Below are 119386 nucleotides of genomic sequence, written 5' to 3' on the forward strand. Positions count from 1 at the left end.
GGGAACTGTCATTCTCCATGTTCTCCAGGCAATTCTCCAGTTGAAGACAGAATGCATTTGGGCTGGAACAGGCACAAAGGAGAGCTTCTAGGACGGTCAGAGGGGCAGAAAGCCTATTTAACAGAAGTCTCTGTGAGAATGACTTGCTCAGCCTGGGGAAACAAAGGCTGAGGGGGGTATAGCTGTGCTCTGAAAGCACACCAGGGAATAGGGGAAGGAGACACCACGTCAGAGCTATAAAAGAGCTAACAGACAAGAACGAAGAGCACAGACAAGCTGTGCCGGCCATGTGGGCTGGAAATCCAGCATCTGCTTCTAACCTTCAGAGGAGCAGAGAACAGCTTTGCAATGGGAGCAGTGAAACAGGAGGTGTCAGGATGGACCTCGAGTGCCTGCAGAAGGAATTGCACAGTGGGGTGGCCACTATGGCTCCCCCTGCCCTGTGCCCCCTGGGCTCAGCCCTGAGGTCAGTGTCCCCCAGAGCACACACACCTCCCTGCTCACCCCCAGCACCGTGTGAGCTCCTCTGGCTGCTTCCTAGCAGATCTCCCCTGGAAGAGGAGGATAAAGGGGAGGAGAATTGTAGAAGTGGATTTCTCAAACACCCAGGGATTTCTGACTTGCTTCTAAATTTGGTGTGTGTTCTTTGCCATCCCAGAAAACTTAAAACTTCCTCTGCTCAGCAAAGTAAGGGTCTTTTTAAAGTTCCCCTTTAATATATATAATCTATTTATAGATGGTCTTTCATGAGTTCTTCGGGAAATAGTTTTAGAACTGAATTAGCAAGTGATCAAATGCTGACTATCAGGGACTTCAAACAGCAAGCCAAAAACTTTCTATCAGAAACAGCCTGCCGAAGAGCGACTCAGGAGGAAAAGGATCTGAAAGATGAGGAGCAATGTGCAAGCACAAGCCAGTGCCAAGAATCCCCCAGTCTGCAAACCCTTGAAGTGCCAGAAGGCAGAAGCAGAAAGCAGCCCAGAAAGGTAGAGAAGCACACAAAGCTGAGTGCACAACAGCGTTAAATACAAAACTCTGCCGAGAGAAAAGAAAGGCAACAAAAAGCAGAGGCACAGCTCAGCATCCTGCACACTGCTCTCCACTGATAGCGAAGGCTGTGCAATTTAAATCTGTAATCCCTTCCCAAGCAAAGAGGCTTTTGCAACAGCACAATCTGGATGTCACTGGCATATGAATAGGCATCTTGGGACTGCTCTGGAGTGCAGAGGTCAAAGTTTAGTGATGTATGTAGTTGTCTGCCTAATGGGTCTTATTGATTATTATCCATAGAAACAAGCATCATCGCCAAATCTGCCTCCCCCCTTTGTGTTAGATGCTGTCAGCCAAGAAAAAGCACCTTGATATTCCAGCCCCATGCAGCATGCAGAACACTGAGGCTTGAGGCAGGGGAGGACACTGTGTTGCTGAGACACAGGCACTGGGAAACAGGGAATGCATCTGTGCAGCATCTGCATAGCAATGATACCTGCAAGCAGAATGTCCAAAAAATAGTGTCTAATAAAATAGTAAAACAAAACCAACTAATAAAACAGGAAAGAGTGGGAGAAAATAACAAGTCACCATTGGAAATCAGTAACTTAAGTAACTTATGCCTCATGGAAGAGGCTGAAAAACCCCACTATAGAGAGATCCAAATCCTTATCTGTCCGACAACAAAGCTATCTTAAATATTGCAGTGAAATTGTCTGATAATAGATGGGAATCTTCACAGGCAGGTACAGTTCTGTTGTGGAAGCTCCAGGGGAGTGCAAAAAATAGAAAAACTGCTGTAAAAGTGGAACCAAAAGCACGTTTTTTTCTCATTTTAGTGACTGTGCAGTGGTTGCCAGCCATCCCATGCTGGGCACTGGGAGCCCCTTGGATGGAGGCAAAGCTGGCAAAGAACCATGGGCAAGGTGGTTACCAGGAAACATCCTCAGCTCGCAGGACCAAGCTGGGGGATGCATCCTCATATGGGAGATTTGGGTCCCTCCAGCCCTGGCTGCACCATCCGGCATTTGGGAGCTCCTGGCTCTGCAGCTCACTGTGGAGCTGCACCCTGCTGGCTCCCACAGAAGAGCTGAGACATTTTGGGAGGCAGGACCCGTTCTGCACAGCCCACACTGAGTCCTGCCCAGCCCTCAGGCACTGCAGTTCTTCTGCCAAAAAGGAATCTTTATGCAGGAGGCATCTTCCCCAGCAGAACCAAGTCCCAGCCCTCCTCCTGCGGTCAGTGAGCTCATATGAGCCTTGTGTGTCTGGGTTAGCATAGAACATAGTCATCCATCTGCGTGTCCTCATGGAAACACTGGGTCTTCCCACCTGAAAATAAGAAAAACACAAGAGTATAAAGCAAAGCACAGACTGTGCCATCTGTTCAGAGGGCACAGCACATACCAGAGCACAGTAACCACATTTACTGCGTGGAGCCACAACACAGCACCAAACCCTGCCAGGGACATCATTACTGAGCACACAGCCGGGTGATGGAGCAGCACCAGGCCTAACTCCTGCTCCATTTCCTTACAGGTAAAGTAACTTGGCCTTGGCTCTGCAAAGGAAAACTCATGGTGCTGCACTTGTGCGGCTGGCGTTAAGATACCAGCATCTGATGTGAGCACAGCTCCACAGAGCTCACTGAGAAACAAAACAAGACCTTCTTTTCTTCTCAAGTACAGTGAAACCTCTTCCTCCCATCTCAACAGATGCCAGAAAAGAAGCACGAGGGGGCTGCAGCCATGCGACCAACTCACAGCTCTCACACCGTGCAGAGCAGCTCCTGCGCCCAGGTCTGAGAGGGGCTGCACTCCAGAAAGGAAAACAGAAAGGAGGAAAAAAAACCTCCTTGAACACTTCATGGCAAACTCCTTCAAAAGAAAACTTGCTTCGAGCCAAAAAGCATTTGCCAAGTTCCAACTAAATCTAAGTTTTCACAATGCTGTAATAAACAGCTCAGGATGGGGGTTTCCAGATGAAAATGCTGAGACAACTTTGTTCCAACCAATTAAAAGAACTTGTGTGTATATATACGTGTATATATGTATGTATAAATCTAAAAATCCAACTACCCATGGAGACATTTCATGGTGTTTTGCTTACATATGTGTATGTATATACACACACAGACATAAAGACAAAAACAAACAAACCAAAACCCAGCTGGTGGTGATGGCACTGCCCAGAGACGTCCTTGGGCTGGCAGAGCGCCTGCAGTGCTCAGGTGCCAATGGTTTTCCTTGCCCTCATGCACAAGGTGGGACAAGCAGAGCTTTGGGTGCACATCAGTGCCCTCAGGGCCTTGTCTGCCTGCAGGCTTAGCGGACAGCTGCTCCTTTCTTTTGGGTTGTACAGAAAGGATCTTTTTCTGTTTTACACTGAGAGTTTCCCTTTCTGCTTCCAAGTGACCACCTTGCTCAGATCTGAGGGAAACTGAGAGAGTGGTTAAAGCAGCCTGGGGTGTGGGCGGCAGGCAGAGGGCTGGGTAGGGTGAGAGCCATGCTGCAAGGTACAGCCTCACCAGGGCAACTGCTATTAGCTATTCCACCTAATTAGATCATTAGATTAATTATGTAATTAACCGGGATTGTTGTTAGACAAAGGCAGGTAGAGCCTCGGAGGTGATAAGGAAGATAGCAGGGCAAGGTTACGCTGTGATTTGTATTGATTTCTTTAACCGTTCCCTTGGTTCCCACATCTATTTACCCTCATCTTGTTCCTCCAGGATTGTTTAAAGGTGATTAAAGCAGGAGGGGGACGGAGGGAGTATTTCTTGTAAAGAGAGCAAAAAGAACCAAACGTAACTGCAGTTTAGTGCCCCTGTGTTGCAGCAGCTCAGGGCTGTGTGGGACCCTGTGTCCTGGGGCCGGGTTCTCCTGGGCTCTGCCCAGTCTGTGGTTTGGGGAATGCACAGCAGCTGTGTGCACTCCAGCCACGTTTTGCTCCACTGCTCTCTCGGTGCCTGCTGTGCTGGTGGGAACCACAAGCCAATTAAGGAGCCCTTGTTGCGGTAGACGTGGTATAAAAGCAGCATTAAAGCATCCTGCCCCTGAGACCTGGCAGCCCAAAATACCTGAGGGCAAGCACAAGGCATGGCTGCAGTTTAATAGCTGAGCCCTCCTCACTCAGGCATGAAGCTGGGCTGAAGCAGGCATGGTTCAGCTCCACGCATTGCCCTGACAGAGCTGGAGCTCAGCCCGGGCTGCAGCACGCAGCCATCAACCCTGCCCTTCCCGCAGCCATCACCGGGTGCATCGAGGAACTTGACCCACTTTGGGAGTTTCTGTTGGTTTTTCACATTCCATTTGTCCCTTCTGTCCAACGCTCTGTGTTTGTGTGTCACTGCTCTGGCTCTGCTCCCTGGGGTGGGTGCTCAGATCGCTGTAAGATGTAGCTGCTGCATCCTGCTGTGCTCAGAGCTCTGCACGCTGGGCAGACTTGCATGTGGCTTTGGGGAGTCCTCTCCATGTGCCAACCCTACCAGCATCTTCCCTCCTCATCCAGCCTCCTTCCTTACGCTTAATTTGGACAGCAAAACATCACACACTTGCTCACACCACCGAATAACAGGAAATCCAGCAGTGCTTCTCACTGCCGTGTTGGTGTTTGGACCAGAGAGCAGTGAGTTGGGGAGCGGCACATTCACACTCCTTAGCATAAATATCAATTTTCACACTGCGGTCAGGTTCTGTAAGTGTGGGGAATTGGTGTGGCAACAGGATTTTGAAGGTCTGGCTGAGATGAATCCCTTCCCCTGGAGCCCCTCGGCGCAGCTCAGCTCCTCACCGTCACTCAGCCATGAAGAGCCAAAACCAGACTGTAGGGGACCACACTGAGCACGGAGCGATCCGAGCCTGCAAAACAGAGTTACTTGCAGGGAATTACTACAACAGCATATTGCCACAGAAGTTACCCAGAATGGGGTAACCAGCCTACAGACAGCCTGAAGCAGCTTGAATTCCTGTGCTTCCATCTCTGTACCCTGCGGGCAGGGAAGGTTCCCCGCCTGCAGGCAGAGCAACTGCTGCCAGAGCGGAGCAGTTTGCATTGCAGCCCCAGCAGATCCCCATCTCTCGCCATCTGCCCACAGCTGAGTGCAATCTGTCAGCAGGCAGCGGCTGCAGCCCGGGCTCAGCACACATCTGTGACACCACGGCCCGTTCTACATCCCCCTCAATGCAGCGACAGGCAGGGGCTGAACCTAGAGATGCTCAGGGATGGGCTCAGTGTTAATCATATTACTGCAGAAACCCAACACGGCTCCTGCAGCTCTGGCAGTGAATCCTCCCGGCGCCCGGTGAGCCTCACTCCAGCGTGCCAGAGGTCCTTTAATTCATTAATCACATTTGCTTAATAACCCCGGATCGCTCTGGCGGAGCATTGCCAGGCTGGCGGGAGGCACTGTGGGGTGGCAATGGGGCTCAGGGCTCAGCACACAGCCCTGCAGTGCTCCAGGGGCGGGGGGCAGCTGGGCACCTTCTGGTAGTGCTCTCTCTGGCAGCAGAGTTTATGATGGAGGATTTATGATGCTCTGGGTGTGCTCTGCCATGTGATTGACAAGCTGCCCTTGGCAGCAGTGTGTTTATTGCAGGTAATTACTGATGATGTCAAGGAAAAAATTGCAGAGAAGATCCTGCACGCAGCCTGCTAATTGTACCTGTTCCTCGCACTAAAAGTTGTGATAGGTGTAATCCATCAAATGTGCTTTATGCAACTTTGCAGTGCTTCACTAAAGGCCCATTTTATTGCTTTGGAAATCAATGGGAGCAGCGCTGCCAGGAGCAGCATCCCCCTGCAGCCTCCCCATGTCAGCCCCACGCTGCTCCATCCCACCCTGCAGCCCTGGGGCTCAGCAATGCGCTGCTCACAGCAGAGATTGCTCCATAGCTGACGTTCAAACCTTCCTTCAGATTTGCCATGTGGATAATGGGGATCTCCAGATATCCTGTGATTACATCCTTGGAAATCCTTACCTGGGGTAAAGACAGCAAACCGGTCTGTTCTGTCTGCCTGTGTCTGAGTGAAGCTACCAGAGCCAGAAGCTGCGCTGGGTCTGTCTCTATAAACCTGCTCAATATTTCAGCAGCTGGATATTTGTGCCTTGGTTCTCAGAGAGAAAAATACACTCATTTATTTCCCTGAAATAGCATATTATGATGGATGCAACTGCCAAGCTTCAGCTAATGGATGTAACATGATGGAAAACATCATTATTTAGGTGTGGGAAATTGTTCTTTAGGAATCTGGTGTCTGTAGCAAACCTGTGCTCCTTGAACTTCAATCCCACAACGCGTTTCAGATGTGGATTTTAAGTGACTGTTTCTAATTAGTGCATCACAGAGCCCTGTCAAAATACCTTTTGGTGAATGGCAATAGCGTGTGCACAGGATTTTAAACGGCATCTCGAGCTCGGCTGTGTCTCTCCATGTTTTGAGGGTACGCCGCCAGCTGCAGCTGTAAGGGGCTTCTCCCTGAGGCTGTGCATCCCTGCCCACTGCCACAGCACTGCATGGTACCCGCAGGCCATGCTGCATGTCGGGATGTGGGCATCATGTAGCGATGCTTCCTAATGCACAGGGACACCATAAGCTCCCCAGTGCCGCGTGAGAGGGAGCAAGCAAGGCACAGTGAACACAAGCAGCCTGGCTGCTGCAGTGAGCATTCCCTGCTGTCTTGGGATTTCCCTCCCTGTACAGACTGATGGATGCTCCCTGCTCATGGTGGCTCAGGACCAGCCAGCACTGAGCTCTCTTCACCCATTTACTGATGCTCCTGGCATTGCTTGCTGCAAGCTTTGGTGACACAGCCCAGAGCCCCACAGCCCCATTCAGGCATGTTCCCCCACAGCCTGCACAGCACTCATAGCTGCAGAGGAAACCAGACCCCGTTCCTTGGGCAAAAGCATGAGCACAAACATGTGCAGCTGGTTCCCATCAGCCCTGCCAAGGCATGCGCTTCAGGTGCCTGATAAATGCTCCTCACTTCCTATGGGGAGGCTCTGCTGTGTCTCAGTAGAGGCATTAAACCTCCCCTGCAGTGTCTCTCAGGGGCACTGCTGGCTGTGTCAGGGGAACGCATGGTGCTCCTCCTGCACCACTGCTGCTCCTGGAGGTGAACCCACCGAGTGCAGTGTGCTGCAGGCTGGGCTTCTCAGCATGCCGTGCTGGGTTTCACAAGCGTGCAGCACAAAGCTGGGCCTTCTGGTCCTTCCTGGCCATGAGCTCACTGTGCACTTCCAGCAGCACCCAGTGACCCTGGTGGTTCCACTCAGCCTGACAGCTGGAGCGGGCTCAGGCACCTGGCAGCGCTCAGAGAGACAGAGATCGATGCCCTCTGCCCCAGAGCAAACCCACCCCATTGATTCTCTCTGCCGGCAGCAGGGATGTGCACGGTCGCTGTGGGTTTTGGTCGTTCTCACAGACATGAACTGGTCCTGTTGTGCAGCCCGATGGGGACAGCAGGTCAGTGCTGCCATCCCCAGGTCTCCATCCTGACACTGTGGTACCTGATGGAGCCCCAGCACCGCTGCTCAGGGGCAGTTCATGTCAAGCAGTGAACACGTTTATCTGCACAGCCCAAGCATTAGCAATGCAGCAACAGGGTCTGAAGGACACGGCCATGACAAAAGGAGAGGCTTTTATTTATTATTCAGCCATCTCCAGGGTTTTGGTACCACAACACATTACCATGCTTACTAAACGTATTATTTATTTCCTGGTTCAACACAGGTAAAGCTAAACCAGATCTGAAAGCTGTTGGAAGCCCACACACCAAAGCCTCGTGCTTCCTGGGCTGTGATCCCTGTTCAGAGCCTGGGTGAAAGGAGAAACTCCGCTCCTGCTGCAGGCAGCACAGCTGCGGGCAATGCATTTCCAGGGAACTGCCTTAGCAAAGGGCTGGGCAAGGGGTCCCTTACAGAGAGACCAAAGCATGTCTCCAGCACTGGCTGCAGTGCCCATGTCCTCAGGCAGAGAACCATGAGGGTCCCAAAGCAGCCCCCCAGGTGGGGTTCCGTGGGATTTGCCTACACTCTGCCCACTCAGACAGCCCCCAGCCCTCACCACATCAAACACGAATGGCTGCAAGATCTGAGAATGAGACAGCAGGCTGGTGGAGCAAAACCAGCTCTGCAAAAATCAAAACATCATGGGACCCGCCTGCTTCTTCTTTCCTTTTATTTATTAATTTGTGGCATCTGGCTCTGGAAGGACAGCAGACACCTGAGCACCTTTGTTAACACCACTGTTTAAACAAGGGTGCCCTCGAGCCGGGTGTCTGGGACCTGTGTCAATATAGGCAGCTGATAAGCGATAAGCGGGGCTGTAGGGACGGCTGTAGGACATGACTCCGGCCCTCCCCATCTGCCTGCAGTGCTGGGACCTCACCCTCAAACCTTTGATCGCTTCCCGCGGTTGTCTCATCATCAGAAGCAGCATGTGACTCTATATAAATAGTATCAGCTTTGATGTAATATCTCCAAATTTGAGATAATAAAATGGCCTTGATGCAGCCCAGCACCGAGCACCCATTTGAAGCCAATAAATATGGCTCTTCCCATCTTCAGCACACGCTCAGGTCCCACTGATATCAAAGGGAGCACACATGCTGCCGAACGCGGGGAGGATCCATCATGTGCTGCAATTTAGCCATGTACTGAAGTGATTTGCTGAGACGGAGCATTAAATGGGAAGCAGTGATTTCTTTTAACTGCCTATAAATACCATAACTTCTCCTCGTAGCCTGAGCTATTTTTTAATGACTGGTGCTCAGCTACACTGAAGTTTAAAACCCCGTGGCAAAAAAAAAAAAGAAAAAGAAAAAAGCCCCACTTCAGCACATGGGTAACAAAGGCAACATTTCTTGTCCATATGGAAAGCATATTGGTTGAACTCCGCTCCGAATCGACCTTTATCTTCGTTCACGAGATGAGACCAATCAAGGCGCTGGTGGCAACGCAGCGCTGAGTTATCGCTCTCTGTCCCCAGGCAGAGAAAGGTCAGGCAGTGCAGTGATGGCTGCGGGACCTGAGTGGGATCTGAGATGGCTGTGGGTGCCCACATGCTCCTCGTGTGCCCCCAGGCCCGTTTCCAGCTGACTACAGGTGGTGCAGCCCCAGCTTGGCTGGGTTCTGGGAAGGGACACAACCCTGATCCCAATTCCATTGAGAGATGCACTGGGGAGGTGTCACATGTGGCCAGAAAAGGGACATTCTTCTGCTCACTGTCTCCAGATGGGCTGGGAAATGTAAGGGTTGGATCATTAGTATTGCGATGAAAACAGTAATAGTGGCAGAACAAAGTGTTAGCAAACAGAAGGCCTTCCTCGCATTGACTCAGAAGTGGGCAGGAGTGGTCTCCAGCTCCATGCTCAGAGTTCCCCACACCCCTGTGGCTGGGGGTCAGGCTGGATCCAGACTACAGTGCTCCAAGGGCTTCTCCTGGGGAGCTGCTTATCTGAAGTCAAAGTATCCTCTGAAAGCACACTTCACCCTCCTGAGAGAAACTGGGGCATGGAATTTGCGTTCTTTGTACCCAGGAGATTCCTTGGGTTCTTCCATCCCTCTGGGGACACACGGTGGCCTTGGAGCCGTCCATCACCGCCGTGGGACTGCAGGGCCCTGGGGATGAGTTACGGAGCCATAAAGCCTGGCTGGCTCAGCAGGAGGGTTTTATGCCCGCCATCCATCAGGAGGCACAGCGGCTCCGTGCCAGCAGACAGCAGGCAGAGGTGGGCGCAGAGATGCTGGGTGTGCTGGGGTCAGTGCGGTGCTGGGGTGAATCAGCAGCCCCTGCATCACCTGTTTCCCAGCAGATCTCCCCCAAAACAGCACTGAGCTCTGGCTCTTGTATTGCTGCCTCGCCCTGCTGCTGGATGGATGTTTTTCCAAGCTAAAAATAGGATTATCTCTCTACCAATCGACTCTGTCTGGGATTATGCATTCAAAGGGTGTGATATAGAGATGTGGAATAAAGGTTTAATGAATCACAAAATTGAATTCTTTATGGGCTGGCAGCATTTTTCTGAATAAAACAACAACTTAATGTCCTGCAAGTTGTACTTTACGAACTGGGGCCTAAACTTATCTCATACAGAGGAAATTAGGGAAGCAATCACGGGAGGTCTTTTATTAGTGCTTCTTCTCTCCCTAGCACAGAGTAGAATATGAATTGATTGTCAAAGATTTTTTAAGTGCCTGTGATTGAAGAGATGATCTCTGATAAACTGCTGGAGGAAAACAGAAGCCAACAGCTGCTCCATTTAGCAGCAGTTAGCCTCCAGCCCTGGTGGCTCGCTGAGTGGCTGCTTTGCATTCACAAACACATCCCCGTGCCGCAGCCGCACACCTCCCTGCTTGCATGGGGCTCTGCTCGGTGCCAGTTATGGAGCATGGATTGTGAGGTCTGAAGGTGGTCTCTGGGAGCACACCAGTGTCCTTCCCACTGCTGCCAGCTGAATGAGCCAAGCAGAGCCTCGACCCACCTCAGATCCTAAACTCTTGGGTCACAAAATGAGGCACGGAGCAGCCGCTGGAGCAGAGCATGGGCTGGTGCTGAGCAGCTCAGGGGGCTGCAACCTCCACAGCCCGACATGGCTGCATGCTGTGGGCTCCATGCCCTGGCTGGGCAGGAGGATGCTGGCACGGACCCATATAGAAGCAGGCTGGCGTGCTGCTGTGCTGGCACAGAGCCGGAGGTGCTCTCTTGTCATCACACACCGTACCACTGCCTGCTGCTGCACTTTGCGAGGTCAGCCGGGCATGTCGGGTCTTCAGATTATACCTCACTGACTTCTCGCAGCACGCAGCTGGGCTGAAGAGCAGCGCTCTGCCCGCAGCTCAGACTCCCTGCTGGGAAATCAATGGTCATTTGGTGATGTGCCGGCACGTGGGCTCACTGCATTGCAATGCTCTGGGAGGAGCAGGCTGACGCAGTGAGGGGCAGGCTGGCCCCAGGCAGACATGGAGCACTGACACGGCCCAGAGCCACCAGAAGCGGTGATCCCCCCTGCTCTCAGGTGTCAGAATGCTCTGAGAATCCACAGCACGAGAGCTGCATGCACTCAGAGCTGTGCCCAGAGCCTGGCTCCTGCAGCACTGAGGAGGGCATGGTCCTCTGCTGATTGCTGCATACACAGAGGGAACACAAGGCATGGAACAGAGGTGGCATCTCAGCCTTTCTTTCACCTTTACTTAGTTTACTTACCTAAAGAAATATGGGATAGGAGTCACACCGTTCTGGCCTAGAGGCCATATAGGTGTGGGGAGGTGAGCACCACCATGCTAGAGCAGAGCTATAGCAGAAGGAAAGGTGGATGGGATGTGCCAGGCAGTGCTGGAAGCTCAAAGCAGGAAGATTAAAATGTGTGGGAGCAACTTTGAACCACAAAAATAAAAGCCGATGCCATCTCTGTTTAACGAAGAACAGAGATTGCTCTTTTCTGCACACTGAGGAGAGCACCAGCGTGGCTGGGCTTCAGCAGGTTTCAAAAGGCAGCACACGTTGCCTTCAAAAGATAAAATGCAATAGTGTGACCTCAGGAACATGAGCAGTTCCAACACACTCCTGTTTCTTTAATGCCTCTCTGGGGGTGCAGATGTGAGAGCTGCCACAGCCTCCTGCCCTGGCCCCAGGTGCCGGAGCTGCCTGAGCTGCTCCCCAGGGCTGATCAGGGCTGACCCCGCGGTGGCTCTGCAGGGCTCTCTGCACGGGTGCTGCCTGCAGTAAGAGCAGCATGCAGCCCTCCAATCTCTTCCTAATGGAGAGGTTACAAGAGGGCATTTTGGAAGCAATTGAAAGGCTGGTAAAGAGACAAGGGCAGGAAATGTACGGAGTCTCATTACCTTTTATCTTTCGAGCACATAAAGATTGCAGAGTCTCTGTTTAGGCTGGAAGGAAACCTCTGCAAGAATTACGCATGCTGCCCGCACGCTTATCGAGATTGAGAGAGCTGTGCTCCATCAGCCTGCTGTGGAGATAAGGACCCCCCGCCCCGCAGCACACAGATAAATCCTGCTGCCCACACTCTGTCCTCATGCCTGACCCCACCGGGCTCTGCCATCACAGCACACAGCTGCAGAGCAACACACATCACAGAACCCCAGAGACTCGTTCTTCTATGTGAGCTCCATCCATACACCTAGAAAATAAAACTGTGAGAGAGCGAACAAATTAAAATTCAATTCCATAGACACCAAAGAGCTGCCATAATCAGTGGAGGGATGTTGGAGATACATCGATGCTGGCATAACTCCTTGGTGAACTTTTATGGGCCAATTGATAAGAAGTATTCTCCTGAGAGAGATGCGCGCTGCTCACAGAGCTTCATATCTTACTGGTAGGGCAGCACAGAGAGCAGCGATCCACACTGTAAGAGCAGAGGACTGCCTGCATGCAGGGACTTCTGCCTCTGTTAGTGACACCAAGCAGCTCTGCTGGCATTGATGTTCTGTGCTGCACCTGCACTGCAGTCCTGGGGCACAACAAACCTGCAACCTACAACAAACACACCGGAAAACGTCTCCTAGTCAATAATTGATGGTACCGAGATGGCAGCATAATTAAACTTCCAGAGGCCTTTGGGCAAGTATCTGGTAGCATAAGGTGCTGCACGTTGTTGGCACGAGCTTTATTTAAGCACACTGGATCAATTTGAATCAATCTGACATGTACACACTTCAGGGCATGGCTAGTTTCAAATCAATTAAACTCCTTATGACTTTATGATTAGAAACCTGAGGTTATGAAACATTAATGTAAAATCACAGTTTATAAAGTGAAAAATAAAATCCCGGTGTAGCGGCTCACGAAGATCACAGGAATCATTATATCAGCTTCATTAAACAAACAAGGTAAGGGTAATTAGGCCGTAAATTGAGTACAGTAGTTAAAAAAAAGAGAAACTGTAATTAGGATGCGATGGCCACTTAAACAAAAATAAGGAAGTGTGGCTAACGGGCTGCCTGCTGTCTCACACAGAAAAGCAGTGGATTTCTGCCTGAGGTGGAGCATCCCAACAGAACCTTTAGCGTGGGAAGCTGTTTGTAGTGAGTTGCTGTGGGATGGTCACAGCAAAGAGACTGATTTTGGGGTCTGGAAAGGGAAAACACCTTTAGAGTGACAATATACGTACAGATCTTGCCCAGAATACCGAAAAAAAAGCCTGGCTGGTGTCACATCCCCAGCTCATGCTGAAAGATAGGATTTGGTGGAGGGGTGGAGAGGGTACGGTGCTCCTAATGTGCAGAGAACAGCCCAGGAGCTGGTCCTGCCAGCACAGAGGGGCTGAGACACAACGGGGCTGAGACACGACGAGGCTGAGACACGACAAGGCTGAGACACGACGAGGCTGAGACACGACGAGGCTGAGACACGCATGCAGTGCCCAGCTGGGATGAATTAAGCTGCAGCTCGAGGGCCTTTCTGGAGGGAAGTTCTGCCAACAGATTGTACCTCCTTGTGCGCGTAGCATAGGAAGTGCCAAATCCCAAAGAGCCGCCCCCTGCTAAGCCAATCTTCATTAACAAGAGCTGCAGGGGAAGGAAATCCTCACAGCGGAGCTCAGGCTGCTGAGGGAGCTCCATGCTCTCACTTGGCACAGGCAATGCAGCCGTACCAAAACAATGCCAGGCTTCTTGGGCAGCCCCAGCCTGCTTCACAAATAAGGTCCTGCGAGCAGTTCTCCTTTAGAAACACAGACAGCAATCCCATGCATTGGGATCAGCCCTACCCACAGTGCCTGTTTCAAAAACCATGGCTGTGGATGGAAAAGTGTCCCCTGTGAGCTCAGGTCCTCCCCGCTGGTTGTGGGTGCAAAGTGCACCGAGACAGCAGAGAGCTCCAGGCTGCAGCAGACTTTGCCCCAGGCCCTGCATGGACTGTGGCCTTTGCCCCTCTTGCTGGGGCAGTGCGGTGAAGGGGCCAGCTCTGCTGCGGGGTGTGCAGGCTGCAGGGCCCCGTGCTGCCCCCAGCACTGTACCCTGTAGCTGGAGGCAGCTGTAGTGCTGGGCCGCAGCACCAGGATCAGTGCCGTGGTGCACAGCTCTGTGCTGCAGTGCGTGGCTGCGTGCCATGTGCACAGCTCCGTGTCACTGCTCTGCTGCTCACGGGGATCAGGCAGCAGCCATGAAGCAGGAGGTCTTTCGCAGCACCCTGCCAATAAATGCAAAAGGGCAAAAAGCAAAAGGTAGCTGTGCACAGGGCTGCAGCTACATCTTTGCACCAGCAAAGTCACTGCTGCTTCATGACCTGGCAAACCTTCACAGCTTTTCAAGCCATAGCAGGATGAATCTTACAAGGAATAACACTTATGCCAGGCTGGGGCATGCAACAGAGGTGTGGGCACAGCTGCACATCCAGAGATAGAGCCCCATTGCTGCCGCTCATGTCACCTCAGTGTCCCATGGAGGAGATGCCCACTGTGGCTTAGCCCAGCCCCACACAGGGCAGGACTTCAAGGCTGCCAGGAGGGAAAACAGCAGCACGGTGACTAATGAGGAATCACCCCCGCCAGGTAAAGAGTGACTCACACGCATTCCCTGTTCTGGCAGGTGCCAAAACCAACACAGATACACATAGCAAACAATGAACCTTGAGACAAGGCATAAACCAACGTGCTGAGTGGAAAGGTCACGATAGGGACTGACCAGAAATGTCATCAAGCTTGTTGCAGATAAGAGAAAGGAAAAAATGCTCTTATCGCAGTGAGAGGCTGCAAAGGGGCACTGAGCTCCCAACACCACCTGTCCTTTGTCATGCCAGCTGCTCCCTGCACCCTCAGCCCTTCTGCCTCGATCAGCACTTTGTGACACAGGAGGGAAGGCCATCAGGTTGCCAGACCAGCTCCAACCTGCAAGCTCCCAGTAGAGTTTATTAGAATGGTTCTACCAACCCAATCCTAAAGGCTGAAAACGAGTTTTCCATAGTGGCCATAACTGTCAACAGAATGTTTGCATTGCATTGATTGTCACTGGAGAAAACAGGCATAGCAAGTGCATTGACCTTTGGGGAGGAAGCACCCAGATCCTGCAGGCAGGACGCTGCTGTCAGCCTTGGGCCCATGAAATCCAGGCACACTGAGGCCAGGCGGGTGGGAGATCAACTGCAACTGCTGCCGTGTCACTGGTGAGGATGTGGCAAACAGCAGCTACAGCCACTCACCCGTGAAATGTAAATTTAATGTAACTATTTGCAATGTAAAGTGCTTTGCACTTTGAAAAATACGCTATTATTTGTGCCTTTTATTGGAGAGAGGGGGGGAAATATATTCAGAAACAGTCTCTTGTGCGCGTTCAGTTCTTTCTGCATCCAGAGTTATGGAGTTTATATTGAAATTTAGCAGCTGTGGGATCCGTGGCCCAATAGTGCCATCACCACTAAATCATCTCTTATTTAGCTAATGCCCTTCATGGCTCACACACATAGAATAGAAAATGACCTGCCAGGCTGCCACCGGGCTGGTTCAGAATTCCTCCCTCGCTCAGCTCCTGCAAAATGCACCATCCCCAACAACACAACAATGTATTTATAGATATCCCAGGAGCGGTGGGTTTCGGTGATGCCATTTTCCTCACAATCTTTGGCTTTATCCAGACGCTGGTGTCTTACACCTGTGGCAAGATGGGTCAGGTTGGTGTTTGGTAGGGAATGTCCTGACACCAAACCTTTAACTTCCACTAAAAGCCAGGTGTGTTGCCAAAGCAGAGTACCCAGGCACCCTGGTGCCAGGACAGTGGACAGGTTGGCACCACACCTCAGCAGAAGCTGCAGCAGCAACATCCAGAAAGACAATCCCAGCCACATCTCCACCCCCCTCCTGCTGGGGCCCAGGGCTGCAGTCAATGCCCTGCTACAGAAAGCTGAAGATAGATGGCGGTGAACACAGCTTTCATCATTCAGTGAGATAAGAAGAGGCAGAGATAAATCCTTCGTTAGGCTGCAAGGCTGGTGGGAGTGGTCTCACCTCCTGGTTCATTAAGCTTCCAGAAAGCCTCATCTGCCATCATTAAGTGCTGCACTAATGGCACTCACTGGGTGGTTCTTCAGTGGTTTTGCTGTGTCCCCTGGAGTCAAACTTTTTCCAAGCAGTTCTTGAAGCCACAACCTCAGGGACAGCAGACTTAGACTGATGTAGAGGGATGCATGGCGGTGGTCATCACCCTCCCAGCTCCTGCTGGCTTCATGCTCTGCTCTCCTGGTTGATTAGTGCACACAGTGATGCTGGGTGAAACCTAAAGCCATTTGTAATCATTATTCTGAAGGCTGCCTACAGATAATGAAGAAAATAAGACTGAACTTGGGAAAAGTAAGAAAACACCTTTTGGTTTTTTGTCTTAGGAAAAGCATTTGGAAGCATCAGGAGGCTCTTTATAGGGAGTGTAAATGTAACGGGAGGAGAGGCAGAATAAAGGGAGTTCAAAGGGTGCCTGTGAAAAGGAAAAAAACCACTGCTATTGACACCGCTTCCTGTGTTCTCACACCCAGCAACATTCTTGAACCAGGGTAGAGGAAACAACAACAACAGCAAGAAGTTCTGAGACCCGTGTGACACAAAGCAGCACCTTGTGACAGCTGGCAGGAGGAGCGCTGGGCTCACCCCGCAGTGTGGCTGGGCCAGGCAATACCTGTGAGGACCCCAATTAGTTTGGGGTGCAGTTCTATCCTCCCCACTACAGCCTGGACTCCGGTGCACACAGGTCAGGAGAAGCTCTTCTAGCAGAAAGGCAGCTTTAGGCAAAAGCAAAACAAACACAGCAGCTCTGTATCCCAGGGCTCTGCAGCATCCCTGGCTGCTCTGTTTGAAGGCTGCCCTATGGCTCCAACAGAAATCCAGCTGTAGTATTAATGGGCCCAAGGACACGTGAACATGGGGTGCAACAGCTCCTTTAAAATATCTTTATCTTTTGCTGTCCCCTTAAATTAAAATAATAATAATAATAAAAAATCAGAATGCATTACATTAGGTTACTAAATGAACTGAAAGCCCCAGGGCTTGGGAGCCTGGATGCTGCATTAGGCAATTGCAGCAGCAGAGGCCGGCCAGCACCAGTCCTCCACCCGCAGGCTCTGCTAATGAGCACAGACAGCAGCGCCAGGACATGCAGCAGGGCCGAGGTTGGGTGCTGGATGTCAGCCCACACCCAGCACATCATCCGGAGCATCACTGGGCAGTGCAATGTGGGGCTGAACGTTGCTGCTGTAAGCATCATGCTACAAAAGCACCTCTCTGCTTTAAAAAATCAGCATGCTGCAGGAAAGCCATTGGTTCAGCTGGCTGCTCCCATTATGTTTCATGAAAGTCAGCTGGTGTATTGGATATTCATTCATTTTGGGCTAACTATCTTTTCCATTTCTGAACAGCTTCAATTTTCTTGATGTCTCCGGGAATGGTTTATGAGGAAATAGAGCCTTGAGGGTGGACAGACAGAGAAAAATCTCCTTTCTCACCAAATTGATCACTGCAATCCTTCATCTGCTCACTGTGCAGCTGGGCTGCTGGTACCAGCAGGCTGTGCCCGTGGAGCAGCCCCATGTGCTGCAGCGTAAAGGAGCCTCACCTCACCACTGCTGAACAGGAGAATGGATCTGGCCGTGCTTACTGCCAAGTAATGGATCTGGCCAAGTGTGCGCTGACACATCCGTGCTATGATGAAACTCATGGCAATGAGATGCTGTGGGATCTCCAGTGCTGGCAGCACACGAGGATGGGCTGAACAACACAGCACTCAGCCAGATAGGGAGTACAGCAGCAGCACAGGGGGCTCCCCACCTCTGTGTACCCCAAGCATCCCCACGTGCAGCTGCTTGATTTATTTCTTACCAGTAATTTATGGAAATAGATTCTTTAAAATAAACTTCAAACCAAATACTTTACTAATAGGCCAGCCGCTCTCTGGTATCATGCTGGGTAAATGAGCATTTGTGCCCAGTGGCATGTTGTCCCATAGCTGAACCCCCATAAAGGGCTTCAAAAATATCTATTAGCCAAGCTCATTAGTTTAAATATCATTAAAATAAATTATATTTATCCACACAGGGCTTTGATGGGCCCCAGAGAGAATGCTGCTCCCAGTGGCTACGGGTCAAACGCTCATTTACTCGAAGGACTCTTTGCTCTGGAAGTAGAAAGGCTGTTACAATCGGTTTACACAACTGTCACGGTGCAGAAATGGGCCTGTCCATGCCTCACTGCTCAACTTAAAAGCGTAACACTGAATAAGAGAACATAGCACACGTGTTCTTTGCTGTAACAATCAACTGCAAAGCTTCCTTCTGGTTCTGTGAATATAGGAAAGGTCTGTACCTTGGCTGCACTGGCTTTTAGATTTATTCATTTATCCATTTGACTTGTTCATTCTACTTTAAGGTAATACTTTAAGGTCGGTTTATTTTGGTGTAGCTTGATTTCTGATGTTTCTGGTTTCAGATTTGTTTTTATTTTTCCCCCAGCAATCAGCCCCCCCCCCCAAAAAAAACCCACAGTAGTGCCATTCTGTGCTGTATGAACTCAAATTTGAACCACACGAATGGGACTGATGCCCATCACCCTCATTCTGCTCCAGCTACAGCCAGCGCACAATCAGGGCTGTGTACCAGCACCACACATACAAACATCTATCCAATAACACCACCATATCTGAGCAGCAGAGATAGAGCTGTGGGTTTGTTTCCATGGTGGTGTGAGCACTCCTATTTCTCATCATACCTCAGCAAAGGTGTTCCAAAACTCTAAGCAGTTGCATTTCTGTTAGAACACAGAGCTCAGATGCTGCTGCCATCCCCAACGGTATCACCAGGGAGCAGAGAACTCACAGCCCTCACTTGACCCCTGCGCAGGGTTGATAGAAGGAATTCTTTACTGTGAGGGTAGTGAGACACAAGAACAGGTTGCCCAGAGGGGCAGTGGATGCCCCCCTGCTCCCTGGAAGCATTCAAAGCCAGGCTGGATGGAGCTCTGAGCACTTGGATCTAGTGGGAGGCATCCCTGTATATAGCATAGAACTGGGAACTGAAAGGTCCCTTCCAACCCAAAGTATTCTATAATTCTATGATAGAAGGGAGAAAAGACCACAGGCAGCTTTTGTGCGTCCCTGGGTTGATGCTGCAGCAGCAGACACTAACGAACCATCGCAGCACAGCAAGCACAATAACCCACAGGGATTTCACAGCCACGCACCAAAGGCTGCCAACAGTCTGCAGCAACAGGAGCCAGCCAGGTGCTGGCTGTCTCTCGAAAGAAACCCTCCCAGCAGGGCGGCTGCACACCCAGCAGGGCTGCATCTCACTCATCTCTGGAGCAATTTGGGTGTTGCTGTTCTCAAGGCACGACACCGGTTGTACTTTCCATGTCAGCAGCACCACGGAACAGAAACGTGGCATCAAGGATCCCCGTTTGGGCTGTGATGGATCACACGATGGTGATGGAGGAGCAGTGCTAATCACACCAATTGATATAAATCACCACGTCAGCAGCAGGCTGTGGGTTTACACCTCATTAAGCTTCCAAGTGCCAAATTAATCAACAGGCTTCAGCAGAACTGTTCTTAATTAATTGTTGTAGCAATGGGGAAGAGCAACAGAGAAAGAGAACCAGAACTCGCAGTGAGAACCACCAAATTTCAACAGACTGAAACTGATTCCCAGTTCACCTCTCAGTGAGGGACACCCATCACAGGCAGCAAACTGCCAGGGCTGCTGGGGATTAGGGTGCAGGAGCAGGCTGGTGAGCTGCAGAATGCTTCCATGAGATCCTCACTGAGCACTGCAGGTGGGCAGCTTTGTATTTTATTTATTATGTTTAAGCCAAATCCTGCCAGATTCTCTCTGAAGCAACACGCAACACCAACAGCAGATGATGTGAATGGGAGAACCACTCCCTCCTTCAGCGTCCTCAGTTTCTTGCTCTGTCATAATTGTGATGCCAGGGTGCCATAACACTCAGATAGGGAACACAGCATCCCACATGGGCACTCCAAGCACAATGCCCACATCCCTGCAGGCAGCTCCCCCCCAGCTCACAGCACCAATAAGCACCCTCTGTGTGCTACAAGGGTCTGGCACACAGCAGCCTCTGCTCAGCACCAAGTGTATGCCTGCTGTGCTGTCAGGGTGGGTTAAACACATCCCCTGTGTTCTGTGCACCTGCTCCTGCCTTGTCTCACATGTACTACAGCAGCATAACATCTCCCCTGAGTTCATGTCTGCTCACCACATGGCTTGTAATTGCGGCGGTCAATTCAGCACTCAAACCACATTTCCAGCATTGAATGTCAGCAGGTACTTACGTCTTCCCATAGCTGTCAGTCACTCAGCCCGCTCTCCGTGATCTATAAAACATTTATATCACAGTGATGACAGCAGAGGCACCCACAGCATCACCATCGCACCTGCACTGCAGCACCTCTGGTGTTCCCATCCTCAGCATGGGCACGCAAACAGGCCTCACTGTATCAGCAAAGGTATCTTATCATCACTGTGAGATCCCAACTGATTTGAAGGACTGGTCTGGGGGTTGGTCTGCTTCCTTCCCTTCCCTGGAGGGTTAGCAAGGCAAAGGGAATAGAAACATGGACTCAACCCCAATTATCAACAGTCAACTGCCTGAGTGCTCCCACTGGCCAAGTTGAGTGGCCAGGAGTCCCAGCTAAAGGCAGGTTGGGTTATGCCATAGTAGCTCATTGCTCACCTCAGCTCCAAGCACAGCGCTCCCCTGTGACAGGCAGCCATTCACATGGGCAGTGCCCATCACCTTGCAGCTCCTCAGACTTTTGTTTTTAGCTGCTTGGAAAACAAGTTGATTTGCACACATGCATTCTCATGCGTGCTCCCCCTGCCACCTGCACAGTTCGTATGTTCGTTGGTGCCCAACCAGCTTTACAGTTAATGGGAAAAGCTCAATCTAGGACTTTTCATTAGCGTCATTAAGAGCATGGCATTAAGGCTCCGCAAGCTGATTTTGGCAACAGAGAACAGTTTCAAGAAACATGTATCAGGATAATTATTCACAACTCAAATCCCAAAGGAGCACAGCCTTATGGCACAACCACATTAGCATTGCTGTCTCCTGGAATAAAGACTTCACTCAGCTGCCAGATAATGCTGTTCCACTCACCCCCACCCACCTCCTGACCCTCTATGGCTGTGACTGACAGTTCCACCACACTTTTTGCCCACCCCTCTGCCACAGCTGTGGGCAGAGCAGTCAGCCAGGAGAGGGGACAGCAGTGACAGAAGGATGGGCCCCAAGCCCCCACTGCCTCTTGTGCTCTCAGTTACATGACTATTTCAGACAACTTAATTCCTAAATTAATTATGGGGATAAATCCTCCAGAGCAATCTCCCTGTTACAGCCAAGTTAGAACACACCACATGGATACAAGGCAGCCTGCATACAGCACACAGAGCTCCACAGTGCTGCTCTAAGTGCAGCAGCACACTAAGAAACACTGGGGCAGGGAAGGACACAAACCAAGACTCGACCCTTGACAGCCATGCCCTTCCAAGCACGTTGTTCTCACCACACAACATCCCCTGAGCATTGCTCCTCAGTGTGCCACGCGTCTCTTGGTGCTCAGTGCCCCAGCCAGGCTGATGCAAAAGATGCAATGAATTCCCTGCTCTAGCTGTTGGCAGCAGTCAGCAGGTGCCATTATCCTACTGCTGCTATTGATCCACCCGTGCTCCTGAAGGTGAGAAGGGAAATCAGCCATAGAGATGTTAAGCTGTATGTCCAGAGCAGCAAGCAGACAGCAAGGAGAGCCCGGCCTGTGCTCTGCAGGGGCTGCTGCTCCATCCTCTCAAACACACAGTGCTGCGCTGCATCTGCCGTGTGGAACGTCACCAGCAGGTTCCCAGACTTGGAGGTTCTGACCTTGTCTGCTTTTACACTTCTCCATTCCCATTTCCAAATTAATCATCTAATTCCAGGTAAGTGCTTTTAAATTCCGCTGAATGGGGCATGAATCTTGCTGAATGAAAAATGCAGGTCTCAGTAGGGAAATAGATTCAGCACAGCTATGCTCCCCACTCTGTTTTAAGACTCCAATTGCAATTGCCTGCTTTAATTTAACAGGGAAGCCTCACTGCAGGGTAATTAAGTGCACGAGGAGCTGCACAGAGCTGCTGTCAGCACCTGGCTGTGGGATTCTCCTTCCCAAGCACCTGCACTGGATGGAAATTCCTCCCCTCTGCTCTGAGCCTCTCACCAGTTCGTGTAACAGATGGAGCCATCTCCTCCTCCAAGGAGCCCTGCTGCTACGCGGCGCCTTACGCTGCAGTAATACGCGTAATTAGGCAAATCAATGGACAATGCAGCGTATTGGAGTAGGAGGAGTTACATCCAGGCAAAACACGAATCCCAATTTATTTGCTGTAAGAAATGAGATGTTTCTGCATAATTACCAAAAACCACAGACACGAAACAAAACGTGGTGACAGCCCCAGTGGGAAGGTGCCACAGCCTGGTCTCTGCCTTGAGGGTTTGGGACACAGCAGTTCATTCTCACCCTGATAAACAGCTGATTTATGCCATAACATCTCATTACATGCTGCACTGCCCAGTCCATCCCACATCCATAGCAGACAGGATGCTGGCTGATGCCACTCACCTTGCTGCTGACTGCAGACTGAGCAGCACAGCTGAAGGCTACAAAGCTCACGCTGCAAGGAGCTGCCACCTCCAACCAAGCTGCTTGCTGAGCATTCACCTGCCTGCATCTCTTGTTAAGGTACGTGCTGGCTCCCTGCGCTGAACTCGTGCTTCGTATCAGAGATGCACAGCTTTGTTCTTGTACTTGAGCATCCTCCAAATGCCAGGCTGAATCACGTTGTGGCTTTTGAATATGAGAAAGCATTTAATAAAATCCAGACTCATTTAAAACATGACCTAAGTTAGGCGTCCAGATGCAGTATTTGTGGAAATAGCATCACCACTTCTCTAAAACCTACGAGTGCAGAAATACGATTTATACATTTCCCAATACTACAAACTCAAATTTACAACTTCACCATTTTGGAATCACACCCACACGTGCCTGCAGAACCACAGGCTACAGCCTATTTAGCACAGAAAAAGGAAATAAGCAGATCCACAAGACATAAAAAATACTTCAAGACTTGTGCAAGCAACTGCACAACACAAACAACACAAATTGCATTTGCTTGCACGTGGTAAAGGCACAAATGTCTTCTGCTATTGAAATACTTAACACAGTTTTGCAGGTTCACATTGGCTGTTGGAGACTGTCACTGCACACCCCTGTGAGGTTTGACTGTGTTTGCATCACCATCAGGGATGACCACAGCAACTGCACGTTGGTTTTGTTCTCTCACCTTATCTTTTCAGCATTGGAGTGCATCCTTCCTTATCTTGGAGATGAATGGGCTCCACAGAGAGCTCTGAGCAGCACAGCTATTTATCTCTTTGACATGTGTTTCCCTGTTTGTTTTCTCCAGCCTTGAGACAACAAGCTCAGCTCTGACAATGTGCTGTGCCAGTGGCAGAGGGCTGCCCAGCTGCTCACTCCAGTGCTGTGAATTTGTTTCCTTGCCAAACTTATCACTTACCGTAGTAAACCAAGTCTAATCAATGCTTTCTTCTTGTGATAAAGTCTCCACAAACTTTAAGAGCTGGCTGGAATGAGGAAAAATAAATGAATTTGGCCTTTTTTCCTTTCAGAAATGAAATGAAGAGGTAGCAATGTGCTGTGGGTGACATTGTCTCCGCTGAGGAAAAATAAAGGAGAAAAGTTACCTGATCATTTCTAATGTCCCATTTGCTGCTTTAACACAGAAATGTAACCTTATTCTTGAAGCACTGCAGTATCAAGCATCCCGTTCAACACATGAGCACGTTTGTTGCTTCAGATAGCTTCTGGATGTGGGGGACTCCCTCTCTCTGTCTCTACCTAGAATAAAGCTAACTACTTAATAACAAAAAACGAAACAAGTTGTGTTCCCAGCTCCATTTGCTCTCCCTCCCTAGAGTGCCACACACACAATCTCCCTTTCTCCAGCAAAATCCCATAGTTCTTCCATTAACTCCTATTCAAACCTTGCTTTCAGGACTCCTGTCCAGTCTCTGGAGTTCTGCTCCCTTAGGCCTGATTACAATGATGAAGAATGAATGCCTTAAAAAGTACTGCCTGTGTGGTAAATGAGCTGGGGTGAACTAAGGCAGGGTGGAGGGCATTAAAATCAGAGAGCATTTTAAAACTGATGGAACAAATTACACAGGTATTGAATTCCTCATATATCAGTTGATTTCCAGCCTGGAAAACCTGCCTGGGAACAATTCCTATGCATTCATCCAAATAACTCCTCTGTGTGAGCTGGACTCCTTGCAGTTCATTCTTCTCAGAACCGACAGCAACTAACCTATTGATACAGGATGTTTTGTTTTCTTCTCTTCCCAGCGTTTGTGCTTTGTGGATTCAGCAAGCCTCAGCTTTTGCTCAACAAGTTTACAGAGCTCCACTTTTCTTTTGAAGGGTCTGTGTTCTTTTCAGAAAGGTAAAACTTTCATACCAACGTTGTTCATCCTGAGCACGCTGGGTGTGCTGGATAATGCAGTCACACAAAAAAATCTTATTGCTCCATATGGAAAATCTTCCCACTTCACCACTATGATGATCACTTACAATGCTCATAAAATTGCTATCAATATATAAATCAACATCCATTATTGGCTCTGCAACCAATGAAAAGAATTTTGCAGAAGACAGAACTGAGCATCAAAAATGATGCTAAGTGGACATTAACTGGGCATGGAAATGGATCTTGGGGCATACCACCACAACACCAAGTGCATAGGAACAGACAGGATATGGTAAAAGTTGACAGGCATTCTGTAATTCACATTTCTGAACTCATACCAACACTCATACTAGCTCAACTTTCTCCAGCCCACACTCAGCGGAAAGAAGCTTTGCAGTTCACACCTGTAACATGGCAAGAGAGAAGGTAGTTACTTCTTTCCTCTTTAAAGACATTTCCTCCCCAGACATACACTGCATAATTGCAGCGACAGCGTAGATTTTATTGCAAGCATTTGGAAGAATAAGTGCTCGCTGACACGATGAGAAAGGTTCCTCCCCTGGGGAACAGAATGTAGAGGCTGATTAAGCAACTGATAGGTATTTATGAACATTAAAATAATATTGGCAGAGCAGGGTCATAGTTCTTGCTGAAAAGGAGTCAGCATGGGAAGACAACTGGCCTGCTGGTTTCCGGCACAGTACAACACTGGTGAAAAGTCCTTAAGCACAGGGCTTTTATATACTATTTGAATAGCTAAAAGGCTGGAAAGTAATCATGGCCTGCTCCTCCAGAGGTATGGATCAGAAGGTCTTGTTCTGTCAGAATGCTGGGCCAAACCTGGTGCTCCATATCCCATCCTGCTTCCCTCACCAAATCCTCTAGTAGAGGCTGAATACCAAGGCACCATTTGCAGCTTCCACCTCATTTCAAGGACTTGTTTACTGCTAGCAGAACTCAGCACTAAACATACAGAGTGAGTGGATTATTTTAACATCTGAAAGACAAAGAGGAGTAAATGAGTTGGCCAAAGCTATTTAACAAACAAGTAGCAAAGATATGTCTAGACAGTGCAGGTTTGCTTTTGGTCCTGTACTTAAGAACACTGCATCATGTTATTTCATCATTTTGGTTAATATTACTTTGGTGATGTTAAGAGTATATACAGAAGAAATCATTAGGACTTCTTCAAAAAAAGCCATCGTAGTGTTCAAGTGTGAAAATATTTCACAAACAAAAGAATTAATGGCAGTCAAAAGTTGAAATAACCTGCATGAAGACCACAGAAATACGAGCTGTAGACCTAACATGAACTGAAACATTCCTTTATTTAAAAAAAAAAAAATAGAATGTACCTAATTTGCCAGAATTAATTACATCTTTAACATTATAACCGTCAGTATTTTTAATGCAGTTAGCTACAAAGTATTTCAATATGAAAAAACATAGAATAACATCAAACAAGTTTCTGCAACCATAAAAACATTTTTCAAGTAAATCCCAACATGTAAGAATAACTGAAACATTACAAGTTACTTCAACTGTATTTGATTACAACATCATTCTTCTACATAACTTAACAAAAACTCTTTCTAGAAACTTACTGGAATTCCACATTCCTATACGCAGAGATCAATTCTCACTCTGTTGAATTAAAAAATAATTCTGAGAGTACCATACAGTCATATCCATTCTTTTCAAAAGAAATCTTATCCTTCAAACTGTCAACGTGAAAAAAAATATTAACTTCTCTTTGCAGCTTAGGATGGCCTTGAGAAGACCTCGATACAGCACTGAGCTGTGCTGGGCAGGTCACGCTGTGCTCTAACATAGCCCCCTAGTCTCCATCTTCATTTGTGCTGCCAAGAAAAAGCAGTGTATTTGTCTTCGAAGGCACCTCCAGGAAATCCCGCTTCCCAGTATTAGCCTTGGAAAACCCAACAGGTTCAGACACGTTGTTTTCTTCTTGTTCCCCTAAAGCAAAGCCACTTGCACCAGCCAATCCTTCAGGTTGTTCCGAAAGTCTCATTGCAGTGTGCATTTGCTCTCCTAATTCTTCTATCAATTTTCCAGGAACAGAAGTAGATTGCAAAGAAGCCTCTGATTTTTCGTCACTAACCTCAAACGTTGAAGCGTTTGTGCCTTGCCTTAATCCATTACAGTCAATAAGTGGAGCTGTCCTCTCTTCTTGAAGCATGCCTTGTAAAGGATTTATTTTCCCATCTTCAGCAGTTGAGGACTCTCGCTCATTTGAATCAGACCCTTCTGTCTCAGATGATGAAGTGCTGCTTGATTCTTCAGAGTCACTTGTCTCCGACTCAGAGGATGGCAGCTGTTGCCTGGAAACCATGCCAGCAGCTGTTAACTTGCTCTCTTCTTCTAGTACCAGCACTGCTGCTGCTTCCAGCTCTTCTAGCTCAAATCCTAAGTGGGACTTTGCAAGCGTGGTTTTCTGCAAGGATTCAGAAAGTGCTGCCAACTTCTTTGACCTTTAATAAGAAGAACAAAGCGTATTATTTAACTTCACAAACATTTGATATGCAGAACACAAGCCTTAAATGCTGTCTAGTCACTTCTCACAAGGCTAAGCCATATCCCACTGAAAGACTTCAGAGATTTTCAGAAAAGAAATCTGATGTTCCAGCAACACACAGTAAGGGAAAACAAGTCCAACTCAGGGTTGTTTTCATTCTTTAAGAAGCTGAACTACAACCATGCTACTTATCCCACACTTCCCAGTCTTTGCATCTGTGATATCTTCTCTTTACAGTCACCTCAGTGCATACACAGTGCCATGGAGATGCTCGCTACACTGTCTGCACACTGTGCTTTGCTCTTTGTATTCCAGCAGAAATTTCCATTCCCTCATGTGTTTTGAGGTCAGCTCATGCTTTACCAGGAAAGCCCATCACAGACTTATAAACAGAGAGAACAAAAAGCCAAAGAATGCCTTGAAATGGGGAGGCAGACAGAGGGGAAAGCAGGTATAAAGTCGTAAGCACACATCCTGTTTCTTGTTGTGGAGTTCTGCCTTAGACTATCAATCAACTTTTCACCACTTCCTGCAACAGCAGGTCTACTATAAATCCTGCAGTAACCGACTGGGTTTCATTTCCTCTGCCAAAACCTGCTAACCTGCAAGGCACGACACACTGACACCGGAGCAAGTAGCTGATAATGTAATACACGACTCCTGCGAGGCAGAAGTTAAAGCGCTCGTTCTCTCAGCTGAATGATTTTAAAGATCTTTATATTCTATTTCCCAGGGGGGATAATTACTCAGTATAACATACTCCTCTTTTCTTTTTTTTTCTTTTGCTCCTAAAGGAATTGTATTTAAATGTGGAGGAAGGGAAATGTAATGCAATTTTTTACCCACTTTACAGAGTGCAGCATTTCAAAGCCCGACTTGAAATACAATCATTAACCTTCCTTAGACCAACCGATAGAGTGGAAAACTAAGGAAACTGTTTACCAGAAGCAACTCCAAAGCTAAAAATTAAACCATAAATCTAAACAACCTTCAATATAAGCACAGGTTCCAAGTTTTCCAAAAGTTGCTTACTTGGCATTATCCACACGTAGATCTTCTGCGTAATACTTCATTTTTATCAAGCATTTGAACTTTAAGTTACCCTTAGGTACTTTTAGTTACCTCTTAAGGTAACCTTAAGTTACTAAGAAGTTTCCAACCTAATTTGGAACAAAGAAAGCATCTTCCTAAAAACAAGAAGGAACCAAAAAAACCAGCTGATCAATGGAAAGGTTCCTAAAGCCTCACAGGTAGGTAGTAAGAGTAATCTGGCTTGCAGTGAAACTTGTATCCTGAACTCACTGGTTAACAGCTGGTTTAGGCTTTCAGTCACCAAAGTTCACACCCCTTACAGAAAACCCTTTTCTTCTTTGCTTTTGAAACTGTTCCCCACTTCCTTCCAACTCCACATGTGTGCACATTCTCTCCCCCTGCAAGGGAGGTTCATTATACGAAGGTGCAATTTCTGTTTATTTTACTGTCCTACTACCTGCCATATTCTTGTGGACAGCCAGGCTCCACGGACTAAATGCGCACTGTGACAGAACGTTGTTTTGTGCCTCTTTCACATGCAGTTCCTTCTAATTTCTTGGACATCCATAAGCAACTGTATGCACAATTTCCTTTGGCGATGCATCTCCAACTCCACCTGTTTTTCATCTGCCATTATAGACAATCAATTTTTCAAGTTCTGTTTATCCACACATTTCTTCCATCACTTTTGTCACTTTGTTTCCTGAAATACTACGTGCATTTTTGTTTGCACCTCTACTTTCATAGGTTTGTTTCCTGTGAGATGTTCAGTCCTTGAAATCACTTAGACCTCCCTCCTCCTCTTTCACTGTTCTGTTACAACATCAACACCTTAGATACAGGAATTTGCCACAGGAAAGAGTCAAGTATTAAGGAGATGTATGGCACTGTGCATATTTTTACATTAATAAATACTCCACTGTGCTCCAGATTACTAATGATAAGAGATGAGGAAAAAACACAGTGCCTGACTCCACACATTGGTTTCCTATGATGTGATGTGGTACATCCGACAGATAAAAGAATGGCCTGTCTAAAGCTGCGGGTTTCTGAGCACTGTGTACTCAAGTGCATTTCCATCAATGAATTAAAAGAAATGAAAACGTCGGTGCCTGACAGCAGCAGACAAACACTGGTCTCACTGGACAGCATAAAGCTACAAGAGGCATTCTTCTGAATAGCTCAGCTTACCTCCTATTTGATCAAAAGAGACTACAAAATAATGATAATTAACTTGTAAAACAACTGTGGCTTCAAGATTCACGTGTGCTCCTTTTCCTCAAAAGCTAGGTTAGAACTACAGGGAGAAGACATGCTTTTCATCTTTACAAAGGATTATCAGAAGATGCCATTGTTCAAACAGCCTGCCCTGCCATCCGAACAGCAACAGCACAAACGCACACTCTGCTTGAATGAGCAAATGCCTGCAAAAGGCCAACAACTCCATCTGTCCTCCTGATATCTACAACTGCTTTGCTTCAGTTGTCACAGCTGTGTCCTGTGGAGCAGTGACAGCCAGCACTGCACACAAGGTCACAGAGAATGTTTCGTTATTGAGCAAAGGAGAAGGCTTCATGCAGACCTACACAACCTTCTGCAACTGCATGGACACCCCAAAACCACGTCAAGCCAACCAGAACAGGAGTCTTCTGAGCGGTCATTGAAAACCCAGAACATTATTTTCACTGAGTCTTAGTACAGTTTGAGTTGGAAGGGATCCTGAAGAACATCGAACCCCAGTCCACCACCATGGGCTGGGACACCTTCTCCTGGACCAGGCTGCCCAAAGCCCCATTGCCATTTTTTAGCTCTTTGCTGCATCAGGTATTTGATTTTAACTGGATTTAGAACAGTATAAAAAGCCACTTTCGGTTACTCAGATTTCTTAGGAGATGAAACACTTCCCTCCCACCACCCACTTCACTCATCAAGTCTCTTCCAGAAAAATATGGAAGTCTGCAGACCTCAACATTTCAAATAGAAGGAAAGCCTCAAAGTCTCACGTTTCTGACAAATCTGCAGATAAAAGCAGACAACTCCACTCCCAAACTTTCCAGTTTCTTCTACGAAAAACAAAAAAAGAATTGAATAACAGCACTATGAGTTGTTTCTTTCCTTAGCAGCATTACAGTTGGTATGTATTGGTCCATCTCAGTTAATGCAATTAACTGATTTCAAGGAAAACTGAATTTCAGGACTGTGTTACACATCAGCCTTCAGAAAAGGTGCTGTTATCCTCTGGACAAAAGGCAAAAGGCACAGAAATCAGAGCATGAAAATGCTTCTGAGGGATCCTGAGTCTGAACTGATGATTTCTTTGGCTGAAAAGTAAGCAACAATTCAGGAAACAAAAGTGAGACACCAGCAATGAGATATCACGCACTGCAGACTTGCTGTAAACAAGTCCTGCTGTTTCCAAAACCCTTTGGAGTAGCATTTTAGAGATTAAACAGTCAATACGTTAATTTTTCAAGTATGATTAATGGAATTGCATGATTACTTTAAGACACGCTCATTCAGTATGCGCATTTGTGGTAATGATATCTTATTATTATGGTAATAGTGTTCTTACATAAACCTGCCTAATAGGCTTTAAAGGTGCCACACAAGGTAATTATTAGTTATCAAGATGTCAGTTGCTTAAGGAAAATGTTTAATTACAGGTTAAACTATTCAGATGCGTGTTTTGTTTAAGGCACAGCTTTGAGGAACAGGTAACAACAAGGCACCTCGGGTCTCTGCCACCAAGTCTGAAATGAAAACTTCAGGACAGAGGTGCTGTATAAACCTGGCCTAGAAAGCACAAGAGACTCTCCAAGTGCTAGCAGGAAAATTCTGTTTCATACATCACAGATAGTAAAACAGTAACAACTGTGCAAAAAGAAAGTATCAGAAGAGCTTTTGCAGGGAGGTTCAACAACAGCTGGAAGGAAAGCCCACCAAAGTTACCGGGCCACAGCAGGTAAAGACTAAACACAGGACATGGGACACGTCCAGACAAAATCCTCTAGTTTTCCCGAAGTGTTACAGTAAAACTAACTGTGTTTCTGTATACCTTCAGTGAGAAGCAGCACAAAAGGAAAAGGTTTTAAAGTGGCCTTCCCACCTGCAGTCCACCCAAACCGCCTGCCTCAGTAGTTCTGTTACATTAAAAAAAAAAAAACAGAGAAGTTAAATATATAAAATCAGCACTCTGCACTTCATTCTACATGAGGCACACTTGATCACAGCACACAAGTTGCATACTGAAAATACTGTGCAAAGTATTTGCAAACATGGGAGGCCTGACAGCCTTTAAAAACTGGAGCCTGTAGTATTTCACTATGGAGCAGTATTTGCTTGTAGGAGTACAAGTTCTAGCTTGCACCTGTCTTTGTAAACAATAGATTATTTCTACTGAATCATGTGTGACTTTGCATTTACAGATATATACAAACATCAACCTTTCTGAAGTCCGCGGTGCAAACTAGGTGTAAAACAGATACAAACCACAACTGCAGTGCAATAGGATTTTCCTCCTCTCTACCATTGCTCAATCAGAATCAAGTCAGCATAGAGAGCACAAGTGCTGTCACGGCAGATTGAGCTGTTTGTGCCCAAGTACAGCACAAAAGCAACAAAGCACATACACCTACATATCAAAGACATTGACAACAGCTTTGGTTACCAGCCTGGTGCTTGAATGCAACCTAACTGGTCTTGGAACCAAGATTTATACCCAAAGCCTTGTTATATGATGCTGTTCCAATGTGGTTAGAGCCTATTAATTGTGTTACAATGGGAATCAGTCCTCCATGCTAGCAATGCTAACTTGGCTCTACAGAGCTGACAAGCCCTATTTTACATGTAAAACACTTTACATTAATTACCTTTAAGCCTTACAGGCAAGATAAACAAATCTCAAAGAAACAGTAGATACTTCAAGTGCAGACTTGCCTTTGTAGCGTTGTAAGTTGCACCAAAGAAGAAAATGGGCCTGTTCTATTGCCAAGCAGCCAGCCCTCCCAGGCCAACAATTCCTCAAGATGCATTCAACTACAAACTAGCATCACGCTGTGCCAGTCAGCAGGGCTGACAAACACAGAGCAGTTGGGTAACTCACCTCCAGCCAACTGAGGCTCTGGACACCTCAGATTCATCTCACAGCAAAGCTGCAGCATTAAGCTAAAGCCTTTCTGACTGCTGGATCATGCAGTACTCCCAGCTGTCTAAATATTATATGATTACTGCATGAGAAGTTGTCCAGTTTAAGCAGAAAGCAGCTGCCTACATTTAAACCACCCTTCTCAACAAGGCCTGGCAAAATTCACACTCATGAGAGAAAGTTTCACACACCCATTTTCTCAGATAAAACAGGTAAGATAACAAGCAGTACAACCAGCCAAGAGCAAACCACTTTAAATGTGTTCCAAATTACATACCTAGCAGCATTAATTACAACTTCCCACAACCTCTTTTTAGCTAGAGGCATCATAAGAATTAAAGCAATTCTGGAATTAATACTATCTCAGGCATCACCAGATACTATCCCAAAGCAGAGTCCCAGCAGTTCAGATGAAGAGGGTGTGGAAGTGGAAGTATGCACGAGACACTAAGCACTGGTTAAACTGTAAGGGATAACAATTACCCACCTTGCCACAAGACTGGGTGAGGGCAGGCTGCAATACAACATCACTGTTGCTGTTGCATGGACTGTCACTGGCAACCAACAAGATAAACATCTCTCCACACTTGATCCATTACATATTTATTTTTTTTTCTTTCTAGCTGTTTAAAATTGTTTTTCCATTATTACAATACAGAATTGAAGGACAATTTGATTTTAATAAAATATTCAGGCCATGAAAAAGACTAAGTTTGATCAACTCTGACTGTAAAACACAGAAGTAATAACAAGAATGACATTGGCTGCAGAAGATAACTTCATTAAAGTAGAAACACCTGGGTCAACAGGCTCAGACAAGCATAAAGTGGTCACTAATAAAGATAACAAAAAATCCTCCCGTTCAGGGAAATAACCCTCACAAATGGACATTTAGCAACAACCCTAAGAAACTCACACCAAACACACCGTTCACTTGCCCAAACTACTACAGTCACTGGTTAGGAAAGAAAACAAGCTTCAGAATCTGCACAGAGATAAGAGCCTCTGATTCAATTACACCTTACATCATGTGTTTTATGTGAGATACCATTCCCCCCTTTCAAGGTCACTCTTAATGAGTGCTTCACTATTCAAGGACTTCTAACCACACAGAAGTAGTTTTGAAAATGCAAGCTTAGAATGAGCCCTGCAATCATAGAATCACATAGAATCACAGAATGCCCTGGGTTGAAAAGGACCACAATGATCATCTGGTTTCAACCCCCCTCATGCCCCACACTATATGCAGGACCACCAACCACCAGCCCAGGCTGCCCAGAGCCACATCCAGCCTGGCCTTGAATGCCACCAGGGATGGGGCAACCACAGCCTCCCTGGGCAACCTGTTCCAATGTGTCACCACCCTCTGTGTAAAAAAACTTTATCCTAATCTCTAACCTAAACCTCCCCTGTCTTAGTTTAAAACCATTCCCCCATTGTCCCATCACTGTCCACTCTTATGAACAGCCATTCCCACTCCTGCTTATATGTTCCCTTCAAGTACTGGAAGACCACAATGAGGTCTCCCTGGAGCCTTCTCTAAGCTAAACAAGCCCAGTTCCCTCAACCTTTCCTCACAAGAGAGGTGTTCCAGCCGTCTGATCATCTTACTAGACTCCTCTGGACCCGCTCCAAGAGCTCCACATCCTTCCTGTACTGGGGGCCCCAGGCCTGGACGCAGCACTGCAGATGGGGCCTCACAAGAGCTGAGTAGAGAGGGACAATCACTTCCCTCTCCCTGCTGGCCACCCTTTTTAAGGCAGCCCAAAACACATTTGGCCTTCTGGACCACAGGCACACACTACTGGCTCATGTCCAGCTTCTTGTCCACCAGGACCCCCACATCCCTCTCCGCAGGGCTGCTCTCAAGGAGATCTTCCCCCAGTTTGTAAAATTACCTGGGATTGCCCTGACCCAAGTGCAGCACTTGGCCTTATTGAACCTCATTAGGTTAACACAGGCTCACTTCCCCAGCCTGTCCAGGTCCCTCTGGATGGCTTCCCTAATTTCCAATGTATCGACAGCACCACTCAGCTTGGTACCATCCACAGACTTGCTGAGGGTGCACTCAATGCCATCATCTGTCATTGATGAAGATGCTGAAGAGCACCAGTCCCAGGACTGACCCCTGAGGGACACCACTCATGACCAGCCTCCACCCTGACACAGAACCATTAATCACAACCCTTTGGCTGTGTCCAGCCAGCCAATTCCTAATTCACTGTACAGTTCATACTTCGAATCCACACCACTTAGAGAGGAGGATGTGGTGAGGGACCATGTCAAAGGCTTCACAGAATGCTTAGGAGACTTCTCACAAGGTTTATTTGCAGGAAGTAGCAAATGAAATCAAGCTCTGAATGAAATTAAAGGCAGAGAGTGTAGTCTTGGTACATTTTAAACAGCGACAAACACTTTACCTATCTGCAAACTCTGCTACATTACAGACCATAATAATGATTTGCTCTTATTGCAAAGTACCTTACATACCCTTTTCCTTCAATTTCCTGCAAGACTGGGGAACTACTCACAGATTTTATTTTGTCCAGTTCTGGGAACACAACCAGCCTCAACAGCAAAGCACTACTAAAACTTAATGAAGCAGAACAACACTACCCTCAAGTCTGAGGCATGAAGTGGAAAAGAAAATACACCCATTAACTAACACAAAGGGCATCTCTTTCTTGGAAAGAAGCACATTCATTCAGAATACAGATAATATTTTATCCTTGCACAGACAATACCACAGGTCCCTAATGAGCAGAAAAGCCTGAAAGTCAAACATTTTTCCATTCCCTCCTGCAAAAATGGAGAGTAATGCCACAAAATTCCTTAAAGACACTTATTTATAGAATAAGTAACATTTACTAAATCACTGTTTCCAGATTTTTGTTATTTTATCATTTTTCCTGAAATGAACCATCTTAAAGGTGGTCCATCAGAATCCTACTTGCTCTATGAGATCTGAAGAATCACAGCAAAGGCAGTGCCATTAACAGCCAGCGAGACAACGCAAACCACACTATTCAACAGTTCCACCTACTTGGTTTATTATACATTTTTATAGTGAGAGGCAGAACCAATAAATAACCCCATTAAAATCTCATTAGCTCTGATCAATGAGCACCAAAGGTAATGTAAGAACAAAGCTGAATTTAATGTGTTTGTGAAGGAGAAACAGAACAATTTTCTTCAGGACTCAGGTAAGAAATTGACCTAAACTTTAACTAATCTTCCACATTATCTGCAGCAAAAGAAAGACAGATGAGTGTAAATACAACACAACATTTGTTCATGGGATGTAGTGCCATGTTAACCACTGCCTTCGTAGGAAATAAACAGTCTCCAGAACACAGAGCTAAGAACAACTTAGTTTCTAAGTTTCCTTATGAAAAGCCAGGGGCTAAAATAACGCGTCCAGTCTATTCAGGATATTTCATGCAACTGCATATAAAATTAATTCTCTCCATTTCTCAAGGTAATAGGTTGTCATTTTTAGCCTAAATAAATCAGGTCTATGCAGTTAGACAATCTCTACACTTAGTGATAATGATTTCCCTTATAACAGCTCTTAGAAATAATAGGCAACTTCAATCAAATTTGAGAGGCTATGAGTTGAGAAAGATTTTATATTCCTACATATTTGATGAAAATACACAGAGGTAGATCCAAAATAATCCCCCATGAGAAAAGGCAGAGAGAACACAGCTGTGTGTGCAATAGCATGGAGGGAGACCACAGCATGGCTATACCAAGGAGCTCATCCACACTTAGACTGGTTACTGCACATGCTGCCTTCTCCATGATGGAAATGTTAGAGAACATGAAGAAACCAGGGCACAAAGACTGGGTTTGTTGTACGAAAGTCACAGGCTCATTTTCCCCTTCTTCCCTTGTAGACATCAAAGTGGTGATTGGAGAAGTATTTGCTGCACACCAAATTTTTACGTTAATCATAGGAAAACCACACAATAAAATGGGAGTGCTGAGTTTAAGGCATAGTCTGGAAAATACATCTCTCTGTACAAGAGAGAACTGCCAAGAGAAACCCATCGTATGTCTTCAGGTAGCAGAGAGCAGTCCTGAGCACAAAGCAATGGCTGATGTGGAAGAATCCAATGGGCTTAAGGGAAATATAAACCGCTTTCATCTTGAAATTCTGCATTTCAAAGGGCACTGCATGAATTCGGGAGCTAAGAGTGATATGCTGCAATCCAACTTGCAACCTTGTAAACATGAACTGCTATCTACATAGCTTAAAGTACTACAGTTTGTTAAGCATAAATCAAATACAAAGCACAGCACCATCATTTCAATTTAAGTGACTGTATGTTAATAAATCTGAACATTTCAAGTGACTTTCCATATTTTTTTTCTGAAATTCCACAGCACTTCTTTTATAATTAATCTGAATACTATATGAGCTGAATTTCCCATTTATAAATATTTTAAACAAAGATGAAGTATAATATTTTACTTTAATTACTTGGCCTTTTTAGTTAGTTGTAACTAAGCATATTATAAAAGAAATCAAGTACAGCTTAGTTATGTGTATGTTATTATGAAAATATGCATAAGAAAAAATAACTTGTAATTAATTAACACTGGACTACAAAAAAGAATCAGTGTTTATACTTTAAGAATAGTTTGTGATTTTACAAACAGTTCGATGTCGCCAAAATAGCTTCAGTGAGTTGCAACAAGCCTACATATCTAACAATGGCACAGCATCCAAAGTTCTAAATGATAAATAAAATAACAAGTGGTGAACAGATAACTCACCACAAAACAGATGCAGAGAGAAAGGAACAGATTGTGAACTGTGATGGCAAATATTGACTGTGTTACAGAATGGAATGCTAACACTCATTCTACATGAGCGTCATCTTGATCTTAAATATCTCAGCTGCCATTACATGTAACTTAGTCTTTACCAGCTCCTCTCATGATCCAGGATCTTGAACTCCTAACACTGAAAATCAGTTTGTATTATAACATGGTGATGAAAGATGGCCACAAAAAGTGCAGAAGATGTGAACTTTAATGTCAGAATAATGCATAAGTCATCATGCATGAGGAAAGATAATGGAAACAATGATAACAAATGGACTTAAGGGCACTGTTAAGAATACCTTATAGAAACAGGAACCTACCCCTTTACAATGGGATTTACCACTCTAACAACAGAAATCCTAGTGAGGTAGATCAGTACCCTGACTGAAACCCACAACACCCCAATGGCAACCCCAACCTGCAGCCATCCCAGTCACAGATCCCTGCCAACTCACATGATCTCAACACAGAAAGACACCAGACATGAAAACTTTGCAAGGTCCCAGCAGGACAGCATACATCCACAGGGGCCCAAACTGATCAGCCTGCTATCACCTCCGCCCCATCATCCCACAGTGCTTGTAGGGCTCCTAGTACCAGGGACTCCAGGGTGTGATTCCCCCTTTAGGCACTGAAATGATGATAATGCCCCACTCACTGAACCAAGCCCACTCCAGAGAGGGCTGAAAAAAAAGCAGGAAGGCATTAGCAGCCCACTGATCAGCTCCCGCTTTGATCGCAGCTGCACGCTCCTCCTGCACAAGCACTGCCTTCCCCAAATGGAGGCAGAAGAGCCAGCGGAGACGTGCAGGCTGCAAGACATGACACCCACTGCTGACCCTTCTGCAGGCAGACAGGAGCTGCCTCCCAACAACTTCGGGAAATCAAAGCAATTGCCTGAGGGGGAAAAAATGGCTTTCTTTTCTTCCTTCTCTACCCACAGCAAGGTGCACTCAGACACAGCTTGGAGGAATACAAGCCATAGAAAAGTGATGGAATAAATAAGAAAAAAACAAACAGAGGAAAGAAGAGGAAAAACATCAAAGGGAACTGCAGCTAGCAGCTGGGAGGAGAGATTAAATCCCTTGTTAAAAATCCATGTTTTACAGGGCTCGCTAAAACATATAAAGGAGAATTTCTGGCATTATATCCACCTGTCTATCACACTTCTCAGCCTTCAGGGCAAACAACGTTTTGCTTTAAGCCTCTTAAGTTATATATTACATTACTTGGGTATTGTTATTTACAAAGTGCTCTGCGCACACCTACTGCTCTACAGACAATTCAAGTGACAGCTCAGGCCTTAAATAAGATGCAATATTTAACAAGAAGCACAGCAGCACAGGATGACAGTAAACAAAAAGAAACTATATTAAAAACATGCATCAAAACAGTGAAAGATGAGAAGCACAACGTGCTTGCAAATTCTTAGTTACTATTTTTAAATCAAAGAACCGTGATCTCACTGAGGATTAAAAGCAAATGATTTGGCACGAAAATAAATGTGGGTTCTCCACCAAATTCAAGCATCAACAGCCAACATTCTCTTCAATAAATCAGCGAGCCCTTACTTAAGTTCTACGTGCTAAATGACAGCACTCCCTTCATATGGCTAGAAAAAGATACTTCAGAAAAATAAATTGTAAAGAACCTCTTGTTGTTTCTGTATGAGACCCATGGTTAGCATCTGAAATACAAGGTACGTTTCTGAGCTATGCTACCTTGATTGAAACAAAGAAGACCATAAAGAATAACTCGATAACCTATGGAGAATCAGCCAACTCAACTATCTTTGACCAGAAAAACATTAGAACATACTGCTAGTACAAATCCATGTTCACCCAGAGGTGGCTTTGCATTTTATCTTTAATTATGTCACACAACAGACAACAGAAATCTCTTCCCCTTCATACCTGCAGATGTCTTCACCACTTCTAACTTCCTTACCAGTGAACTACAATGTTTTTTTCCACTCTTGCCACAGCACAAGTCAATCTGACACATTCACGGAGCCTTTGCTCCCGTTGTTTTTTCCAATTCTCAACCTCATTTTGAGAAGCAGAGGCTGGAATCAGTGTGAGCTGTCCCACAAATGATGCCACCTTCTGAGAAATGACTCTGTTCTGCCTCTTCGGCACTCATTGCTCTCTTACCTACTGAGAGAGGCATGCGGACTCAGGTTCCAGCAGTTCTCAAGCATGACCCAAACGATTTTTCCTGGAGCTGTTGCCATTAACTATGTCCTATTCTTCAGCCCTCGACTACGATCTACAATCTTTTACTGTATGTGTGCCATCTTAGACTTGATTGTATTAAAACACATGTTGTTCAAATAAGCATATGTTGCCAATCTGGGTCAGTCTGTGCAACTCATCTGTTCAAATCATATTCTCTACTTAAAAAAAGAACTGTTTCTAATGTTACCATGAATTTTTATCTATAAAAAGATGCACAGCACTCTCTTACATATTGCTAAGGATATTGGACAGTACTCAGATAAACACTCTGAAAACAGAATCACAGAATCACACAGAATCACAGAATGACCTGGGTTGGAAGGAACCTCAAGGATCATGTAGTTCCAACCCCCCTGCCTGGCAGGGCCACCAAACATACACCTTTACTAGATCAGGTTGCCCAGGGCCCCATCCAACCTGGTCTTGAACACCTCCAAGGACGGGGCATCCACAACCTCCCTGGGCAGCCTGTTCCAGGGCCTAACCACTCTCCTAGTAAAGAACTTCCCCCTAACATCCAACCTAAATCTTCCCTCTTTTAACTTAAAACCATTTCCCCGTGTCCTGCTATTGTCAGCCCTTTCAAAGAGTTTACTCCCCTCCTGGGAGTAAGTTCCCTTCAGGTACTGAAAGGCTGCAATGAGGTCACCCTGCAACCTTCTCTTCTCTAGACTGAACAAACCCAACTCCCTCAGCCATGGACTGTCTTCACTTTATATAGTAATATAATCACTTTATAAAGTAATAAAAGAACCCATCTCTTCCCAGTTCCTTCTTTTTTCCAGCATTTCCCGTAATGCACGCTAGGAATTCCAACACTTGGTAGTATGCAAACAGAAGCATACAGAAAACGGACCCCAAAGAGCCTGAGAAGAGACCATGAGAAGAGACAATTTGAAGCAGCCATTCCCATGCTCAGTAGTAGCTTAAAAACCAGCTGGGACATCTGACAGTTAATACACTGCTACAGGCCACCAAAGAAGTGAATGAAAAACAAGTCTAATACAGCCTGATTACTTGGGACAGTAAGCACATGCAGCACTGCACTGAACTCGCTGCCAGCAGCAGTAATGCCAGCATGTAAAGCCTGCTAAGAAGGAATTACAATAATTGAGGCTTGCAGTTGTGAGCCACCATTGCAAGCCACCACAGGACACTAAGAACAATGCCTATACAGCCAGATGAAACAGCTTTCTTGCTGCATTCATCTCAAAGGTATGACCATGAGCAGTATCAAGATATTTTGCTTTATCCCTTGTACCACAGATGGCAATGAGGCTGTTGTCTGGTAAGTAATATAGCTAGCTGCATCAGAACAGACACTAAAAGCAGATGCTAATGGCAAGGCAGCTCTCAAAGCAGCAACATGGAAATAGTTTTTTCTCTGCGCCGCCTACTTCGAAAACTTGGAACTTTGACAAACCTAAAATGGTCACAGCCCTCACTAAACTGTACTTACCATGAACAGCAAACAAGGTAAAGTGACACCTGAGCTACAGCCAAGGCAAAGTGCCATTGAGCATGAAACTGTAATTCACATAAAATACAATACTGAGAGTTGAGATCTGAAGTAAGGATAAAACTGGAAGAAGTACTTTAAACACCGTGCAGCTCAGCTTAATCCCACAGAACCAAGCAGCAGGATTTTCATCCAGAATATACAGTTACTGTTCCTTTGTTCTTCCAAATCATGGCTGCTGAATCCAAGAGGTTAACAGCTGAACATCTGAATATTCCTCCAACATTTGGGAATGCTTTAAACCACCGAGTAACCCTTCTGTTAACAATTCCCCCCCCCATAGAATTTAATAAACTAACATGCCAGTAGTATATCATTAAAAGATCTGTTAGGGCAGTTTTGTTCCTAAATCCTCCTTTCTGAAATTTGTTTTCCTAATAGACGTTCACAGTCAACATCTACTCCATGCACCCCTCATTAGGCAGCACAGTCCTTAGCTGGATGTCACAGCTAAGTTACTCTTAAGAATGCTACAATACCACAAAGAATAAATAGGATTTAATGAACACCAACCCTAAAAGTAGCAAAAAAAAAAAAAAAGTGAGGACTGAAAGAACTTTAAAAGCCTGTTTTTGTTCTATTAAAATACTCTGAGTATTTGAGAATACTTTACAAAGGCCCAGACCACTACAGGAAAATGCCACAATCAAAATAGCTTCTACTTAATCTCCCAGAGTTTTCTAGATCTTAACAAATAATAATTGGGTCAGATTTTTTTTTTTTTTAAGTCAGCAGATCAGTCTAGTAAGTAATTTTAACATATAGATGGAATACGTATCAAAATTCTAATTATATTCATCCAAAAGATCATAATTACTTGACTACACAAATTTAAATACACCACTTTATGGTTTCTTAAGTGTAATATAAGCCTGAAGTACTTCTTTTCAGAAAGGCTGCCATACATGATCTGCATGTTCTTCAATGTTCTTTGCATTTAAAACAAGCACGGAACACTATACGAGGGAGTCCATACGATAACAAGCTGCAAGGAAAACACTGCACATAGCATTCTCCATAGAGAACTTAATGTAAATTAATAAGACAGACAGCTGTACAAATATTTAAACTGAGGAAAGACTTCTGAACCTTCAGTGGTACAGTGTGTTTGGATGGGCACAACAGCAAGCTATCTGCATTACTGTGACTATCAGTGTGGTTTTGGAACACATGTCAGCAGGCTGCCTTACACTCCAAAACCAGGATTTGAGTGGCTTGTTTTTTTTTCCTCCCCAAGTGTGTAAATACCTTTAAGTCTCTTTATATTTAAATTCACTTAAAGCCAACAAAGCAGTCACAAGAAATACAAAGAATCTTCCCACTACCAAACTTCTACCAATGCAATGGACTAAAACCATAATGTTGGAGATAGAGATCCTTACTCCTCTGTTATAAAATCTGAGATGAGAGATGGCACTAAAATTCTTCAGTGTCACTTATGATCTTATTTCTTCCTGGAAGACCTGTGTTCCTCGATGCCTTCGCAATGCCAGACCTTAAAACTTCAGGCCCACATTGCATCGTATTGATTAAAACAGTAATGCAGACAGCCCAGGGAAAAGGAAAAGGGGGGCTGAACAATCACAGTCAATCTCATCACCCCGACGACATGCTGTGAGTGTAATTAATCCTACATTTACTTAGAGAACTTCACACCCTACACATAAAGCAGCAACTCCCTGCTGGCATCAGACTAGGTAATTATGTTGTAACAAGGTCTAGGTTTCCATTATAACAGAGATGAAAAGGAGAATGGAGCTATGAAGCTAGCCTACCTTTTAGGGTAGGTATCACCTGCAAATCAAAAGAAGCAGGCTTTACATGTTTAGGAATACTTGAGTTAGCTTTTATTTAGTTAATTCGAATAACGTATCAGCTTCTAGAGAGACTGCACAAATGCCACCAGGAATCACAGCTCTTAACTCCAAGCAAACAGTCCATGTTTGAAGTGGCATTTGTACCCACATCACCCAAATTAGCAGGATTACGCTTGTTTAAGGTGCGAGTATATGTACTCTGTAACACGAAGTTGTGACATCAGAGCATGTAAACCCTAAAGCAGCCTTTATACAGATAAAAAATAAAGTGGCAGGCAAAGTTCTGTGGGATATGCTGAAGTAATTTAGTAGCTCATCTCTTCTGCCATAACAGATCTCCTTCACTGTGTCATAACTACAACAATTCACAACACAAACCATGACTTCTTAACATTCTGCAATAAGAGGAGATGGCAAGCTACAGAAAAATAGTGCTAACAGAAGATAAACACATCTTAAGAGACCAAACACCTTATTGTTCTGCTTTCCTTGTACCCATTAAATCTGGGGCTGCATTAACTACAGAACTGTGCACAAACAGATGCAGTAATCCCTGGAAAATTTCCATGGGCCCCAACAGTTTCACCTCCAGTTGAACACAGGAAACATACAGTTACCAGTAATGAAGTGGTACATGCATAACACTAAACATGTATTTAAGTAGGAGTATTGTAAACTAGCACAGGCTCAATTGTTTTCTTCTGAAGGGATACAGAAGAACATGCACTCAACTGCCGGCCTAGACAGCAACTCAGGGTGAGCCACTCAGCCCTGCACTTGGCTGTGGTACAGCCAGCAGATACCAGTCTGTGAGAGGGCACATACAAGGAACAGTAAACAAAGAAAGCACTGGAGGAAAACATCAGGCTGTGTGAGTGAACACAGCACAAGCCAGTGGGCAAACTGCTCTGCCACCTACAAAGGATGCAAGGGGTCACAGGCAAAACTCTCCTCCGAAAGGGAAAGTTCTGTAATAAACCCACATTTGTTTCCCTTGCTGTCAGCAGCCCATATGCAGCTGTGAGACAACCTCTGGTTTCCTCAAAGATCATCTCTGCTTCACCTCCTGCTTTTTGTACCAGAGTGAAGTGTGAAAGATGGAGAAAAGCTCAGACTGGCAATACAAATTTGGTTCTAACTTCACCTCAGAGGCTGCCATATGTATCACAGTGGTTTGTAAAATCTTTGACCTACAGAAAAAAAAAAAAAAAAAAGAGGCATGCAAACCAGACAAATTAAATTTAATTTTATTATGGAAATGAAAGTAATAACAGAAGTGACAGCAGGGCAGATGATAAGCTCACTTAGCAGGGCGATCAAATGAAGTGATGACATGTCATTATGACCTCAGGGGTTAAAGATGCAATTTTCCATCTGGCTGCAACTGGCTTTTCAACATAAATGCTGACACCACCTGCCGAGACTTCCTACAATCTGCCCCCATAGGTCTTTGTACAGCTTTTGTTACCCACGTTAATATTTACTCTTCCTTTTCTTCTCATTTTGTTGAGCAACATGCTCCCTTTCTTCAAAACCCAACAAACAGTTAAAAACAACTTCGCAATGCATTTAATGCAACAGATAAAATATTAACTTATCAAGCAACTCAAAGAGATGCTTCCAGCCCCTACAATTCTGTGACTCTAAATACCTAAAAAGCGGGTAAAACTATGTTTAAGACTGCAAACTGAAGGATGAAATTTCACTTGCCAGTATCTTACTTTGACTAACACTTTCAGGTAACTGAATGAAATCAGCTTATCTGGAAAGATCCCTAAAGAACTAGACTGTACTCACCACATCCAATTGACTATCAGCCACCTGCATTTGTTTTTACTCAGTAGCTTAATTGTTTCCAATTCCAGACACACTGTGCTTAAAATAAATCATCTTCTGCCAGTCCAGTGACACATTCACTTATTCATCTAATTAAGCCACAGCCAAACGATGATCTCAAACCAGATTTGTAATCAGCTATTGGCACACTGCTGCCTATAAGATTTTGTTCCCACACTGAAATTTAAAAGCTAGTAACCACCAGTGGTGTTCCATTCCTGGAAACTTAACATCAATTAAGGCTGTTCTCTTACTACCATTTGACATACCCACTGCATTTTTTGCCTGAGACAAGCTTGGTTCCTAAACCTGTGTCTCCCAGAGTTTCCTCCACCAGTTCAGGTGAGCTAAAAACATTGCTTTCAGTTGTTTATAAAGCACCCAGACTCTCCACTAAGAACAACTCACTATCTGTTCTAACTGTTTAAGCAAAGAGGCCCCAGTCTCCTGGGGAAGAAAAGAGCCCTTCACAGATCTTTGAAGAGTGACCTGGGACTACAGATAAGAACGGAGAAGATGGAGAAGAAGGTTAATGAAGCTTATGAATGGAGTAAAGAACAGCTAAGAAACAAAACAGAGAAAGTATCCAGACTGATTGGACACAAGTAATTTCATTAAAAGATCATAAAGATATCATTAAATATCCCCCACTCAGAACTTCCATATAGAGGCAATCACCAGAGGGATATAAGAAGCTTCCTTCCCTGGACAGTGTGTGCCACACTCACCTTAGGAAATGGGAGATGTGAAACCCTTGTTCTCACCAGACCAATCATATTTTCTGAACAAAAAAGTCAACTTAGTACTTCCCTTTAACATGTATAAAAGAAAAAAAGCATCCCTGCTCACTTAGAACATACTTAACTTTAAACATACATTTGCTTCACTGATAAACAGAACAAGAACGACTTAAGCACACACTTAAATGCTTTTCCAATTCAGACCCTAAAAATAGGCAATGATTTCTACAGTTCCTCTTTCTCTTGTTCTACTAATGACAGACAACTATTGTGCCATGTCATTATGACAAAAAGATAGCTTAATTGCCCTCATTCCAGAAGCTGTCAGTTCTGCTTAACTGGTACATAATGTATTTGTCTGGAGTAAATGTGTTAATGCATCAGTCACTTATACATAGCATACATTTTCTTCTGCTGTATTTAAAAAAAATTGGTTTTTATGGCTGACTTCCTAGACATTATATTCACTGATACACGGAGCAGTGATATGGCTGTTCTGCAACTCATTTATTTGAGAAAGATGCATTAAGTAACTTTATCTTGAATTCATTTTTCAAGACAACTTCAACCTGAACATGAATTTTCCCAAAAGCTCCCCCCCCCAAAATCATCAATATCAATGAAAATTCACATCTTATGTAAAAATACAACTCTTATATAGATGCCACTATATAAAAAAGGCACTGAACGTTTTCTACCATGCTGTAAGAATACATGGATAATCAACATCACTAAATGTCAGGACCAAACACATTTGCATTATGGAACACAGCACTTTCTTTTTGTTTGTTTTAATGATATTTGTCCATAGAAACAACATGCTAAAAACTTTTCCCTTACCAGGAGCAACTTCAGAACTTACTTGATTTTTTGAATCCAGATGCAATAGTCTGTAATGAAGAGATCATTAAGGATGTAGGCAGGGTCGCTCTCCCTAAAAATCCTGTGAACGTCCAGCAAACATCTCAAAACTGCAGCTCTTCCTGGAAGCAGATTTTCATTAGGTTTGTTTGGTTGTTTTTTTAAGATCATCCTGCTCCCCTCTGAGGCAATAAGTAATTTTGCTAACTGTACCCACATAACATTAAGTGGACCCAGAGTCTCAAACAGCAGTTAGATGACTGTGCCCCTCAGCATCCACACCCATGTGGATGCAGAGCCTGACTTCAGCAGGAATCTCCACAAGACTCCAGTCTGGAGGCACAGCCATGCCAGCACTTCTCTACAGTTGATGGCCTCATTCCTGGACGTTCCTCATTCCTCCTTCAGCCTCTCCTTTCCTCTTCTCTGTACTGTGCTGCCCCAAGCTTTAGCACAGCCATATAAGATTAAGCTGTAAAGTAACTCACAAAGTTACGCCCTATCATTCCCTTGCTGATAAAATCAACAAAATATTATTTCTCTTTACGTCTATGCAAACATCTGTGTTTTTTTTTTTTTAAAAAAAAAGGTTGCAAACACAGGCCCACTGCAGGATGCAGTACCCAGGACCACAGCAATCACGTAAGCCAATGTAAGTGATACCACTGTCTAGCATCCAACCATGATTGTAAATCAAGCAGAACTTCTTCTATTCCTCTTACAGAAAGAGTAATTTGGCCAATGGAGCCTCCAGAAAAAAATCCATTTCAGGCTCAGAGAAGTCCTATTTAACACACACAGCTGATGAATGATGAAAATGATTTCAAAAAACAAAAAGCTTGAGCATCTTCTCAATGCCACAGACAGAAGTCCTTCTGCAGTCTGTTTATTTTTCTCCATAGGCAATGAATCTTTATGAAGAGAACTGATTAATATAACTCGCAATTAGCTGGAATCACCTACCTTAGCTTGAAAGTTGCTAAGGGGTTAAGTGCTGGAACACTAAAAAATATTATTTTCCCTGTTTAATGAGGGGAAAAAGAAAAACATTCAAATGAAAACAACCACTACTGCAAATGGAATCTAATAACCTTCTCCCAAGAGACAGGCTCCTCCTAGGCTATGAAACCTCAACATGGATGAAATTACATTTTACAGAATATATACAAAAAAGAGATCAGAACTCCCCCTGCTGTTTGAGTACAAAATTTGTTTGTTGTTGTTCAGTAACTCCAGGCTGGAAAAATAATGACAAAGAATGAAAGTGGAAAGATGCAGAAGATGGCAGGGAAAAGACCTGCAAAGCATAAAGCAAGCAAAACTGAAATAACAACAACACTGGTCTGGAAGAGAGGCAATCGACAAGCAAGGATAGAATGCAAAAGAAAAAAACCCAAGTGTAAGTGATGAACTTTAGATTCTATCACCTTCAGTGCTTGTCAAGCCAGGCTTGTCAAACTCAACTATTTTGACTACAATGAAGTGCGCTCTTTTAAGAAGAAATTATATGTGGAATTAAGATTTTGCTAAACTTTTTGGTTCTAACTGTCAAGCTGCCAGCTTGAATCATTTACAACATCCACTACATTTACTCATCTGCCACATAACAATGTAAATTAGTGACTATGACACTAAGTTTCAACAAGCCTACCTTCATAAACCATGATTTTAGATTATATTAATGGGCCTTAACGGGCCTGTCGTTGGTGGAGTTGCAGTTCTAGCCAAACTCAGCTCCTGCCTGCTCAACACAGGCACTCTAGCTTTCACCACAGACCTTTCTCCCCAAGCTTCACAAAACAGAGCTGGACTGTATCTGGGTAAGATACCAGCTCTGATCAGAGATTTTTCCAAGGCTGAGATCATAGAATGGTTGGGGTTGGAAAGGACCTTTAAGACCATCTAACTCCAACCCCTTGCCGCACGAAGGAACACCTCCCTCTAGACCAGGCTGCTCAAAGTCCCATCCAGCCTGGCCCTGAATGTTTGATATTCCTATCACTTTTATGTTAACCCTCTGGAATGAGCTTAAACCACAACTGCCTCCACTGCTTAGTAAACAAGTGGCTTCACAGGCTTCTTCATGGTAAGTACACTAATTTTATTATCTCCCAAGCCCCAAAAACAGAAAATGTGCAGGAATGAGGCCATCAAGTTCTGGTGAAAGGGGCCCAAAAATTAAAGAGATGTTTTACTTTTTTTTTTTTTTAAAGAAGACAAACTTACCCAGCTGCAGTATCATGACTGTATCATTGAGGGCACGTGTCACCAATCCAAAATGTCTGTACAGCGGATAGCACACCACTCTTCTCCCAAAAGATACCAGGACATCATGAATGCTGGTGAAACACTGCATGTGTCAGTGGAAAATCACAATTAGTCTGTGTACCTTCCAACACAAGAAACTATTACTTTTTCCCTTAGAAAAAATACCAACTCATAGTAGAATAGACAAAAAGCAGAGCTTAAGGTATCATGCATCTGAAATCTGCACTTTGATGAAAATCAACATGCTAAAAATAGGAATGAGATACTGCAAATTTCCTCTGCATGGCAGGGTAACAGAAGTTCTATACATTTTGGTGGTTTTGCATTAAAAATAGAATTGAGGGAACATTAAACATCTAACCTAAGACTTTGCCATTCCTTAAATTAAAGCAATAAATTACATCTGCCTCACATTATTATTGTATATAAGGGGAAGCTATAAAAAGCCTTTTAAGAATATAGAAGAAATTAAAACCACATGATATTAACAAAATACATGTGTATATATAAGATCTTTGAAAATGATACAAGATTGCCTCTCATGAAAATTACAGATAGTTAAGACAGGGATCAACGTATCTGCCCAGGGAAAGCAGCTCACTGCCCTTCTCTATGGGTGAGGAAGGCTGCTAACTTACTCAGAGCAGACAAATTAGTGAGTTACTACACACTCTTAAGAGAGCAGTTTCTTTTCCAGCTTTCATTTTCGAAAGACAAAATATTCCATTTATGGCTTCAAATAAAAATACTTATTGCATCTTGAGCTCGCAATTTATTAAAACTCAAAAATGCTTTGCTGTCTGTGAGCGCTTTCTTGCATTATATGACTACATACCTCAGCCCACTTTTCATTTTAATGGATTACCGATCCGGATTCCAATCATTTCTGTTTTTGTTATTTAATATTTAGAGCCTAAGGTGTGTATGTGTATGGCAGTCAGTTCCAACAGCCCATAGCTGAGGCAATCTTGTTTACAGATTGATGCAAACACCCGCCTCTACATGGTTAGTGGAACAGATATAGATATTAACAGCTTGGTGCCAGGAGACTATATTTGCTGGGTGTGAAGTATACTGTTGGCACAGGCTGCGCCAAGAACTGCTACATTCCTGCAGGAGATCTCTGTGTGCACTCATCCTCTATGCTAGGACACAGAACTGAACAAATTCAGGAGGTAGGGCAATTGCTGCACTTCAACTGCACCCTGTTGTGACTTGCTACTGCAGAACACCTAGATGCACACAAACGAACACTACCTGACCTGTCACATCAGTTGTCTGCAGAGCACGTTCTTATGACCAGATATAACATCCCCCACTCCTAGAAATGATTGTGGGACTGAACCCAAATACCCTGACAGAAATCTCACATTTGCTCCTGGAAGCGGAGAACTTGGCTTGGTAATACCAGGGATGAGGGACAAAAAGTCCCTTCTAGCTTGCTGCCCACACAAGCCACACCCTGAAAGAACATTTCCTATTGCTTGGTTTGAAGATGCTTCTGGACCTCCCAGCAGCACAACCTGAAGCCATGCTGTGGAACAGAGATGCCAGAAGCCATCTTATTTACAGCCAAGAGAAGGAGCAAGCCAGAGGTGCAGAGCAATGAACTAAGAAGGCTGAAGAAAAGTGCAGCACCAAAACTCTCACAAGTAGCCAATAAACTGCTTAACTGAGGCCTGCTAACAGGACAAAAGAAATCAATCCCTGCTTTTTACACCTTCTCTATCTTAACACTGTTTTGGCCAGTTAAATGGGAAGAGATCTATGACTTCTGATCAAGGAGCTACAATGCTCTATTTTCTTGTTCTAAGTAGATAGATGCACACATGGCCAAAAATAAATAACAAATACAATGCACAAAATGTATTTTTTAAACTTACTTCCAGCCAGCACAGTGTTGCACTCAGTTTCCTGACATTCCAAGATGATTCAACCTGATTTAAGTGGAGAGCATAAAACAAGAGTTATCTAATTCCATATTCAAGACCACTGGCAAACTGCTTAAGATAAAGTTCTGGCAGCAATTTAAGAACCTTTGTGAATATAAAGGAGTAATTATACTGCGTGCATTGAAATGGTTGCAGGACAGTATTAAAAATTATATTGCAATGCAGATGTTAAGTGAAAAGGTTTCTATATTGGGAACATCCAGCTCATGCACAAAGTCTTTAAAATACAAGTACTCTTTGATTGGTGTAGTATTTTAGTGGAATTCTGCCCCCTTTTAGCAAGCACAGAAACTTAAATCTGCTCTGCACATCAAAACAGCTCAAGTTAAAATGCCTTGCTTTGTGAAAACAGCTCAAGACTTCTGGCTTTCAGAGAGGATCCTAAAGCCAACAGTACACAAAGTGTCGTTATTCTTAAAGGGTGATAAATTTGTAGTATTTCTGTGGTAGTGTGGTCTAGTGGGATGATTACAGCCAGGAAGCCTTGATGTATAATCCTAGCTCTAGTGAAGATTTGTGCAGCCTGAATGTCTTGGTTCTCCTGTTAAATAAAAGGCAAAGACAATGCATTTCCCACATATACCATACAGTGCTATCAAAAAATGATCAAGATTGGTACATGTCTCTCACGTGTTGCAGTGTCGTGCAACAGTAACAGACAATGCAGAGCCCTGTGACTCTTCTGTTAACAGGCAGGTCTGTACACTCCTCCCTGCAATACTAAAATCTACAGTTCAGACTGATTAGGATCAAATATTTTTATGTTCCAAAATTCTGATTAAAAGTATAGAGAAAACATCTCCTTGGCTAATATCAGCAGCAGAGATGTTAGGAACAACACTAAAACTGAGAAGAAAAGCCTCTTTAAAAAGACAAGCTTGCAAAGGACTGCACAAGACTTCTGCTAATTTTTCTCATTCTTATATCCTATAAAGGTAGGCAAACACCAGAATACTGAAAATCCACATCTGCACTCCTGCTTCCCTCCAATATTTGAATATCAGGAAAGAGAAAACATTTTTAAATGTGTTTAAAGGTTTTGTGATCTTAAATTGCTCACTGTGTTATTTGAAGTTCTCTGGAAGATATTTTCTATACTCAATGCACAAGCTTAAAACCGAAAATAGATCAGTCTAAGAAAAACTATTTTGTGAAAAACATGTAACAATTACCTATATAAAACACTGCATCCCAGCCTCAGTCCTACAGACTTAATGGTTTCTTAAGCTTTTCCATAATCCAAATCAGCACAAACATATTTGTTATGAAATGGTTCAAAAATAAATACAAAACATTATTTTATGAAATCTATATTTACTTAAATTGAGACACTACAAATTAGGAAGAAACAGAACCGCTGGTAAACTCCATCTCCCTCCACTTCTCTCCCACAACTAAAATGCTGCTCCAGAAGAAGTATTGTAATGAGTTGTAACGACCCCTAAATGCATCGCAATCTAGAGATGGTGTTTTACATTTTAACTTACTCAATTACATATTTTCAGTGCATGGAAGTTCACTTCAAATGGTAAGTTCCCCAAACAACAGCACAGGGTCCAGCAGTAGCTCAGTAAAACATACATTTACTCTTTTTACTTTTTTTTTTTCTTTTCTAATATTACTTACATTTTTCTCTCCTTCATTGACACAGATTTCATAGCAATATGCCAGAAGGATATCGATCAAACCAAGATACACAAGATGACGACTTCTTTTATCCAGAAGATAGGACTTATTTGTGAACTTCCTCAGCTGTTCTCTCTCTTCCTCAGAGAAGATCACTACAAAAAGTAAAAGGATAATTGATTATGAATTTAAAGCTGACACTTTCATTTTAAAAGGTGAACATACTACTTTGATAGTCTCTTTAAGAAGCAGCGTTACTAATCACAAGTCATTTATCACTCAGGAAAAAGCCTAAATCATTCTTACTTTCATTATTTATTAAATTCTGTAATAGTCTTTTTCAAAGTGAAGTTCCAGCCTGCCAAGTACTGTGTGTATACACCAGCAATCACGAAGCCCTCTGAAAGCACCAAGGATTTCTATGGATGCACAGGTCTCTGGCAGAGACAAATACACAGCTGAGATCTCAGTAACTAGGTCCTTAAGTCCACAGCATAGGAGATAAAAAGACCGAACAAAAACAAATACAACTTTTACTTTAGAAGAATAAGAACTAAAGAAACAGAGAAGGATGAAAAGGAAAGATACAGTTCTTTGTATTCTTGAACGTCATTAATTTTGCCTTGATACTTAGGCATGATTTAGGAGATTCATTTACACTGCTTGCTTAAATCCTTCAGACATGTAAAGGAGAGCAAAGAAAGACCAAAATCCTGTGCCTACTGATGTCAGTTCAAACAGCAGTTCCTTCTAAAGAGCTGTGGTTTACAGTGTCAGTGACCACGGCATTTGGTTTATGTTCAGCACACCTCTTTCATTTAAAAACAGCTACACAGAGCCAAACCAATGAACCATCTCACCCAGTACCTTTCCTGTGTTTCAGAAGGAGGAAAACACCACAGTTGTCATACAGCAATAACACATCACAGCAGTTCTCTAGGGAACTGTGGCATGGGCAAGGAGAGCTGAGAGAGAACACCGAATGGTAAAGCTCCTGAAGAGTACTCCAAGCACTTCAGAGAGGATGGCAGAATTCCCTTAAAATAACAGCGGAGATTAAGCAGATGACTGATTAAAAGCCATCTCCATACAAACTCAAGGTAAATCAAGAAGTCATTCAGAGAATGAAAGCAGCCAGAAGCCTGAGCTAAAAGAACTCCATCCAAGATGGCATGAAGCGCAGACATCACAGTAAGTTCTGATTTCCTGAACCTCAGAGATGGAGCAGGCACATTTTGGTCAGCCACAAAGTGACAAAGAGCCATGCTACAGCATGACAGCAGATACTCTGCTGCAACAAGAAGTCCCACTCACTTATATGAGCAAGACACAGCAACACCAGAACCTGCCCCAGCTATACCCAGCTAGTTAAACCAGTCAGTCAAGCTGCTTCTTCCATCCCTTGCTTATCTCCCTACCATAAGGATGACAAACAAATGTGCTTAGAGATGTCTGTCCTCAAACCATTGCACACAACCCATGCTCTGAGGGATACAAGCCCCCTAACACACACGGTCAGCTTTATCCCAGGAGCTGTCTACGAGACTCCTCATTTTATGACTGCTTTGAAACAAATCCTTGTGATGCCAAAGGCACATCCATATGTGCACACCTCATCTCAAGGCATCAAATCACAAATTAGGAAAAACACTTCTGAGCATTTCTCCTTGAGAAACAATAAGAAAGTTCATATCAGCTCCATAACCATGAAATACTTGATTTAAATTCCTGCAGAACCTTCTTTATGAGCTGAGCATTTCTCTGGAGTCGAGCCAGCCTCCATTCATTTACAGGCTCCCACAAAAAAACTTTCCACTTTTATGTCATCTCAAGAAAGCCAATCTCTTCTATTTGCTACATCCAAATACAAAATGGCAATTTAGCAGAACGATGGTAATTCTGCCCTGTTTTTCCATTAATGCAGCACAGTTCAGCATTATCCCCTGAATCACCAATAGTGGATAAATCTGCATTCTTTTCTTGCTAAGTTCTTCAAATGCGCTGATGGTTCAGCAAGTCCCCTCTGCCATCTGTACTGAAGTTATCCACACAATTATATATGCAATGCTGGAGAATATCTGAAAAAAACAACAACACTGCATAAACCCACTTTGTAAGTGGCTGCAGAGGGGGTGTGAGGAGGTACCACATCAGTAGCCTGACAGGTAGAAGAAGGTGCGACTGGGAAGAAGAAAGGTATTTTCAATTTCAACAAATGCACCTTTTATTATTAAAATACACAAGTGGTGCTTTCACCCCGAAGGGAGGCACAAAATAAGGTGAAACCAAAGCTAAAGAAGAAAAAGAAATCCTAAATAAGAAACAGCCAGAAGCCTGTAAGCAAAGGCTGCTACCCCAGTTCACAGTCACAAAGCTAAAGATCACTTCCAATGACTAATACAGTAGAGCAGTTTCTCAGTAAGCAATCAACCAACTCCTTCTTACCATGAGCATCCATCACAAACAACAGGATTTCTGATGGATGCAGAGCAGTTACCCAGGACTCTCGTAGCTCTAGGTTCAACTCAACCTGCTCACCATGGCTAATCATAGAATCACCAAGGTTGGAAAAGACCTAAAAGATCATCCAGTCCATCCGTTCACCTGCTACCAATAGCTCCCACTAAACCATGTCCAAACACAACATCCAGTCTTTCCTTGAGTCTTTCCTCTCTGAGCCCAGCCCTCCAGCCATCTCCTTACCCAGCCAAGAGTGTACCCATCCAAGCCACTGGCTGCCAGCTTCTGCAGGAAAAGATGCAGTCAAGATGCACACATACCAGGAATGCAACTACAGTTTTTCTCCAGATCTCATACAATTATGTTCAGAAGCAACTAAGAACCCACATAGCACTGCTCTTAATCAGTGGTTTTCAACTGGAAGTTTGTCTCACAGATGATGAACAAAAACCAACCCACGTGCTACCAATCATCAGTTCAGAAACAGCCCAATGCTAAAGGCAAAAATATGTTTAACAGTTTTACCGTCAAGTCTGCAACACGATGGAAAGCACAGCAATGGCAGCAGAGCAGGTCCGAGGCTGCAGCAAGGGAGGACTTGCTCAAATGCAACAGCCATGAGCTCAGAAATGAAGGAAAGGAGCTGCTTACCTTCAGAAAGCGTCAGGTATGCAGGGACCTCCAGCAAGGCCTCATTGCCTCTGCTGCCAACCCTTAAATGAGGTCTGGGAAGGGGTAGATCTTGGCTTCATCCCTTCCAGTCACTCAGGTACACTGCATGCACCTGAGCTCCCCTGGGTTGGCCCTGCCTTCCCACCAGGTGCTCCATCACTGGTTCAAGCCATAACTTAACATTCCACTACAAAAACTGTCTTGATTTCCTAAAAATCTATATTCCAGACATAAACATACATGTGAACCACACTTAAGTAGAAAGCATAGAAACTCAGTTTAGTGAATTTCATGAAATTTCTCTCATGAAAGAGCTTTTTCCCTTTGAACACAAACTCGCTGAAGCATTGTAACATATACAGCTGGACCGTGACAACTGAAAACATGTCTGCTAGACAAGAGCAAAGATGTAAAATCAGACAAGTCCCAAAGGTAAACATGACAAGATGTTCATTACCTTACTGCAAAGCACCAGGTGTTCTTAATGAAATACATCTCTGGAGAAAATAATTCAAGTTTACAAACAAAGATCTATCCATTCCTCAAAGATTTTTGAGGAATAAATTACCCAGGCCCGGAACTAATTATTAACATGTCAAAATCATCACCTACCTTGTTTTCCTATTTCAAAAATAAAAATGCATAGAAGAATATCAGAATAAGTAAAATCATAATTACTACACTGCTATAATAAGCCCGTATTTTGTATGCTGGCATTACCAGTGCTTTATCTAACAACAGCTTCACAACAATTAAAGCAATAATCTGAAAAGCAGCATCTGCTGCTACTTGTGAAATCTTAAGTTTGCAGATTGCCTTTAGTTTGCTTTTAAAATAATATGTACATTTCTTGGTGCCTGAACTTCTTTCTGCAACAGCAGAACTGTGTGTTCATACACATGGATGTATAAAGGAATCCTACAGATTAACCTCTCATACAAACTTACCATCAGACAATACTACCAAGATCATCCTTATGTACTACGTGCCTCATTTTCTTAGCTTGTGAAAGCCATTCCTCAGTGACAGAACACAACTGTCAGTGAAGTAAAATCTAATCTCTGAACAGGGGAAGGAGGTCTGACAGTTACATGGTGTTTTGTTACAGTGGGGTGAAATTTTATATAGCAGATCACATCACTTAAATTCTAGATAAGGTTCAGGGTATCCAGCAATCATTCCAATGTAACACACATATATCAAGACTGTTGTGAAACTCGCCACTCTTAAGTATTAGGGATACGCAGATGAAACATGCTCCCTCGGGAGCCAAATCAGTGGTCGGCCTCCTAGAGCCACAGCAACTCTAGGTCAGAAAGGACACCTGAAAATCAGCTCATCCAGCCTTCCAGCAGAAGCACAGCCTCAGCTCATGGCTCCTGTCAAGCCAAGTTTTGAATTCCATAACCAGCTCAAAGGAAACTAAAAAAAATTGCTGAGCTCTAAATGTTAACTAAAATGCTATGAAGCACTACTAAGAGTTTATGAGTACTTTTCTGCCAGTTAGAAACTGGCAGCACTAGATATAGGGGAAGATTAGCCAGAAGAAGGCAGATAAATCAAGAATCAGGTTAGGTTTTGATTCTAATCAGTAGCAAACATGTTTCTTCCTCAAGCTCTTGCCAAGATATGAAGAGAGAACAGGCGTCGCTGCTCCAACTGAAGATGCCAAGGGGCTCTGCTTAGGATCAGCATTTCCCCCAGAGTTGGATGCTGCCTTAAAAAAAGGCATTGTAAACTTAAACCTGTGAGTAATAGAACTAATGAAGCAGATTTTCTATTGATTTGTCTCTCGTGCTCCAATGGTTCGCTTTCTGATTACATGTGAAAGGTCACAAACTTCCCGCAGTACCGACGTGTTGATAACATATCTTTCCTTTATGAATTCTGCACTATCTAAAAGATGGTAGGGAAGATTTCACAAAGCTATTTGTTCTGTTGTATGTGGGGCCGTTTTCACAGAGCTTGTAGGAGGCAGATACTTGAGACCTCTAAAGCTCTGCTGCAGAGATACTGCAAAGGCAGCACCACAGCAGCCTGGCAGCTAACACACCTAGGGGACCAAAAAATACAGAGGATGACCAGAGAACCACCAAGCATCAAATTCTACAGCCAGTACCCTACTTCCCCAATGGCCTGCACTATAAGCTCCCGTCTGTCTTAATGCTACAATTCCTACTTATTCTTTCTATCAGATAATATCCAATAAATAACTCCCTGAAAAGCAATACCCCATTTTACATCTGAGAGCAGCAGATTTCTCCAGTACAAGATGCTGCACTTCTGATGGCGTGATTGCTAACATACCTCTCAGTTTCCATGTTCCTCTGCAAAGGCTTTGGACAGTACATTAAGTCAAGAACAATCTTTCCTCCCACAGAAGAGGGACGCTCCTGCAAGCTGTCTGTGATACAACACCTATCATGAGCTATAAACAGTCTTAACCTTCACCAAATCTGCAGTCTGTTTACAAGCTGAATGACTGGAAGTATCTCAGCTCATCAAGAAAGATGACAGAAGTCAGATCAGACACAAGTCAGGAACTCAAGAAGACTAAACCCAGACACTCCTTATTGCACAAAGGCTTCATTTTTTCCCCCTTCACATCCTAAAGACAGATATAAACATGAGAGGACTACTGTATCTGATTACTGCAAAAATAAGTTTGACCTGACACTTAGCAGGCTCAAAGAATCACTACACATCACTTCAGTAACACATCTTACAATACACTGCAGTATGCAGTTCCTAGTACTGTTTTGCACTTTATAGCTGAGCTCCACTGTTCAAAGGCTTCTTACTACAAGCATGCTACCACCAGCAACAGCTTTCTTATCCTTTTAGGCATGTAACAAACCTTGGCTTAATGCATTCAGATTTCTCCCCAGTTCTAAGGGAAATAATCGAGTTAACTTCAGTGGTTACGAAAGCCTTTCACTTAGCACAGTCCTTTATGTGCCCTCTTTCAGTCATTCCCACTTCCTAAGCATGCATAGTAAGATACATATTAATGCAGGTACATAATGAAACTGTACACAGTTTGAAAGAATTCCTGCATCTGTAACTCAACATCCACACACTTAAGGCAGACTATCCAACCCCTTTGACTGGGTAAAACATAAAAGCAATACAAGAAACCTGGAACCCATCCGATTCTTCAGATTCCAGATCCAGCAAGCTGGGCCCCCTCTTGCCTTTATTTCCACATAAAGGCACTTAAGTGGAACCTGTACTCCCTCTCATGGCGGTTTCTCTCACCACAACTCATTCACGTTTAAGAACCTCCAGCGGGTTCAGGTCCTTATTTAGCTGCTTGCCATCACTGCCTGCTGCTACCATTCAAACAATGTTATCAAAAAGGAGGTCTAAGTTGGGGAGCACAGGAAGGTGTATGGGGATTATTATCATTATCCAACCTCAACATGGTCACTTCTGTTAAATTTACTCAAGATCTCCAAAACCACATAAGCCTCTGCACTCAGCCACATGAAGGACACACTAAGTTTTGTGGTCAACTTTACCACAAAAAGAAAACTAAACAGTGATCTTAACAAATAATTTAGAGAAAAAGTGACCCTCTGCACAGCCCCAGTCTCTGTCTAACTTTCATCAATAGGCTTGCCAGGGTTTTTGTGCACTTTATTGTTGCTGCTGCCCCAGAAGTCCAAAATCTATGCATTTGTTTTTCTTCAGAACTTTAACTAGGAATGAAAAATAGTCTCTATCAATACAGTCATCCAGCAGCTCTTCATTTTCCTGATATTGCTTAACACAGGCAAATGCTATCAATATTTCATTTACTAAAGGAGTGAATGGATAAAAACAAACAAAAGAACTCCTCAGTGTTCTGTTTTCAAGCTTCTAGTACCTTTAACCAATGCTTTCTAAACCAAAAGCTTATGATGGATATAATTAATTTCTTGTTTCTAAGGCTGAAGAGAGATCAGAAATGAAGATCAGATTACATTCACAGTAAAATACAGAGAATTTACCTAAATTCCATTGTTACACTTCTGTAGAAAATGTGAAAGTGCAGGTATTATTAGTGGACTAATATAATATCTGTCACAACACCTCTGCTAAAGGGATTATCATTATCAACTTCAGAAACAGTGTTTCCATACTGTATAGGAAATGAACAAAGGAGAATAAAGGAATGTGCATAATAACTTAGAATACTCTGCAATCATTGTGTTCAGAAAGGTAATAGTTATCTGTTAACAGTACTGTCACAAGGTCACCTACTAAGTCTGAAACCAACCCATTTTTCCTTTGAAAAAACTCTAGAAACTATAAAAATAGCAGTGCAAAATAAGTACTGTGAGCATCTGTGATACTGTATAATAGAAGCAAAGCGTCCTACAGAAAATGCACTCAAGAGATAAAGGCTGGTAGCAGTTCAATCGTCCAATGCTGACTCTCAGCAAACTCACTGTGATGTGGCTACACCATGTTTATAAGTAGGCATGAAAAAAACAAAACAGTTTGAACTATCATTCTTTTTAAAATGCAGCAAGGAAAGGAACCACTTGAAAAATCTAGACAAAAAAAAAAAGGTGGGGGGGGGGGACAAGAACCAGGATCAAACAAATGGCTCACTTGTGAAAAGACAGATCTGATTTGAGTTCCGATGCCACAACTTGCTGACCCTGGCAGCATCTCTGAAAGTTTGAGGCATGCAGCATACTTTAAAAGGCATCTTCTTCCATAGATATTTGAAACTCTAAAATGGTCTTCAACAACAGTTCACTCCAAAAATTATTACAGACACCAAACAGAGATCACATACTGCACCACACAAACAAAATATCTACAATCTTCAATCTAGAAGAAGAGTAAAACTGTACTTTTTCCTTGAAGAACGATAACCTAAAGCATATCAAGCCTCCACAGCAATTACCATTCAGTATTTTTAGAGATATATGTGTGTGTGTGTGCTCTCACCAGTTGTATGACTGTCATGGTTCTGACTGCTTTCTCCCTGCAAAGCCATCATTTTTTTATGAGCATCAACCCACCACGGTTTGTACTTCAAAACATGTTGAATAGCTTCATCTTCAAAAAAGTCAGCTCTGGGAAAGAAAAAGTAATAAGCTATTTATTTCAGTTCATATTCTATGCGGGTATCTATCAGTGTACACACAGCATATACCTAACTTAGATTCAGGGTGCTTTCCAAAACTTAGAAATACAACTCTAAAAATTAAGAACAAATCTGATCATCATCTGCTCTTTAACTTTAAACCATTTTATCTTGCAATATCTCTTCTTCTCTACCTTTCCAAGGCCAACCAGAAACCTAGAAAATCACTACATTCACCTTTGTGTCATACTGCAAATAAGCCTCATTTGTTTGGGATATACCTGTAGGAAAACACATTTCACAGAGCACCACACCAGCAGCAAAATTGACTTTATTAGTAAGGTTGCTCACTTTCAAAGCAAGTATATTTAGAGAGAAACGGTATGTGGCTAAAGAGCAAAGAAAAGTAGAGATAAGGACTGACTTTTAAGGAAACAAATGCATGTCTTTGCAAGGTGGAAGAGGAAGTGTTGTGAATTATGGAAGAGGCACATCTCAGCACAACGCAGGAGTAAAATGTCAATATGTTAGGTCTTCAGGGATTTATATTAAAGGGTTTAAGTTTTAAGCTTCCTCTTATTCTTGCTTTCTCTTCAAGTCAAACAATAGTACAAATACTGAGAATAGAGGAAAAAAATACAGTGCATTTCTTAATACTCTTAATACAAAAGTTGCCCAAACTACTGAACACAGACTGCAGTTTGCTTAATTCTCACTTATATTTTTTTTAGGCCTTCCTTAGGTGTCATATATATATATTAGCTTGTGTAGATTCTCCTTGAGGTCAACAGTCCACAGCAGACCTGCTTGAGTACCAACTGACTTCTAAGCTTGATTTAACAGCAGAGCAACATCAAAACACAAAAGAATGCCCTGTGCCCATGTCACACTTGTGACTGTCCCCCACAGCCCAGTCTGAAGAGACAAAGGCAGATGAAAAATGAAGTTATTTCCAAAAGTGATTTTAAACTTTGGAGCACTCCTACTTCACCAGGTGAAATAAATTGGTACTCACAGGTAATGATCAGGATCAAACTTGGCAGCTTCAGCTTCCAGGCGCTTCATCTTACGTTCATCTATTGGAGTTTGGTCTGGATCCTTAAGGTCTATAACATCACCAAGTTCATCCTGGAAGTGTAACAAAAGGGAGCTGACAAAGCCACAGAAAGTGTGCAAGATTCTTTAGTAAAAGTTTCGGAAGGATGTTGTTTGATTTTCCTGACAAATCTTCCAAACTCAGGCTCTGTTGCATAAATAAAACATCAACACTTCAATTATCCCAAATTCTAAGGCACCTTCAAATATTACAAGTTCTATTGTCTATTTACCACAAGGCACACAGATTATTCTGCATTATTATGAAAATAGTATTGTTTAGCAAAAACAGAACCACAAAGAGATAGAAATCAAATACTGTTCTTCTGCCTTGAGATTACTCCTCCACTCTGAAGTGGCCATACATTAATCAACAGGCAATTGCAGTGCCCTCTCAAACATCAGTACCTGGAGGTACATTAATGCTGATGACAAATGGACTACTTCAGAAATTTCACAGTAATAAGCCAGTGCAAATATCCTAACAGAATACAAATGCTTTCTCCACAGACAGCAGTCATCTGCCCCAAAACCTTAAACGATTACAATTCATGCAGTGATTTACAAAGTTGTGCAATTTGCTTTGAAAGGCTACTGAAATCACTCAGAGAAAGAATTTAAGTAGAAAATTAAAGAAATATAATCCACTTCTTTTATTAAAGCTTTGTATGCTATGAAAATCATCCTACTTAGCATGTTACTGGTTGTAGATTAGCTTCTGCCTGTTTAACTGCTGAACAGACAGGAGCAAAGTAAAGACACTTCGAAGCTCCTGTTCTACCAACTAATCCACAGGAGAAACACAGCTAGAATTCAGCAATGGAGAATTGTTACCTAACAATCTTCTCCTGGCTACAGAATGAACCAGGAACCCCACCCAAGGAGAAAGGTACTTGGAATCTTTATGACAGGAAAAAGAATTAATTTACCTGCAGCCTCTGAAATACCCCTGACCGCAGATTCCCAAACCCATAGTAGCACTGAAGTGGCAAAGGACTTTCTGCAGCTTCCTTATAAAGGGTCTGCTCTATTTCCCAGTCAAATTCTTCCTCTTCCTCCTCCTCCAACTCTGCAGGGACACCTGGGTATATGCATGATCAGAGAAAGAAAACTTTATGCATATGATTTGAAGAAAGGCAAACAAAATAAGCACTTTTTATTTATTTAAGAAATCTTCTGCAGTGCTGGGCTAACTATAATTTAAAGAAACAGAAGGGGAAAAGGTAAACATGTGAACTACGCAATTTCACATCCCACTTTATGGGACTGACACTGAGAATATCCTGAGAATTTTCCTAAACCAGATAGTCTGAATGCAAATCAGCCATAACAGACTTTCCAACTATAGATGTTCAGAATCGTTGGACCTTCGCTGCATCCCTCTGCAAAGGGCAGCCTCCTAACAAAATGCACCCATACACTCTTACCACCCGTAACACGCAAAATACCACTTGCTTTAACACACAAGCCCAATTTTCCAATTCTATCCTAACCCTGAAGGGTGGCACACACCTATATGTTCACATTGGACTAGACTGCCTCTATCACAAACAAGTTCAGTGAACTACAGAAAAAGTCATAGGTTATTCAAGTGTTTGAGAAGGCAGATGCACACAGCAATGAGCAACAGGTCCTGCTCTAGTATTAAAAAAATTGCAAGAATAGAGACAAGGAAAACTAAAGCTTTGAGCACACACGGTCAGAGTCTAAAGCAATTGTTCCACTGATTTCAACAAGCTCAGGATTTTATTCTAAGGGGACCACAAGAGGAACATAACAAAGTTATCCACAATTTAAGACAGATGCCCACAAAATTAATCATAGACAGTCACATTTTCTGAAAAATATGTTAAGCAAGTCATCCACTAGAACAAGTGGTTTTAATTAGCTTCTGCCCTTAGAGCCAAAGGACCAGTTGTGCTACATCATGGAAGGCTCACATGTGTGTTTATTATACAGCCACTAGAGGGGTACAAAGATCTGCAGAGGATTAGCACACATTAAACACATTTTGTAAAAGATGATATCATAACTAACCTACAGACAGCCCATAGATAGCACATGTATTAACTACTACAAGACATTCCTTTCAGTAACCCACAAAATTCCAGAGTCATTCAAACTTTGCTTCTACCTTGGCCTAAACAATATCAGAAACACTTTTTATTAAATATATTACTATGGAGATCTATAACTATTTCATTTTGTACCTAAATTGATAACTTAGTTAAGTTCTTGTCATACCTATCTCCTCCACTAAAGGTTTTGCTGTCCTTGATTTCTTCGGTGCTAAGAGAGATGTCAGCATGTCCAGACCTTCAAAATACTGTCCAGGACTCTCCTTAGGTAACTGAATTGTAAAAGTCCCTTATAATAAAGGCAGAATATAGTTACCACATTGAAATAATCATGGCAAACAAAAATGCTCATTTTCCCCTCTACTGTAAAAGGCTTATGAAGCTGAGGTACATGCAGGTAGCAATCTACTACGCACTGATATATAAACATGTTTTTAAACTTCCATAACAAATTACACAAAAATCAAAGATGTTAAAGCATAAAAGACAGCATTTAACAAACTGTGGTCACCTACACACCAACAGAAAAACTTCAATTAATTGTCATCAACGGATGGCTACAAGAAGCTATTCAACCCTCTGATTATCGTTTCAAGCACAAAACAAAGCCTTCATAAGCCTTTCTGTTTATGAGTATGCTTATTTCAAAAGGTACTTTATTCCAGAAACACCTTCCACCTTTAAAGTGTCCTCTCTTATGACTTAGTCAAGAGAACGTCTCGGGATCATCTCATTTCTGCTTAGTACCACTCTTCTTCACAGATTTGCAAGACTCTGAAGAAGTCACATATTTGAACAATGGTGTGTCTGCCTCCAACAGGGCTTGACACATTTCATTCTTGTATTTTAAGACAGTTGCAGACAAGTCATTTAAACTTAACGACAGACTGCACACAACAAATCCTCAGCAAGTTTTCTTTTTTTAAAACCACGTAACACAAGAGAAGTTACATTTATTTACAGGATTTATTTATTCACACTTTGATAAAGTTCCACGCATTTCCACTGCAAGATAAACTAGTGAAGAGTCAGTATTCTTCATGACAACTACAATAAAATATTAAACAATACCTTTGTCTGTGTCATAAGATGCTTTTTCTCTGCCATTTTCCACAACTCTTCCAGGAAGTGTCAGTCTGGATGGAAATAAAGAGATGTCTCATTGAATGCCTGACTAATTCTGCAACTTCACATCTCAGCACATAAAAATGTAAGGCACATTCCAAGGGCAGTACAAACAACTTAACAACGTGATTCTGTTGGTAATAATGGAAGTCATGAACTAAAATCTCTCTGCAGCTTTAAGTTAATGACAAAGTCACAGCTAGCGCAGACACAACACCCTTAGTACTAACTTCAGCAATTGAGAGATGCTGTAATTTAAAAACCTTTAAGCTAATCCACTGTGACAGGACATGAGGCAGCCAACTCAGTGCTTTCCACCAACCTAATGAAATCCTTTATGGTCTACTAACATATATATATGGCATATATACACATATAGGATAAGTACATCCAACAAAACAGGAAGTAGAAAATAAAAAGGGTTCATGGCTCATCAGCCCTTACACGTCAAAGATTCTCTCAACATTTCCACAATGAGATTGCTGATTGTTTCTTTCCCATAGCATTGCAAGGCACTTGCTAAAAAACGAAGCCTGGAACCTCACTCCCTGACACCTGCACCACATGGATTTAATCAGGCAGGCATCAAAATTCTTTCCACACAAAATATATCATACCTGACTCTCAGTGGGGAAATGACACACTCTATAAGACCTAGGTGCATTCAAAGAATTAAGCTGTCAGTTTACTATTAAAAATCAATGCTAATATAAAAGTAGAAGTTCCTTAAGCTCTTTTTAAGGTGGCAACACCTGGAATCAAATGTACCAGATCCATAAATACAGTTCCATGCTGAAAACGGGCTGTGTGCAGCCTACAGTGTGAGAGTTACAGACCAGGAAGGTTCAGAAGGACCCAAAATGAAGGTCATTTTCTACCAACGTTTATCTCATTAAGTCCAACCTTTTTAAAACGCTTTCACCGCTTACCTGAGAAAGTAAGGCTTGGCATAGAATTTGAAGTCTTCCCCTTCAAAGAACAGGTCAAGCTCTGACACTTTGGCATAAGGCACCCGGATGGTTATTATAAGAAAATCGAGATCCTGGCTCAGCTCAAAGTCTGGAGTTATCATGATGAATCCAGCACAGGAGAAGCTCCCACCAGTGCTACGGCCCTATTAAATGGGGAAAGAGATATAAATTATTGCAGCTGCCATTTTACAGCAGCAGAAAGCGTGTCCTGAAGACTCTTTAAGGCCATTTGTGATTCTCACATAGCCAAGAAAACACAACAACAGCACATAATAATAATAATATTAATAATAATAATAATGATGATGATGATAAAAGCATTTCCACTCGTGGCCTGAAGGTCCATCTTGCTGCACTTGCTGCAACACAGCTTTATGTACATAAACAGAAGCACGCAGAGCACAGGGCACTAGTTGCACTCATTAAGGGGAAAACGCATCCAGTCCTAGAATTCATCAACTCTGCAAACTGTTTCCAACCTCCCACTGATGTGAGCGCACACGGACACCGAACATAAGGACAAACACGAACCCACACACCGAGCACTGCTGCACCTCGTACCGCACACCGACCCGCTCCACGAGGGCCGCAGTTCCTGTGCACGCGAGTGGGACCCACTAACCGACCCACCACCTCCCCCCTGTGGACAAACGCGGATGCTGAGCCTCAGAAACGAGCCGTGTCCTGCCTGCAGCTCCGCACCGTCCAACACAGCAGCACAACACACAGCACCCACCCCACTCGCCGCCCGCCCTCACCGCGCCCGTGGAGCCGGGGCAGGCGGTGCGCATGCACGGGAACGGCCCCGCCCCGAGGGCCGCCCGCCCGCAGAGAACGGCGGGAGCGGACACAACCCTGACACATGGCAGCGTGCCCCGCAGTGCCGCTGTGTGCAGCCGGAGCTGCGGCATGTGCTGCGCTGCGCTGCGCTGTGCTGTGCTGTGCAGTGCTGTGCAGTGCTGTGCTGTGCTGCGCTGCGCTGTGCTGTGCTGTGCTGTGCTGTGCAGTGCTGTGCAGTGCTGTGCAGTGCTGTGCAGTGCTGTGCTGTGCTGTGCTGTGCTGTGCTGTGCTGTGCTGTGCTGTGCTGTGCTGTGCTGGGCATTGCGGCCCGCAGACATTCCCTGTGATGCCGGGGGGCTGTGAGCGCCCAGCAGAGCCGCGGGTGTCCTTGTACCCGCGGGGCAGTTGGGCTGGATGAGCTTTAAAAGCCCGTTCCGACCCAAACGATTCTGTGGTCGGACGCTGAACATCAGCTACGAAGGGAGGAGAAAGGAGATGACGATGTAGACACAAGTCCCAGCGTTAAAACGTTCTTATTCCTGCACTGTTCTGCGGCTGGTCCCGTTACAGCCCGGCAGTTACAGTAGTGTGATGTGCTGCACGATGTGCTGCACGATGCCCGCAGCAGCAGCAGGTGAACAGCCCGCATCCCCTGTCCCCTCCCGCTCCTCACCTTTCCATCCACACGCACTGAGCCCCCACACGAGCAGAGTCCTGTGTGAACGTGGAAATCGGAGGTAGCTGTAAGTACCGCAGCGAAGCCCAGCCTCCTCCTGCCGGGAAACGCGACGACTGTCACTAATTCACCGGCACGGTGCTCCGCACGAAGCGTCCTTCCTCCCGTTCCTCCGTCCCGAGCGCTGTTTGGGGGCGGCTACTCCAGACAGTACGGTAGGGCGCGCCCCGCCCCTGCTGCCGGGCGCCGGCCGGGGCTCGGCGGCCACGTCCCCGCTCCGGGCCGCGGCCGATGGTGACGGCGATGGCGGCGGGCGCGCAGAGGGGCGGGCGGTCGCGCTGAGCCGTCGCCATGCGGCTGTCGTGCAAGGTGGCGGCGGCGCTGCTGGCGCTGGGCAGTTTGCTGCTGCTCTACCTGCTGGCCGGCAGCGCCGCCGCGCCCCCTCGCCCGCCGCCCGCTCCCTCCGCGGCCGCCCGCCCCGCCGCCGCCGCTCCCCTCGGCCGCCGGCAGCCGAGGCTCAGCCGGAGCCCGACGCGGAGGAGCGCGCCCGGGGGCGGACTCGCCGCTGCCAGGTAACGGCGGGGATCGGGAGCCACACGCGATCGCCCCGTTGGGAAACGGCACCCGATAGGAACGGCACCCGCTGGGAGCGCCGCCCGCTGCTCGGGCTGCCCTGCCCCGGGAACTCGCTCCCCTCGGCGGCCCTCCGGGCGCTCTTATCCTTAGCCAAGTTTCCCTGCGGTGGAAACCTGCCCCGATCTCTGCTTTAGGCTGCAGGCTTATGTGCGTTTAACTGAGCGCGCGTGTGCCGGAGGTGCCACGAAAGTGGAGGCTTTGCGCTCTGCGGGCGGGAGCGGCTCCGTGTGCCAGCGATCCTCCGAAGCTGCGGCTTGTCCCGGAGCTGTGGCCTTGTTTGAAGGCTGCCGTGCACGATGTGCTGCTGCTGCTGCCTCGGGAGCTGCTGTCAGCGCTGAGAGCGAGACCTGCTCCGATTTAATGCTGGGGGAGATGAAAGGTGCTGGCTCCTTTTGTGCTTTACCGCTGCTTTCCAAGCTGCTTGGCACCGTCAGATTTCGAACTATTCGTATTTTGTTTTAAACACTTTTTATGCGTAACCGTGGCAGAAAACAAGTTGGAGGTTGTGTGTTGTATTCCCCATCAGGGCCTTGTGGATGGATTATTTAAAAAACCCCAAAACAACAGTATTCTAATTACTTCAAGGAATGATGTGGGCAGTGTGCTTTCAGTGGTGGGAGGGCCGCTTTCCCTGTTGCATTCCAACTATATTATGGTCAGTGTGACCTCATATCTAATTAAGTTGGTATGTCTTTGTGTCTTTGATTCATGATTTCACAGAGATGTTCTGAATGAAAGGCCACTCCTGTTTCTCGAGCTCTTATCCCTTAACGTAGTGAAGCAGTGGGTTTGGTGCAAGCATTGTTACCCCGTTGAATGCAGGAGATGTTTACTGTGGCTGGGAATGCATCATGGGCAGAATTCAAATGCATGCATTAAAGCAGGATTATTTCCACCAGCAACTGTACCTCCTGAAGTCATTTTTCTTTAAGGCATATCTCTGCAATTATCATGGAAATCAAGAACTCTGAGGGAGGCGGCAGAAAGTATGATACTGCTGGAGAGGGTAAACAACGGCTCCATTTCAATGAGCTTCTCGCTGAGCATCTCCCTGTTCCAAAAGTTGTCCTTATCAGGCTGTTCTATTACTTCATGACTTTGCAAGTGCTTGTTACAAAGGCTGTAGACTTTTTGTTGCTGTTCTTTTGCAGCGTGGAAGAATCATAGCAACAAAGTGAAATGATGGATTTCAGCCTTTGCTTCCACTTTGGGTTGGTTTTTTTCCCCCCATGTTTGTTGGCAGCGTATGATCCTGTGCTGCTGGCACCAACCAGGGCTGCATTACTGACACATCCAGTCCTGATGCTTACCAAACAGTTCTGCACTTTGATAGGTAACACCAACATAAAATGTGGGGTCTTAAATAAATGATTTTTTGTGAATGATGTGAAGTGGTTGGAGGAGATGTCTGCATTCCTGGGAGAACAAAAGCCATCTGCTAACAGGTGCTGTGCTGGCACGGATCACACCAGCAACGGGATCTGCTTGTCTTAAGAAGTCTGATCCAAAATACATTGGAAGCAGCAGTGTTCTCAGAGGCTTGAATTTGGAATAGAGGAAACAGTGCTTTACATAGGTGCTAGCTTCAGGAGTGAGTGTTCCCGTTCCTTCAGGAGCATTTCCTCATACAGGTGCTTGTAGTAAAGCACATCAGATGTAACGTGCTGAATTGAGGTCACTGTTACCTGTTCATTCCTATGGAACAATGATTATTTTAGTTACTCCTTATGAGCCAAGGGAGATTTTTTAAATCCATGTGAGGGGTGGTGTGTGATCTGATTCCTTTGGGATGGGAGATCTGATCATGGAAGACCTTATAGTCTGCTGCTGGTTTGTTTGTGGACTGACTGAAGTTTGTGAACTTTCTAAGGTAACTTTACTGAAGTTATGTCCGTGCTAATGTGAAGAATCGTTTGGTTCTGTTTTCCCACGTTGATTGATACAGTGTTGCCAGAAGGATACAGGTTTGTGTCTGAACTGGGGCCAGATGGGATGTGCGCTGGGTTACGAGGTCCTGCTGCAGGCACTGGGATTCCCTAATGTTGCTTTGTGCAACATGAGAAGACATTCATTTTCAATCCTTAAGGCGTGCACGTTTCTTCTACTCTAGTCATACGTGTTCAGAGCTCTACTAGTTGTGCATCACCAACAGGCTGGTGCCTGGCAGCTGCTGGTGAACTCGTGTGCCCTGCCTTGGTTGTTAGATGACCTGGGCAAATCCAAAGGTAAGCATCACATTCTGGTCAGCTTGGAAAGCCAGTTTGATGGTGGTTTTACTGATGATTCCTTTTGGAAGAGGCAAGTCCTGTAGCTTCAACAGGGTTTTCTTCATATGAGGAGTACTCATATGTGCCAGATCAGTGTGTGTGAGGTATCGTAAAGCACAAAAGTTCTTTCACATTTGAAGGGCAGATGTGACCACACTTTCTTCCAGGAAACTAAACATGCCTAATAGAAACTTTGCCAAAGCCAAGTGCGTCTTCTATGGCAACCAGTCAAGATAATTTTTTTCTCTCTTCTGCCTGTGTGCAAGACACATGCAAGTTTGGCTTGAGTATGATAGGCCATAATAACATGCCAATGGCCCAAATATCTCATACTTCACCAACAAAGAACATTCTTGATAAAGGAAGATGGAAACATTTGTTCTGGTTTGAGTGTTTTCCCTCTTAGTCTGAGTGGTGGGAGGAGGTTGAGACTTCAACAGTTCTTATTGTCGGAGCCTACAGTGAATTTTGTGCGACTGCATTAAAGTGAGAGCTTTTATTTTAAAAACATTTTGACACTTTCTAATTTATATTTTAAAGAGCGTGAGAGAATGTGTTTCATATAACAGCCACTGCTGGGGCATTGACTCAGCACTGACTCTCAGGAAAGGAGCCCATTTAGTGAATCACCCGTTTTGATACATTGCCTAAATCTAACCTTGTTTACGCTGCGAGAGCAAATGAGATCATAATAAGAAGAGGGTTTCAAAAGCTAACAGCTATATTGCATTTTGTAGGAATCTGCATGCATTATCTTTCTCTCTGGAATAAATTTGAAGGCTTGAATAGATTAGCGGGCTCCATAATGAGACAGGAATGCGTTATTTTGAATGGATCTGGATTGATTTAGACAGGTTTTGGGTTAATTATGTTTGAGACACTTTGGCTGTGACTAATAAGAAAATTGCATGTAATCTAAACTTTAGGGCCTAGAAATGTACGCTGCTGTGCTTGAGCACTCAGGCCAGGATGCCTGCAACCATATCTGTCAGAAACAAAATGTCTGCAGTAAATAAAATGCCTTTGGGTAACTGGATGGGAGTTGGTCTGTTTTGTTGGAAGGCCTTTGCTATAGCATTGTATTCTGCTATATCTCACCAAGTCTGGCTTCAGCTGTTTCACAGGGATCTATTCTGCAATTATTTTGTGATGTGCAATGCTTAATCTTAAGCAAGTGTTTGGTAACTGTTGAGTCCCGGCCTGAACCACTGATTGAGCATCTTGGGAAAGGACTGGGCAGCTCTGAGAGCACAGGGGAAGGCAACTGAGCTGAGTGAGCAGAGCCTGCACCGCTCCTAGACCCCGTGTGAGGGCTGGCTGTCACTGGGGAAGGATCTCTTTTGGGAGATCTCTCCTTGGTGAAGTTTTCCCCTGTGAACCTGGAATCTTTTGATATGGGTGAGCAATCTTCTTCCCTTCCTTTATAGCACCTCTCTATTGTGCCAGTCCTTCCATCATCACACCTTTGTTGTAATGCCTTTCCCATTGTATTGATCTGTCCAATTGCTGCTTGAATAGCAATGTAATGGGGATCCGGACATAACTGTCTCCAAACAGATGGGTAAGATAGAGAGTGGTGCAGAAGAGTTTGGGATGATGTTATTTGAGTTAGGTTTCTAATACATCAATAAAATACTCTTATGTCCTGAATCAGGAAGATGAAGAGCAAGATGACAAAGATCTGCTTATTTGCAAGTCCAGCTTTTTCTTTACTCCTGTTTGTTTTTTTTTTTTTTCCCAGGCTTTCAGATAATAACAACTTTGTAGAGATTAAGCTGAGATTTTTGTAAGTGCTTCCTGCTGTGGCACTCTTACCTCCCTTTCCAGCTCACCCTTGTTCTTACAGTCCTCTTTGTTTCCTAATGTACTTAAAGACACAAAATCTTGTGCTGTGATCTCCCAGTGTTCTTCTGTATCTCCTTGCTGCTTTCATCTTTTTATTCCTGCTAAGATCAGGTTCTCATGACTTGTAAGGACTCAGAAGCCCAGCTCCCTCCTCCCCTCTGGGCCGGGAAGGTGTCTGTGTAGGCAGGAGATATTTTCCTTGTTCCTTCGTGGGCCCCCATGGTCTTGTAGGACTGTCTGCTGTGGCTGAAATATCTGAAAAAGCCAACAAGTTTAGTGACTTGGTGTAGGGCGGTGAAAAGTTAAAGTAAAATCTCCGAGTTTAGTCCCTCTCCCAGTGAATTCTACTGCCAAGGCCCTATTAAAGCAGTTTTCATCCTGCATATGGCTTGATTTAGGGACTCAATTACGAGGGAAGATTAAAGAGATGGGGGGTGGGGAGAGAAGGGTCTGTGTGAGCAGCTAATTATTCACTTTAATAATTCAGTGGTTTTTACACTAATAGGTTGGGAAGTAAATACCACTTCATATAGATGTGGTGTTCTATTATTTATACACTGATAAAATTGAAGTTTAATTAAGACTAAAGCCTGAAACTTTAAACCATTAATGAAACATAATACTTTGTATAGCAAGTAGAGTGCCTCTGGTTGGTATTCCTTAACACAAAAGTTGGTTACTCCATCGAGAGAAGGCTGCTGTTATATTGAGTAGTGCTTTAATGTCTGGAAAAGATAATTACTGCTTCGTTAACTATAATTTTTCTTTTTATTTAGGACTTCTGTTTAATAGTGTTAACTTTACTGATTAGTTATATACATAATTGTGTGTGCTGTGAACAGGCAGGGATTGATATCCTCTGTTCAGTGGTATGTCAAGAGCTGCTAGTGATCTATGATTAGCCTTCAAACTTACTGTAATGATTACAGTGCTTTTGATTTCATTGCTTTGTCACCAGTGATGCATCTAAAGGAGCATAAATGCCATCTGTGGGAATGTGAATACAGTACAGTAGCATCACTCTCAGAGGATGCAATTTTCACCTCCATGCTGACTGACGGGGGAGGACATAAAACCAAAAGGCCGGATTTTCAAAACATCTCCAAGTCCCCAGAAAGGACTCTGATATCTCTGAGTAGCAAATAGCCTGAATATGCTGTGTTTGTGCAGACTCAGGGCAGGTGGAAATGTTTTAAACCCTACACATTGGGGCTAAGTGGGGAAAGCCCACGGCTTTGCCATAGACTGCTTGTGGAATGTAGCCTGATTCATCTGGGACAAACGAATATGTTTGTTTTGAACAAAATCTGTATTTTAGCAAAATCTCAGGGATTCCACCCAGCAAAATGCAGAGCAGTCCTTTGAAATGATGCCAGTACCTTCAGGCCAGGATTAAGGAGTGCATTTTTAAAAGCAAAATTAATTAACTGTTAGAATAATTTACATATGGATGGGTGACTTTTTAAGTAAGGAGTAGCTGTCTTCTTCCAATCTAGCCAGAAGTTGTGATCCTGGTAATGAAATTACTGGCTATAGTTCTGTGACCTGCATTGTGTTTGAAGACTGGCCGTTCTGGCTGCACAGCCTCAAAGCTGGGAAGGAAAGCGCTCAGTAAGCTGTGGTCTGGTTTGCGGTGCTGCTGAATTGGTTTCATGTGTGGATGTAGTGCAGAGATTTATGCAAGATCACAAAGGGAGGAAAATTCTGAAAATAGCTTCTTTATTTGTGAGGTAATTTTAGCACTCTTGGTTGGTACCATTGACCGGAACTGGCACCATACTTGCATTTTCTGTGGCTGTCTAATCAGGGAAAAGAAACTCCTGATCCTCTACGTGATGGAAAGGAAGGAAAAAAACCTGCTCTGAGTGCAGAGATCTCTTCATTTTTATCTCAATTTATTTTTATGTGTCTGTGTATTTTCAGGAAGCCTGGAGAACAAAAACATTCAAAAGAGCCTTCATCTCTACAATGCATGCATCTGGCAGTCGTGGCGTGTGGGGACCGGCTGGAAGAGACTCTCATCATGCTGAAATCAGCAGTTCTCTTCAGCAACAGGAGGCTCTGCTTTCACATTTTTTCTGAGGATTCCCTTAAGCCTGAATTCAACAAGAAAGTGAGTTCTGTGTTGTTCAGTAAATAAGTACATAAATTAGTTACAAGCTGCAGACTCCAGAGCACAACTACGCTGACAGCAAGTAACAACTAAGTGTTTTATTAGTGGAAGTGATTTCTAAATACCCTATACGTGCATATTAAACAGCAAAAGCAATACCTTATAGTTTGTACTGTTTAATGCTTCCATGATTGTCTTTCAGTTACAGGAATGGCCTTCCTCGTATACAAAGAAATTTGAATACAACATTTACCCAATAACCTTCTCAGTAGGAAATGCTCAGGAATGGAAAAAGTTATTCAAACCATGTGCTGCCCAGCGCCTTTTTCTTCCGGTAAGGCACCTGGCTTTGTGAGGAGATTGCTTCAGGAGGGAGGGAAAAGAAGAAGAAGAAGAAAAAAGCTTATTTCCACAAAAAGGAAGCTTTGCTGGTGTAATATTAGAACAATTTTTGGGCTGAAACATCTGTGTAAAGATATTTTAATCTGTACTTCTGCTGCTTAAAACAAACCAGAAATCCAGCTTTGCTTTTTTTTTTTTTTTTTTTTTTTCCTGCTAGCGAAGAATATGTTTCTTATTTGTCTCTAGTTCCACCAGGCTCTCAGTGGAACTTCCACTTAAGGCTCAGTGTGAGAGCTCTTGCAGGGTAGATGCTGCATGCTTTCCATAAATAACATTCTTTTCAGTGTGCAGTCATGTTCTCTTTACCCATCCCTCCCTTCCCATGTGTTAGTCCTCGGAATGATGCTTTCAGCAATATCTTTTCTTGTGTAAGAAGAGTGTAGGATGTGCCCTGAAGGTAACAGTTCCAGCGTACACAAGGTCAGATTTCATGCACGTGTCCTGTGCACTGTGGAATACTCAGGTTCACAGAAAACTTATGCTCCTTACTGTATAGTACTTGGAGTTGTAAATCTGGAAGATATTTAAGGCTGTTGGAGAGAAGTAACATGTTGGTTACAGTTTTGCATATGCAGAAATATGCAAAATTTTATGAACTTTTATGCAGAAAGCAATTTCTGTGGAATTGATGCATCAAAGTATCCTGTGCACTGCTGGTTGGTTGGGGTGACTCCATGCTGTTCACATGGTCCAGGTTTCTTCATTGCCATCTTCCGAGAAATAGGGGAACAAAGGAATCTTTACTTTCTCAGATGGAAACAATCAGGAGACAGCTGCACGTCCAGAGATTTTAGACTATGAATACATATGTGAGAAAATATGTGCTGTCAGCAGTTCTGTTTATCTGCTGTTTAGGGCTGGACTTTCAGATGCACAAAGGCCAGATGGGCTGGAAGTAATTTCATCTTCAACTGGGATCCTCTATTCCCTGAGTAAATATTTATATCACCTGGAAAATAATCCTTCAGTGTTGGTTTGTTCTGTACAGATTGGTTGTAAGGATTTACTCATACGGGGCTGGTCTCACTAGGTAAACACGATTCTCTGCTCTTCCTATATCTGCAGTATTTTTGTCATTTTGGTAGACACTTGTCACAGCAATGGTTTTATTTGTTATCAGCTTCCTGATAATAGAGAAGAGTTATGCACTCACAGCGATTCATTTAAGCTGGGCAGTGCTTGCCTTGTTTCTCAAGTTGCTTGCCATGTTTCTGAAGTTCTGCAGTAACTTCTTACAAGGAATATTAGACCGTTGCATGTTTTGTTAGGAAAAGTCTGAAGCAGATCAAACTGTGAATGTTTGTTTCTCTTGGGGAATCACAAGATGTTGCGTGTTGTCAGGCTGAGACTTTGGATTTCAGTAGGCATAGCTGTCTGAGAACGGCAGTGACTGATGCAAGTTGTTGTGGATATAAAGAGGAAAACAAGTCACAGTGATAGCGGAGGTGTCACGTGTCCTCTTGGGTTTCTGCTGCTCAAATTTGTAGCTTCAGTCTGGGTAATTTCAGCCACCATTGTTTTGAATAAGCCCCTTTGAATACGACTGTGCTGTAAAAGTCCTGTCTGCGCGGGGTGGGAACTGAAGGTCTTTAGTGCTGTTGCTTAGAGAGCTGTTTTGATTTATATGTATTGTTTATCCTTAACTGTGCTAAGCATTTTCTACCACAGCAGTGGAAAATATGACTGGATTTAGGGAGGATCCCAGGAGAGCAGTAGCTGAGTTTATCAGCTGTTTAGCCCTCAGTGGTGCAAATTGTCTTGTTCCTGATAATGCTAAGCCTGAGTGGAATGCGAGCCTTTGATTCACAAGTGCCTCTCCTGCCAAAGAATCTTCAGCAGCACCAGCAGGCATGTGAAAGTGGGCAGGAGGGGATGAGGAATGTGATAAAAGAAAATCGTGTGAGAATCTTTCAGGGGTTTCACTGGCCTTCGAAACTAGAGCTATGGGATGTGATCCTACAGCTTGTAGTAATGAAGTGGTTTGTCCCGGGTAACAGGTTAATGAATGTATTTGCAATTAGTTGTTGAATTAGTTTGAGTTACTCAAATATTCAGGAAGATCATATGGCAGTCTGTGTCTCCATAGAGGCGTTCTGTGACATCTGATCTTATATTTGCTACACAAAAGTAGCCTGGAGTACTCTCACAGTGAAGAAGTTGAAATATCTTGCTGCAAGCTGTTTCAATAACACCATCAATGTGGTCTTCAAAGGCAGAATAAGGAAGATGCAGATCTCAAAACAGGGTCTGAATTCTTAAGAAGGATGAAACTTTAAAAGAAAAAAAAAACACTAGAAGAGAATGCTCTCACCAGTCACACCTGACATCTTCTGTAAATAGGAAGGTTAACATTTCTCTACTGAGTAGAACGTCTTTCCATGTGCTGTCAAACTCAGGGACATGGCAATAACAGGCAGCTCTGTACAGCCTGAGAAAGCTGTTGTGCAGTGTTAGGAATTCTTTATCCCAAAAATCATGCAGGAAGTGTATGTGAAGCAAGACTTCTTCATTCTTATCCAGTTCCTTTTGTATGCCAAGTGGGTTATGGTTTTTTCTCCTTCCTGCCTTTCTCCCTCTTCTGACACCCCAATAAATTATCAGCCAATGCCATATTCTGGTTTTTGGGTATCTTGGGGTGGGGGTGGGGGGTTAGTCTAACTGGACTGTAAGGATTCCTGAGGATAATCCTAAATATCTGTTGTTTTTTTTTTTCCAGTGAGAGCATAGTTGTGACATTTAGACTGTTTTGTAGTACTAACATTGATGCTAGAACAACGTGTTGTGATCTCATGAATGCCGTACCACAGAGCTGACTTTCAGCTGGTTCTGTATTGCTATTTAGAGCTACTGAAACAACCAGGTAAAATGTTCAGGGATTCTTGGATGGTTTTATTTCTAGTAGTAACTAACACTTAGGACTTTTCCCAAGACACTGAGTCTACTGAAGGTGGACTAACATTATCCCTGTGTGCTCTTGAGAACGATGAAGTAACCTACTTAATGGATCAGTGGAGCAACACTGGGGATAGATGTAAGGGCTTTATCGAGACAAAATTCTGTTGTAACTTGAGTTAATTGCTAATTACAGTTGAATTTGGAAACTCTAATTTGCAGTACTGCATTAGCATCAAGATGCAAACTTAATTGTGGCTCATTGATTCATCCCTTTTCTTGGATAAAGCTCAGCTAAACTGACACACTAGCTGTTGCAAACTATCGTGTAACACAACTTCCCAATATTCCAATATGTGTTCACACAGTAGTGTGTTACTACTTGCCAGTCTTGCATCACAGGGGAATCTACAGAGACAGAAGTTATGAAACGAAATTACAGGTAATTGAGTATTTAAGCAACGTGTCAGGCTAAATACAGTAAGTTCTGTACAGAACTTTTTGATGGATTTACTAAGAATACTCCTTATTGATGGGGTGAAAAAAACAAATCACTCTTTTAAGCAGTAAGTGCCCATAGGGTGAGGAAGGAGACAAGTGCAGTCCTCTACCGAAAGCCAGGTTAAATGCACAGTCAGAAGGGGATGTGATCAATTCAAACCAAAGTGTAGTTTTTAAATAAGTCTTTACACTTTTCATGCAAAAAGGCAAGTGTGAAGGGCTTATAAGGAGCAGCACAGCTTTTCTTTCAGCCTGTTGGGTGTCACTGCAGGGCAGCACCTGGGACAGGAGAGAGGCAAGAATCTTTTGGCCGGCCAGGAAAGGAGGGTGTAGGACAAGAAGGTGGGAAGTGTGGGGAGGAATGTCAGTGGGCACCCACTGCACAAACGACTGGAATGTGTGCTTGAATCCATTGATATACAGGAAAACTACTGCAGTCCTTTGACTTTCAGAGGATGAGTTCTATGTCTATGTTTGCAGTTACTGGAAAAAAGACACCCCACGTTTTTCTGCTGGAAGAGGCAGCGCTCACACCGACACTTAGGTTCGAGAGGGGTTCCCAAGTGCACGTGTTGAACTCTGCCCTTCATTTCCTGCTGGGAAATGCCTAAATTTGCCTCTCTGCAAGGGCATTATGTAAGAAAAATAAAGTAAAACCCTGATTTGCTCTGTGATGCACTGCTGTCCCTCAGGCAGAATCTAACAGCTTTTTATCATGCTCTTTGTGTATTTGAGTGTTACCTCCCGTCTTGGACTAAATTTGGCGGGATTTTTCCTTATTTAATACTTTCATTTTATATGCCTTAATACAGTGAATCCCTATGGATTAGGTCTTGTCGGTGCTACATAATAATATGCAGTATCAAGAATATCCTTAAGCTAAAAATCCTTTTCTTCTTTTCAACTACCTGTCATCTGCTGACTTAAAGTGATTTTTCACTAAGTACTGGACTTCAGCTCCTTAGTGTGTTACTGAACTACTCAAGTCACATGCTGTTTTGTGCCTAGCAAAGAATTATTGATAGTATATTGCTACAACCTCCTGTATGGTGGAGTGGTCTGGACTCTGTTGGACTTATTTAGATGGAGATTCTTGTAAGCCAGATGTACAGACATTTGCCTTCTCGTGCCTGCCCTGCTATGTAGGAAGAACATACAGTTATGTCAGGAATTTGTTAAACATGGCTGAATGTCAGTTTGAATTGTGAAGTGTTCCATCAGGTGAAAAGTCTCACTCAGATCCATACTCACAGATCTGGCGTCTTAATGGATATCTGTCGAGCACATCTTAAGAAGTATTTTGTTCACTTGATCGAAATCTGGTTGCTCTCTCTGTCTTTCACAAATAACCTTTGTCATGTTACATTTCAATTCATGTAAAAATCCATTTATTTGGTAGCGTTATCTGTGTAAATAGGAGGGGTTATCATTATCATCGCTGCAATCAGACAAGTGACTGATGGTTGCAGTCCAGTGCCTGGTGTAAATCAATAGCCCTTTGGGTTTACTTTTCAAATAAAAAGGGAGATAAATGGAGTTTGGAGATGAGAGCATGGTAAAAATCCAGGAATCTTTGAACAGTTTTCTCAAATAATGAAGAGCAACAAAAGTTCAGCTGAACCTGATGGTCAGCCTGAGCAACTGATATTCACTAATTTCCAAACAGCTGCTGCAGAAAGCAGGGGGTTTTTCTCAATTGCTGAAGAAATTAAGAATGAAATTAAGGAAGAAATTAAGTGCATGTAAGCACTTGGATAGCCACAAGGGGGACCATGGTTAACAATAATAGATGAAGTATTCTGGATCTAATTTACGTTTACACCTCTGTGACTTGACCAACTTTACTGTTATTCCTGATACAGAGTCTGATAACAGAGATGATAATCTGGCCTGATGAGCTTTAATAGAACGCTTCCATTCACCAAGGAATGTTTTGTTCCTCAGGAGGATAATTATGCATTTTTTTGTGATTAATAAGGTCTTCTTAATTAAAACATTTTTTTATGTATTAATATTGAATATAAGCCTCTTTGTGTAGGAGTACATGGTTGTAATAGGAAGAATTGTTCCTGTACATAGTTATGTTTTACATGATAAATCAGCAACTTACTTTATATGAGCAGTTTAATTTAGAAGTGCCTTTGGCCAGTAATCTTCCTTTTTGTTGTCTGTTTGGTTTCCTTTTCATCTCTCCTTACTGTGCAAACCCGAAAGGTTATTTTAAAGGATGTGGATTCTCTCCTTTACGTGGACACGGATGTTCTCTTCCTGAGGCCCATCGATGACATCTGGCACATCCTGAAAGAATTCAACTCAACGCAGCTAGCTGCTATGGCCCCAGAGCACGAAATACCAAAGATTGGCTGGTATAGTCGATTTGCACGTCACCCGTACTATGGGACAACTGGAGTCAATTCTGGAGTGATGCTAATGAATTTAACACGGATACGCAGCACTCAGTTCAGGGTGAGAAGAAATACAGCTGTTGCAGTAACTAGTGACCTGTGGAATCTTTCCTTCTTTTAGAATTTAGTACAAAAATAAATGAAGTTTGGATTATAAGGAGAATGAAAAATATAGAATGCATATTGCAGTTCTTTTAGTACTTAAATGGAAATGATTATTAAAACATGAGAAATGTCCTCGTGAGGCTGAGAGGCACTGAGGACTTGCAGATGAAGCAGCCTCCTGGCAGTAGTGAAACCGAGCGCTTCAGCATTTCACTCTTGTTCTCAAGTACATTAAAGAATAACTTCAGGGACCTTCAGTGCAATCATTGTGTTTTTTTTTTTTCATTGAAAAGCTTGATGTAAATATCCAGAGGAACTGGTCACTGTTTGCATCTACTGTGAGTGAAATGTTGTTTTCTGCTGCAGATAGAGCGATTCTGTGGATTGGTAGAAGTGAAAAGGGGATGTTTTCACTACCCAAACTGACACCTCATCTTTTTTTTGTGAAAGGCTTATGTGAAATCTCACTTGTTTTGTTGAGCACATGCTCTGTAACCTCTTAAGAAACTTAATTTAGCCCTGAGCGACCTTATTTATCAGTCAAAATATGTTATCATATCATAAAATATCAATATATGTTATGATATCCATAACATATCAGGAGCAGTTTGATTGAAGAAATTAAACCAACTCGCTCTTATTATCAGAATTCCCTGAGAAAGGACAATCATTTTCAGTTTGCATTTTTTCCTCACCTCTCTACCTCAATTTTCAGCTCATCCCTGCACTTATTTTCCACTTCTTCTCCCTAGTGCTCAGTATAGGAAGGTTCTGAATAGCTGGCGCTGACATCAAAGCTAGGCTTTGTTTTCCTGTTTAGTTAGATCAATGGAGCACAATCAGCTTCACTGTTCCAGCCCTAACCAGAGCATTTCCTAGCAGTTCTTTCTTTCCTAGATATCTTACCATGGCTTTGCAGCCTTACAGGTATGTGGTTGCTGCGCTCTGAGTCATACATCGTATCAACAATAGCAGCATTAATTCACTGTTTCTGTTTTTCTGTCCTGCAGAACAGCGTGATACCGAGTGGTTTGACTTGGGAGGAAATGTTATATCCGTTATATCAGAAGTACAAAAATTACATTACATGGGGAGACCAGGATTTACTAAACATTATTTTTTACTTTAACCCAGGTAAGTAAGCTTTCTTGAAGTGACGTTTATCTGTGCTAAGAGCATTTATTGACTTTACTAGATGCAAAGAAGTGCTGTTTCATACTTCTAATATGCATAGAGTACTCTGACATGAAGGTAATGTGTAAGCACACCCAGGATTGTGTTCCCTCGAGTGAACTTAAGAACAATCAGATTGGATTTATCTTTATTTATTCCACCTCCTTTTCTTCTGCTCTTACGAGTCATAGTATATATATATAGTCAAATGCAACTAACATAGGGGAAAGCAAACTCAAAGCAAGCTAACGTTTGTTTATTGCAGTCTGATGCTGGAAATCAGTGTCCTTGATATGCTCTGTATGTTAGCCTCAATGTTGGGGGAAAAAGAAAGCGGGAAAAAAATCTCTGTTATGAGATTATAAATTTAAAAAAACCCACCCACATAAATGTTGTGGTCTTGTGGAGAAAGAACATGAAATCAGGGTAGTTATGAAGTCAAACTCATGCTGCTAATTTAAGTGTGGAGGAGGAAAAAAGCAATAATATGATAAGCATTCTCTCCTGTGCTGTGGTCTGCCTTTTCCTTGTAACTTGTACAGAATTCTTTACAAACTAACATTAGACAGAAAAAAGAGAACCCAGTAGCTGGATGCAACTAAAACAGCAGAGCAGCCTTTGGAGTCAAATTGCTGGCTTGTTAAAACTGGCCTGGGAAGGAATCACCTGATACTGCTGCAGATGGCTTTCTATGGATGCACTGTGCTGGCTTAAAACTGCATGGCTCTGTTACCTGGTGCCTGAAATGATGCACCCTTCTTCCTGTCTCCCCAGGCTGTTTTGATGATCAGTGTATTTGAGGGATTATAGAGCAGCTGGAGTCCAAGTCCAGCTGTGACAGCAAAAAAAAAAAAAAAAAGAAAGAGTGTGAAAGAGTCATGGTGAGAAGAAGATCAAGAATACTCAAATGACATGTAAAAAGCTGATAAGCACCTGATGACATCCTCTCCCCATAGTAACCTGCTGAGGAGTTGTGCTTGCAAACATCTGCTCAGGCTTACTGAAAGGTTCACTGTAGCAGGGTTTGGAATGGGGCACTGCAGCTCTTCTTGTGCTTTCAGGAACACCGTGGAGCAATTCTGGATGTGTGATAGGCCATACTGAATGGAAACCACTTACAGTTTGCTCTCTCTGGAGCAGTCTTCAGCTGGAGAGGCCTTAGGGGAGGAAGTGTTTCAGAATAGTGTTCTCTTACTTCATCAACAATCACACAGGACCAGCTGCAGATTTTCTGGGAAGCTAAGAAAGGCCAAGTAGAGAATCCTGCCTTCAGTGCTTCTGAGAGAGACTGCCAGCATAGTGCAATGATTCATTGTACTCCATTTCTGTAGCAAAAGGATCACAGGCGCTGGCATGATTTATTGTAAGCATATTGCAAAGACTTGCATGGAAGAAGCTTAAAAAAAACATCAGTAGGGAAACAAGGCTTCAGGGTCTTTTGAGAAATCATCTTTAAAATAGCCTAGATCTTGGAATCTAACAGGTAACAGCACTTAGGAAGACTGGATAAGATACAGCACCTCTTGTGCTCTGCTCTGTGTCCATGTAACAAGTTGCTGTAGCCTCAATGAGAGCTTCATTAGCAAACATTGGATATGCATTGCAAGCATTAGCTGCTGTCTCCAGGAGAATTCAGGATTGCCTGCCTAACACTGCTGTATCTCTTGAAACTTCTTCCTAGGGCAGAAAACTCTGAACACAGCCACACAGCACACACTCTCTAGATCTGATTGTCATTTTTAACTTCATAAGGTGAACTCTTGATCTGTGTTTGCACCCCAGTCTTTGCATTGCCTTCTCTTTTGGTTAGTTGCAGTTGGACAGTGCTGAGACAGGTGTAGCCATCCTCACAGGAAAGGAAGATATTTTGTCTAGTTGCTGCTTTGGATCTTTGTAAAAGAAGCAACTGCATATTTTCTTTTTTCCTTCCCTGGCCATCAGTCCCCACTTTTCCACAGAAACATGGTTTAACTTGCCACTCATTTAATATGTCTTTTGTGTTTTTTCTCCTCACTGCATCTGACTGACGTTGGTAGAGTGCCTCTATGTCTTTCCATGTCAGTGGAACTACCGACCTGACCACTGTATGTACGGAAGTAACTGTAAAGGTGCCGAAGAAGAAGGTGTCTCTATTCTGCATGGAAATAGAGGTGTCTACCATGATGATAAGCAACCTACATTCAAGGCGCTCTATGAAGTGATACGTGATGTAAGTTGTGTATTTTAATAGAGGATGTCCTTTTATTTCAGTGTGGGTTATAGCTTTAACCAGGTCACTCAGATTGTTATTACAGCAGATCAAGCTGATCATACCCATCGGTCACAAATGACAAAGGTGTTGTGGCCTGTCCTGTTTCACAGAGAGGGAGTGACCAATCCTTCCTATTATGGTGAACTTCAATCTCCAGTACTGCAGAAAAGCAATTTATCAGACTTTCTGACTAGAAGTGATGGAATGGAGTTCTTTCTGCTGGCACGCCATCCCTGGTTCACAAATGCCCAATAAAATCTTGTTTTCCCTGCGCAGCTGGAGCCTCTGCACACAGAAGGCAGAGAATTGTTTCAGCAGCTTGTGTACAGACACAGGTCTGTATTTCCTCTTTGATGAGGTTCGAGCTGTAGGCTTCCTGGTCTGTATACAAAGTAAGAGGCTGTCAGCATTAATGCAGTTAAACATAGTCTGCATGTGTGTGGACAAGTGAATTTGTGCTGAAGTTCCCCACTTCTTCCTTCTTGAAAAACACTGCAGTATCTCCTCCATTGCCCTTACCAAAAGGAGAGCTGGACAGAAGACTAATAACTATTTTCTCTTTTCTCCTTTAGTTTCCATTTGAAGACAATCTCTTCCAGTCTTTGTACTATCCTCTTCAATCTAAGTTCCTGGATACAGTGCACACTTTATGTGGGAGAATTCCACAAGTGTTTCTGAAGCAGATTGAGAAAACTATGAAGAAGGTGTATGAAAATCGTGTCATTGTCTACCTGGGGGCCAACCACAGATACTAAATGGAGTCGCATTTTTACATGAGATTTGCACCTAGGTGGCTTCTCCTAGATGTCTTAAAGCATTTAAATGAAGAATGTTACCTCTTAAACTCAGACATAAAAATCCTTATTCAATTTCCTGGTAAGTCTTTGAAACCATAAAGTCTGAAGGAGTCCCGGAGATCCACCTAAACTGCCCTTTTGTTCTTTTCCTTCTTGTCTTTTTTCCTTCTTTTTGGTTGCAACAGGGAGAGCTGATGGTTCTCACTTTTGTTGATGAGTTTACTTGGGTTGTTTGTCTAAGAACAGCAATATTCACTATCACTTCTTTTAAACTGTGCAGAAGTTCATTCTGAACTTGGACTCACCAAAGAAGTGGCAGTTTGAGCTGTTTCATAGGTATGGAATATAACTTCAAATGACAGGGCAAGCATTTTTGTTTCCAAGTGCTTGAGGTATGAACGTGTTTGTGACATCCATAAGAGTGATGTGTGAAAGATACAATGGCAAACTGCATTGCTACAGAGTCATCTGAGCCAGAAGGTGTTAAGAGAGGGAGCCTTGTGTCTTGGTTTTAGCAGCTTCAGTGCAGGCCTGTGCTGGTCCTAAACGGCACAACAGACAAACAGAAATGTCTGTTGTTAGCACCTCTGTGCTGCAAATTCCAGTCAACAGTTTGTGCTTGTTCTGTGACTCAGATGTTATCTTACAGGCTTTGCCCCGTAGGTGTAAATGGACTGGTAAAGGACAGAGGCACTGCTGCATTTATTTTGGTGGACAGCCTGGAGTTTCATTATGGGAAGAGCTGAAGTGTAGATGTTACCCTCTGCCACGACTTGCCTTATTTTCTATTTCAATTGAAGCTTTAGTTGCAGCTTAAGAAACCAACAACGCTGTTTCTGGTTACAAATAAGTTTGAAAATGTAACCCAAACTAACCTGCAAAAACCAGAAGGCAATGAATGGAAAACTCAGCATGCCATTTTGAGAAGTTTATGATAATGTAAGCCTATGATAAGAGGTAAGCCTTTAAAGATAGCAGTAAGAACATACAGAAGTCCTGGTTTGCCTTCCTAAATTTTCAGATACCAGAGTAAAGCTGACTGTAGGTCAAACGAGGATAGATGAGATGCCTGCTGGCCACTCTGAATCCCTCATTTCCATGGTGTCTGTAAGCCACAGAAAGCTGCAGAGCAAAAGCCTTGTTGCCCACACAGTGTAGCTGTGGTGCAGGTCAGAAGTTCAGAAAGCTGTGACTGTAAGCTATGATTCAGCAGAACCCTTCAACTGGTGGGCACAATAAAATGAAGGAATGGAATTCATTACAAAACAAAGGCATTATTACATGTAAAACGTTTAGGGATCAAAACAGTGCTTTACACGTTTACAGGAGGTGCCAAGTTATTTTCAGAAAGAGCTATTAAAATACATGAAGTTTATGCTTTAACATGAAGACTCCTGTTAGTATAAGAACAACTTGCCAGAAGAATGGGAGAGTTCTCCCCACTGTGCTTTTTGGGAGGGAAGCTGTAATGTGAGCCCTCCAAAATGTATTACAAGAATTAACTTTGATTTTGTTGTTGCTGGAATTATTAATTTATATTCTATTACAGCTTCCAAAACCATATTGTATTTGATTTTAACAGTAGTTGGCTCTAATATTAATCTTATTTAGGAACCAATTTTCATTTATTTCATATTTTGTACTTGTGGCTAATTCACGTAAATTAGCCGTCATTTATTTCAGTAATGGGGTGTGTAAATACTTAGATGGGCCTTGTATCCTCTTTTCCCCTTTCTTTCATATTTTACTTATTTCCAGTGCTGCATTGCACTGAGCAGTGCCCTTGCAATGTAGAAGGGAAAACCAAAATCATTTCCTGTAGATCGGTACTGTCTGCAACATGCTGAATGCGTTGCTAACAAGGAATCTTTCACACTGACAAAGCAGCAGCAGGGTGCAGCCCAAAGAGCCGCGTCCAGGTTGTGTGAAGGTGAGCCCTAACCCAGCACCATGCGGTACTCTGAATTCTGTGTCTAGTCGATAGGCCTCATATGCAGTGCGTAAAGTTAAGTGTGTAACCAAGACCTTGCTGTATCAGCGTCAAATATTCAGGTTTTACTTTTGCTATGTTATACTTGAACTTGCTGAAGGTAGATAAGTAGGGGCTTTTGTTAAGAGCTGCTGAGCACCTCCTTTTAGCCCGAAGCCATTTAAGAAAAGCATCAGGTTACAAATGCATGTTGTAAAACAAAGAACCACAGAGTAGGAAGCACTTGGTTGTGTTTCTGAAAGGTGAGAGTTCTCCTAGTTAACTTGCCTGTACATTACAAAGTGGGCTTAGATAGCTTTGCTATCATTTCTTTTTCTTACAAGTGGAAACTGGAAACTGCTCTGTGAGTGTATGCGTGTGTACACCTACACAACAGCGGTGTAAGGAACTATGTAGCTTTCCTGTATCGTTTAATTCTTGTGTATTATTGTTTGACAAGTGCACCAATGGTTTATAGCTCCCAAGGAGGCATAGCAGTGCATTTCTGTGTTAAGATCCTCTGGCTTAAAGTACAAATAAATGAAATTTTAAGCAAGCTCTCTATTTTGTGTTGATTCTTTTGTTGTTGGTAAGTGTGTGTGTGTGTGTGTGTGTGTGTGTGTGTGTGTGTGTACTGGGCCTTGTTGTGTTATATGAGTAGTAGCGACATTAACTTCCCAGTGCAGTGTTTTTTCCATGTCCTTTGTGAAGAATTACTTTATACACTGTATGACACCAAAGTTCATTGAAGTCTGTTCTTAAGTTTGCTTTCAATAAGACTGTGATATTCTTTGGAATGTTTTGGCCTTGTATTTTCCTGTTCAAAGGTGTACAGAGGTACGGCCGCAGGGAAATGTCATCTTTTATCCTGTTGTTGCATTTAAAATGCACATCTTCTCACCTGCTGTACTGCATCCTGCTGCGGTACTTGCTCTTGTGGCCCTTCTTGAATGTCTTCTGTATCACTGAAGGGATATGGTTATTTAGCATCATTTGCTTTCCCCCCCCCCTCCTTTTTTGTCTGGCACTCTTGTATGGCTGTTGCTGCGGTGTCCTTGGTTTTGCTCCAACACCTCTGTGTGATAGAAGTGTCTGAGCTGTCATTTCAGCCAGGCCAGTTGTCTGCCTGCTGATGAAATTGTTTTCTCATTTGCTCAAATTACTCAGCTGTGTGGTATGTTGGGCTCGGTCACGTTCTCTTTGAAGTCAAGACTAAAACTCCTATTGAAATTCATGAGAAAAGGTAAGGCCAGCTGTAAATCAATACAATGTTTCTTCATTTCAGGCTTGGGGAGTGTGTAATTGTGTGGTGTTCCATTATATGCTCTGTAATCAGCCTCGTCTGTGCTATTCTGATCCAAGATCTCTCACTAGCAGGAATGGCTTTAGTCAGTACTGAGATATGTGGGGAAACAGACACTACGTGCCCCCCCAAGAATGGGGCAGTGCAGATGCACTGGGGATGTTCCTATGGGAGGTTCCTGTATCTACACTGGGATTCATAGAGCGCAGCCTCTCGAAGAGCTGGAGTTGATGTGAGGGAAGGAATTGTTTGTGCTTCAAAAGAAATGGCAGTGTTTGGAAATCTTGCTTTTGTTCTGGATCAGAATGAAAAACAAACTGTCAACACCTCCTTTGAAGTGAAAATGAAAATTGAGACAAAACACCAACATGAGAATCGGCGCTTAACATTAACAAAACACGGCTTCGTTTTGTGAGGTAAAATATTTTGGTTTGACTTCTACAGCTCTATAAATACACCAAAATTGCTTGTGTTATTTGCTAAAAATTACAGCATAACCCAAAAAGTGTTTAACTCTTTTAGAACTGAAATACTTTGATCGCACTGACCTGGTGCTTCTTCAAGAAAAGAGTGTCCCAGACTGACCTGCTCCCACAGAACTGTATTTCCATGAATGTGATGCTGCTGTTCCTGAATCCTTCTGACACACGTTACTGAACCTGCTGTGCTGGTTGTGGTTGTACAGGGCAGGTGCCTTCTCAGCACACACCTCTCAGATCTCCTTTGAGATCTGTTCTGCTCCTGTTCTGCTCCGTGCCTCTGAAGGGCAGATTGGTTTGAATACCAGATTCCTCACACCTTGGGCTCCGGGTGCAAGAAGTCTGCTATTGGTTGGAATGATCTTCTGGTTTGTTGAGTGTTGTAAAAGAAGCTTTCTATCTATGTACTGGGAGGAAGGTATAAGAAAGCCAGCTTGGAATGAATGAGTGCTGCACCTGGCTCTGAGTTTGGGTGGTTCAGAAATGCACAACTTTTCATTGTCATTTTATTGTGCCATGCTTGTGTTCCTTCAGCTCTTAACTTGAAAACAACAGATAATGTCCAAACCCAACCTTCTCTTGTAAATCCATTGATGTATATTGAAACATAATATTTTCAGAAGATCCAAGTCTTGAAGCCTGGCCTTGAGCATACGGGAATGAGAACAATCCTGTTTTGCTCTTATTCTGCTGCACCGTGCATGCTTGCTGTTGTATTCCATTGCTACAGCTTATTTCACAGGATGCAAATCAATTCTTGTCCAAGCAGAGTTAAAACATCTCACAAAGTGTCGCGCGCCAGTGAATGAAATTCCGTTAAGGCTCAGGTTAGGTCAGGGCTCTTGATACCTGATCTGAACTTCATTACTGAAATAAACATATCTGCCGGTCATACACCTCGCGTTGTTGTCTTCAGCATTAGGGCTATTGATCTGTGCCCAGGGCGTTGGTAGCATGTAATTTGGTGGAAGTTTTCTTCAGTGTTTTAGTCCTAAATCTCACAAATCAGTTGGTTGTTGGTTGTTGTTGTGCAGACCTTCCAGGGCAGTGCAATAAACCAGCACAGCTGAGTGCAGGAATCCTCCATTCCTCCTCTTCTCCACATCCTGCTGCTGCTTCCCTTGCCCAGCATGAGAGCTGCTGATAGCGGTGAGAGCCAACCCCAGGAAACCATTTTCAGCTGGATTGATCCAAAGGAAGGAATGGGACATACAGGAAGGAAGGCCGTTTTTGGTTGCTGCAAAGTTTCTCTCTTGCAGATCCGTCAGAACTGACAATATTAGAGTTTCTGCCTGTTCTCTGTCTGCATAGCATGATGTGGTTGTATTGCTGTCCCTTGGTTTCTAGTTGGTTTTGATTTCTGATGATATTTCAGGAAGAGGAGAATGTGGAAGTACAGTATGCTATAGAACTTGTACGTGTCATCTGTATCTTCCTCCAGTACTGATGAATATGAACACAAGTCTTATCACATCAGTGCTTGACCTGAACTCGAGTGTAAGACCATGTGAAAAGAGAGAGTAGTTCAGTTGCATCAGGCAGAATTGGATTCATCCTGTTAAGGTATTGGACTTTGTCCTGCTCTCTCTCAAAAAGTGCTTTGCAGAAGTTGAAAAGAAATGCAAAATGCAAATCTGAAATAGGCTTCATGTGAATGTAATGCAAAGGGAGAAATATCTGCATTGGAAATCAATTTCTCCTGCTTTTGTTATGTGTTTAAAAATGCCCTTTTTTCTTTCCTAACGTGATGAGTCTTTTCATTATTGTTCCACAGTAAATACTCCCTAAGTAGCACTGGGGATTTGAATGACATGATTTGTGTGCTCCTATTGCAAGGTGTGCCAAATACCTCCCAAAGAGTGCAATTACCATTTCTGTGTAGTTAATAAAGACACTCAGGTGTGATTGCCCAACTCCTTTGCTTGAGGTCACACAGCATATCAGTGATGAAACTCCACACAAGCTTTCTGTATTCTAGGATTACATTTAATGTTTATCCCTTGGACATGGAGGAGTTGCAGTATTTTTTTCAGGTAGATGAGGGGATGTGTGTTTGCAGCATGCAGGGCTGCCCTCCTCTGCTTCAGGGCTACCAGGAAAGGTGGGTTCTCCACTCTTCAGCTGTGCTCAAGGTTGCAAAGGCAGGTATTGGTTGTGTTGCTTTAAGTGCACTTTGGTACCTTTGTAAAAATAACGAAGTTAACCAGAGGGAAGTGAAGGTGTGCTGCCACTGCTGCTTCTTCCATTGCATCTCTGAGATGAGCAAAGTGACCAGCAGAAAGCTGGCAGCTGGATTCACTAATGGTTTTAATGCCATCTCGCTCAGACAAGCTGTGATGCTGCCTGTGGACAGGCAACACGGGACACGTACAGGTCGAAGTGCCAGAACCTCCTGCTGGAAATCCCATTCACCGTTAATTAAACGGTTGGTCCGCGGCACCGAACCGGCAGTTGTGTCACCCGGCGCTCCATCGCAGCACTTCATACATCACACCGTTACTCGCTGCTCACACAGAGGCCCCGAATTTGCCTCATTTTTCCCTCCCGTTCGCTCCCGATCCCCAATTCTACACGCCCGCCCTGAGGTGACGCTCCCGCCGCCCGTTCCCGCCCGTTCCCGCCTCCCTCAGGGCTCGCGCGGCCCCGCCCCGCGGCGGGCAGGAGGGCGGGCTGTCGGGGCCGCGCACGGGGACGGCCCGGGCGCCATGTTGGAAGGTTGCTGAGCCCGGTTTGTGTCCGTGCCGAGCGGCGCTGGGAGCCAGTTTGCTGTGCGGGGTGGGGGGGGACGGCGGAGGGGAGCAGCGCGGAGGGATCGGCGGTGCGGATCATGGACGTCGAGAGGCTGCAGGAGGCGCTGAAAGGTGCTGCCGGGCGAGCGGCGGGGGGTGGGGGAGCGGTGTCCCCGCGCTGAGGGGAGCAGCGGGGCCCAGCGGGGACTTGTAGGGGCCGGGGGTGAGCGGAACTGCTCCGGGGTGGGAGCCGCGGGGTCCGTGAGGTGGGAGCGGCCGGGGATTCGCCGTGGGGACGGGGAGGGCCGGGCCTGGGCCCACAGCCCCCGGGCTGCCCTCGCCCTGTGCTCCTCCCGGCGCTCCCTCGCCCCGCTCCGCCTCAGCTCGCCCCGTCTCGGCCTTTGCGGCCCGTCCCGTCCCCGAGCAGGGAACCAGCTCCAGCCGCCGTTGCCCTGAAGTCGCGCACCAACTTTTGCCGCCCAGGTGCGCGATTCTCCACCATGAAATAGATCGGCGTTTTCCAGGGCTGGAAAGTTGGAGGAGCTGCTGGGATCAGCCGAGGCGCTGTTGAAGCAGGGGGTGTTTCTGAGGGAGTCACGCTGTAGTTGAAGTGGTGGTTGCGATGTTTAATATAATCTTCTTGTCTTTCTGTTCCCATTCCTCTCGTGCCACCAGATTTTGAGAAGAGAGGGAAGAAGGAGGTGTGCCCCATCCTGGACCAGTTCCTCTGCCATGTCGCCAAGACGGGAGAGACCATGTAAGTGCTGTGTGTGCTGCGGGAACGGGCTGCTCCGGAGCTGGGCTGTGCTGGGCTGAGCTGTGCTGTGCTAACTGAGCTGTGCTGGTTTAAGTGAGCTGTGCTAACTGAGCTCCCCTGGCCGTGTGCTGAACCTGGCTGGATTAGTTCTGTTTGCTGGCAGCTTTATCTAACGAGGAGCCTCTTCTCGCACAGGTCAGAGGTGTGTTCCAGGTGTTACCCTGCCCAGCACATGAAACCTGTTGCTCTATCAAAAGTTGATGCGACGTTTATTTTTGTTTTTTAATGGGAGTTTTGCTCAGTGTTATTGTGCCGTGCCCCTGTAACAGCTCAGCTCGTCCACGTCCCGCCCCCAGCCGTTCCATGCCCATACAGCCCGTGTCCCCGCACTCCCTCACACCCAGGCCCCATTCCGCCGCTCCGGGTCACCCCGCTGCGGGCTGGGCCGTGCTGCGTGCGGTAACTTCCGTGTTGCTCAGTGTTTGGCAGGAAGTGGGACGGCTCGTCTGCTCGCGCTGCCGCTGGTGGCTCACTTTGTGGCAGCCGGGCTCCTTGTTTGCGAGGCCTAGTGCCGGCCTTTGTTCTGCCTCCCGGCTTCCCCGACCCGCGGGACATTGTTCTTTCTTTTCCCTTCTTTTTTCCCCCCCCCGTCTTCCCAGTATTATTGGAGTCGGTGGTTTTGAAGGAAAAACAAGTTGTGAAATGTACTTCGGTCTTTGAATAAGAGGCTGTGGCTCAGCAGACATACACAGTTGTGATACTCGATGCTTTGGGACAGCGCTTCACTCAGTGTGGGCTCAGGGTTGTGCTTAGTTATTAACAGTGATTGCCTTCACCCTGATGGCAGCCACCAGGAGCCTCATGCAGGCCCTGCCCTTTTGTGTGTTCGTTTTTTTTTTTACTCTTTCTCTGATCTGTAGCATTGTTTTCAATATTTTCAAACCTTCCAGTTACATCAATTTTATTATTATTTTTTTAAGTGTCAGATCTGAGCATCAGAAGCATTCACTACAATCTGGAGGATGTCATGGGAATGCTGTTCTGTACCACTTGGTTTGCTTCCCATTGTCTGTTGAATTCTATTTCATCTAATTTGTTTCTGTTTTCACTGGTATGTTACACATCAAAATATCAGGAGGGAATCAGTGGAAATTAAAATTTCATTATGGTCCATGTAAAGAGCATTAGTGTGCTTATAAGAATCATATGTAATACATTCAGGAGGAATGTATCAATTTGAAATGAGCTGAGTATCCTTTAATTCATTTTATACATTTAATACCTAGTTTATGCATTTATTATCTATTCAGTAGAAATCTCAAACAGTAAGAAATGCATTGTTTGATGTTAAGATGATGAATGTCACAAACATAATTCTGTAGTAACATTTATTAGGGTTGTTTTGCAGCTCAGAGCTCAGTTTAAAACAAACGAACAAACACGATTAAGTTTGTAATTGCACAATCTTGCGGCTTACTGGAGCACAATGGGTTTCGCTCAGTCACAGCCTGTTCCTAGAGCAGCACAAAGTACCTGTGTGTGTGTGAGGACCAAGGCAAACAGGGACAAGTGAAACGTGACATGGTTTTCTTTGAGTTGTTTCTAGTAGTGTTATATGATGTGGGGGGAGGTTCTCCCTGCTTTCTATCTTGCTCTGACAGCTGTTGCTTCTGTTCTGTCTTGGGTTCAGATGCCATGTTCTCGCCCTTCACACTGCACACCTCTTCCAGCCATCATCGTAGCAGTTCTTGTGAAAAAACAAATAAAAAATTACTTGAAAGTGATGTTAATAAAGTAAATTATAGTGCTTTTTTTTTCAAGGTTAATATAGAAGCATGATCATGGCGTGCATCACTTGCCTTACAGGTTGAAAACATGGTCTCCTGTAAGCCATTGAGTACCTCCCTGCCCTCGTTGGTTTGAGTGTTCTTATTCATCCCAGTGAACTAGGAGCAGGTACACACAGGTATAGGTTAAGCTGTAATTTCACCCTTGTTTCCTTTGGCAGCAAACTTGGCTAACGCAGCCCTTGTGTTACTGTTTCACTTGTGCTTGTTCTACTGTTTATGTGGCTGCATGGAAACCTGGAGCTGGGAACTGCTGGTAGCTGTAACTTCTCTCTTGGCAATCTTGTTTCTAACAAGAAAGAGTTCATTGGATCGGGGTGTTGTGTCAGGTCAGCAGGAATGGCACAGGGCAGCACAGCTGAGGGGGTGTGAGGAAGGGACAGAGGGGAGGTTGTGCGAAGCAGCACTGCAGCTGTGTAAGGCTCTGCAGAGTGTCTTTAGTAATGAAATGCCTTGTTCTAAAATAAAAATGTTGCTAAATGTGGTAATGTTGTAAGTGTAACCTAAGTTATGTTATCATGTAAAAGCCTGATAGTGAAACCATGGTGTTAACTTCACCCGTTTGAATCTTGAGACTATCTTGTGCAAGGTCAGCCATTCACTGAATTGTTCATAAGATTATGAGCTGCATTTATGAGAGTCCGTCTGAACATCTTTTATTATATGTGAACAGAATCAGAGAATTGATTGCTTCATTACTGTGAAACAGCTTTGTTTCTTAACAGTTTTGCTATGGTAAGGTTTAGCCTTAGGTGATATATAAAATTTATGGTTCAACCCTTTTTAATCTTGTGTCAATAAGACTTCGGAATTATTTTTCCAAAGGAGGTACGATTTCCTTAATTGATGTAACTTCACAAAGGTGTCAACATGGGGTTTCCTTGGTGAGGACAAGGTTAGACAACAAGGATTGTTAGTATGAGTTTTTCTATGGGTTGTAAAAGATCAGCATGGCTTGAAAAGCTGAGGAACGTGAATAAATGATGTTTGTTGTTCTTAATACTTCATGGTCTACAAGACTTCTGTGAAAACCATGATATGTTTGTGTTGTTGTTTTTTAAAAGAAATCTACTTTCTTTTTTAAAGTAGAAGCAGCTTTAAGAATGGTACAGAACAACTCATGGCATTGTGATACTGGAAGCAAGAGAGATGAAACGAAGGCAGCTTCCCACTGCCTTGTCTTTCAAATGCTTTTCTTACCTTCTAGGACATTTTCCTGGCTGTGGAGTTCCTGCCATTCAGTAGCAGAAATGTTTCTAAATTGTTTATTTGTGTATTTCAGCAAGAATTTGCTTCTTACTGGAATTTTCCTTTGGTTCTCAAGTCGAAGATAAAATGTAGAAAACAAACGAGATAAAAAATTCATTTGTGAGTCCTTTGTGTGCTTCCCCTGCCTGAGGGGCTGGCAACTTAAAAAGCACAGTTTGAATGTCTTGCTATGATGCAGGGTGCAATACAGCTCCTTCCCGACAGTACAGAAATGCAGAAATAAGTGGGAATGTACCAAAATCTTGAAAAACACAAAGTGTGTGCAGAAATGATAAACTGAATGAGCTCCAGGCTTATGCAGAGTGTGCAGGTGTGGTCGGGGTGTCATGTTGTACTGGTTCTTACTCTGGATACAGTATAAAGAGCCATTAAAACATATTTCGTTTCTTTGTGTAGTCAGATTATTTCCCCTTAGTTTCCCTAAAAGACTTGAAATATAAAATTGCACCTCTTCTAAACTTGAATCTTAAAGTTTTCTCGAGGACTGACATAAATGCAGTTCTGCAAAGTTTCTTGGGTCAGGCTTAATAGACGTGATTGTAGAGCAGATAGGGACACCTTTAGTGCCACCACAGAATGGTATAAGCTGGTAAGGAATGCTGGAGGCCATCCAGTCTGACTCAGTACTGACTAGAGCTAACTCCCAAGTCAGGCCAAGGCTTCTCAGCTTTTGTTTTCTTACGAAAATCCCTCATGGTGCTTCCATCACTTTTTTGTTGCATTGCATTCATCACATAACCACACACACTGAGAAACTGCTTTCTTTGCAACCAGTTGGAATTTCTTTGGAGTAATTTGGGTCTGCTGCCTTTTACCCTACATTTGAGCAGCTCCAAAAGGAGCCTGTTTCCATCTTGTCCATACACAATTACACCTTCAGTGGTGAAAAACAGTGAATTCCTTCGAGCTCTGTCTTCAGACAGGCTTCCATAGCCTCCCCCACAGGCTGCAGCTGTGATACCATCGTAGTGACCTTCTGTTTCTTGCTCTTCTTTTTGTTGTTGTTTTGTTGTTTTGGTTTTTTTTTTGTATTGCACAACTTCTGGATGTGGGATAGCAGTGGGAGACTTGTTGGTGCCAGGCAGGGGGTAACACTGCTGGTAGTGCTGACATACACCAGTGCAGGTGGCAGCTGTCATTCACTGCAAGGCCACGTGGCTGATGTTCATCTGGCTGGGTCCAGAGCACCCAGGATCCTCTTCTGTCGAGCAGTTACCTTGTCAGTTCCCAGCCGTGGCTCCATGCTACCTGCAGCATTTTGTATGTGGTTCAGTTGAATTTCGTGGTGTTCCTGCTGAGCTCACTGCTCCAGTTCTCTGAGGTCCCTCCAGATGACATTCATGCTGTTCTTCCTGTGAGCCACTTCCACCATTGTAACACCATTGAGCATTACCGGGAAGGGCTGGTGTCTTCTCAGTCTGCAGACTACAAAGCTAAGATGGGAGGCTGTGCTGTGTGCATTGCTCAAGTCAGATTCAACTGTGTTTGCTCGACTGCAGAGTCAGTTATTGCATCACAGAAGTCAGTCAGGTAGATCAGACGTGGTTTGCTGTTGCTATATTACATAACTGTAAATGTGAGTTATATAACGTAGTTCTTTCAGAGATAACAGCAAAAAGCCTTTTCAGCCATTTCGTACTGTTTCCCGTACCCAGTGTGGCAGTGAATGTGTTTTCTTACTGGGCTTTTGGAGCAGTTCTTGAACTTGTATCAGTTCAGCTTTTATGTTACAGCACTGCAGAAATTTGCCACCTGCAGGAAAGATCCGCGTGGAGATGGCAGCAATGAGAGCATCCAGGAATAATTTCCTGCTCTTACCCTTAGTGTTTTAATGATGTATTTTGACCTTTTGTGCAGTGATTTGTTTCAAATATATACATTTTTGTGGCCATATGACTTTTAGTTCGCCTAACTTGCTTAAATTTGTCTGATTTTTCTATAAGGCATTTTGGGTTTTATTTGACTACCATTTTGTTGCTTGACTTGTGTATGTTAAGCTTTTTTCCGGTAGTTCTTATTTAGAATAGAACCATTTTCTGGAAATCTTTAGAACAGCTGGGCAATGCAATGCCTTGTGAAGGTCTGAAAATGAAATAAAGTAATTCTCACGTTCCTGCCCTTAGTTAGTATTTTCTGGAAGAGGTCTGTGTGTTTTTGTTAGCGTAGACCTCTTCTATTTCCATGCTGGTAAGTGAACTGAGAGATGTGAGTAAACTTCCTTGCATTGTTTCCTATTGTTATTCCCTACTAACTCTGATTCCACCCATACTGTGTTTTCTGTCTCAGAATCCACTCATTCCTCCCAAGGACAGGAAACTGTTTAACAGTGAGCTTATTTATCATGCTAAAAGATGAGGAACAAGGAGCTAGAATGTGTCTGTATTATAAAAATTATATACGTAGCAAGCATCACAGTTGTGGTGCTTCAGAGAAGTCAAGTGATGATGAAATCAGTTGCTCCTTGAGGAAATGCACACTATTGGACTGCTTTATTTTTATATACAGTCTCTTCACCTGTTGGCAGTGGGGGGGTTTGTAGCGTAAAGGTCGAACTACCAGTGTCAGGTTTGTGTGGTGAACTGATCTTGTGAACTGATCCTAGCAAACCTGCGTCTCCCTGTGGAACACACATTGAAAGAAAATGATGATAGTATGATCCCCATAGTAGTGCTGATTTTTCCCAGCGACCAGACTGCTGTATCTACAGATGTACCAGTGTGCATGCAAGTTTTCATTTGCACATACATCTTTCTTCCTTGCTGCTGTGTGCAGCTGTGTTACATATACACGTTCTTATGAGCAGACTTTGTGTTAGTCTTTTTGCAGGTGGTTCACTGTTACTTTGGGCTGAAAACCACTCCACTGTGATTTCATACCAGTTAGTGTACTTGCTTTTGACCATTATCTTTAGTTTTCCTTTGTTGATGTTCTTCTGCATTTAAGGAATTCATCTACCTCAATATTACCTCTGTTTTCCAGTGGGCTCCAGCTCTGCTGTTCTTTGATGACTTTGTTCGTTGCTGTTTAAGTACTTCCCAGATTTTTTGGGTATTGTTCCACTTCTTATTACCCTTTACAGAAACTGGGATGTCTGTTTTTGCTTTGGTTGTGTAGCTGATGAACTTGCTCATCAGTTGAGCCTTGTGTTTTTTCTGCAGGTTCTGGGAAGGTTTGTTCTTTGTGGCACACACAGTGGGAGGGAACAAAGCAGTGGAACGTGTAAGAGGGTGGATACAAAGAAGTCTGGTTGTCTTGGCAGAGGGCCGGTTTGCTTTGTGGATAAGCGAGGCTGATACTGCTTTTTCACAAGCTGATGTGTCTGGCAGGTCTCCTAGGTTAAGAGATGATGCTCCTTGAGAACAGGTACAACATCTCATAGTAGCTGAGGTGAAGTAATAGAGCATTGATTTGGTAAGATGGCTGAAGCTGATGAGGCTCGGTTCAGCAGTGGTAAGGGAGTATGGTGATACAGAAACAACTACAGCTTGTTTATCAGGTCATACTGGGATGGGGTGCCCCGTCTCAACCCAGCCTTAGTGTATGAGGACTGAACTGCCTGGTGTAGAACCATTTGGTTGCATTTTGTTTCTGATTTTGGAAGGAATTAGTAACAGAAGTGCTATTCACTGTTACTGCTTTCAGATTTGAGTGAAGCCTGTGTATCTGCGAGCTGACAAGTGCTGTATTACAGTGCAGAGCAAGTTCAACAAAGTTGTACAGGATGCTTCTTCCTTTATCTGCTTTCACAGCTCAACATAGTAAAGATCTGGCACTATTGTCTTGGTGTGACCTACTGCTCTTGAGACCCACAGGTTCCTGCTGGCTGTGCTCTGCTCATTTACCATGGCAGCTACCTGAGTTAGAGCAGTTGTTGCTGCTTATTTGCTTATTTTATGCAAACTTGTGAAACCTGAAAGAAATTCAGTGCCCTCTGTTATTCAGTATGTGGAGCTTAGTTTCTGTGTGAAAGAGTCGACGTATTTACTGCTTTGATAACTGCATATATATTTATATTACTGAGAATGATTTTACTTTTGGGGCTGTTCCTATAGAGATGGGCATTTTATGTGCAAATTCAGGAAGGCTTTAAAATACACAGTGGTTGTTTTTTAATACTTTGCTTAAAGCTGGCTCCCAGACTTGTACTGCAGAAATGTATTGAGGAAGAATAATCCATTTTATGGTTCTATATTCACTGTGCATCAGCTCCGGAGTCCCGTAATTACATTGTGCCTCTGCCCAATGGATGATTTTTCTGCAGAATATCTCTTGCATGGGATGCACAATGAATTGTGCTGTGGGTTTCCAGCAGAATCTCAAATACACAATGTATGCATTGCTCTTGAAGCTTGCCTTAGACAACATTAATCTCCAGTGAATGTAGATTTGAAACAAAAAAAGCTAGGGAGAATGTAGAGATTGTTAGAGTTGCAATAAGTGTGGTCGTCTGAATTTAAACAAAATGCTCAGTTAGGGACAGATCTGGACTATTGTATGGGTGGTTCTGGAGAATTATTTTGGCACAGAGGTGATGCCTTCCTGCTGCTGCTGGTCTTTTGGGCCAGCTACTCAAATGCAGCCCTGTTTATCTGTGCAGCTGAATGGAAACATTCTTGGAGCTCTTGTGATTGTAACTTGGGAGAGAGAGGAGTCAGGTACCACCCCCACCCGCAGACTCCTTTCTTTTAACCTCACTGTCTGAGGTCATTCTAATAGAACTTGAGATTTGTAATAGGTGTTTGAATATGTGTGTAACATGTTCTTGAAGAAGAAAGCAAAGTAAGATAACAATTCACGCAATGCGGAAGCACAGTCAGTGGAATAGTTTAGTAAATACACCATTTCACTTTTATGAGCTAAAGAAGATTCAAGTTTTCAAATGAAGTGGGAAATGTAATGATAATAGCACCTCCTTTTACCCTTCTGGACAGCTGCTGCTGGTGGTTTGTGGATGTTTTGAAGGCTTTATGTTACTTTTGTGCATTGCTTTCAACTCTGTTATAAGAAATTCAATTCCTGAATGAGGAGTCAATTACAGTTTCATCCTTTTTCATTCTGCGGTCAGTTAAATAGAAGAAAATGAAATGTCATGTGCTTGGGTTTGTCTTTAGGTGAATATATGAGGAAGTGATCTTTCTTGAGCAGTTCTGAGTCCCAGCACATGCCTCTTCAGAGTCAGTTGGATGTTTATTAGGAGAGATCAGAATTAGTCCCTCAGTTGCCTGTTTCTGTAGCTGAGTTTTGGTCTTTGTTGTTCCTGATGGTAGCAGCAGTCATTCCAAGTAGTGGAGAGGTGAACACTCACTGCTGTAGAAGGTGGGTTGATGTGTTCTGGTGGTTCTGGGGTGAGCTTGTCCTGCTCACAAAAAAAAAGAAAGAAAGAAAAAGGGTGGGGGGCAGTGAAGGGTGTGGGACAGAGGTACAGAGATACAGAGACTTCGTTTGGGCTGACAGTAACCAGTGAAGGAAAATGGAGCTATGCCTTCAGTAGGAGATGGCAGTTTTTCTTCTTTGGAACTCTTCAATGTATTTAATTAATATGAAAGGTAAAATGAGGTCAGTTCCTAATTTTACATCTTTCATTATGGGGAGATTACATTCTACATGTGCCTTCCATCTTTTATGAGCTCTAGAACAAGCTACAGAAGAAAGAAACAATTATTAAAGTTGACAAATCATTTCACTTAAAAAATAACAACAACAAAAAAAAACCAACACCTCTAACAGCATCTGTTTGCTGCAAGCAAATCTCTGTGTGAATGTAATGTATATAAGCAGTAATTGAGGGATGCTAATATATTGACTCCTGTCTGAGACTGTCCACTGGTTCTTTCCTTCTCTGTCTTGGGAACTTCACGTTAAAATCGGTTTAGCTGAATGTTCAGTGTTTGTGTGCGTCTGAACTACATCATTTGGTTCAGTCCTTTTGATTTATTTTCAGTATCTGCTTGCCAGGTCGCAGTAGTAGTAGAGGGGTGGACAGGAGGTATTCCCTGCTTTTACCTAATGCTACATTCTGACGTTTCTTTCATGGTCTTGTTCAATATCTTCTCTTGGTTCCCTTCCCGTATTATGTCATTTCTGGCATATAGTATCTATCCAAAACAGATGGCATCCTCTTAAAATTTAAACTAAGTGATTTTGTAATGAACTTAAACACTGTGAAATCTGAAGGCAGACATCCCACTGGGACTCCTAATGCTTTAAGTACATAGTTAAGTCTCTAGAAGCTTAACGTCCTTGCAATATAATGTTGTTATTAATTACACCTGTAATCTGTGAAGCAATTCCAGAAAGATTTATGAAGTAATTACAGTATTTCCATTTCAGGAGGTAGCCCTACTTCACACATACTGAATTACTGCTCCTGTTCCTCAGTTAATGTTAGGTGTTGGCCTGACTTACCTTCCATGTGTCTTATTGAGGTTTGGAAATTCAAATTGTTTGGAGTATATTTAAAGTGTGTAAACCACATGTAGCTCAGTGTTGTATCTGCTATATACAGACAGCTGCTGGGAAAGGAGATACAAAACTTGCTCTAGTTCTCGTCTGCACTTCTGGGTGTGTTTGTACTCCAGACTACGTTTAATATACAACTCATTTAGTCATTTAGTGAGTTCAGGGATCACCGTGTTTTGGAAAGCTCTCCATACTACTACAGGATGTTTGTGCAATGTGGATATCTTTTCTAGAAAACAGTTGGAAAGATCCTGTGTTGGTGTGGGAGGAGTAGGAGGATTATTGCAGTTTCTGCCTGGTTCTCTTTACTGGGTCTAGTTCTCTGACAGCTGCTGTGCTTTCCTGGGATCCTCCAGGTTTCAGGACTCGGTTTCCCCATTCAGTTTCCCCCGTTGCCTTTCAGAATGACTTAATTCCTGCTTTCTAATATTTGTCAGATCTGTCCTTAGTGTTGGCTTTTTGCTCTTATTGTTGAAATTTCGTGGCTCCTGCAGTGCATGTTGTAGGGCAGTAGAATCGATGGTGGGTGGTAGGAGGAAAACGAGTTAATTCTCTGACCTCCAGGTGTATCTCAATAGTGTGAGCTATTGATGGGGTTCTTCTCTCTCGCTGTGCAGTAAGGGACAAAGCTGCTTTCTCGGTTTCATCAGTACAAATATTTTAAGTAAGCAAGAGATAAGGGAATTAGGGAAAGTACTTCTGCCTATCAGCTCCTTTCTTTTTCTCCTTCCCAGAGATGTGGGAGTGATAGGATTAGATTATATCCATCCAAAATGCAATCTTGTTTTTGCTATGCGTTTTTGGAAAGATGACTTCTGTGCAAATCATGTTAGCAGAGAAGCAATCTTAGCTTGGCAGGAGGTGCTTTTTAGCTACTAATTCTTTTAAGTAAAAGCACAGCATTAGATTATGTGAACTTTGTGCCAAAGGTCGCCCCTGTCCTTGAGGAGTGCTGTTTATCAAAGAGGAATGGGTGAGTTGGTTGGTTGCTGGGTAGCAGTGAGTTACTTCCAACAGACAAGCACTTACTTTAAGTACAGGTGTGAAATGGTTTGCTTTCATTGGAGAGCTGTTAATTGAGGCTGCGTTGGTTCTTGTTTCAGATCTGCTGCTGTGAAGCTATGTTTGTTTTTTGTTGTTTTTAAACTCTTCTGTGTGCAGTGCAGATCTCTTGTGCCTCAGCCACTCTCAGTGGTGAAGTATGTTCTTGTGGTACTGGTGTAACTGTGGAGTTGCATTGCGCTCCTTTGTGTCTTTCTTCACAGGGCTTAAATTGATGTCCTTTGTGGGACTGCTTCCATCCTGGGACTTTGTGTTTGTTCTGGGAGTAGAAGGGGCATTTTAAATGTATTTTTTGTTTCTTTCATTGGGTATTTTGTTGCTTGTCACTTTATTTCAACTCTGATCATTTTGTACCTTCTGGATCCAGTTTATTTCCCCAGCCTTTCCTCATGCTCGCTCTTTAATTACATGTAAACATTCTCGAATCTTTCTTCTGACTTTCATTTTGTTGTCTGTTCCATCAGGTACGATGGTATGGTACTAGAAAATCTGTGAATACCTCATAGCATAATTACTAGTAATCCTAGGACGTAGTATCTTCTATTGAAGTAATTCACAAAGGCAAACTAGGCTGGTGCACTCTGTTGATTTCTATGCTTTCATCTGTGACTTGACTAATTATTAAACTTCTTTCTTCATTTAAAATTCTCAGGTACATAATACGGGCATTTACATTTCTCGAGGGAGAGTTTGTGATGTGTGGTTGTGCTTGGGTACGTGTGTGTTCAAGCTGTAGTTGTGGAAGCATGCTGGGATCGCTTATTCCTTCCTGCCTCTGGTGTCTTCTTTCCTGGCTGGGTGCTTTTTTGTTACAATCAGGGTTTGTTGTCTTTCCCTCTAATTTTTCTGTGTATCAGAGCAAAACCTTTAGGCGAACGTAAGGGTGGGGTGGTGCAGGAGTTGGTGGGAGGGAAGCAGGAGCATTCTTTCTTTAAACAGAAATGTCTTCTTATGATGATTTAGAGTATCTGAATTACAGTCTCATTAGCCTAGGGGAGCTGTCTTTGTACAGATGTGATTATACAAGATGACCCGAGTATTGGAATGAAGATGGTTTAGATGTACATAAAACGTCTATATAAATATATATAATGTAGTTACACACACACACACATATGTATATGTTGAATTTAGCAAGGCTGTTTTGTACTCCAGAACGCAAATACACCAAAGCATCTTAGGGTAAACTTCTTTGTGAAAGTATTGCTACTGAGGCTATTTCCACAGATCAGTGTTCAGAGGAGTTTTTGTGCTTAGTCACAGGTCAGCAGGCAGTGAAAGCACGGGACAGAAGACATAAGTGTGTATTTAGAAAAGGCTGGTTCTGTACAATGCTGAGTGGGAAGAACAAGTTTTTATAAACAAATCTGCTCAGGAGAATGCATGAATAGTGTTTTCTCCATGGAATTTTTTCAATTTGGCTTCTTTACAGAGCCTAAGTTGTTTGCCAGCTATTTGCTAGTATGCAAAACTTAATGAGGTTGTACATAAAGCTATTTTGAAGGTTTTTCACTTCTATTTGGGTGTTGACTCGAGTAGGGAAAGTACTTAGCAAACTTTGCTCATTTCAGTGTCTCCCATTCTAACAATGCAGCTGTAATGGAGATGTTGTATGCTGCTGTTATGGTTATTCTCAGGGAGTGTGTGCAACGTGGAGTGTATTATTTTTCCTTGAAAACAGAGAATTCTTTCTTTATCTCTTCTCATTACAGTTGTCTGGCCAAGTGCCAGCCTTTTAGAGTGTGCTGGTGACCTAGAGTACCTAGAGGGGTAGCAATAGATTGCTTTGTGAAGCCCTAGGGTAAGGCATTTTGCATCTTGATTTCTGTGGTGTGTTTTGCAGCAGTTTTCTGCCCATCATTTATGAACTGGTTGTTGTGCTCCATGTATGAGATGTGAGTGTAGCCTTTCAAAAGTTAAGAAAAATGGGGGAGGAGGGGGATGTTCAGATTTTGTAGTGAATTGTCACAAGTGTGGGTAAGTTTCTCCATTAAATACACATAATTAAAGCATGGTGCAATACAATTATAGAAATCCTTCCGTAATGCAGTGGTAGTGATGAAGTGAATGGGTTGTTTCCATGTTGCTTTCTGTGCTGTTACAAAATGTTTGCTCTCAGAAGCCTGGAATGTCTCCTGTGCTGTGTGGGCAGTGCTGCAGAGCGGCTCTCAGTACTGTCTGTCCTTGTTTGTTGTAAACTCCATATTCTTGAAAACTTGAACGTAAGGAATTCTTGAGTGATAAAACCCAGTCGTAATGCAGAAGGTAATCAGTATTCCCAGGTAATTTGTTGTGGGTGTGTTTTTCTCATTTATGAGGAGATGGTAACTGTGATACACAGGATATTTGCCTTTCTGAGGAAAAGAATGCTTGTGAGGGTGCCTAGGTGCAGAACAGTGCACTACAAAAGGCCTTTCATAGGTTGTGTAACAGAAGACACAGAATGCTGTGCACAATTGCTGTTTGGTTTCCAGACTTGAAACTTTTTTTTTTCCCAATGAGTTCAGTGCAAACTTGAGGCTGCACTGTAGGCCCAGCACTGGTGTGAATGAGGTGTAATTTCTGGACAATCCTGTGTTTGCACAGTTTTGCCAGGGAACTGGCTTACTGTACTATTGATGACTGGTAACTTGTGTAACCATGTTTTGCTGTAGTTTTTCAAGTAATTATCATGCTTTAAACTTGGTAAGAAAAATAAGATCACCTTAGTTGCTTCGTCCATCCTGCATCCATTGTTGTCATACTAGCCTGAGTTTCATTTTACAGTCATAAAGTTATGCTGTTTTTTCTGTGGTTTTATAGCTGACTTGCATATGTTAATTCTTGTGTTCTGTGCAGGGTTCAGTGGTCTCAATTTAAAGGCTATTTTATTTTCAAACTGGAGAAAGTAATGGATGATTTCAGAACATCAGCGCCTGAGCCAAGAGGGCCTCCCAATCCAAACGTGGAGTATATTCCCTTTGAAGAGATGAAAGAAAGAATCCTGAAAATTGTCACTGGATTCAACGGGTATGTAAGATTTTTGCTTAAATTTAGGATTAGAAAAATAACTTACCATTTTTTTACTTTAGTGTCCTGCTCTGTTGCTGACAGTTCATTCCACTTCCTTAAATCAGTGAGCAGACATAAATGTATACCTTGGAAATTTCACAGCAGTGTAACAAATTTCTCTTACTATGCATTTAAAATAATACATACATTAGTAATTTATGGTATGATATTTGAATACAAAGGTTGATCTTCTATGGCATGTCCATCATCTCAGGTTTTTCAATATGTCAGTACGTTTTTAGCAAATACTTTGATGAGGGATAGTAGCACTGCTTACACATTGCAGGTAAAATACCTTAAATTCAAGTCAGATTTCTTTCAGCATGTTTTGAAATACTTGGTTGAGCTGATTCTTCAGCTGTTCAGTTCTTAAACCTGTGGCAGTTCAGTAGGTTTTGAAGAACTAATGCTGTGATGAACATGGTGAAGCAAGGAGGCAAGGTGTATCTAGTTCTGAATTGTTCGATCCCGCCAGATTCAAATCCATAGTTCAGGTGGCACTGGCTGAGAGACTTGTGTTGTTCAATCTATTGCTGACTGTGTCTTCAAGTGTGTACTCCTTGTTGCTTTTGTAATTCTGGAAATCCTGTTTCATTTTAAATAAAGCTCCTGATTTATTTTTTGTCAAGGGTGTCTTTATTTGCCGTGTAATTTTAATAGCTTGCATAGTATTTCTCTTATTTCTTAACTGGATTTTGTACTTGGCTGTAAGTTGAGTCGCTCTGCTTGTGAGCTGTGGTATTTGCTTATGAGAGACTTACTCAGCACTTTTCTCAGGTAGTCAGTGGATGGCCGTACTGTAAGCCTTGCCTGCTCTTTCACCCTCATATATCAGTTTTGAGGTGCTGCTAACACATCCTTACTGACATAGTTTGATGTTAGGTTAATTATTTTTATTGCCGTTGTTCCATACAAATTAATATACTTTATAAGTCAGGAATTACTCCCTTATTGAGGAAAAAAAAGCTTTAAATTGCTCTTATATAAGACAGTTCTAAGAATGTGCAGTTCAGCGTGTTCTTTGCTACCCAATATTTCACTACACTGAAGCAGTTTAAAAATAAACCCATTCTGTGTGCCAGACTGCCTATCTCCTGCCTCCCCCAGCTTTTTGTTAATGCTTCGCTGCCCACAAAATCTGAAAGGTTCCCACACTGAGGATGCAAATGAATGGGCTGCTGTTATCTCCCGTTGTTCCCAAGTGTTCTAAACAAAGCTCTGGGTGACCCAGGCATGGAGCTCACTGTGTGGCTGTGCTGCTCTCTTCTATTGCTGTACCACTTGAGAAGAGTGTGTGACTTGCTCATTCTTCTGGGTGAACCTCGCCTTTGAGGAAGCAAACTGTGCACATGAACTGTCTTTAAGAACATAATAAAACAGGATGTTTCAGAAATTAGGGCTGTGGAATAGTTAATTCAGTAAAAACTACAGCTCCTGCAGTGAGGATATGGTGTTAGAAATCTGTATCATTCGTGATAGGAATATGTGTCCAAAACTTTAACAGAATCTGGTTTCAGTTTGTGCAGTTGTGTGTATTTAGGCTTCTTACACTTCTGGGATGTGCATGTCACTGCAGGGTACCTTGGTGCTCGATGAAGCCCTTTAATATGAGTTCATTGTTAGGATGTGTTTAGTAATACTTGCATAAAGTCAGAACAGAAAGGTTTCATGAAAAGAGATCTGAGATTGGCTGTTTTAACCTGGCTGTATCTTACTGACATTGGATGTGTCATGTTTTTCTTGAGCCACATTCATGTGTTGTGCTTCACCGTTCCTTTGGAGTAGGAAGTTCTTGAAAGACTTGCTGTTTTCTTTACCTTTGTTATTGAAGCAAGTTTCCGAGTCAGTCATTGGAGACCTTAGATGGCAAGAAAGTCTTCATAGGATCAAAAAAATAAATCTTTATAATCACAGTGCAAATTCAATTAATGCACTTTGCATTCTAGGCAGTTCATCTGCTTTCCTCAGTATTGCATGTAAAATGTATGGCGTGTCTAATAGTTTAGTCTTCATTTTGAACAAGACTGAGTATTTTAGCTGTAATGACAGGATTTAGAAGGATTTTAAGGCAGATAGTGGTTACCCTGAGAAGGCAGGTCAGGACCACTCCTGCACTTTGTGCCCTGAACCAATGATCTCTCTAAGCATTTGCAAAGATTGCTGCTCGTACTGCCCACAACTGTCATGTTAGTGTTCATGTATAGACCTATATCAATTTCAGTTCCTACTAAAGTATTTTCACATTACAGGGACTTTAAAATGAAATAATTCATAGTTAACCTGTGCTGAAGCTAGTTCTGGTTGGGATTTGCAAACTACAAAGATTTACAAATGTTGAACAAATTATATGCAGAGGATACGATTCTGTGACACTTGGTGCCATCTACTGCTCAGTAAATAGAGTTCAGCTTATTATGGAAAGTTTAGGAAGGAACAGAATTGGTTTTAGCTTTTACTTGAACTTATCAGTATAATAGGAGTGAAGCTTTGGGCTCCACGCTCTCTTGAATTTGCTTACTTCTGCAGTAACCTGAACTGTATCGACGTGCAAAAGTTGTGTCACGTCTTTAAACTCTGACGTGCCACATTAGATACAGCTGAATAGAATGGAGCCAGGCCAAGATTCTCCAGGTTGTTTTGTACGTTTGGTTGACAGAAGATCATTTAAAATTGTTTATACTATTTTTTCTCTAACCTGAATTTGCATGGACAGTTTAAACTTCTAAAACTTCAGGAAGACTCTAATTAAAGACTTTTTACCCCAAAGGCAAAATGGCCATTAATGAGAAACAGTAGGTACAATTATCGCTGTACCTATGTGGAGCAGATAACTGATGGAGGACATGGTTCTGTGACTGAGTGGGGGAGGTGGGAGGTTGGTTAAAGGTGAGCACTGCACAGAGGTTGAGCGTTGTGAAGAGCTTGGTGTCAGGATGCTCACGGGGTGACCAGAAGCTACTGAACAGCAGCAGTGCTTGATTCAGTGCTTTGTTGGCAGCATTCTAACTGTCCACAGCTGATTGATGGGCGTTAGCTTGACCATCTCTCTATTCCTAGAAGTAATGATAAGATGATATGGTGTATCTCAGGGTAAATGGAAGTTATTAACTAATTAGCAGGGTCAGTGTGGTAGACAGTCTGATTTTTCAGATAGCTGCATTGGAGCTGGGGCTAAAGGTGTTACACTGCAGCATGTTTTCAAGTTTGTAACTTCCTCAGTAACATAATGCACAGACAGTTCTGCACAGTGGAATTAGAGGTCACTCCTGCTTGCTTGAGTTGGAGAGTTGTGCTGCAGTATGATTGATGGTAGCTGTGCTGTCATGTTTTCACTGAACTCTAGTGGTAGATCTGTGCATCTTTAAAAACATGGCATTTTAGCTAAAGAAATAAGCTTGAGTTGCTGCGTTAATTAATAAATGAGGGTTAAGATGCTGTGTGTACTCAGTTCTTTAGAAAATAAAGGTTGAATATAAAAAGATACCAGTATAACGCTATATACATACACGTACATGCATGCACACTTGTTGGTGATGCTCTGGATTTGGTGTATCAGTCATTCTCAGTTAAGAACCGGTTCTTAAGTATCACTGTACCAAATATTCTTTTAGATGTATTTTTGAAGTGTTAACGTCTGACTCGAAGCAGTCAACTGTAAAAATGCATAAATGATCGTTATTTTATTGAATCAAACTATTTTGTTATTTTGTGAAAAGTCAAATTTGTTTAAATTGTGACATTGTATATGAATTTGCAGTGAATGTGTGACATCTCAGGTAACTGGTTGGTATATGTACACATTGCAAACTTGAAGCGGCAGATTCTCCTCTAAGCAGGGTGAAACTGCAGCCTTGTCAGAAAGCAAAGTGCAAACATGGTATTACTGATTCATATATCTTACTCTAATTATTTTTATTGGGATGTTCCTTGATAGACAAGTGTACTTTGTGGCAAAATACAGTGTTTGTAATGATTAAAGCTTAATGATTCCAGTAATTCCAATACTTAATGCTTTTTGTAAATGTATTTTGTAAAACATGAAATAAACTACAAGTTGAGATTTTTTATTTAGATGTAGTGTGTATGACTCAAATTTGTTTTGAACCACTTCCTTTTCTGTTCTATCTAATAAATACAGTCTTCAACTATTTTACTGTTGATTATCTGATTTCTGAAGTTAAATATTTTCCTCTTCATCATTCTAATGGATTGAGTTGTGGGATGATTTCTTTAGGTTGCTACTTAAGAGCTGACATGGTGAGCATAAAAGAATATCTCAGTATATGAAATTAAGGGAAATAAGGCTTTGACTTATCCTATATTGCTAAGAACAACAAATTTCAGTGCTATTTTTTCTTCAGTCCTCTCCATAAGGGGGGGAAGCAATAATGTTGTTGCTTCCTTGCAGTCATACTCATTAAAATAAAATTAAATTGTTATAAATCTATTTTATTGCAGCATCCCCTTCACTATTCAGCGACTCTGTGAGTTGCTAACAGATCCTAGGAGGAATTACACAGGAACTGACAAATTTCTAAGAGGTGTGGAGAAGGTATGTATTTTTCTGAGAGAACACGCAGCTAAACCATCACAGTTACTATTTGAATGACTTTCAAATTACTACCAAAGGCCTCATGGATTCAGTATGTCTCGGTCATAGAACACCTAATAGCTACTCTTAATTGTGTGAATTGCTTCTGTATATTTTAACTTCAAAAGAGCTTGTGAAACAACTTGTGTAAGCTGTAACTGTTGTGTTTCCTACTCAGTGTACAGTACTCAGACTGTAGTTTCCGGAGGGTATGATGCCACTCTTCGTATTGAGTCCTAATTGAAAACAAATAATCAGCTGGAATAATTTATTTTTTATCTGTTACTTCCTTTCACATTTGGGTTCAGATTAGATGGAGGAGAAGGAATCCTTTCTCCACCACAGTGTCTTTTGTACTGGGTTTTTCAATCCTTTTATGTCACACAGTGTACCTTCATAAAATAGAAGTTTTAATTTGGGAGCTTTCAGAAGTAGATACTGGACTTTCAGAATGTGGTTCCACATTGCATTTTCTTGATAGCAAAATTAGCTTTAAGTTTCTACTCAGAATATCCAGTCAAAGAAAGCTTAACTTTTCAAGAGTTACCTTTTAAAGGGGCCTTTTTTCACTATTGTAGAGGATACAGTCAGATATTCTTGCAAGTTCAGAAGAACATGGTCAGTAATAAATGGTAACATGGATTTTGCAAAGCAATGATCAGCCAAAATGAGTTCTGTGAAGCAGTACCTCAAGTTCAGTCTTTCATTAAGGTTAGTTTGGGTTAATTTAGGTGGCACTGCAGGGGAAAAAAAAAAAGGCCGCATATAATTGTTCTGAGTGTTGATTCCGAGAAGACAAATGTACCTAAATTTTAGGCTGGATTCCGAGATGTTAAAATGGATTTGGTTTTCAGTGCCATTGAAGAGAGAGAGATAAGCAAAACACAATTCGTTATTTCTGCCCTTTTCATGTGGGGTCAGGACAGTGTAACAGTGGAAGTAAGACTGTGCCACAATCAGCTTCTTGTGCTTGGATGCCCATGTGTACAAATGTAGTTTCTTCAGCCATTCAGGAGTTTTCCAGCACTGCAGAACGTTTTGTTTTGCTTTACAAGGACACTTCAATTAAAAGCTGGAAAGGCTTAGGCCTGAGGTTTAGTTTGGTCATCTTCGCAAGTAATCCACTCACAAAAATGCTGGCCTTTAATATAATTATGGTCTGATCTTGCAGAGCAGGAGCCTGACAGTTTTTCTCAATTTTTCCATCTGTTGATATCTCTAAAGAAAACTTGTTTGAAAGCACTTGAGCAGTAACCCTTGAAGTTCTGGGCTGTTGTCAAGAGCAGAAGTTTCCACTTCTGAGCACTTATCACATTTTTTGTGTATTACAGAATGTCATGGTTGTCAGCTGTGTTTATCCGTCTTCGGAGTAAGTATGATGTTCTTCAGTTCCTTGGAACTTCAATGTTGTATAAGTATAGTATAAGTATATATAAAGTGGGTGGAAGAATGAGTGCCTGTGCAATGTGCTTCTCTTCCTGATAGTACCAATATACAAAAGTAAGTACACAGAGTGTGGTTTTCAGTATAAATAGTTCAACAGTAGTAAGAGTGATCTGCACGTGTTTACAGATACGATGTAGTAATTTGGAAACATTTTTTTATTCACAGCATTCTAATTCTTATTTCTTAATTGTATTTGTTTAAGGAAAAATAATTCGAGTAGTTTAAATCGGATGAATGGTGTAATGTTCCCAGGAAATTCACCAGGTTACTCTGAAAGGTAAGTTTAACACCGGGAGTTAATACTTTCAATAAGGTTGTCACAGAAATAGCTAGCTCAGGTCCCTTATGTTTTTACCTATTCTCATCCCAAATAGACAGCGTCTTGGCACGAATACCAACAGAGGGATGGGACAGGAATGGTAGGGATACATGCCATGATCTTATTTGATGCATCTTGTTGCTTAGAACTTTTTTTTTAGTAACCTTGTTGCTTTGAATTTTTTTTACTGTACACTTTTTGTGTTACTGTTTCCATTGGAGGCTTAGTAATTGTATTGAGTAAAATAGGGAAGTGCGCCCACCTCACCATTGTATCTCCCAAGATGTTTTTGGAACTGATTTATAGCTGCTTTCTGCCTGTTTGGAGCAAATTCCTTTTAGAGAAGGATTGGTTGTTTTTTGGAGGATTTTTTCTTTTCTGTATTTGATAATTGATTTATTTTCATTATTTTTAAAGATCAAACGTAAATGGTCCTGGAACTCCCAGACCTGTAAATCGACCGAAGGTTTCTTTGTCAACTCCTATGACAACAAACGGTTTGCCAGACAGCACAGAACATAAAGAATCAAGTTTGCAGCAGACAGAAGATAAGAAACACAGGTTTGTGAGCAGTTAATGCATTTTGAGTTTCTATTATTCTCATCTTTTTTTCCACATACATTTTAAAAATACTTTAAAAGGGAATGGCCTTCCAGGTTACGTGTAGTTAGAGCAATATCTGCAGGAGGGTTCAAATAGTTGCTGACTGCTTTTTGGGCTGAGTAATTGCTGGCTCAGATTTTCAGAGTAACGTATCTTTTATGTGTATAGAATGTACAGTAAAAATGCGGAGTGAATATTAGAGTTCAGAAGTCCAGTTAAATCTGTACCAGGATGATAAAGTGTAACTGGATGTGATATGTCATAAACATTTGCCATTAAAGCTGACAGTAGTAACTGTCTGGAATGTAGAGCAACCAGAGCAGCGTGATCGCTGTATTCTTCAGCAGTCAGGTGAAGCAGGGGTGATGCTTTTGAGGCTTCGTCTTGTAATGCATCAAGCAAGTTCTACTGTTTTCCTGCAGAGTGTTTAATTTGAAATAGCTACTTAAGAAAAAGAAGTGGCACAGGCTATAGAATACCTTTCTTAAACAAACAAAAAAACACCCTACAGCTGCCTTTGTTGTTTATAGTGACTCACCAGCATCTGACTCAGAAGGTGCTCAGAGCAGCCCGGTAAAAAATAAGCACTCTGAAGATGATCCTGCAGAAGCAGAAGGACATGAGGTAAAAAGACTTAAATTCGACAAAGAAGGGGAAGCCAGGGATGCACCAAACCAGTCTGCCTCCAGCGAAGTTTCTTTAGGCATGGGGGAAGAATCAGAAACATCCTCTACATCTCAGGATAAAGAAAAGGATTCTGCTTGTGTAAGACAGCATTGTACAGAGGAAGACGAGGAAGGTAACTCAGATTTTCCTTTATCCTTGCTTTGTGCATTTTCCAAGATGTTAGGATTTCCTTCCTTTTTCATTGTTTCCAGGAGACTGTATTATCAGAAGACGAGTAAGGAAGCAAGAATAAGTGACTTTTTTTTTTTTTTTTTTTTTTTTTAAGAGAATGTCGTTATCCACTGAGGCACTAATAAAGTGAAGCTAATTATTCAAGCCAGAATTTTACTGTATGATATATTAGGACAGTTTGGCTATCCTGATGCTGGCTATTGTGGTGAGGTTCACTGATGTTTTACATCTCATAAAATCTGGGCTTGTCACTTAGAATTTCTTTGTTGTAGGAACTTTACTTGGCGTAGCTGGGAATGGAAAATAGTAGGATTAAAGCTTGTTTAAAAATGCAGTAGTAATACTGTCCTTTCACCATTTCTAGAGTCCTTCATGTCTCCCAGAAATGCTGGTCCAGACAGAAAAGATCAAGAAAAAGACACAGAATCCTCAACTGTGAATGAAGAGTCCTCTGAGGAGAGCAATCAAATGGAGGAGTCTGATCAGTCTCAAGTAGAGAAGGATTTACATTCAGACAACAGTGAAAGTAGTGGATCTGTCAGTAGTGGAGCTGACTGCAGTGATACTGAAGAGTTAGGATCCTATGGTAGTGAAACTCCAGAAACTTCATCAGAAGCCCCTATGGAAAACAGCGAGGAAGCCACAGAAGTTGCAGATGAACCTATGGAGCAAGACTAATTTAAATACACTTAGATGCAGTATTTTCCATAAGGCTCTGGTTTTACACTGTATAAATAATTTTATGTAATAAAGTGGACCTTTAGTTTTACAAAAGAAGCAGGTTGTAAAATAAACTTCTTGGATTGAACCTTGAAAGAGTTGTACATGATAAGAACTGTGAATACCAGCTCCTTCAGGTCCTGCTTACCGCTGAACTTTCGTTTGGTCAAATCAGTGGTTTGTGTATAGTTTTTTTTATTTAGAATAAAAGTTTTTAAACTGGAAGGTAATTATAATTTTGACAACTTTTTGGAGATTACCACACCTAGTTGTATGTAAGCAAGAAAGCTTTTTGTCTCGTCTTTTTCTGACAGCTATAGCAGTTACTTCATACTTTGGTTACAGTTTCAACGTTTAACATGTGAATTAGGGGGTTTCATGCGGGTTTCCAGATTTTTATTTCAATACACACTATGAAACCTTACGTTGTGTGTTTAAAATGTGTTGCATTTCACTCATATATGCACGCATGCACACGTATGTGTACCCTCACTGTTCTAAGGGGGAAATGTTATATTTTTCTGTTTCTACAAAAGATAAATACAGCAAATACTTTTTCTATAGAAGACAAAGTTCACCTTTCAAGGCACTTTTCTTTTGCCTCTGGGGGAAGAAAAAAACAAAAAAGGCAAATAAGATCTGGCCCATGTGAAACCCTGGAAATATTGTCAAGAACACCAGAGTACACACATTCCAAGAGAACTGTTCGAATTACAACACTTTTGTATACTTCTGAGGTGCCTGAGTGAAAGGATTTCATTTATTTATGAGAAAATGTGCTTTACGTTGAGAACGTTGTAACGGAAACATTAGCTTAAACTTTTGTAGGAGAAAATGTTTGACAATACGCTGAGAAAGTATCTGGGGAGAAAGGAGCAGGTACTGCAGTGCTTGGAGCAGTGCGGGCTGCAGAGGAGTCACAGTCATTCTGAGCTATGCAGATGGCATCGCTATGATCACAGCACCGTACTGGAAGAGTTAATATATGACAGTGGTGACGTACCTGAGCTAAATAATAACTAAGGTTTAGATGTGCGTAGAACTCACCATGATTTGTATAACGTTTTGGAAGTGAACTAAATCTTTTTGAACACGCTACCTTGACAGCCAGTGTTACGTTTTTGTTTCCAAACCAGCTCAAAGCACAACTACTGCTTTCCTCTCGCTGTTTTCCAGTTCCCATATTTAAAGACATGTGAGCTGCAACCTCCCGGTCACGATTACTGGCTGCCAAATTTATACCTGTTTTCTTCAACTGTACCTTTTTGATATTTAGGATTTTTAAATTTCTGTAAAGTAGATTTTTTGTAGGTTGTAATGAGTGCTCACTGCCATTGTGAAACGGTATATAATTGTATAATTTCTGTGTGTAAACTGAATGCTTGGGCTTTCAATACAGTATTCATATAAAGCAATAAATATCAATGTTACGAAATATCCGAGTACATTTTTATCAGCATAGTCCCCTTTTTGGCTTTAAGTTGGCACACCTGAAGTGCAGGAAGGCACTGTGAGCTGCATGCGGATGGGTTGTACCGTGGTGTGCGTTGTGTCAGAGGAATCTCGGTTGTTATTAGCGGTGATTGGGCCCAGGCTGGACGTGGCAGTTGTTTCCTGCTGGCTGTGTAAGCAGGAGGATCCGTGGAGATGCAGAGAGGAAATCCCTCTTCAGATTCAATCACTGAAGGCAAATTGTACTTTGAGTCGCACTCACTGTGCTGAAGGGTTCGGCGTGTGGGACAGAATGGAAGGACTGATCGAAGCGTTGGAATTTCAATAACGCAGTGACATCTTTTTATTTCCCCCCGCAGGGTGTATTTTGCCAACGAGAACAACATTTTAAAGATTTCTAAGTTTCGAGATGTCTGAAGTTTTCTTTTAGGACGTTTATTTGTGCTGGTATTGTTAATAAACTCGTTCTTTAAGCACCTGTGGCCCCTCGCTAAGTCTGTTAAGTCCCGGCCCTGACCCTAGGGCTGTTCGACGGCCCAGCGCTCCTGGACAGGAACGTGTGCTGGGGTGTGGGTGGGGAATTGCTGCCCCTATTGCCACCAAACACAGTTTGTGTCCATGTGAAGCTTGAGGAGCGATCCCAGGGATCCAGCTGAAGTGTGATGAAACAGGAGGGGGTGAGCAGGGTGCACTCACACTGCCAAGGGACACACCGAGGGCAGCGCCCAGCACAGCACTGCATTGCATTGCACTGAGCACAGCACAGCACCCAGCAGGCCTGGCTCCCTGCACAGTGTGGACACAGCAAGGCAGAACCTCAGGGATGGGGAACCCTGCAGTGAGAACGTCACCAAGTATTTAAGGTAAGTAATGTTAGCAGCAAAGTGAGCTGATATTCCCTGCCTCATCCCAGTTCTCTTGGTCACAGAAGAGGGAGGGGGAATTGGAGCTCAAAAGCAGGTTGAGGAAAAGGGGTTTTGTTGTGCAGCTGTTTCTCAGCCAGGCATTTCTATGCAGATAAGCAGTTCTGTCTTTGGAACACCTATAGGATTCGAGACCTGCTGCAGACTGGCCAGCAGCACTCATTCAATTTTCTTTTTTTATAATCTTGTGAAAAACAAAATGTGAGTGTAACATACAAAAAAACCCACCACAACACCCAGCAGCAACACAAACATACATTACAGCAATGGGGCTGGGGTTGGAGAGCCCAGCACAGGGACTGGCACTGCCCTTGAGGTCACCAGGAGATGGGGATTCCTGGAATAGTGAGCAGGGTGAGAACACTCTCATGCAGCCTATGTCCTGTGATGAGAAACCTGAGAGGGGAACATGCAGAGCTGCTCTCTGGAGCATGAGGGCAATGCATGAGGAAGGAACTGAGACTCCAAAGGTGCCAGGCCTTGTGCTGTGACAGTAATGGAAACCTGCACTGCGCTGGTGACGCACATCGCTATGATATAGGCATAGCTCCGATGGCACTTGGCAGAGCCGCAGCACGGCTGTCCTGGAGGCTCAGTCACACCTCAGCAGCTCGGTTTCAGTCTGCCAAATGGGGAAGAGGTCTGCGGCAGCTGACAGCAACACTAAAACTCAGCTGAACCCTCCAGCAAAGACCTGGAAATCCCTCTGGACTTCCTTTCATTCCGTTTAGAGCAGTGCCTTCCTGTGCTGGGCTGGCACCGATGGGCGGGCTGTGTTGGCACAGAACAGCTGCAGGGAGCCCTCCATCCCAGGGCTGCACAAGGACCGGCTCTGGGTCGTGGCTCCGGGCTCGGCTGCTCGGTGTGCGGACCCCGAGTGCTCCGTGCGCTGCGGGATGGGCGGCAGGGGGCGGCATAGGCCCGGGAACCGCCTTCCAGACCATCGGCTTCAGCTCCCTGCGCCCTGCTGGGACATTGAGCGGAGCCGCTTCTGTGTGGTGCCCAAACTTTACTACTTACTCTTTATTACTGAACAATTAGACTTGTTTCTTCCACGTCAGGATGTCACCTTCCTAATGTGTTTTGTTTTGCCTTTGTTTTTAACCTAACAAACTTGGGATTCTCTTATCATTTTAAATCTTGTCCCTTTCAGATTCACACATTATAAACTTTCCTTTTAGCCTCCACCTTTATTCCAAGTGAAAGATGAGCAGCTTTGGTATTAAGATCTTTTCCTTTGGAGCCACTCCCCTCACTTATCTCATACTTTTTTTTCTTATTATTTACTTATATCTTTGCATGCAAATCAGTCCCTGTGCTCTTTAATGAACTGGCCCTCTGTTGCATTTTATTAATAACTTATAAAGATGCTAAAGAGACACACCAGGTTCTCCATCAAGGTGAGTAACTATTTGTGAGACAGACTCTCACTTCCATTGGCGTCAATTATCTCCTTGGGAATCTTAACAAGGAATGACTCTCCGTGTTTACACGGGCCTCACTCTGTGCAGTTCCCACACCCAGGATCTTGCCTTCAGATGTTGTGGTGCCCAGGTGTCCTCATCCAGCTGTCCCAGCTAATTGGCTGCACTCCACATTCGGTGATTCTAACAAACTCCATTGAGTAGAATGCTGACATCTATTTTTCCCTACCAACATGAGGGCACTGATCGCCCAAACTTGCTCTTCTTTTTTTTCCTGAATCCATACTTGGACTCTCTTCCTGCAGAGAATAAAGTAAAATCTTGCAGACAATACAAAACTTCCCTTATTATGATGCATTTCTTTCTGTAGAATACTGTAACTTAGAAATAAAGCTACTTTAAACAACAAGAAGAAAAGTGTTGGGGTTTTTTGTTTTGTTTGGGTTTTTTTGTTGTTTTGGGGTTTTTTGTTTTGGTTTTTGTGCTCTAGGAATCTCAGAACACATCTGTTCCTCTCAGAGTCCTCTCAGTTTCTTTTTACTTCTGTTCTTTTGATTATTTATTCCTTTCTACATTCTCTTTGACTTTCATCTCAAAGAGCTGTGCTTCATGTACCAAAGGCCTTCCTCTTCAGATCTCTCTTTTTAACTGCAGGTCGTGGCTGCCTTGTTTAGATATAAGTACTCAGAGGGGTCTGTGTGTGGCAAGGACGAGGACATGGCACAGAGTCTCTGTTTAGAGCTGTGGCATTTGCGCTGCTAAAATAGAAAACTTGGCGATGTGATCTTAAAGGGCTTGTTCTCAAAGCGCAGCAGTTGTGCATTGCTGAGGTATGGTGCAAGACTATTCACAGAGCCCCTGGGCACGCTTTCTCTCTCGGAGGAAATACCCTCCATGAGCACTTTGAGCTGTCTCATCTATCTGTGAACTTGGAGAATTATGAAGTTTGAGAGCTAAATCATTCTGGAGTTGCTAAGTTACCATCTTTTAAATATAGATTTTTGTTCTGCCAGTTTAAAACCTTTACAGTGGAGGCTCACCTTTATGGATTATTAAGTTCTTGCACAATTTTTAATTATTAAAAATGAACATTCAATTTAGAAACTTAATGAAAATATTAATCTAATCTTTGCATTTTTTTCAGTATCTTTATAATGTTGTGTTCCAGCAAACTAATGTGTTACGGAGTACAGCATCTTTAGGGAGCAGTATGGCTTTGATCTTCCTTTCTGAGCAGTAGAAGCAATACAACAAATACACTCACTTCCACATACAAGTATATTTTCCTCATGAGGTGTTAGCAAGCACTTGTAGGATTGCTGTATGTGTTACCACTGGGTCATGCGGGAAGTGAAGTGTGCAAAATCTAGTATGAGCCAAGTGGGGCATAAAGTAGTAGTTCTGGATTGGTAGTGCGTAGCTGAACTAAGGAGTGTGGTGGAGGAACAGATGAGTTCTCTTCCAGGCTCTCTGTTACATCTATGCTCACCAAAACAACTGTACTACAAGAGTCTGAGCTTTCTGTTAGTGACCTGGAGTGGTTGTATAGCATGCTGCCCAGCTGTCAGCTGCGATAGTGTGACATACCTACACTGTGTCCCTTCTGACCTGGGTGAGTACTGTGTTGATTCTGACTGTTTATGTGGTATTTTTCTATCAGATCTGGATTTGATTTTGGTGTTATTTTTACCTGTGACTTTTTTTTTTTAGTTCCCAACATGCAGTAATAAATAACCAGATTTTTCTCTTTCCATCTGGGCTGTGAAAAAAAACAGCTTATCTGGGATGGTAACTGCTTTAGCTTGTGGCATATACTAAAAAAAGCTGGACTTGATCTACAGACCCTAGAAGGCTCTTGGATGTGAGTCCTGAAGTC

The 119386-nt window shown here is 43.3% G+C and overlaps 3 protein-coding genes across 11 annotated transcripts; 2 read left to right on the plus strand and 1 right to left on the minus strand.

The window, feature by feature from the left end:
* Window positions 1-25833: 25833 nt before the first annotated feature.
* Window positions 25834-66997, minus strand: SHQ1 (SHQ1, H/ACA ribonucleoprotein assembly factor). 7 transcript variants are annotated; one of them, XM_015875117.2, is made up of 12 exons: window positions 66860-66997; window positions 65365-65549; window positions 64382-64446; window positions 63477-63599; window positions 62162-62313; window positions 61153-61265; window positions 59999-60126; window positions 51923-52077; window positions 50228-50281; window positions 48303-48426; window positions 46078-46198; window positions 25834-27013 (listed from the first exon to the last, which is right to left on the minus strand). In XM_015875117.2, the coding sequence occupies exons 2-12, from the start codon at window positions 65505-65507 to the stop codon at window positions 26362-26364; spliced, it is 1830 nt and encodes a 609-aa protein (XP_015730603.1). In that variant the 5' UTR covers window positions 65508-65549; window positions 66860-66997; the 3' UTR covers window positions 25834-26361. The 7 variants fall into 7 exon arrangements, with proteins under 7 accessions (XP_015730603.1, XP_015730597.1, XP_015730605.1 ...); XM_015875111.2 differs by lacking the exon at window positions 66860-66997 and adding an exon at window positions 66165-66214; XM_015875119.2 differs by lacking the exon at window positions 66860-66997 and adding an exon at window positions 65979-66134.
* Window positions 66998-67117: 120 nt separating this feature from the next.
* Window positions 67118-86779, plus strand: GXYLT2 (glucoside xylosyltransferase 2). The gene is made up of 7 exons (XM_015875121.2): window positions 67118-67434; window positions 73534-73723; window positions 73926-74057; window positions 79733-79984; window positions 81039-81162; window positions 83238-83410; window positions 84025-86779. The coding sequence occupies exons 1-7, from the start codon at window positions 67214-67216 to the stop codon at window positions 84205-84207; spliced, it is 1275 nt and encodes a 424-aa protein (XP_015730607.1). The 5' UTR covers window positions 67118-67213; the 3' UTR covers window positions 84208-86779.
* A 3898-nt stretch (window positions 86780-90677) lies between these two features.
* Window positions 90678-115639, plus strand: PPP4R2 (protein phosphatase 4 regulatory subunit 2). 3 transcript variants are annotated; one of them, XM_015875122.2, is made up of 9 exons: window positions 90678-90861; window positions 91405-91486; window positions 104962-105132; window positions 109633-109726; window positions 111097-111134; window positions 111414-111488; window positions 111948-112091; window positions 112664-112932; window positions 113356-115639. In XM_015875122.2, the coding sequence occupies exons 1-9, from the start codon at window positions 90828-90830 to the stop codon at window positions 113667-113669; spliced, it is 1221 nt and encodes a 406-aa protein (XP_015730608.1). In that variant the 5' UTR covers window positions 90678-90827; the 3' UTR covers window positions 113670-115639. The 3 variants fall into 3 exon arrangements, with proteins under 3 accessions (XP_015730608.1, XP_032303232.1, XP_015730609.1); XM_032447341.1 differs by lacking the exon at window positions 90678-90861 and adding an exon at window positions 90958-91212; XM_015875123.2 differs by lacking the exons at window positions 90678-90861; window positions 91405-91486 and adding an exon at window positions 93429-93452.
* Window positions 115640-119386: the final 3747 nt, after the last annotated feature.

Source organism: Coturnix japonica, chromosome 12 (genome assembly GCF_001577835.2).
Source record: "Coturnix japonica isolate 7356 chromosome 12, Coturnix japonica 2.1, whole genome shotgun sequence".
Lineage (NCBI taxonomy): Eukaryota > Metazoa > Chordata > Aves > Galliformes > Phasianidae > Coturnix > Coturnix japonica.

Bases quoted from the DNA above. Each gene is read 5' to 3' on its own strand.
- SHQ1 (XM_015875111.2), bottom strand. From the start codon at position 66,197: ATGCGCACCGCCTGCCCCGGCTCCACGGGCGCG. The intron at 64,447-65,364 runs GTAAGCGGTGAA...ATTTCCATCCAG, and splicing joins GCCAAGCCTTACTTTCTCAG to ACTGACACTTCCTGGAAGAG. The intron at 63,600-64,381 runs GTATTGTTTAAT...CTTTATTATAAG, and splicing joins ATCTTATGACACAGACAAAG to GGACTTTTACAATTCAGTTA.
- GXYLT2 (XM_015875121.2), top strand. From the start codon at position 67,214: ATGCGGCTGTCGTGCAAGGTGGCGGCGGCGCTGCTGGCGCTGGGCAGT. The intron at 73,724-73,925 runs GTGAGTTCTGTG...ATTGTCTTTCAG, and splicing joins AGCCTGAATTCAACAAGAAA to TTACAGGAATGGCCTTCCTC. The intron at 81,163-83,237 runs GTAAGTAAGCTT...TGACGTTGGTAG, and splicing joins TATTTTTTACTTTAACCCAG to AGTGCCTCTATGTCTTTCCA.
- PPP4R2 (XM_015875122.2), top strand. From the start codon at position 90,828: ATGGACGTCGAGAGGCTGCAGGAGGCGCTGAAAG. The intron at 90,862-91,404 runs GTGCTGCCGGGC...TCGTGCCACCAG, and splicing joins GCTGCAGGAGGCGCTGAAAG to ATTTTGAGAAGAGAGGGAAG. The intron at 112,092-112,663 runs GTTTGTGAGCAG...TGTTGTTTATAG, and splicing joins ACAGAAGATAAGAAACACAG to TGACTCACCAGCATCTGACT.